The following is a 119,879-nucleotide window of genomic DNA, read 5'->3' as shown; positions in this document are numbered from 1 at the left end:
GAACAGCCTAGCAAGGACCTACATTAGAAACGTCCTAACAACCTCCCAGAACACCACAGCAACTATGGCCTAACAATGGCCTAACAACAGCCAAACAACCGCCAAACAACCACCCAGAACATGGAATTGTGGTGCCAACTTTCACAGGTAAGCAGAACTCACCATTTCTTCAGAAAAGTAAGAATCTAAGACTGAATGTCCATATACAAGATGTCAGTACACACAAGATGTTAGATAGCTACGTGTAAAGAGCATTGCCTTGAAAAGAGTCTGAACACAGCTAAAGTTATTAAAGGTGTAGGTGAGTTTAGATTAAAGCAGTAGATTGAATTGATTGGAGAACTCAGGTTGCCCCAGGTGGTAATGTGCAGCTCTCATACCAGCCTTTAACAGCAGGGGATACAAGAACTACACTCATCAAATCATCCCTCCCTCCTTCTCTCTCTCTCTCTCTCTGAAGTAATCAATGTTACCGGCATTGTGCAACAGCACCAGGATAGTCTATCAACCCCCTCCCGTGTTCATGCAAATATTAGAGCGGATCTTCTAAGTTTTACAAACTGTTTTGTGTGTGAAAGCTGTGACGTCACTGACAACACTTTCAACACACTTTTAAAGTAATCCTTAAGGCAAAAGCATGAGCTGACAAAGATAAAGATGTAAATATGTGCTCACTTTATCGAGTCGCCCCTATACTTGAGGCCAAACATTAAACATGGCTTACCCCCAAATCTCAATGTCCATAATCACATATATGGACCTTAGGAACTCGGTTGTCATAAGGTTTAAACTCAAAGTACATCATATGTAAAGGGTCAGGCAAGCATATCTGTAAACATTGGGAAGAAGGTTAAAGGCAAGAGTGTAAGCTGAGTGTTAACTGATACAGAAGTCAGCCAGAATTAATTTATTCCGCAAGCAAAAGTGTCCAATAACAGGGGATTTATACTGAGATAATTCAAGTAATATTCAACTAATCATGTGATTCAAAATGGCCACCGCCTTGAAGCGCCCCATGTAAAATAAAACAGCTTGCGGATATGACTGGAGTCTTCAGCTCATGTGGACATGATTTTAAACAGCTGTTTTAAAAAGTAGGCTGCTATTCATTTCTCATCTGTAAAACTTTTTAATGAGGAAAAGTGCACCTTTGAGGTGTGCAACAGATGTGAATGAGAGGAGGAAGAGGGCAGGATTGGTAGAGAAAAGTCTTGTCCATAGAATTAACCATGAAAGGGGTGCCAAGTTGGTCCCCAAAACCCCTAGGCCAGGGTGGAGAGAGGGGGAGAGATGGGCCAGCAGGCTGGGGGCACCTTGGGGAGTTGAGGAGGAAGTGGCATGCACCATGTCTCTTGCTCCTGTTGTTCCCTCATTTGATTTTGATGAATAATGCATGGGGAGGGGGGCCCAGCCTTAAAGGGGCACCGCTGCCACAGTGGGAGTCATTACTGAGCACAACGCACTGATGAGGAGAAAGAAATAAAGAAAGAAAGAAGGAAGGAGAAAGAGAGAGTGGGAGGCAAGGGGGGGGGGGAGGCAAAAACAAACAAGAAAATTAGAGAAGTAAAACAGTTCTTTGAATCTTCTTCGAACACTCCAGATGAGCTTCATTTCATATCTGCTGCTTTTCTGAGTTAATCAGAAATATTTAGTTTTTGCTGTGCTTTTTCTTTATTAAAATTGAGTTCATTTATACATAAGTTCTTGCATGTTCCAAACAGGCTGTCAGTCTGTGTATAAGTGGTGGGGATTATTCAGTGACTCTTTCTACAGGTTATTGTTACGCCAGTAAGTGACGACCAGTGACTGTCTTTATGAGTGAGTCATTGAATTGTTCACTCAAGCAATTAGTTCCAAAACATGATTCGTTCAGAAGCTAAACAAGATTGACTGAAAAATTCATCAAAGCAATTCATTAAAAAATACCGATTCATTCAGAAAGGAAACAAGTGACTTATTTTATAAATGAGTCATTAAATCATTAACTTAAAAGATTTGTTCAAAAACACAGATTTTTTCAGAAACTAAACAAGTGACTAGGTGTGTTTAACTTGAAGCAGTGTTGCGCAGACCGATCAGTGTATGACATCAAAGTATCACAAGAGCGATTCGAAAAACATACGGATCTGTCTGGCCTCTAATCATTCTTGTGGTACTTTGATGTCATAGCCTACTACACCGATCGGTCTGCACAGCGTCGTTTCAAATCGAACACACATATTGTCTTCAGGTGGGATTCACTGAATAATTCATTCAAACGATTCATTCAAAAACATTAATTCATTCAGAACGTAACAGTAACTCGTTAACTTTTTCCTCAAAAGCTAAATGAAGCCCAGCAGAACATGATTTTGTTTCACAGGTTTTTGACGGACATCCATCTATACTCCCTTTAGACATTAGACGGGTCACAATACAGTCACAGAAATAAACCTGCTTTTTATAACCAGTGAGACACAGCATTCCTCAAAAGAGATGACTTTCGGTTTCAGCATTACCGGAAAGCTGCATTTATATACCAGAGTTGCTGATTCATGTGAGCACTTGGGACCCGACACTGACTTCTGAGAACACGTTCAAAAAGTACGGCGTTCAAGCAGGAACTGGGCGCAGAGAAAGAGCAGGGTAATGCTACAGAAGGGGATGCAGCAGGCACAGTGCAAGGTGTCATCACTCATTTTGATTGGGTATTACAGCATGACGGATGGGGCCCCGCGGGCCACCGCGCGTCTCCTCCGTGCTTATTACAGCTGTTCTTAAGTGGGAGTTGATTTAGCTTAAATAGGTTGTTTCATAAGGAGAAGACACCGGCGCTGTCACCGCATCTCTGTTCCTTTGCACTGTATCCCGCCACTTTAATTGAATAATGCCTCCTCTACATACCTATTAGTGTGCTTAGCTACATACCATGCCCCTATAATTGCTTATACAACCCAGCTAATTCCACCACTCCCCTCCTTTCCTTTCTTTTCATGTGATATTTCACGCAGTTAATATAGAGAGTGCGCCGGCAAGGATAAAGACGGCTTGTTTAAAGGGTTATCAGGTCTGTGCAGCACCGTGATGTCTTTTATCCGCCCTCCATAATTAGTCGTGTAATCATTAAGCTGCAGTTTATCAGGTTTTAGGGCTTTTATTAATTACAACACTCGAGCGATTTCACGCCACTTTCACGGTCACGTAATTCACGAGCCATTGTCACGCTGTGTGTAAAAGAGAGATGAACAAGGGTTTCACAATTGCGTCTGACATTATTGCAAAGATTTATCTGAGCTGGTACTGCTTCAATATTATCAAATTACAGACATCCTGCATGTGTCACGTGATGCAAACTGCTTTATATTACAGAGTTGGTTCTCTCGGGTCTTCTTAACACTGGTGATTGTACCAATAAGATGAATGTGCTTCATGATTTTAATCTACATTATAAGTTTCCTGTAATCCTAAGTCTGCAGTTTAATAATGCGTTTGTTATAGGCCACTATTCTTGCTCTATCCAGCTCAGTCATTTGGCTAACAACAAGGTATTTGGCCCTATACGATTTATTTGTGGATGTAGCAATTTTTGGCTTTCCAGAGCTGTCCAGTCAGCACCATCAAATGTTCCCACTGACATCAGCACCACAGACCGCTCCAAAAAATAAAAAATAAAAACCTTCAAGGCCTGTAGGACACCACTTAAAGAAACAGTTCAGACAAATTGATTCAGATGAACAATTCTGTCATTATTTACTCACCCTAATGTCGAATCAGATCTTTTCCATACAACAGCAGTTCATGGGGGACACAGGATGTCAAGCTACAAAAAGGCTCTAAAAAAAGTAGTCCATACAACCCGTGCTTTATGTTCCAAGTCTTCTGCAGCCATACAATAATGTTGTGAGACAAATAGGCAGAATTTAAGCGATAATTCAATGATAGACATGTTTTATTTGAGTATCTCCCTTTTCCTAACATCAAATTACAGTTTTTACAATCAGAAAGCACTACAGTCTCACAGGAAGACCTTTATCTTTCTAGTCAATGATATTTATGTCTGTAACACTTTAGTTTAAATTGTAATTCAGTTAAATTCAATACTAACAATAAACAATTTTTACAGCATTTATTTATCTAGGTTCTAATGTTAAGAACTAAATAATGTTAGGTTCTAATGTTTTGTTTTTTTCTTATAATAAATGAACCAATGTTAATTTATACAACTTGAAATGGGGAAAAAATAGTAGTTTTTGTGTTGATAAATATTTGTAAATTCATTAAAAGATTCATTATTTCATGTTATCTATTGCATTAAGTATAATTTTAACAAATACAACATTATTGTATAGTGTTACCTGTTTGTCTTTATAAACCAGTGATGGACTACAGAGATTAATGTTGCTGTTTGCTGGCACTGATTCATAGATGCACTTTTGTTGTTTATTCTATTGACTTCCATCATTTTAATAGGCAGAGGTCATGATGCCGATGAAGCTGCAGGATGTAAAACTTCACAAAAGTAGAACGCTGATATCCTGTGGACCAAAAAAAAAAAAAGGTATTATAATTGCTGATGCATTGATGAAATTGACACACTGGTATTGGAAGCTAGGATGTCTTTTAAGGAAGTCAGTTCACACACATTAACAACAAGCCAAGATGGAGCTCTGCCAAATACAATACACACAGTCTCTCTCTCACACACACAAACATGGGCGATGCCAAGTATGCTGCCAGTCTTGCCCCACAAACCCAAACATTCATATTTGTCATCAAACCCCTCATCTGCACACACATATCTGTCCCACCTAACACAACGCCAGCTCTGGCTGCCTGAGGTGCCCGCTGGTTCTGCATGATTGATGATGCCGATTGAGAGGCAGATCATTTGGGTGCCCCTCGCTACCAAGGACGTAAATCACATCAGCCCACTCTAATGATTTCTCACAGACCCATTTGGCAGAATCCACAATAACCTATTGAGCCTTGCATGGGGACAAAAAAAACATCAATACAGTCAAATAATGATTTTATTTAAGCACTTTATCAAGGATTGACAAGCATTTTTCCAAGGTTGCATGGGGTAGAGAAGCTTATGGAAACCGTCAAGGTGGCTTGATATGTTAAAAAAAATGTAAGAGTCACTGCATGAGTATAGACTAATAAATATGTCTATTTCGGCCAGGTGGAATTAGTTGTTTTAACGAGTAAAGATGTCTGTGGCGTACTACAGTGATAAATGACGACCGGCAGAGCAGATTTGGACACTTGGTGCCCTGAGGGGCGACCCATTTCAACTTTTCATTAAAACGTCCAGCCCAGGCCAAGCCATGATTTGCTCCTAATTGATGAGGCCATTATGATCTAATTAACCACACATTTTCAAAGCCACTCTTATTTTGGCTTCTTCATGGCAGTGGAAAGCTCATTGGCACCAGAAATTCAGATATACTTGGACAAAGGATGAAAATCACACTATAGGGCAATTTTACATCAAACATCATTTCACATTAATTTTAGCTTCTTCTTCATTTTTGTATTAATATATAAAACACATTTAAAGTAACATATAGTTGATAAACAACTGATTTCACTTAAGAAACAAGTCTAACTGTGGCTCTGTTTATTCTACTTATGTCAGGCAATATGTCCTGATAAGCCAATTCAGACCAGATTTGTTTTGTTTTGCCTAACAATTGCCTCTTATGTAAAGTTTTTAAGTTGAAAAGTTTAGGGATTTGATTCACAGATTTTTTCTATTCACTCTAATTCAGCTGCCAAGTCAATACCAGGGTTTAGTGAATGTAAAAGTTTGTAATGGCTCATGAAACTGACCACCACAAACTTTCTAATGGTCGATGGCAAAGAATCACAGTGATCAAGATTTAGAGTTTGTATAATCCGTTTTAAGGCCAATTCTGCCCATAGTCAAAATTCAAAGAACAGGCCAACAAGAGTGTATTTAATTCAAATTAGCTTTTGTTTTTAGTCTAGGAATCATTCATGTAACTGTTTACTTTAGCCTTAAAATATTTTTTTTAAGAATTCACTGAAATGTCCAACCTGTTCTTTGAGTCCCTTCCAATGAAAGATCCTACTGGAAAGACTGAAATTCAGAAAAAAATAAACCAAAAAAGACATTTTTGGATGCAATGCATTAAATTGATCAAAAGTGACAGTGAAGACATTTAGAATTTAGAAGAATCTGAATGAATCTTAATAAATCTGAAGTGATGACTGCTGAAAATTGAAATTCAGCTTTGCCATCGATAAATTACATTTGAAAATATATAGAAATACAAAGCACTCATTTTAAATTGTGATAATATTTCACAATATTACTGTTTTACTGTGATAAATGTTATCTTAATAGGATTGGTATCATATTGTGATTGAAATGTAATCACTATCCTTGACTACAAAAATCAAAATGTATTTATCGGTTTTTCACCCTCATGTCTTTTGAACCCCTTTCTGGAGTTTTACAGCCCTTGATTCCCATCCAATCGTATGGAAGACTGCGAACACTCTTCAAAACATCTTCTTTTATGTTACTTGGACGAAAGAAAGTTCTAAAAAAGTAAGGTCATCTGTAAACCACATTTGCTGTAAATGGAGAGAAAAATGACTATTACTGTTCAAAAAGGAGTTCTACCTTGAATTCAATGTAAATTATTTTGCTTAAAAGGGCCGGCCAAATCCATGATTGTAAATGTAAACAAATAGCTCTAAATAATGGTTTGATAACACAACATTCTCTTTCACAACGGTCTTATCCAGTGAGGGGCACCCTTGCATGAAAGTCAATTCAGTGAAAGTGTATGTGCATCTCCTTATTAGTAACACAAAGCTGGATAGGGAGATGTAAGGCTCTGTTCAAATAAGCTTGCTGTCCCCAGGCCAGGTTTTATGTGTGAGAAGGCCAGGAAAGAATAAGAAGGAATAGCTGAATGGTTGGATGGAACTTTCTTTTAATTTGAAAGTCTTGAGGGAATCGTGCATATACAATTACAGCTCATTCGAGTGGAGCTCGGGAACGCCACTAAAGAGGAAACAGAACAATGAAACGGAGAAAAATAAGATGATCTTGGGTGTTATCATCTTTTCCTCCTCCTATCATATTCTACACTCAGTCTATCATGCAGGAAATGATAAATGTAAGTAATGCCACTGTAATCCATTACTAAGAACTGACAGTTAGCATGAATAGGGCTGTGAAGTTGTGAGGGAGGGGATGGAGGGTCTATCATCAAACTCAATTATCATCTTATTACAGGCACTAAGTGGCCTCATATTAGGGTCACTGCCCTTAATTTCAGGGGGAAAATAATTGGTAACCCCCGTAATAGCAATACACAGACACCATTTAGCAAACCCTGAGGGGATCCTGTGGGATAATCAATGGGAAGTCTGGTATAGTGCAATACAACCGTCATCCGATAAGTGTCCGTCTTTGTTTTTATATGGTGCTAATCAAACTTAACAGAGGCCTAAAGTGATGATTATGTAAATATAGTGCAAAGAAGATGTTATTTAAAGAGATATTCCAACTGAAAATGAAAGTTTGCCCATTTACTCACCCTGATGTCATTCCAAATATAAGATATTTGAAGAAAGTTTTTGTCCATATAATGAAAGTCAATGGGGTCAAAAACAACAATGGACCCCATTGACTTTTTTGTGTTCCTCAGAAGGGAGAATAGACCTTATGTAGCCACGCCCCTTTTCCGCGCTGAGCTCATTGTCTTTTGACTTCCGGTCTGTATTTTCACAGCGATCTTGCGTAGTTATGAATGAACGGCTCGTTAAAAAAATTCCCAAGGTCCATTTGTTAAGACATATGCTTTACAATGCTTATCATAAACATTACAATGCTCATGATAACTTTCGTTAACTCTACAATAAGTAAATCAACTTCACCAGCTAATTACTCCTGGACAGCGATGCCATAGAAATATACAGAGCGACCACAAAAAACGGAAGTTCAAAGAAGATGGCGGCGCCCTCGTTTCTCTGGTGCACAGGCTTGGAATGACATGAAGGTAAGTAAATTATGAATTTTTATTTTTCATCCTTTGAAGTTTGCAAAATCTTAACTTAATAAACTTAATCTTAAAGTGTGCAATTAAGTTGAATGATTTGCTTCGAAAGATCAGATTTGTCTGTGGTGTTTTTCATTTTTTGCCTGTTTAGATTTTTTACATGATATGTCTTGGAATCCAGACCCCATGTGGTGCCCTCAACCGTCGCATTTAATTTCGAGGCAAATTCTATCCTCATGAGCCAAGTAGAGTGAAAAGCTTCTGAGAGACATATTTGGGGAAATAATCTCTCTAAAGTGATATTGATATCAGATTTGACCAAACACACATTCACAGCCCTATTTTTCATTCCCCCGAAATATGCGGCTGAAGTCTCAGGAGGGACCAGTCAGAGATGAAATAATCCGTCTGTATTGTAAAAGTAGTTTTCTTATTCAAAGAGCAACCCCTCCGGTCCTCTGTTTTGTAGATTGAGAGTGACACTGCCCATAGGGCTCCACACACTGAATGCTTTTAGAGACGCCCTCTAAGTGAGTTAGCCGATTCTGTGGACACCACAGATTCAATAAAACACTTGCCTGTCTGTTCTGTTTTTTCGTCCACATACTCTCACTGCAGCCTTTTCTTCTCACCTCCACTCCTCTCTCTCTGTTCCATTGCTGCTCTGCTAACTTAGTAAAAGTGGAAAAGTACAAACAGGTGATATTAGAAATTTCATATCATGTGCCTTTAAATGAATCAGACCCTTTAATGGGTTGACGAAAGAAGAATGTCTCTTTAATTCGGGGGCATCATGCATTTTTCTAATTAGTATTATTATAATTTTTGAAGCGACTATGAAAGCTTGTTTCCATATCAGAATAAAAATAATTAAAAGGCAATTGTAACTCACAAATGCATCCTTTTTTTTAATATAAATGCAACTTTATTTCTTACAGTCTGACTTAATTTCTTACATTAAACTGTAATTATTTGTTTTAGGTTTTACTATGAGGTGGAAACAGGCTTCCATAGACAGCAGTTGCTGCTGTCCTAAGACAAGAAAAAAAAAAAAATTTGACAGCCATTTATTATCATGCAACTTTAATTGCATTAAATTCCAGTTGGTATGGTGTGGTTTGGGAGGCTGTCCCGTAATTTAACATGGCAATTTTGAGTAAAAGTCACAGAAAAAATTCCACTGTTTGGATCATGGTAAATAAAAATTATATCAATAAGCTTCTGAGGTGTGGTTCATAATAGGAGTGTATATGCAAATATGCATATGGCTCTCTCCTCTGAGCAGATTCTGAGCATCTTATCAATATCCCAATTGGTTTTCCTCTAACCACACTCTCTCCTTTATTTCCCAGGAGTGAAAGATGCTTGATGCCTGGGGCTATACATGAAACTACCGTGCAAAACAATTAAATAAATAAAACACTCTTTGGGGAGCTTTTATAAGTCTGTATATGCTTTTCTCTGGCTCACCGGTCCTCTCCATCCCATAGATTTCCTATGCCTTGGGAATAATATTTTGACAAATTATTCTTAAAAACAAATACTATGAAATCATTACAATAATCAGATGTCAGTAAATCTTGAAACATAGGTCAAAAACATGTGATTTTACATTCTATTAGTTTTCAAAAAAAGTCTACTATAAAATTAATCGTCTCGGTTACTAATGTAACCCTCGTTCCCTGAAGGAGAGAACAGGAGACGTAACGTCGACATGACGACGTAATTGGGATCACTTCAGGGAGCCCTATCATCTTCGAGTGTCTACAGAACGAGCCAATGAACGCTGTACTGTACTGTAAGATGTACTGCTAACAACTCGAGGCAGTTGATGTGCCAATGCAGTTGAGGCCCCGTCCACAGACCTGAACATGGCCCCCCAGCCGGTGGCAGAGGCATCCGTGGTGACCACAGAGTGCCTGGACACTTGTTCTAGGGGAACACCTGCCCGCAGGAACGAAGGGTCCAACCACAAGCTGGGAGTTTGGCGACAGTGCGGGGTCACTTGGACCCGGCATGAGCCGCTCTGCCACGCCCATCTCGGGACTCGATCGTAGAGCCAGTGTTGGAGCGGCCTCATATGAAGCAATCCGAGCGGCGTTACCGCTGCTGCAGATGCCATATGCCCCAGGAGCCTCTGAAAAAGTTTCAGTGGTGCCGCTGTTCTGCGTCTGAGCGTGCTCACGCAGTTCAACCCTGACTGGATGCGGGCCTCTGTGAGGCGCGCTGTCATGTTGATCGAGTCCAGCTCCATACCGAGAAAAGAGATCCTCTGGCCGGGGGTGAGTTTGCTCTTTCCCCAGTTGACCCGAAGCGCTAGGTGGCTGAGGTGACTGGGCACCATGTCCCTGTGTTCGCACAATTGCACTCGCTACTGGGCCAGGATAACCCAGTCGTCGAGGTAGTTGAGGATACGAACACCACAGGGGAGCAATGGCCCCCAATGGCCCCTTTTCGCCCTCGCCGAAAGACCGGACGAAAACTTGCAAGCCTTGGACGGAAGGCGTGGATTAACACACCAAGAGGAAGCGGACACTGGACACAGCTGCATCGTAACGCCATGCCCCACTGGTGGGATATCCACATACCCCTTAGCTGCCCCGCCGTCGAGGGTGGTGAGGAGGGAGGAGCCACTGGGACGGCTTCTGGCACTATACGGTGCCATCCACGTCCTAGTGAGCTCCTCATGCACTTCCCGAAAAAAATGGTACCGATTGAAACCAATCGTCCAACCGGGAAGGTTCGGGACGTGGTGGAGGGTTCCACACAAGCCGGACCTTCTCGGCGGCCCGGGAAAGTATAGCCGCCCATTCTGGATCAGACTCGGGCAACGCTACACTCCCCAAGGGGGGCAACGCAGCCGAATCCTCATCTCCAGAGGACTGAAGCTCCCCCTCCGATGCTGCGATCGACATCTGATCATCAGGCGGAGCTCCAACGGACACGGCTGGTCGTCCATGAGAGGAACCAGCATGCTCCTTTGAAGGCTTCAACGGCGGCATCGCTTGTGAGGCGTGAGGGACCCACGGAGATTGCCTCGGCAGGGAAGCCCTCACGGTGATCCTCAGATCGCCCTGGCCATGCACAGAAGTAGGTCTATTCTGAGGTCCAGAATAGACGCTAGATCTGGGCATAGGCGAGGGGACTGCACCTCCCTTGAGGTAAGCAAGTCTCGATCTAAGCGCTGCCATAGTCATATTCCCGCAATGGGAACATGAACTATTCACAAAGGCTACCTCTGCGTTCTGTTTGCCCAAACACGAGAGGCAGCTATTGTGGCCGTCTGCTGGCGCCAGGGAACGACAGCATCCAGAAACGCACAGGCGGAATGACATCCTGAAAAGGACGCAGTGTGTTGCTCTTTTGTGAAGAAAAAAAAGAAAAAGAAAAAGTACTCTTTCCACGAACTCTCACAGTGCTGAGGCACCCAGGGAATGGCCGGTGTGTACAGTGTACACTGAGGGAAACGTCCACCGACCCGACACAAGCTCTTTTGCTGTAAAAACAGCAGTTTGTTGAACATAGAAATGTCCGCAGCCACTCGCTGCATGCGCCGTCACACCAACACCGTTCTAGAGAGTCTTCAACACACAGTAGCAGTCTGTAGAGTTCAGAGATGAACAAGAAGCTCGGCTCTGAAGTGAAAGACAATGTGTGCGTGCGCCCACTTCCTGTTTATACCCACGCTGCGGGGCGGAGCTCAAAGATGATAGGGCTCCCTGAAGTGATCCCAATTACGTCGTCACGTCGATATTACGTCGAACGTGAGCGACTGAAAGGGAACACAATTTCCTACAGATATTAAGCAGACAGTCTAATACTCTAATAATAGTCTAACGACTGTGTTGACATGTTGACATGTAGTTGCAAAGTTACTTATAGTTAGAAGAATGTCTAATGCCTGCTACAGTACAATTTTGGCAATCCTATAAGATCATTACAAATCACACAGCATGAAATGGATCTAATAAAGTTGGGTACAACATAGACTGATAAGGACACCTATTGAATTGTAGGCTACGGCGCAAGTTAGTAATAACAATAATGCCTGTAAAACACTGACTGTAGAATAACGAATGAAGAATGAAGAAGAAGAAAAAAATCCACTAGTAGACCACTCAAATGTGGTCATTTTGTCTGAATAAAGATGGGCTGATTCCAAACTTCTTATTGGACACCAGTGAAAAAAGTAAACTCAATCATAAAAAACAAGTTTGAAACAAAATTGCATTTGAAATATATATTCTAATAAAAAGACTTTCATGAGTTGGAATTACAGTCAACCCAAAAGGCAATGCATCTTTCTCAGCCTACCACAACCAATTTATCTTTTCCAAACAAGTCTTTAAACAGTGAAGAGAAGTCATAGTGCGCTCTTCTATCCTGTGCTGTTTCCCCCCCAGGAGACGAAGCTGGTCAGAAGTCAAGATCATTTCAATTCCTCTCGTCTCTGTTTCCACGGCAGCGCCGCAAAACAACTCACTCTTCCTCCAGTGCCATAGTGGGGAAACTTTTCTGCTCTCTGAGGGAGATGCTAAACTATTTTAAAAGGCAATTACGACAGTTTTGGGGGCCCCGCTGAGGGGGAAAGAGGGAATAAAGAGAGAAAGAGAGTGGACTGAAAAACAGGGAAAAGTGAAAATATGTTAATGGAAGTCAGGCACTTCTGTGGAGCAGGGGTGGTGTGTGAGTGTGTATGGGTGATCTAATGTGGTGACCTGACCTGTGGGGTGCGTGTTTTTGGCGATAAGGGCTGGAGATGAGGTGGAGGGTGCAGTGACAGTTCAGTAGTTGTAATTATTTTCAGGTTAGGTCACTCTCCCTGAGAACGCAGAGGTGAGGGAGCCTGGAGAGGAAGGGAGGGAAGGGTTAGGAGGTCACAGTGTGGTTAGCAGTACAGTTTTTCTTCACGCTTTTCTCTCTCTCTCTCTCAAACACAGACACAGCCCTGTCCCAGCCCCTGCTCAGAGACAGGACAGTAGCTTCATAAATGCTTCACATTACAATCCCATATAGAATAAATTGCAGTTATGAGTGATACTTGGATAAGACATTACAATTAGGTTCTATTTGTAAACATTAGTTAATGTAATAGCTAACATGAAATAATTTGTTAATTTTTGGCTCACTTAGCGCTGTTGCCTCACAGCAAGAAGTTCCAGGGGTCGGAAATTATATGAATATCATTTTATATATGAATATAATGAACATTTCAAACTGAATTATATATTCAAAATCAGTGGTGGTAAGTAACGAAGTAAAAATACTTCGTTACTTTACTTAAGTATTTTTTTCGGGGATCTGTACTTTACTTGAGTATGTTTTATTTGCATCTACTTTCACTCTTACTCCACTACTATATTAAAGAAAAAAATTACTTTTTACTCCGATACATTTCCCCATGCCCGCTCCGAGTATTTACTACATTTGGCTTTCCAAAACCAATGAAAAACGAAAAAAAAAAAAAAAAAATTTAAGTATGCACGCGCGACGCGCCCGCGTTCTTTGCCAGCATACTGTAGTATGCTCACAGGCACAGCAGTCAGTTCAATTCAGTTCGCCATCGCCAGTTCTGTGGAAGATGACAACCGAAGAAACAGTGGCAGCTCTCAGCAGAAATGATGATCCCGAGATTCCCGACAGGGATCATCACCCATGGCCATATCTCAAAGATATGTTTGAATTTATAGAATTAAAGGGAGATTCGTATCGGCTGAAATGTCTACTTTGCCTGCCACGGGTGAATCAAATTTCAGCATTCAAAAATTCACCCTCGAATCTGAAAAAACATATTGAGGTGAGTTGACGTTAATTTTGTTTCTATAATGTTAGCCAAGTGATTTCATATTGAAACGTGCCTTGTAAACAGCTAATAACGCTAGTCAGGTTAACGTTAGCTAACGCACACTGTCGTGGGCATGGGGGTGGGGGGTAGACTTGGAAAAGCAGGTTTGCCGTTTGCTCCGTGTTTCCCAAACTTTTTTCTTTCGCGCCACACTATACTATGAAAACATCTCTCTGCACACCAACATGACATTAAACAGATCACTTAGAAAGTGTAAGTAAATGTAGTAAATACAGGTAGTAATAAAGCATTTAGTTGTGGTCACTGCCTGGTCAGTTAACTATTTTGCGAGCTCGTCTAAACTGAGGACTATTCATGCCTTGTAAAACATTTATAAAGGAGATTTAAAGATTTTAAATCTTCTAAACAGTAAAATGTAACAAACACAACACAGTGATACAGAGCATAGAAATATTTAATAGCCTTTAAATCTCCTGTATTAAATGCTTTAAAGCATGAATAGTCCTCACTTTAGATGAGCTCGCAAACATAGTAAACTGACCACTACTAAATGCTTTATAACTAACTTACCGTACAGCATATGTTAATAAAGCATTTAACATACCAAGTAACCATCACTATGTGTATGAATAATAAGATAAATGTACATTTAGATAGTTTATTAATCATTTACTTACACGTTCTAAGTAATCTTTTGAACCACTGACAACTCTTAAAATAACTGGTTTATAAAAAATGCAATTCTTCATTTAGAAATGATACACTGATCATTAATAAAGGATGAAAATACAATTTTTAAACAAATTATATATGATTTTAAATCAAGAAGAAAGCATTTATAGCTGTATTTATAAACTGCTTATTATTGTCTATTTATGCTTTATGAATTATGAATTAACTGTTTACTCATGCTTAACTAATGATTATTAGCTTGTAGTTATTATAAGTGTTACCTGCATTTTTTATCAGAAATAATGACATGAGAATGTCATTTAAAGAAATAGTAAGCCTACAATTTGAGCCATTATTATTATTATTATTTTTATTTTTATTTTTTCACAAATATGAATTTTTCCTGCGCTGGGCAGCTCTTACATCACACCAGTGTGAGGCAGCATAACTTTTGGGAAACACAGTGTTAGCTAACTTGGATATCACAGCATTGATAACTTGGACCATGTTTCAATAACGCTGGCAAGCCACATGAAGTCTAATATGTTTTTTTTTTACAGTTTTATTCTTAGGGAAATGCACGCTTATTAATTAATTGTATCTTTCTTGCAGAGAAAGCATCCCCATCAGTTAGAGCAGGGGTCTCAAACTCGCGGCCCGCGGGCCATTTGCGGCCCGCGGGGTGATATTTTGTGGCCCCCTACTTGACATTAAAGTGTAATGTTAGTGCGGCCCGTCGTTGCGTGTGCCGCGTTTTAAATGGGCTACCATACGGTGGGTTTGTTGTCAATAGTTGCCATAGACAACCGCTAAGTACAAACATACTGCGCGCCTGGAAAAAATTAGCGCGTCGCTTCAATTATGAGCGCGCTTGCCGCGCACGCGCACCTACATTTGAAATAACGAACTTGAGCTCGCAAAATATGTGAGCGCGATATGTGAACTGCCCCTTGTCGAGCTACCACCAATCAGGCCGCGAGCTACTGGTAGCTCGCGAGCGACGTGTTGGAGAGAGACCCTGCTTTAAAACAATGTGAGAATAATCATTTTGAGCTTGTAATATGTGTCTAACAGGTTGATAAGAAGGTTTGCTTTGATTTGTGCAGTCAGTAATTTGCCTGAGACACTATACATGTGTAGAAAGAATTCAATAAGACGGGCAGACATGACTGCAAATATTTGTATTTCAAAAGCAATAATTGTTTTTCTAAGTACATAATAAAAGGAAATGTGCCTTCCAAAAAAAACATTCAATATCATTAATGTGTTGTATAAAGAAAATAAAAAGGACATAAGCAAATATAAATATTACAAATATGTGTTATAGACAAAGAAAGTTTGTAAAATGAACTTCAACTGTCAGAAGGACAGCTCATGAAGAACCAATCGTGTACAGAAAGGAATGTTCAAATTCAGAGGAACAGTTCAGAAGAAACGTTAATAATAAAGATTGAGAAGATTGGATCAGTTGTGCTCCTTTTTTGGAATACTTGAATACTATTTTTTGTGGAATACTTGATGCGGCCCAGCCTGACCCAGACTCTACCTCCAGCGGCCCCCAGTTAAGTTGAGTTTGAGACCCCTGAGTTAGAGAGTTACTCTAAATTGACTCAGAGTCATAACAGCTCACAGAAGAGAAAGTGTCCTGCAAGTCCTCCTGCCGGTACCAGCAAGCAGCTCAAGTTGGATATGTCCAGCAGCAAACGAGTTTCAAAAGTGAACATAAACAAAGCAGTGATGAAGTTTGTTGTTGAGGGCCTTCAACCATTCAGTGTGGTGGACCTACAAGCATTTAAAGACCTAATCCAGGACCTCCAACCCAATGCCACCATCATGTCACGCCCCACTCTACGATCAAGTATAGCTGAAGCTACAAAATCTATGAAGAAGAAATTGATCGCGGCAATGAGTGAGGTGGAATACATTGCAACCACCACAGACTGCTGGACCACCAGAAGGCGCAGCTTTATTGGCATAACAGCTCACTGGCTTGATCCTGACAGTTTAGACAGGCACTCAGTAGCCCTAGCATGTAGGCAGTTAAAAGGCTCCCACACTTTTGAAGTTTTAGCGGCTGCATTAAACGACATCCATGCAGAGTACCAGATCCGTGATAAGATCGTTAGAACGACTGACAATGGGTCGAATTTTCTAAAAGCATTCCGCATTTATGGTGACCAAGATGAAAACAACAATGCAACGTACACTGAAGAGTTAAGCAACTCGGGTGAGGGAGATGATGATGAGGAGGAGATTCAAGAAGAGGAAGAAGTTGTTAACTACCAAGAAGTGGCAAGTATGCTTGATATAGGCGATGGCTTGGAGTATCATTTATCAATGAATGCCATTCTCTTCCATTTCTGTGGATGTATGGGACATGAGTTGTTTTTCAGGACTGGACTATATCAATCTGGAGATGGAGCCCTTGCATCCCCTCAGCAACTTGCATGCCACCTCTTCTGATGATGACGACTTTTTCTCATCCATCAAGTCAAACTCACAAGAAAGCTCCAAAGAACTTGAGGGATATTTGGGATGCTGTGCTGACCACACCAGTCTGCTGAAGACCTTTCCCTCAATCTGCAAGTTGTCCATCAGGTTAAACACACCCCTTCCTGCCTCAGCGGCTTGTGAGAGGCTGTTTAGTACGGCAGGACTTTTATTTAGCCCCAGGAGAGCCAGGATGGACTCCAGCAATTTTGAAAATCAGCTTCTGCTAAAGCTGAACAGAAGCTTTTACAACTTTGAATAGTAATCTGTTTATCTTAATGGTGTGTTCTGAAGATTTTTCAACTTAAAGAGGTGGTTCTTCCTCATTAATATTCTGAAACAGTCTTACCTTGTATCTTGTTGATGCAGCTATTGAACATGTCTATTGCAAGTCTAACCCCCATACTGCGTTGCGTTAAGGTGCTTCATTGTCTCTTATGATTGAAAATCTAACAAATTCTTAATTGCAGTATGTAATCTAATAATTTGTTCAATTAAATAATTGCATATCACTCCCAAAAATTGATCTGCTTAATTATTTATATTTACAGTTCATTGGAATATTTACTTTTTACTTTCGATACTTAAGTACTTTTTAAATCGGATACTTTTGTACTTTTACTCAAGTGATGTTTGAATGGAGGACTTTCTACTTTTACTGGAGTAATATTTTATTTAGGTATATATACTTTTACTCGAGTATAACTTTTGAGTACTTTTACCACCCCTGTTCAAAATAAATAGTATATATGCTTAATATATAACATAAATAATTAAAATTCTGTAATTCATACATTTATGTATAAAAAAGAACAATTGATCTAATATTAATCAAGATTAATATGCTGTAAAAAAATTATTGCTATGATGAAAATTGTTAAAAGGTGTTTTAAAAATATATATATTTAACCATTATTGTAAAGTATTGCTGACATTTTTAGAATATTTTTTTCAGACTTATACTGCATAAGAAGACACATATTTGTAATGAAGGAAGTGTAGAAAGTTCTGCTCTTTGATCTCATTAGGATTTGCATATTTAAATTTGGCACATGAAGAAGCGTCATGCCACATTTGACATCAATGAACAGTTTGAATATGTGTCCATTCGTTTTCATTGCATGAAAAAGAGCGGCTTGAATATCCTCCCTAATATCTCTGTGGCCCTGTTTACACCTGGTATTTAGATCCGATTTTGTCGCTCGGATCACAAGTAGACGAGGCAGACACATACTTGTTTACACCTGGTATTTTAATCCATCTCTTTTGTCCACTTTCAACCACTTATGTCCTGATTTCTTTATGGGCGGTATTTCAGATCTTTTGATCTATTGGACAAAATTAAACGTGACCGGAGACGACGGAAAATATACAGAAAGCATCAGCTTTCGTTTCTGCTCTGATAGCCGCAAGACCGCACGCTTAATGTGGTGTGTGCGTGTTAAAAATCAGGAATGGTGAGAAAACATTGTGCTTGGTACATTTTTCATCTTCAAACCAAACTTGGGTCTTCAGCTGACAAACTTTAAATCCCGTCTGGCTAGCGCACTTCCCATAATGTTTACACATTATAGTTTAGTAGGTGGAGAGTAGACGGTCTTTTGTGGCTTTTCGAACACATTCTACCACATGAACGTTTACCATACGAAAGCAATCCGTTCTAATGCGTTTTCGACTGCCTCTGGAAGTGGTCGAAAGTGGACGAGCTCAAAATGTTTTAGACCCCGTTTACACCTGTATTTAGTGTCGTCAACTTGTGATCCGATCGACCACAACGCATCTTAATACTAGGTGTAAACAGGGCCTTTGGAAGAAAGTAAGTCATGAGTTTGTAACGACTTGAGTAAATGTTGATGATTTTCATTTTGGGTGAACTATCGCTTTAACAATTCTTTCATTCTTTTTCAAAATGTTCATCAAGACATGCAACTAATAAAAAGATTCCAATACCACATCTCTCCAACTCATGACAGCACAAACTAGTTATTAGACACCATTTCAGACACCATTCAATAGGTTTTTTGCAAAATAGGTCATTTTCATTTACAAGATGAGCCTAGGCCATTGGCACAACAGCCCCATCCACACACACATACACACACCCCACACCCCACTGTAGTCCTTTTCTTTCTCTCCTTCCAAAAACACCACACTCTTTATCAGTGCAATTACCACACAAACAGATCCATCACAGCCTGAACTGTCCTCTCAAATCGCCACTCTTTCCACGGGCAAGCTAATTAATCCTAAAGAGAGAAAACTAATGCTGGAATAAAGAAACAGAGAGAATGGACCTATCATGTCCTTCTGTATGCGTTTGCAATTGTGACCGTGTTTATCCTTTTCTCCTTTGCTTTCTTTTTTTGTTGTCCCATTCTTTCTCTCTTTATCAACGAAGAGAAAGCCTTCAAAGGAACGATTGTGCGGGCGGCGGGCTGAAGTGGCCTGTTGGTAGCGGCAACAGTGAAGGCGGACAACACAACATAACAAACATGGTTGCATCTAATCAGGGGCCTCGGTTAATGTAAACAATGTCATTTTTTGGCCTTAATGAGCCAATTTTCCCCGGACACGAGAGGCTAACAATTGGGGCAGCGCCTTTGATGTTCTTCATTTGAAGGTTTGTTTGTGATTGCCGGCACTTTTGTTGGAAGCCCCGTGCTGGGTGTCTTTCATCTTGCTGAAAAGCGAGAGTCACGGCTCACTTGGACGCAAAACAAGGAGAAGTGTGAGAGAGAACGAGAGACATAGAGAGAGTGAAATAAATATGACATATTCCCTATTTACCTTAAACAATCCCTCATCAGCTGATCTTCCCCAAAACCTCCTCCTCTTTTTCACCTTCGTCTTCTTCTTCAGAAAGCACACACACAGACACATCAAGACATAAAACAAGCACATTGGTTTGGTGTCTATAACTATCAAATGGCTGGCTCATTAAAAGGCACCCCGGTGAGGGTGCATGTGTGTGCGTGTGTTTGTCGTTGACGGGGCTTAATTAACATGAGCCTGACAAAAGGTGACGCAGACCAAAGAGGCAGCCGGTGAGCCAGGTGTGTGTGTGCGCGGTGCCTTTCAACTTCATACTGTGCAGACATCCCACGCTGACCAAAATCGGCCATGTTACGGAGCGAGAGAGAGAGAGAGAGAGAGAGAGAGAGAGAGAGAGAGAGAGAGAGAGAGAGAGAGAGAGAGAGAGAGAGAGAGAGAGAGAGAGAGAGAGAGAAATGGAGCGTCAAAGCAAAGATCAAGATAATTAAGCATCTACTTTCTACTTTCCATAGATACACGAATTAATCTATTTATAATGTGTCAACTCCCATGTGTTAGGAAAACAGTTTAATTCTACATTTAGGAGCGCATAAAACGTACACAAGAGAGTTGGAAATACAAAGAGAACAATGGGGTAAACTTTTTTCCTCTATGCGCATTTCTCCCCGGGTCTAGCGCACGTGTCACTGAGATAAACTGCAAATTAAGGGAAAAAACGGCAAGAAAATAAATAACTTTGTTTAAAGGACAAAAGCATTGTAGATAAAAAATCACAACTAATATGTCCAGGCTTTTACCTATCAGTCAAGCAAACTCACACACACACACACACACGGTTAGTCAGGGGCCTCTGGGGCCTTGTCACCGCACCTGCTGGGCCCTGCGGAAGCCAGCTGTCGGCTCACATGTGCACCGGACTCTATATGTAAGTGTGTGTGTGTTTCTCAAGAGGAGAGGGGTGACAATGTCCAGGGGAGAGAGGGACGAAAAGATAGAAAAAGCGAAAAATGCAAATAAGAGAAGATTCACTTGAAAGTTAGGCTACATGACTCAGACTCAAGACTCAAGAAGAAGCGAGCAGAGGCAGAAACTGCTTTTGTTGTTAACAAAACACATACAACATGGTAACAGTTCCTGTTTGAAAGAACTAATGGTAAGAAATTATATGAAGTTGGGATGGACGGACAGATCGATAGATAGATCAGAAAAATATTTGAAAGATCTATAGATAGATAGATCAGAAAAACATTTGATCGATAGATAGATCGATAGATAGATAAATCGATAGATAGATCGATAGATAGATCGATAGATAGATCGATAGATAAATCGATAGATAGATCGATAGATAGATCAGAAAAATATATGATAGATCGATCGATCGATAGATATATAGATGATAGATAGATAGATCGATAGAAAAAACTATCTTAAAGTAAATTGACCAGAGCAAAGGCCTGTTCACACACAAAGAGAATAACTATAACGATAACTATAATAATGTTTTAATAATCATTCTAATTCTATGATATTTGGGAAGTCCACACTAAAACTAGAACTACAACAACACAGAAGAACAATATCCCTGGAATCATTCTCAGAACAATTTTTTCCAGCTGATGAACTATAAAAAAAATGGTCCAGCAGACGGCATAACTGCACGCTTATAATAAACAGAAGGTTACACTTAATTTTAAGGTCTCCTTGTTACAGTGTAATTATACATTTAAAGGAATAGTCAACTTTTCTTTAAATGTATAATTACAAAAATTAAATTTCTGTCAACCTGTCAGCAATGACGTAGCTTAGACCTTGGAAATGGTATAACTGCTGTGATCTTTGTAACTGTAAGGGGGGGCGGCCTACGAACTCCTGTGTGAGTCTTGAAGCTGACTTCTGCTAATGAAACTGCAAACTATCTTCAGTAAAACTTTTCTTTAATTTTTTATAATTCTGACTCCGGGTCTTCATTCTTCATATCTGGTTCTGGGTCTTTGACTGTATACCCCTTACAACACAAAAGAAGATAATATTTTAAAGAATATGGGTAACCAAACAGCTGATGGACCCCATAGTATTTTTTTTTTTTTTTCATACTATGGAAGTTAATAGGGTCCATCAAATGTTTGGTTACCCATAATCTTCAAAATATTATCTTCTTTTGTGTTGTAAGAGGTATACAGTCAAAGACCCAGAACCAGATATGAAGAATGAAGACCCGGAATTATAAAAATTAAAGAAAAGTTTTACTGAAGATAGTTTGCATTTTCATTAGCAGAAGTCAGCTTCAAGACTCACACAGGAGTTCGTAGGCCGCCCCCCTTACAGTTACAAAGATCACAGCAGTTATACCATTTCCAAGGTCTAAGCTACGTCATTGCTTACAGGTTGAATGATTCTCATTGGCTAAGAAACATGAAAGCCTAAACAATTTAACACATGTGAGGAGATAGGGGTGCCTATCGCCATTAGTCACGATAGTTGTCGTCCACTCATTAGATTTAGGTCTGTGGTGGCCTCGCAGGTTCGAGAAGGGCGCCGGGTTGTCTGGTCCGAACGTCCAGAACCTACATAGAATGTCATACGCACACACACAAATAACAGACACTAGCAAATAACAGCTCCCATCAAGGCTGAAGAGAGTCTGAGCTCCTTATTATCAGTTAAGTATACCAAAACATAATGCTAAAACATTCACTCGTTTGGGAGAAAAACCGATAACTGGCATTTACTCCCAAGGAAGGAAATATACTGGAAAGAATACATTTTAATACAACAATTAAAGTTCTATATAGTAACGCTCAATATAGCTTGACCATATGTCCAAGGAAGGATCATATGTGTCCACGCTGCCTTTAGGACCCTCTACTGATCCCAGAGAAAGAGACAAACGGCCTTGTGGGTTACGTGGCCTTCGTGTCCTGCGTGTACTACGTGCAATCTCAAAGTAAGATTGGAATGCACCTAAAAGAAACTGGTTACTTACGTCACATACATTTAAGAAAATATAATTTCACAAGCACAAAGAATATAAAAATTATTATGTGATAATGAATATATTTATAAAGAAAGTATATAAGCATTCAAAAGGATATATGATTATAGATGTATTTGAAGAGGCAAGGGATTTTGACCAACCCTTCAGTGTTCAGCAGTAGAAAGGAACTGGAGGTTTGGAACAACTTGAGGGTGAGTAAATGAATTTTCATTTTTGGGTGAACTAACCCTATCTGAGTAATATTAATAAACTACAAGTACTTATTATTGGGTTAGGGTTGGGTTTAGGGCACACCTCCGGTCTTCTCACCCTGAACGATTTCAGTCCATTACAGAACACAGCAGCAGTCACTTCTGATTGAGCTCTCCCAGGGCCAACCTGACAGCTGAGCAGAGTTTAATGTTACTAAGGAGGATCACAACACATCATCATCTACACCAATATGGCAGACAAAGTGAGCCTGAGCCAAACCTTGCCAAACATTTGTGTATATGCATGCATTTTTATGCCTAAACACAATTAGCTTAGCAAAATGGTTTCACCAAACTCTATTGAAATGAATTGAGTGAAGTCTCTCATGCAGAGTGCTGTTTGTGTGGCGTGCAAGGTTTTCCACAAAGGCCGTTTTCACTTTCAAATTCATTCACTTTTGAGATTCCATAATAGTTTGGATGCTGTCATAGAAGGCACCTGCCATATGTAGACAGCAAGGTAGCTCACTGGGTTTTGGAATAGAGGTATTAAAAGTCAAAGATTTCCCAGTTTCTACTCATATTAAATAATACTTCATGATTAAAGGCCCGTTCACACCAAGAACAATAACTATAACAATAACAATAGTTATAAAAATCGTTGTAGTCCACAACACAACTTTAACGCTAATGGCACAGAGAAACGATATCGTTGGAATCAATTTCAGAATCATTTTTTCCCCAGCTGATGAACGATAAAACAATGACAGCCAATCAGAATCGAGCCTTGATAGAGCTTGAGCGTTTAAAACGGCAGGCGACAAAACTGCAGCACATGGAACGATATTGTGTGCTGACGCTAATATAGTTAACGTTATAGTTATCGTTCTTGGTGTGAATGCCCCTTAAGAAACATGATCTGGTGAAGTGTTAAAATAGTACAAAAGTGTAAACATTTCAGTCCATTTTTCTCCATTGTATTTCTTTATAGAAAAAAAGGAAAAATGGAGATAATCGTACAATGGACAGGTGTTCTCTACATCTGACAGCAGAATACAACAGATGCGTAACCTGCTGTGGAAGAGAGAGAGAGACAGAGAGAGAGAGAGGAAGATAGAAAGAGACACAACAAAGGCAGAGGGGGGGAAAATTGCCCGTTTTGGAAAAATCAATAATGTTCACTGATATGAATCATTTCCCAGCAGGACTATCTCTGCTTTGCAATCCGGTTTTCTTCCCCTGAGGTCAAGTGTGTGTGTGTGTGTGTGTGTGTGTGTGTTTGTGTGTGTGTAAGCCTTAGAGACCTCTTTCTAGGCTGGAGTTGTGCTGGAATGTATTAGAGCAGCCCATGTCAAAGCAGGCTAAAGCACGCATGGCACTGGATAAATTCCACTGGGCTATTCTCTCCACACGCCGGACCTCTGCAGAACACCCTCTAGAGAGGCCACGGATACCTGTACGCCCCCGCCAGGTGCAACAGGTCAGAGTTCGTCTGGCTGTTTTTCTTTTATCTGAATTGATGTGCATATATGAACTGCTGCATGGTGATGTCAGAACAGATTGTGCTCCACTCAAACTGACATTCCGCTACTCACAATCGCAGAACATTATTTTCACAATTATTCCTAATGGTGACCTAATCAAATTGTGAATGTGATAAAAATAGAAAACAAAACTTTTTTCTATTTTTCTATTTTTAATACTAGTTACACAATAGTTCCAGTTCTCAAATTTGATTCTAAAGATTTTCATCCATAATTTTGTTTTTCCCTTATTGCGTGACAAAATATTCTATATTTGTTCAAAATTGTCTTTAAAAAAAATTAAGGTGCACCATAAAGAAAAAAAACTGCTATTATTAGATATAATTGAAATATTGAATTAACTGACATTTGCTCTATGTACACTGCTTGTGATTAGCCAAGAAATGCTAAATGCTGGGGAAGAAAAGTTCAATCTGACAGAATTCACAAAATATTTATATATAGATTCATATATCATAAGGAAGAGTTGTGTCATATAATTATAAAATAATTGATTGAAAAAAATTTAAAAAAACAATGAAAAACTTTGAATGTTAAAATAAAGTAAAATGTAAGAATTTCAATAAAATATATTTTTATTTTTATATAGGCCTATATAGTATTATTTCTTTCTTTTTTCTTTCTTTTTTGCACTGTTTTATTTGTATGCAAACGCTATCACATCAATGTGACAATGACATTTGCTCAATTTTGCATTACTAAGTGATTATTTACTGTAATTTATGTACTTTTCCCTTGAAAAAAGTAAGGGATTGCTTTAACATATTCTGTAATTTAATTAGTTACTTCTGGTGTAATTGCATTAAATGCTGTGTACTATAGAACAATTAAAAATAACAAAATAGTGGATTTAACATTAAAATTTAATGTCTACATTTAAAATGTAGGTTTTAATGTAACCTTCTCCCTTTTCAATACTTTGGTCAATTCAGGAATAATTTATGTAATTTTAAATTACTTATTTAGAATTTTAAAAAAAATGGGATTGAGAAAGTAATTAGTAACAAGTAGGCTAATCCAATGCTTTTTAGAGAGATTAAATAGTACACCAATCTAATTACACTGTTAAAGATGTAATTAGTAGCTAGCAATTAATTACTTTTTTAGAGTAACTTCCCCAAGAAAGAAAGAAAGAAAGAAAGAAAGAAAGAAAGAAAGAAAGAAAGAAAGAAAGAAAGAAAGAAAGAAAGAAAGAAAGAAAGAAAGAAAGAAAGAAAGAAAGAAAGAAAGAAAGAAAGGAAATTACATCTGAGCGACATCCTATTCACATGAATATGAAACATTAATGTCTGTAACGCAAGCTTGTTCAAGTCTTTCTCGCTTTGTACAATTACTGAGATTAGCGATAAAATAATGGCTAAATAATTGCACAATAATAGCCAATAATGAGACCGAATGAAGGGAGCTCCGAGAGACAAATCAGTCAAAAGAGGGGACGCAGCATCAGACAGCTGGCTAATTTTCACTGACCCTTCCCTGGCTTTCACACAAACTCTTCTATTTCTGTTTTCTTCGCTTCTTTCTTCTCTCTCTCTTAGCCCCCTCCCCGGAGAAAGCGCAACTGCTTTGCATAACGGCGGCGTCGTGTTGTGGACCGGGAGGAGGTGGGTCGAGTCAGGCTGGCACTGAGGTAAGCTTTCTCGTTTTCCATCCTGACCAAACACACCACCACAAGCCTCCCAAACCTACCCTCCTCCTCCTCCTCCTCCTTCTCGCTCCCCTCTCCACGTCACCCCTACACACTGGCTGTCCCCATCTCTCCAGGAGGCAGTTGTCAATCATCAGCGTCTCTCAGAATCCCGCTGGAGCTCATTGTGCCCGCGGTCGCCGGCGGAGGCAAGCGCTCGGAGGCAGCGGCGGGCCGCAGATGGAGAGTGCGCTGTCAATCATTGTCACTAATTATTAATTTCTGTCACTCAGCCCCGTGGCAACCACGCTCTCTGGCTCCCCCTCCCTCCTTCTCTCTCTTCCTCCCTCTCTCGCTGTGGCTTCTCTCTCCCAGGGTGAGTTGATTTGGTATGCCATCTCTGCGACGGAGGGTTCAACCTTTCATTATGTGTCACACACACACAGTACTCTCACCTAGGTCACTCCCCTTGACTCCCTGCTTGGTTTTAATTGTATTTTACCTTCTACACCCTACTAAACCCTTTGCACCCTTTGACCTTCGTCCTATAGACCCCCCACCCCCCAACACATATCTTCTCAGTTCCACTGTCCTACTCCATCACTTCAACAGAGGTGAGGTGGACAGTGTGTTTGTGCCATTAAATAACACCTCACTTGATTAGGCCAGTGATCATGAGTTTCATTTGACATTTCATTTGATTTCAACTTTGCGGGGCAGATCTCACCAATATTCATTGTACATTGCTGAAATTTAACTTGTTTCGTAATTTATCAATTTTACAGTATTACAGTGCCCTATTATTAAAGTTTCCTAATGTTGTTTTGGAGTCTCCTACAACAGGTTTACATGCATCAAAGGTCAAAAAACTGTTTAATTTTCTCATAATACACATTTGCACATCACATTTTCAATGATTCTCAAACGACTCGTCAGATGAATCAATCTCTCTAAATCCCTCCTTTCCGCAAGCTACTGCTCTGATTGGCCAGACAGCTCAGTCTGTTGTGATTGGTCTACTGCGTGGCGAAAACGCCCATTGCATTAACAACGTCAGCTTACTAAGGAATACATTTTGAAGAATGTCGGTAACCAAACAGTTGATGGACCCCATAGTATTTCTTTTCCTACTATGGAAGTCAATGGGGTCCATCAACTGTCTGCTTACCGACATTCTTCAAAATGTATTCCTTTGTGTTCAGTAGAAGAAAGAAATTCATACAGGTTTGAAACAACTTGAGGGAGAGTAAATGATGACAGAATTTTCATTTTTAAGTGAACTATTCCATTAAGCTGTAATGGAATATTTCCCAATTCAGAAAAAAACACTGAACACCTCATCTTGTTTTCAAATCATACACACTTTTATGACATTCAGGCTGAAAATCAGTTTCAGATCACTACTTTTCTCATTGAACGAAACTAAACCAGACCCCCCTCTTCCTCCCTCATTCCCTGTGCATCTTTGTCCATTCTCTGCTCTGCATATTTTTATCCATATCTCTCTCTCTTTCTCTCTCGTTCGGTTCTCAGCCCTGCAGACAAAAAATGCCTTTAAAACAGATGAAGCACTTATCAGGACCCTTCAACACATCCTCAGTTCATTCTTTGAGTCTGTGAGGTGTGAAAACAGGATCTTTCCTGACATCAACCACTCACAGTCTCCACCAGTGCCTCCCAACTAGACCGTCAGTGGACGAATTAGACATCACTGCAAAACAAGCAACTAGCATTCTACAAAAACAGCTGTCAGGTGCACAAAGAACGGGAAACAACAATTAACTGTCTGTCATATAAGAACACATCATATAGTCTACATTAAACACAGCGATCCTGCTAAAATACGTTCCTTTCATGTCATATAACAATGACAGAGAAATATTCTGTCTGACGGAGTTGAGAACAGAATTAGTGAACAATTTCTGTTTTAATACACTAAAGAAATAAAACAGGCAAGGTTTTTAAGTGTACACATCATGTACCAGGCTGACTTAAAAGCCTATTGTGCAGCAATAAGCATTCATTTCATTCATGTTCCCCCTTTTTTTTGACATTGTGACTTGAAGAGTAATGGATGTAATTGCGAGAGAAACCAAAAAGCAAATTACGTACCAATTACAGCTTACATGTGGAAAAAAAAATCATAGGACTATCTGTAGATTTAAGACGCATCTGAGAGGAAGAGAGTGAAATGTTCTCTTGTGAGTGTCTACCAAAGATTTGAAGACTGCTCATGTTCCAAACAACAGCAAAAAAATCTGACATTTTTTTGATTGACACACCAAGACACCATCCTCCTATTTTTATGGGGGGAAAAGTAGTGTCAGGGAGGAATACTTTTAAAAGTAACATATTTCATTCTGCTCCAAAAAAAGTTATTCATTCATTTAATTTCTTATTTTAAAAAGTAATCATTTATAATTATCTTTGTTAAGTAACATTGTTTTCTTTATGGAAAGCAACACATTAAACATTACTTTTCCATTAAGAGGGTATGAAAAGGATTAGGTTATTTCTCTGTGCCCCATCTACCATTGTACATAAATAAAGGCAAATATATGATTATACAAATAAGTTAGATTTTAATTAAATTGCCTTTATATTGCAAGGGCAGCACAGTCATGTCTGCTACCACAAAAAGGTGTTTACACAGACCTTTTCATTCAGAACAAAAACCACAATAGCTGAAAAAAATATCATATGCTTGAAAAATTTTAACAAAGATGCTTGTCATGCACAGGAGGGGAAAATTTTTTTTTCATGACATCGCCAAAATGGCAGATCTAATGCATACATAACATTATAGGCAAGGGAGAGTGTTTCGGTTGTCTTTAGGAGTCTTTTTCTTTCTTTTTAAGAAATCAATCTATTTAAGGTGTATTAAATTAATCAAAAGTGATAGTAAATATATTTTATCACAAAAGATTTTGATATCAAATAAATGCTGGGGGTTTTTTTTTCATCAAAGAATCCTGAAAAAAAAATGCATTACGGTTTCCACAAAAATACTTAAGTAGCAAAACTGTTTTCGGGAAATGTTTCTTAAGCACCAAATCAGCACATTAGAATGATTTCTGAAGGATCATGTGACACTGAAGACTGGAGTAATGATGCTGAAAATTCAGCTTTGACATCACAGGAATAAATTACAATTTAAAATCAAAATAGAAAACAGGCCCTAGAATTGCCTTTAAAAAGTTCCTTTAAATTGTAATCATTTTTTCACAATATTACTCTTTTAACTGTATTTTTTTTAATTATTTTATTCAAATAAATGCAGCCTTGGTGAACATAAGAGACCTCCTTCAAAAACATTCAAACAAATCCTATTGACTGCAAACTTTTGAAAGGTAGTGTACATTTGTTTTAAATAGAAAACTAACATGTGTTACATTTGAAAACATAACTGAGGTATGATAAAACAGCACTGGAATGAATGAAACCAAAATATGGCGTGTGGCCTGAATTGGAACATCCACAGCCCAGTAATGTTCTTTACCTGAGGGGAATCACACTTAACTTTCTAGCACAAAACACTGAATATCACAGAGCTGAAGAAAAAAATGAATATCCATTTATTTCAAAAATAGTACAGCATAACTCTAAAGAATACGAGAGATAAAGACAAAAGGAGAGAGAGAGAGAGGGAGAGAGAGAGAGAGAGGAGAGAGAGAGAGAGAGAGAGAGAGAGAGAGAGAGAGAGAGAGAGAGAGAGAGAGAGAGAGAGAGAGAGAGAGAGAGAGAGAGAGAGAGAGAGAGAGAGAGAGAGAGAGAGAGAAACGAGGCCATAGGATTAAAAGCTAATAGCCAGAGGTGCTTGTCCTGTCTGATTTGCTCTTAGAACAAAATGTTTTCACACAGTAAAACCACCCCATCACCACAGGTGTTGGCACAATGCAGTGATTGCCCTTGACAAGAGAAAACAGCGGAAAGGCTCCAAAACCAGGAAACTTTGAAAGACAAGGTCACAACTTTGCTTGACATCAAAGGTTAATCCAAGAAGTTTTTTAATCATAGAAATAAAAGCCAAAAAAAAACAAAAAAACAGCAAGTTTATTCAGCATCCTTGAGACATCACCTTCACCTAAAGAGAATAATGGCTCTTTTGTGTTTTATATTTTTCAGTTTATGTTTCTTGGACAATGGTGAAGATTTAAATGAGAATTGCTGCGAGGGAATCTACTGGTTTAGATCCAAAGCTCAAATAACGAACGGGTGGAACGACACTTGATTTAGAGAGAGTTTGTGCGATCAAGAAACAGACTGAAACAAAAAAATGGCACAAAAAGTTCTCTAAGCAAGTGATGTAACTTACTATAATTCTGTCTAGCAGGAAGTGCATCCAGAGTTTGTGCCAAAATATCTTTTGTTGAATGTCTCTTGGTGCGGCCTGCCACATCCCATGAACCCCTGCTTTGGACTCATACTGTCTCTCCGTACATACTTTTATCCTCACATCATATCTTGTTTGCATCGCTTGTTCTTCATGATGTATATTTCATTCGTGCAGTCAGTCTTTGCTGTAATTCTCTCCATCCTTTGCTCTTGCTTAGTTTGCAGCTTCACTGCTATGTAAGCAATCTCAAACGCACACTGTGCCCACAGCAGCGGGTCTCCAACTGTCACTTCTCTTGCTCCACAGTCGTTCACACTCTCTATTCGTCATCCTGCGAAGGTCTTAAGCCTGACAGTTGCAGGAAACACCATGTCGCACAAAAAAAAAGAAGGAGTCATCACTTTTAAATCCAGCAAAAAGAGCATCAGTGAAACGATATATTTGCTGGAGATCTGACATGCACTTGCACAACAGGATGCTCAATTATAATCTTTGGGATGATATATAAAATCTGCTGATGGACTCGAGCGAGAGTGGCACATGCGGTACAGTAAAACCAATGTCATTTGCCATGGTTGGGACACAGGATTGAGCTGTGCGCTCATGTTGGGGATGCAGGTTCGATCCCGGCCCTTTCAACAGTCTACTTTTACTGTAATTTAATAAGCCCATTTGATTTCCACTTTTAAAATATATATATATATACACTCACCGGCCACTTTATTAGGTACACCTGTCCAACTGCTCGTTAACACTTAATTTCTAAGCAGCCAATCACATGGCGGCAACTCAGTGCATTTAGGCATGTAGACATGGTCAAGACAATCTCCTGCAGTTCAAACCGAGCATCAGTATGGGGAAGAAAGGTGATTTGAGTGACTTTGAACGTGGCATGATTGTTGGTGCCAGAAGGGCTGGTCTGAGTATTTCAGAAACTGCTAATCTACTGGGATTTTCACGCACAACCATCTCTAGGGTTTACAGAGAATGGTCCGAAAAAGAAAAAACATCCAGTGAGCGGCAGTTCTGTGGGCGGAAATGCCTTGTTGATGCCAGAGGTCAGAGGAGAATGGCCAGACTGGTTCGAGCTGATAGAAGGGCAACAGTGACTGAAATAACCACTCGTTACAACCGAGGTATGCAGCAAAGCATTTGTGAAGCCACAACACGCACAACCTTGAGGCGGATGGGCTACAACAGCAGAAGACTCCACCGGGTACCACTCATCTCCACTACAAATAGGAAAAAGAGGCTACAATTTGCAAGAGCTCACCAAAATTGAACAGTTGAAGACTGGAAAAATGTTGCCTGGTCTGATGAGTCTCGATTTCTGTTGAGACATTCAGATGTTAGAGTCAGAATTTGGCGTAAACAGAATGAGAACATGGAACCATCATGCCTTGTTACCACTGTGCAGGCTGGTGGTGGTGGTGTAATGGTGTGGGGGATGTTTTCCTGGCACACTTTAGGCCCCTTAGTGCCAATTGGGCATCGTTTAAATGCCACGGCCTACCTGAGCATTGTTTCTGACCATGTCCATCCCTTTATGGCCACCATGTACCCATCCTCTGATGGCTACTTCCACCATGTCACAAAGCTCTAATCATTTCAAATTGGTTTCTTGAACATGACAATGAGTTCACTGTACTAAATTGGCCTCCACAGTCACCAGATCTCAACCCAATAGAGCATCTTTGGGATGTGGTGGAACGGGAGATTCGCATCATGGATGTGCAGCCGACAAATCTGCGGCAACTGTGTGATGCCATCATGTCAATATGGACCAAACTCCCTGAGGAATGCTTCCAGCACCTTGTTGAATCTATGCCACGAAGAATTGAGGCAGTTCTGAAGGCAAAAGGGGGTCCAACCCGTTACTAGCATGGGGTACCTAATAAAGTGGCCGGTGAGTGTATATATTACAGTGAAGCACTTATGCAAGTGAATGAGGCCAATCTGTAAAAGTTAAAATACTCATTGTTTCAATAGTATAGCTAGCATAAACAATGAGTTTATAAGTTTTTACTGTGAAAAAGAATAATTGTATCCCTTAAAACTCATCTTTTATCACCAAAATTACATATTTAAACTTTTTTTTTCCTTCAATTTTTTTTATTGACTTAGCTTAAATGCAACTCTACACCCTGGCCTCATTTAGTATACGCGGTTCTATGACCCCACTCACACCAGCTCAGAGATCCACTCGTTGATGATCACATTTGACCTGATTGGTTACAAAGTAGTTTGTGACGTCAGAAACCCCAGTGATTTCAAACCGCGTTTTTGAGACTGTCTTTGGTTCACTGCAGTTTTAAGGAGAAAATATGAATTTACACATGGTTTGTCTTAAAGCATATTAAAAACACCACATAGACATATAAACAACATTGAAAGCTTGATTTTCACCACAGGGAGACTTTAATGTATATCCAACTCCGTCTCCATGAAAACACCAATTAGCCCTGAAATGAGTGTAAACACTTCTTGTTAATTTTGAACAAAAAAGGTTACATAGTGCACCTTTCATTCTGTTTAGTCAATACATAAACTAGCACAGCACAGGCCAGCAAAAAACAGAGCACTGCTGAGAGTAGAAGAGTTGTGCTATGCCATTTAAAGCTACTTGAGTAGGCCACATTTCTCAGGGAATCAGATGAGTGCTCCGGCAGTGTCCGTGCTGTTCCTGACCGTCTGAGAGGTGTAACAGTCTGAGATGTGGTTTCTGTGGGATTTATTACCACAGTGGTGTGCTGTCCTCAACTCTTACACTGCATTAAAATGCAACCCGCATTCTCCACCAATCTACACCTTAAGCCTGAATTTCCATTCATCTCAATAGCAGTTGGTAGGCTGCTGCAGGGCACCCTCAGACAAACACAACGTACACAAAACCTTCAGTCACTTGATCCATCAGAAATCATTCTAATATGCTGATTTGGTGCTCAAGAAACATTTCTTGTTATTATCAACATTGAATAGTTTTGCTGCCTAAAATTTTTCTACAACATTAGAATAACATATTGATCATATTCTAACATTTCATCATGTTGAGCTATATAACATTGATTTGTTTTATGTACATTTGCTCACCTGTCTAATAAAGTACATGCAAGAGCGGCGTCTCTGTCAAGTCGAGACTCGTGAAGCTCTGTCAAGTCCAAGTTAGTCGCAGACGTGGAGCTCTTGGCATCTCGAAAACGCCACGCTGATATTGATCCTCGTTTTAGTTCTCCTTTTGTCCCAAAGTCTGCTTGCCATGGTCCATAATGTTTGAACCTATGGTTTGAACGAAACAACAACAGCATGCCGCTAGACATTACGCACTACGCAGTTGTCCACGTCTGTCACCATGGTTACTATGACAGTACAAGTGGAAACCAGGGATACCATGGATATTACGTCATTGACAGGCGACAAGTGAACAGGGACGGGACCTTTTTAAAATTGTGAATTTCTCTGAATTTACAAATTCTTGGAAACATTTAGGATAATGGAAGTACACAATTGAAAGAAATATATAACACCGTGCAAGTGGTTTTTCTATATTTAAAAAATAAAAAAACATACTGCCCCAAACCTTTTGAATGGTGTATACTTGATAATTTAAAGGACTAGAGTCAAATAATTTGGCGAAGTGATATGGAGAGACTTGCCTGGAACTACTTTAGCTGTGCGTTTACTGGAAAATAATTGCACGCCTTAGAACGTTAGTCAACCAATCAGAATTAAGCATTTGACAGGTATAATATAATAAATTATGTAATCGATAATCCATGGCTAGCTGCGCATTAAACGATTTCAATGCAGGACGTGGAGGCAAAGAACCGCTCGACGCAAAGGGGAGATAAAAGCCATGGATAAAGCCGTGGAATATCCCACTTGTACCATGGTAATTTGCCAGCATTGACAACTTAAGCTGTTATTGATGTTTGCAGCGCAATATTTGTTCAAAAGGGTAAAAAAATGACTATTTCATCAGTTACAGCTCGTTAGATCTAGCATTCTGCCCGCTTTAAATTAGACACAGAGATAAAGTAGTGCTTAAGATGCCATTTATTTGAATGAATGAAATACATCATTTATTTGAATTAATTATTGAGAGAGAGATAGAGAGAGATGAGAGATGCATGTGTGAATTACCTGCGTCCGTTCAGCGCCTCTCTCTATTAACAACGAAGCTGTGAGTTTAATTATTTCAAAAACCAGAGATGTTACCCCCTCGTTGCTGAGAAATATAATGTAGCGATTCAGTATCGAAGCTATTTTATTACTAAAAGTCGCAGGGCAGCGTTGATAAGTTACTGTGCTCCTGAATGTTTCTGTGTGAGCACAGCGCAATCTCCAATCTCTGTGTGAGTGACGTATGCTTGAGTGTGATTCAACGAAAACAGCGCATGAATATAGAATTGTGACTGACTTGGAACTAACTGTGCATGTTTTATTGCACACCTTCCAGACAATCAGAATAGAGTATTCAGACAGACCGTGGTATAATAACAATATATTTGTTGTTTGTAAAAAATAAATTAAAAACAGAGGCTACTTTTTAATGGCCGTCAGTGGAGAAATACACGGTTGGCAACATCATCCAGCAACAGCCAAGATAACATGCTAACCAGCCAAACCTTGACCCGTTGGTCTCAACAGTTGTGAGAGAATGTGTAGGAGTTGGACCACCTGTCATTGTAGCTGTATAAGATGTATAAGAATGTAAGATCTTAGCGTTCATCTTGTCGGTTTGTATGTCCATGATCTGTCATCATCATCAGTAGCGTGTCGGTATGGACTGCCAACTTACTAGTGCAGGAGTACTGAGTCAGGGAGACACTGAACAGAGGACAGGAGAGAGAAATGGGACTCTTGGATGAGGGACTTGAGGACGAGACATTTCAGGAGTCTTTGATTAGTCCAGCAGTGTCAGGATAAACCTACAAGACACCAAAAGAGATGGGAGAAAGAAGGAAGACAGAAGCAGTCGTTTGGAGTGGCAGGCAGACTTGGGGAAGAACAGCCTGGTCACTTCATCTGCCACTGCCTATGGATGAAGAGGAAGTAGAGGAAGAAAAAGGGCAAAAGGAACCACATTCAAATGCATATGCCATTCTCCCCCTCTCTGGTTAGTCTCGGCAGCTTCACGTCTGACTGGAGACTCCAGCAAATGGCTTGATGGGTGCCAATCCACTGTCAACAGCCATATAGCTGTCCCACATCACTGCACCAAAGCGAGCACGGATCACATTTGTTATACCCTCAAAAAAAGGTTGCCTAATGACCCTTTCTCGCAGCCTGGGTCGCACCCTCTCCGCCCCACCACCAGAACATCCCTGGCGATGCGAGAAGAACATGTTTTAAACCCAAACCTGATTAGGGCGGAAGGCTGGCAATATGTTTTTCATGATGCCTGTGAATAGACAATGAGGAATGGGCAAGTTGAGCGACGTGTCTCGTGTGCGTCTACACAGCCAGGACAGGCGAGAGAGGAACGGGCCATCCAGATCCGGCGATTACCCGATCCATCGTGTTCCATTAAGTTTAAACAAGCACGCACACGCAACTTCGGCACTGGGCTGAGCTGTCCAGGACATTGTATCTGCACGAGGCTGAGATAATGGCATCTGTCGCTGTTCCTTTAGTCACAGTCGACCCAGCGCTGCCCATTAGCCGGCTGCTGGCTGACTGCCCCGGCTCGACACGCTCTGATGGCCCAACACAAAAAAAAAATACAGAATCCGACCGGCGCTCCTGTCTCGCTCCTTACTTCCCCTTTTTTCCCTCCCCCCGTTCCTACTGTCATGACTAGAGGCTGTCTGGTGTTGGATTTTGTTGGCAAAGCAGCGCTCTAATAAAAGAGGGCCCTGACAGTGCTGAGGTATGACTACTGCTTTTCTCTGATCCATACCAGAGTAGGACAGGCCAGCAGATCAGGTCCCTAATTCACAATCAGAGCCCTGCTCCTGTAAGACAGATCTCTCCTCACAGGACATCTCGCTCAGATCTCGGAGCTGCCAGACAGCGTTGTCTTGATGTAAAAAATAACCAGCACCTGGAGAAATGGCAACCGGCGCAGTTTCCTCAAGTCCTGTCGCTTTATTTAGGAAGAACCGAGCATTGTTTCATCTACTTCACACCTACGGTGACGCAAGATAAAAGTCAAAGCACAGCTGACAAATGTCTTTCATTCTCCACTTCAGTGTGGCACTTTCTAAACTTACCAGAACTAGCCATCAGAAAAGTTTGAGACCCTTTGGTGTTCAGACTAACACAATCACATCAACATTGCGGTTGGGCTGAGGTGTAGAGCGGTAAGCGTTCCCAATTATTAGTCTGGTCATTAGCGTCTGAGAGCGGAGGGGTGTGTGCGGCCGCGTCAGTTTTGATAAAGCAAAGCAATTTCAGCCGCTGCTATTCAGCCAAATTACAGTTGTACATCATGCTGGTTTCTCCCTCATTGTACAAGTGCGTGATGTTAACATTTCATTAGCATGTTGGTCGCCACTGGAAGGGTGAGAGAGAGAGACAAGACAAACAATAACTAGCCGTAGAGAAAGAGAGAGAAAGACAAGGTTGTTCGGGTCTAATTCAAAAGCATTGGCGACATCTAGTGGATTCAAAACAGCATTATCATGAGATTCTCTTCAAACACTTGTTTCAGAAAATCACTTTGACTAAATAGCCTACATTTGAATCATAACATTATTGTGCCATGTTAAAAGCTTAAAGATGACAGTAAATTTGAAAATAAAATATTTATTACTTTTTTTTCCATTTTTGATGTTTATTAGTGCAGTCTTTATAAAGATATTTAGAAATCCACTTCATTTGGCCTTCTTTGAATAAATGACTAAAAAAATTTACCATGGTAACTTTTCATCCTACTGCAGTTGTTATGCAACAACTGTGATAACTTAGTACAATACAACTTTGGAATTAAAACAAACAAAAAAGCACATAGCCTAATTTATTAATTCTGAAAGCCTCTTGTGTTTAATGGACATCACATATTACTGTATATACATGGTTTTACAGTAGCCTAATAATAATAATGGGATAATAGAGAAGCAACATTGTCCGATACATGAACGAATAGTTCTTTTTAGTCAGATCTTTTCAGTGAATTTGATTGGTCCAGTTCACAAAATAGGTCTGAATTATTGATTCAAAAATCAGAATGATCTGATTCTTGAGTTCAACTCACTAGTTTATAGGCTAATCTTAATGTCTGGATCACTAAGTAGATAGCCTAACACAACTTAAACATAATTGCATTATACATACATAATGCTTATATTCAGTACTTCAGAATAATTGCAAGTATGATACTGCTTTAATAAAACTGTAAAATGTTAAGTAGGCCTTGTGGTTAACATTGCACATTAAAAATTGTGGTTAGCAAAAATGTATCAAGTCATGCCTATGCTTGTTTCTAGGCCTACTTTGCTGTGGTCAATATAAGAATATGGTGGATACTTTTTTTTTTCTTCTTAAATCTAAGTCTGACCCTTAATCGACCAGAATTGTTTAATTATTCACTCACAAGTTGCATGGGGAGCTGCTTGTTTTGGCCAACATTTCTACAGTAGCCACGCAAAGCCATTTAAGGGATTAATGCAAAGTATTTACAAGAAATTAGAAGCTTAATGAAGTGGACAGAAATGCTGTCAGTGTTTTATTGGCAGTAAATTGCATTGATGTAGGTTCTCATAATGAGTTGTGACAGTAGTTGCGAGGCGTGGGCCTATCTGCTTTTATTGGCTTGTGATATTACTGCGTTTTTCAAGCTCGTATATTAACAAGAATACGTAATGGTGTTGCCAGTGTTAGGTTTCTCGTAGAACTTAATTAAGTTTCAACACTCAGAGATATACAAAGATCCCCTAAATTATTATTATAGCCTACTATTTACAGTGTTGGTCTACATTGTTTAATGATGCTTTTTATAAGGACCTAAAATGAAGGAAACAAAATATAAAGGGTGTTTGAGGTAGGCTATCAAATGCCTGGGACATATCTCAGCACCGTGTCTTCTTTATATCTCAGCATCTCAGTAACATCTAATATTACTATATAAAGATATGGTAGAAGTAGTTGGAGTTGTAGTATGTATGACATTTCCTATCCAGCTCATGTGTTTTTGTTGGGACAGTTTAATAAGTTTAATTACAGTGCTCTGGCGCCCCCGTTCTGTCAAAAAGTGAATGTTCAAAAGAAAATTATCCGTTTAGAATGAAAGGCAAACCTCTTATAAATAATTCATTCATTTAAAACTAAATGACATAACTCGTTAATCAGTCTCTATAACAAATCGAGTGTTTTGGGTTAGTTTAAAATGAACATTACGTCAGCATTTACTCACCCTCATGTTGCTCCAGACCTGAAAAAAATATCATAAATATTAGAAAAAGTAGTAGGCTACATTTCACTTGTGTACTATTCCTTTTTTATATGGCAGCTTTGTGTCAAAAACTTTTAACTGATTTTTACTGATTGATAATTATTTACGTGGGCTGTAACTCAAAAATCATGAGAACAGGATCATTACGATTTGTGAATGAATAATTCGGACAGACGAGATGTGTGAACTGGATCAACCGATTCGCTCAAAAGATTCGACTCAAAAGAACGATTTGTTCATTAATCGGACATCGTCGTCACTTCATGAACCCGCCAACGATGCTGGAGCCGGTAGATATAGCCTACGCCCCTGGCAGTTTGAGTAGCATCTGCCTGCAGTCCCGGAGGCTGCATTTTCAGGACCCCACTTCTAGGACCGCATTTCTAGGACCCTAGGTTTTTAGTGACAACGCCACCTACCGAATTAGAGGACCAGCGAAAATGGATGACATTCAGAGTGTGAGTATCAAATGCGAATCAATTTTTATTTGTTTAACTTTAAAAACAATTGTGATGCATTTCATTGGAAAGTTAACGTTGCCAACGTGCTGGTGATTTGCTAAACAGTCTTGAATGCATAGCCATCATATATTAGCCTCTAATGCTGGAAAATGAATTGTTAGCACGTTCATTGAGTAGCCCCAGAGTGCAGGACGATGGGGCGGGGCGACACTTTTAGGTGGGGCGACACGTGTCGCTCCGCACACACCCGATTTTATTGGTTTATAATACAGCAATCTTATTGGCATAGACGCTTGAGCCACGAGCATGCGCATTCTTTTATGTACGAGTTTAAGAATTATCTATGACGCTGTTTGGCCGTAGTGGGCGTGGTTTCAGCGCAGCCAGTGGACACGCCCCCAGCGTTTGAGAGCAGAGATTACTGCTCATTTTTTCAAGATTTTGATAGCTTATTTTATGTACTTGCTGGCTTTTTTTATCATTCAAATTTTGGCTGGGTGACTAATAACACATTTTTCTGTGGTGTGACAAACTCAAAACACATACTTAATTTTGACTTTACAGGGACTTTAAGTGATAACCATTGCGATTTCAGTAACGATCAATTGGATAATGTTTTGATGAACTTACGAATCAAGTTAGAGGAAGTTACTGTCAAAATGTATTCACAATTCACATCGTTTCAAAGCAGCTTTACAAAAAGTCATATTGTAAGCTTTAATATTGAGCAGTTTTATGGCTTGGCGATATCATATGTTGCTGATAAATAATACACTGTTTGAGATTTAGCCTAGCTATACTATATTAATTTACCCTACAGATAAGTCAGTGCCACTTTTGATGGGCAATGAGAATGACTGCATGAAATTACTGGCAGATCAAAGGAGAGATCATTTCTATGTGGGCTGATTTAGACAATATTTGTCCGCATGTCATGCAGAGCTCAATTAATCGTGCTTCTTCGTTTTTCCATTAGGATCAGTGAATAAACACAAACTCGGGATTTTGCACAAATTATGATAATTCCCTGTATTTCAGTAAAACAAAGGATAATCCGAAAGTGTGTTTTATTTTATTTTTATATTTATTTTATTACAGCCTGTTATAATTGCACAGATTTATAGCAGCGTGTTTTTTTATGGTTATGCAGCTAGCCTATATGTGAGTGTTAATATTTGTAACCATTTTTATCCAGTAGCCTACATGAACATGAACAGTAGCCACCATGCGATGGTGGATGAATAAACAATTGGATTTTTAATATAGCCTACTGATGTCACAGTCACAGATAGACAGTCGTACATAACCGGTTGACACACTTATTAGAAAACATGAATCTTTAAAAAATATAACATAAGGCTTTACAGAACCAATAGGCCCTCATTTTGTATGAACAGGTAATCAACCAGGAAACGTGTTTGCCATTAAACATTTTATTTGCACTTTGTACCAAATAAATAATGCAAGCATTGGACAATCTCGTTAAAAAAATGACAACAAAAAACGGTCATGCTTTAGAATTTAAAATCAGCTGCTTACATTCTTACAGTCAATTATCATCATTTGCGAGTTTGTGCTGATCCATCGATCCTGATAGAAATATGAAGAAGCCAAGTGAATGACGCACTAATCTAATGTAAAACATCTCCCTGAAGTACAAGTGGGTCACCAAGCGTTCGTTTTTAAACAATAACTTAATCTATACTGTGTCTTAAGTATAATAAAGTATTAGCCAATAGATATTAACAAAAATTACCATGGTAAACTGATAATAAGATACGATTAAAGTTAGCATTTAATTTTTCTTTGATACGGCCAAATCATTCACAAAATCGTACATTAAGGAATGCGCATGCTCAGACCTGAATCGTTTACACCAATAAGATTGCGGTATTATAAACCAATTAAATTGGGGGTGGGCGGAGCGACACGTGTCGCCCGGCCTAAAAGTGTCGCCCCGCCCCATCGTCCAGACTGCACTCTGGGGTACTACGGTTCATTTAACGGAGCTGTTGCATGATAGGCTAAGCCTGTGTTGACTTACTTACAGCACAATAAACTGTACCATGTTCGTTCTGAAAGCTTGTTAATTACTCATTGTTTTTCCATTTTAATTCAGTTAAAATAATCGTAATGTTTTCACTGTCACTTGCTCACAGTCAGCCTGTTAACGTTACCCACAATACATGTTATGTGTACGTCTCTTCATTTTGACATGGTTTTATAAAGTTGGTTGAGACATATGACATTTTAATAGTCAGACATATCAGAGAGGCCATTATAATAATTGACTGTTAAAATCCCACGTGTTAGATTGTGTCATTTACTGTATAGGCCTACTTATATATGGTCAGGAAAAGTCGTGTCAATAATGTTATTTCTATTCAGATTTCTTGCATCTCTCTCTATTATTTTTTTCTCAGTTCAGATGGGCTTTATTGACATGAGTGTTTCTAGAACCTTTGTTCCCACAACATCAAAATCTTTTTTTTTTTCCAAATCTTTGAACAGTATGCAATAATTGTATTATGAACAGTAATTGGTATGAAGATTGATATCATTATTTTTATCATTATCATTACTCTGTGGTAACTAAGATCTTTTAAATATGAAATTTAAAATTAGAGAGTAGAACATGTTCAACTAAATGTTCCTTATTTAATTCACTTCTCTTTCTCTCTCTTAGGAGTCAGTGATGATGTTGTCCATGTGTTTGTCCATCCATTGAAGTGGTTCACGTCATGATCAAATTTGTTTTTGTGTGTGTTCAAGTTCAGTTGTTACATATTATTTTGTAAAATATTTTGTGTGTTCAATTTCAGTTGTTATATATTATTTTATAAAATATTTTGTGTGTTCAAGTTCAAGTGTTATATATTATTTTGTAAAATACACAATCAATCTACCCCCTGAGTCATCCTTGTCTTCCCTCTGTACTTGAAAATGTGGTCCATCGAGTGACTGAAAAGGCTATAACATGATTCCTTGTTTATTTTACTTGAGTTATATTATAGTATGCTACTTAGACCCAATTTCTCAACATTCCTAGGAACCTGGTTTAATTGCAATAAAGAAAGTAGTATTTGGGTGTAATAAAACTTTTTAAAAAACTCTAATGTAGTTAAAACTGGGTGGAGATACTGCCTTGGTGGCACTTTTTTCGTTCCTCCAAAACTAGGGTCCTGGAAATGCGTTCCTGGGACTGCGGTTCTCCGACTCGGTAGGTGGCGCTGTCACAAAAAAACTAGGGTCCTAGAAATGCGGTCCTAGAAGTGGGGTCCTGAAAATGCAGCCTCTGGGACTGCAGGCAGATAATATTGGGCAGTTTTAAGCCCCTGTTGTTCCTGATGCGTCCAGTAGGGGGATATACTGCGAAATAACATAATTAAATCGACGCGTAGGCCTACACATTAATAACCCGTCCATAGACTTGACAATTTTCTGTTTTTTGTTCATTTAAATATAAACGTTACAGTGTAGATCTGCACTGATTAAAATATCTGTAGATATTCAGTTGGGCTTCACTCTCTTCACTCTCTTTAAAGTCCCTGTAAAGGCAATTCTAAAAAAAAAAAAAATCTAAACCCATTATAAATGTTAGAAATGTATTGCTAAAACATATTACAAAGACTGTGACTGAATTGTGGAGTTAGATCGCTCGGACATTTAACGGCGTGTACATACACGCGGAATCACTCGGACATTTAACGGCGTAGACATACACGCAAAAGATGACGGTTCGTTTCGGCGTGGACATACACGCGGATAGCTCAAAATGCGTATAGATAACACGCCACTTGACTTGAAAGTGGCGTATATGTTTACGCAAAGTCATGATGCCATGTTGCATCATACAGTTTTTCACAATTGCTATTTTCCGGATTTTTTGGGCGGGGCTAAAACGGGGCTCGATGACGCACTGGAGCCCCTGAGCTCGTGGACACGCCCCTACTTGATACCCCAGAAGTTCCTTTTAACTAACAAAATTAAAGAAGTCTCGTTCAAGTTACTACACAGGTTTTACCCCACAAATGTATGCTTAAATAAGTTTAAGAATGACATTGATGTAAAATGCTCCTTTTGTGGCTTACATCCTGAAACTATTTCACATTTATTTTGGTCTTGTGACTTATAAGCTCTGGAAAGACATTAATTCATTTTTAGTTGACAATATTCTTCCTGAGTTCTCCCTGTACTACAAAAAATGTAATTTTTGGTTGTTTTAGTGACTGTGGGAAGGACAATGGTGCTCTCTTTCTAGTAAACCTAATCTTATTTGCCAAATTCCATATCCATAAATGTAAATAAAAAAACACTTTTTTCGGTGCTAAAAACTGAAATGGAACAATATATTTCTACCATCTCTTCCATGCAAAACAAAAAAGCTGTTAAAACTGTAGTTAATTGTACTATGTTTAATGTGTTTATTTGAGTAATAATCTTGTGTTTTAGTGTCTGTATTTTTTTATTTATTTGTATTTATTTTATTTTTTATATTCTTTTATTTATTTTTTTATTTTATTTGTTGGGGTATTTCTTTAACTTTTGCTACTTTGATTGTATTGTTGATTATCTTCAATAAAAAAAAAAAAAAAAAAAAAAAAATGAACTGCAAAAAAAAAAAAACGCCCCTACTTGATGACTTACTTGATGACCCACTTGGTGTGACAACCTCAGAACACATACTTAATTTTGACTTTACATGGACTTTAATGGTATGACCTACTGCAGTTATGCCTATTCACCGAAGGTTTTTATATACAGGAGACTGAGTGAAATATGTCGTTGTGAATTTATATAAAGTTACATTTAGATATTAATTTAGCCCGATACAGTACCATGTAATCATATGGATCCTCTATGAAATATCTGCTATACTATTCTCTATTGGTCGTCATACAGCTACAAAACAGTGTCCTACACAGCATTTTATGAAGACAAACACAATTTATCCCTTTTCTAAAATTTAGAAAATTTAGAATTTTTTTTTAAAATTTGGCCATTTAGAAGAAAGAGTCAATATTGTTGTTCACAAAGAAATATTTATTAACACCATTTATTAATTATGATGACTCCCCTATGGTTTGCCACTCTTCTTTAACTATTTTTCTATCCTCCTGTCAAAGGGCTCCCGCTCACTGATAAAAATAAAATAAAAAATTAAAAAAATGAAAAAGGACATCCATGGTGATTTGATCTTGTCACTGTGGGCAGAGCCGGATTAACGCAAAGGCAAACTAGGCACGTGCCTAGGGCCCGATTGGCGGGATGGGGCCCAGACAGAGGGACCAAAAAAAAAAAATTAAAAAATTTTTTTTTAAAAAATCCTATCTACAATTTATTTCAATATTTATTAATTAACTAAAAATAGCGACGATGTTTATCTTAACCATAGACTGTTACATTACGCCACATTAACGCCAGCCCATCAGGTGCTGCGAAGCAAAAGCCTAAAGGCACGCAAAAAAGCACAGCTCGTAATGCAGATGTGTGCGTTGTCGTCATCTATTTTGGAGTAATTGCAATGTATTCTATATATAAACTTGTACTGTAGATCAGCGTCATTTCTGGAAAAATCATTCACCGCTTTATTACGAGTTTAAAAGAGCGCGAGCGTCATTAACGTGCCCAGACGCGACGCTTTGAATTTGCGCGTACAATGAACAACATCGCGTCGGGAGCTGACTAAAACGCTACAAAAGTAAAAGACAAGACGTTTGTATTCAAAGTTAAAAAGCCAACACACTACAACATTTTTAAATGTTTCAAGTAAAGGATCTCATGGGTCTATCTTCTAAATTCTGCTGATGATTAGATTATAGCCTACCCTGTATGACATCAGCCTTCTTACGCCAATAATATCAGTTTAGAATTTTTTTTTCTAATCAGTAGCGATCGTGTCTTTCTCTTCCACTTGGTTTGTGTATAGCATATTTAACTTAGCAATGCAATGCATAATATCATATTAGATTAGGCTACTTATTATGACAATCTCTGCAGTCAATATTGATTAAATGGGAGGGGAAAATCCTGCCCATACCAGCTATGCAAAAAATGATAAAAGCATAGGCCTATATCACTGAAGTGGTATTCTGGAACTGTGAATAAATTGAATAAAACAGCAAAATAACAATAACAATAACATCTTCATTAAACAAAAAAGAGATTACCTTAGATGAAGTTTGATTAATATGTACATACAGTAGCCTAGGCTACTGGTAAAAAGTCTGGACCAATTACTATTTTGAATGTTTTTGAAATAAGTTTTTTATTATGCTCTACAAGCCTGCATTTATTTAATAAAAAAAAAAAAAAACAGGAATATTCAGCAAGGATGTGTTAAATATATAAAAAGTGATAGTGAAAAAGACTATTTTAAAACTTTTTAATAATAAAAAAAAGTATCACAGGTTATAAAATACATATTAAGCACCATTTATAACATTTGATAATAAATCAGAATATTATAAAATTTTCTGAAGGATCACATGACACTAAATTCAGCTTTGCATCACAAAAATATATTTTAAAGTATAGTTAAATAGGAAAACCATTATTTTAAATTTTAATAATATTTCACTTTATTATTTTTCTGTATTTTTGATCAAATAAATCCAGGCTTGATTAGCATAAGAGACTTCTTTCAAAAACATTAAAAATAGTAATGTGTCCAAACTTATGTGTGTAAGTAAAAACATTTAAAATTAAATGTTGTATAAATTAAAAGGTTAGGAATCATATTTGTTTCAAGAGTTTTTTATTGGGGTTGGGGGGCCTCCAACATGAAAATTGCCTAGGGCCTCCAAATGTCTAGAACCGGCCCTGACTGTGGGTGTGCTGCCCAGAAGTGATGTCAGGTGAGTGTGGATTGCATCAATTTGCTCCTGATCTTCAAAGTACAACGGCACAGGCACTTGTTGGTGGAACAATAGTGGAAAAAGTGTCAAGCCACTTTGATTTATTTTGGCCACTAATGATGGACTGTGCAGAGAAAATTGAAAATGACATTAAAACCATGTGCATGTATGTCTCTGTAAGTCGTTTATTTTGTAAGTCGTAAGAAAAGACATGGGTGTTAAGTTTAGAGAGAGAGATTTTCATTTCCTTAAGTAGATGCAAGTTAAAGAGAACTTGGTAAACCCACATTAGGTGCACATACCCTACATTTTAGTCCAGACCAGTAAGCTATTTTAAGAAAAAATTAAGATGTAAATTAGATGAAACAGCTCAAAGAATCTACATTCAAACCATATGGGAAAAGTTTTTAATCTGTGGCTTTATCATGTATGACGTTGGAAATAATCAAAATATTTGAGTGAGTGTGCAGTTCAACTCTACTTGGAGAGAGAGATTTACATACATATATACATGCCTATTATAAATGTGTCTTTTGTGTGTTCACACCGACTGTAAAAAATACAAGTTCACATATTTCCAATATCTATGTAATTGTCACAGTCTGTCTTGTCTCCGCCTCTTCACTACACTTCCCAGCATCCCTCTAGTCTACACACCTGCTTGTCGTCATCATCGTCACCTGTGTTTAGTCATTGTCATCATCTGTGCCACCTGTTTCTGTTAATTAGTAGTCTCCTTCTGTTCAGTTAGTCTTGTTCGGTTCTTGTTAATGTTACAGTGTTTATGGTGTTTGTCACCTCGTGTGTAAACCTTCTGCCTGTCATCCTTGTGAGGTTGGAATTGTTGTAAGTAGTGATGGCAAGATGAGGCTTCCTGAACCACTGATTGTTTCACCCAAAGGTTCATTACTCGAAGCTTCATTCAGCATTGCTCACGAGTGACACCTAGCTACTGTGCAAAGAAATAGCAGACAAATTAATTCATTCTGAACCATTGACCCGCCCCCCTCCCGCTCTGTTTTATTTATTTATCTTCTTCTCATTGTTAATGTCTCTGTAACCTTTCATTTGCAATAATAAAGAGATCTGTGCAGACATTTGTCCATTGCCTGGGTATGAAATAAAACGTGTATCTTTCTCTGTCTGCATTTACTTGTACAGAGACAACTGTCACACACACAATTAATTATTCAAAAAAAAAATTGGATAGTGACAGTATGAACAACAAAAGTGACTGTGTTGAGGCAGGGCTTATGGTGGAGGGACTCGAGGGAGTGTAATAAAGTAAACTGCAGTAAACACTGCAGTTTGGGGTGGATGAAGGAAGGATTACAATAGATTTTTATTGTGAAAATGAATTTTTTGAAGTGTGTTGGGGTTTAGACAATTCCTCTTCTTGGACAAAACCTCTCCAGCCTTGGAAAAAATCCTTTCACAAGGAACAGAGGATGTCAGTGCCAGCGGGTATAAATGAAGATACTGATGCTTCTGTTGAGCTCAGACAGGGAGGATTTCCTCTTTCTTGCTGGCTCCATTACCAGGAAAAAGGAAGATGTCATAAAAAGCAAACAAATCCAAAAGTGCAATCCAAATCAAAAAGCAGTCCAGTCCAGATCCAAAAACCCAAAGCAATCGAAATAATCTTATCTAATTAATATATCAAGACTATATATAGCTACTATAATTGATAATAACAATTATTAATTATTATTAATAACTATTCTAACCTGATATAGGCCTAGTGTAATAATATACAGCCCTAACACATATATGACACAATAACGACAATGAGATTTCTCTAACTCTGACTCTCTGACACTGCTGCAACTGCTTTGTAAGGATTCAGGGCGGATCTAATCCGTGGGGAATTTGCATATCATAATTAATAATTGGTAATTAATAATTATTCATACATGTTTGGATTAGATCAGTCTTACATGTTAATAAGTCTCCCGATAAGGGAGGATCTGTCATTTTACCTGCATGCATGTGAATCCTTGAAATTAACCACAAGTTGATTGCAATTAATTACACGGACCACGTTTCACAAAACAGGTAAAATGAATTAGCTCAATTGTCAGGATAATATTTGTGGGATCCACAATATCATCTTACTTTATAGGATTTCAGGAAACGCAATTCTCTGGCCAGAAGAATTGGGTTTCCCGCCCTATAAACAAAACACATACTCTTTAAGGTATTTTTAATTTTAGTAAGCTTGTAGCATAAGATCTTTTGCACTTAAGGGACTTGAAATTGAGCAAAGAGACAGCACATCAATCAAATGAATATATAATTAATTTAATAGAGGCATGACTACTTATGTATTTACTACGGTTACACGGGATATATGTGTATTTACAAACACATAGACATCAATGAACAATACAATAAGACATCAATGAACGAGAAATGCGTAAAGTTTGGACAATGGATAACTTACACGCGTGAGCGAGTAAGAGAGAGAGAGAGAGAGAGAGAGAGAGAAAGGGAGGAAAGAGAGAACATTGGCAGGATTGCTCCTAAGACATTCACCTCTCCGATTACAACACGAAACATCATCTTAAAGCTTCTTAGAAGCTCTATAAAGAGATTATACTTGCACAAGTTATGTTATGGTCTCTCTGTGTCGAGGCATTCCTGTACGGTAGAGGTCTGCACGGGCTTTAAACTGAAGCCCGAACCCGGCCCGTACCCGCGATCATTTAACCCGACCCGACCCGACCCGACAATTACATTTACACATTAAGCCCGAACCCGAGGTCCATTCTGTTTCTCACAGCAATACCATTTTTGCAATATGCTATGTTGTATTTAATGATTGCTTGACTGACATATTAAACAAATACATGTAGGCGCAGCGGCCCTATCAGCAGGCAGCACAGCAGTAAGAGAAAAAACTTACCAAGTAATTTTTTGCTTTATCAGACTCATGGTTTGCTTGTTGTCGTCGGCTGTCTGTATTGTTACTGAAATAGGGCGTGAGAGCGGTAGCACATGCGCAAAACAGTTTTGTGATATAAATGATATGATAAAATAAAACAAATAATTAAAAAAATTATATTTATATATCATTATATTTGAGAGAGAGAAAATCGCGCACATATTGCACATCTGCGCACGTAGCCTATACTTTCTCTCTCTCGCGTGCCGGTCACCACAACACAGCAAGCAGGCAAAGCACACGGCACGCAAACTATATATAGCCTATTTAGTTTTTCTTAGTTAAACCCGAACCCGACCCGAACCCGAGGCTGTTCATTAACATTAACCCGAACCCGACCCGAAACCCACACATTTTTCGGGACCCGTCGGGCTCGGGTCGGGTAGCAGACCTCTACTGTACGGCCCTGTCTGGCCGCATGCGTGAACGGAGTCCTTCGTGTGGAAGCGTCACGTGGTGCTGCTTGGCGCGCGTGTTGAACAGAGGTTTAAAGCCTTGGAGGTAACATTACCAAAGAAAATAGATCGGCTAAGTTCGCCTCCTTTGGGGAGGTGAACTTGGTAGGACACTTAAGAAAAAGACGAAACTTTTAGACGAAACAAAAGAGCAAAAAGGGATTTCCCAAGGGGAAATCGAGTCAACGACTACATTGTTCAGCAGACGAGGAGACCAGCGGAGTAAGAGAGAGCTTTAGCCTGCGGTTTGTCCTTTTGAAGACCTGACGTTTCCGCCTTCTTTTGGAAGAGGGTCCAATCAGGAACTGTCCCTTTGGAGGGAGGTTTTTATGACCCTTTGTGTTATAACCAGGCATTTAAATCACTAGTTTCATTGGGTGTTTAAGAGAAGAATCTTCACAATTTTTATAATACTAATGTGTCACAAAGTTTAGCAAAATGTAATGTCAATTAACAAATGGGGAACGAAGATTGGAGTTTATCGAGACCAAACTTGCCACAAATGGATTTGGTTAAACATTAGTTGGCAAAGTTTGAAACATTATCCCATTAGAGTTGTCGAGAAACATAGACCAAACCACAGAAAGGCAACTCATGAAATAGGGAACTTAGATACATCGTTCATACAATTCTAAAGTGGATATATAATAGCATATATATATGAATACAGGATTCATTTCTCCTCCTTGGTTAGAATTCAGAGAGAGCCACAGTTCTGTGAACATTCCTTTGGGTCGTAAACGCTGTTAACTAAGAACACCAGTGATGATAGTTTTGGTCTCTTTTCACTCCAAAGATGGAAAACATAGTAAACTATATTTTACTGGATATTACTGTACGTATTTTGATTGATCACACCGAAAGCATTCGGGAGGTGTCCAGAACTATGTGTATAAGTTATGGAAATAGACAGTTATATTTAAAATGCATAATGAAGGTATTTATAATTCACTTTAAGCTACGATAGAATCACAGTCATTCCAATGTGACATAGGCAACTGGACACACATAAAAACACATCAAATATATCTGGTTAAATGTCTTTTAAAAAGAGAAGTTTCTTTCTCTTTAGAATCACCTTCTTTGGGACATTCCAGTCCGTCATAAAAATGTCTCGTAACTGGACACCACGCTCTGTCCTGAGTGTGGTCTTCACTTGTGGGGGATGCGTGTGTGTGTGTGTGTGTGTAAATTTACATTCCAGGCTTTTTGGGTCTTTAGCAGGATGTATTTAGTTATTCAGATTCACCCTTTTAGCCCAGTCCTTACAGCTTCTACTACTGCAACACCCAGAAGATGGCGCGAGTTTCGAACCCCCTTTATCCGGAAGCGACACTCAGACCGAACCGATGACGTTTTCACACAAACCGAGGCCTCGTTTGTCATTAGTCACGTGATTTTCACGTTAACAACACAAGCCTCGAATCGCGGCTTCATCTGGCACGCCCATTTTTTCTCGACACAAGCTCCGACGTCTCGGTTCAAATGTCACATCACTAGTTGTAAGTAAAGTTTATTGAATTTGGAAATTCGACTTCTCATCTTCCTCTGCATACACCACCCGTGACAGAAGAACCGACCACATCATGAGCTGGGAGCTCGCTGGACAGATCGCGGCTTTGGCTCTGGATAGCCGCGATCTGTTCCTCTACACATGGAAATTTTTCCCTCTCGCTGCTTCCTGCACTCTGAGTGATGAGACGATAAAGGCGTGTTATCGGCTGGGGTCTAAAACAGTTGATCCGAGGGAGCTCCCAGACCTCTCCGGTCTGGACTGGAGAGAGGCACTCTCCAGATGTCTGGAGAGCTTCCTCCCGTGGCATGCCATAACACCTGATCTGCACATCGTCTCTCCTGAAATCACTCCCGATCCCTCTTCTCCGCTGGTCCCGTCCAGCACAGAGCCTTCACCGCTGGTCCCGTCCAGCTCTGCCGAGCCTTCTCTGCTGGTCCCGTCCAGCCCTGCCGGGCCTTCTCCGCTGGTCCCGTCCAGCCCTGCCGAGCCTTCTCCGCTGGTCCCGTTCAGCCCTGCCGAGCCTTCTCCGCTGGTCCCGTCCAGCCCTGCCGGGCCTTCACCGCTGGTCCCGTCCAGCCCTGCCGAGCCTTCTCCGCTGGTCCCGTCCAGCTCTGCCGAGCCTTCTCCGCTGGTCCCGTCCAGCCCTGCCGGGCCTTCTCCGCTGGTCCCGTTCAGCCCTGCCGAGCCTTCTCCGCTGGTCCCGTACAGCCCTGCCGGGCCTTCACCGCTGGTCCCGTCCAGCCCTGCCGAGCCTTCTCCGCTGGTCCCGTCCAGCTCTGCCGAGCCTTCTCCGCTGGTCCCGTCCAGCCCTGCCGGGCCTTCTCCGCTGGTCCCGTCCAGCCCTGCCGAGCCTTCTCCGCTGGTCCCGTCCAGCCCTGCCGAGCCTTCTCCGCTGGTCCCGTCCAGCCCTGCCGAGCCTTCTCCGCTGGTCCCGTCCAGCCCTGCCGAGCCTTCTCTGCTGGTCCAGCCCTGCCGAGCCTTCTCCGCTGGTCCCGTCCAGCACAGAGACTTCACCGCTGGTCCCGTCCAGCCCTGCCGAGCCTTCTTCGCTGGTTCCGTCCAGCACAGAGACTTCACCGCTGGTCCCGTTCAGCCACGCCGAGCCTTCTCCGCTGGTCCAGCCCTGCCGAGCCTTCTCCGCTAGTCCCGTCCAGCACAGAGACTTCACCGCTGGTCCCGTCCAGCCCTGCCGAGCCTTCTCCGCTGGTCCCGTCCAGCGCAGAGACTTCACCGCTGGTCCCGTCCAGCCCTCCCGAGCCTTCTCCGCTGGTCCCGTCCAGCGCAGAGACTTCACCGCTGGTCCCGTCCAGCCCTGCCGAGCCTTCTCCGCTGGTCCCGTCCAGCACATAGACTTCACCGCTGGTCCCGTCCAGCCCTGCCGAGCCTTCTCCGCTGGTTCCGTCCAGCACAGAGACTTCACCGCTGGTCCCGTTCAGCCACGCCGAGCCTGCGCTTCACGTCAGCCACACAGAGCCTGCCGAGCCAGAGCTTCACGTCACGCCTGCCGAGCCAGAGCTTGTTCACGTCCCGTCTGCCGAGCCAGAGACTGTTCACGTCCCGTCTGCCCAGCCAGAGACTGTTCACGTCCCGTCTGCCGAGCCAGAGACTGTTCACGTCCCGTCTGCCCAGCCAGAGACTGTTCACGTCCCGTCTGCCCAGCCAGTTCCAAAGCCTGTCCCAGAGGCCTGTTTTGACTCTGTCATTCCCCCCAAGAATTTTTTTTGGGGGGGGCTATAGGTCCTGGCCGTGGCTGCTTGAAGGGCTGTTTCCGCCACGGCCGCCCGAAGGGGCGTCTCCACCAGGGCCGCCTGCTCATCCTGCTCCGCCCTGGAAGCTTCCTGCTCCTGTGAGGCCTGGCCCTGATCAGCCTTCAGGGCGCAAGCTAAAAACAGGCAACAAAAAGTTTCATCTTCATAAAGACAGAACCATTCAGTGAAATCCTGATTTAAGAATATTCTCCTCTGATATAAAGTTCCTTTTTTCTTCTTTTAAGAAAATGTCAAAACCTTTAAACTCAAAGGTTTCTAAAACAAATAATATCCTTGAGTCTGTAGTAAAGAACCTTTAATTTTTTGTATTTACAAAATGTAATATTGTATTGATTTGTGTAGCCTAATTCAATCTCTTTTTATGTCCCCCTTTTTTTTTTCTCTTCTCACTGTTAATGTCTGTATCCTTTTATTTGCAATACAAAATTAATTAATTTAAAAAAATATTATTTAACATACCTCGATTCGTGTCGCTGTACAGCCTCCCCCTACTGGACGCATCAGGAACAACAGGGGCTTAAAACTGCCAGGCGCGTATATCTACTGGCTCCAGGTCTGCAGCCTCCCCCTACTCAGATTTTCTGTCAATATTTAGGACACAAATTTCAGTCTGTTCGGCGCACAAAGATTTTATATTACTTTGAATATTTTACAAGAGTCATATATGGACTTGAATAGTGTTTTTCGTCATTATGGAGCGGAGCTCAATAATGTCAGGGTAGTATTTGAAACACATTTCATTCAACTCAAGGTATACATTTTACCAGTTTGTGAATTTCCCTAAAAGTCAAAACCAGATCCTTGGCATTGCTTTGAGCGAAAGCTATTTTCATTTTTGGATGAACTGTTCCTTGAAAAATATTTGTTTATTCCCCCCCCAATATAAACAGTTAAAAACCTTTAATAATTACAATTACAATGTCCATTTTGAGTGTGTGGCCAAGTCAAAGACAGAACATGAATACTGATTCCGGTGTGTACATGTTTTTATTTGTGAATGATAACACCTTTGGCAAAACGCAAGACAGGCATAATTTGTGTCCTGTATGTAGTCTTAGAAACAAGAATCACAAGAAGGCTTAAAGATCAATTGGTTTGTGTTCTTCATATTTCATTTAGTTTCCATTAAATTATAAATGACAGAGCTGATTGCAAGATAATGTGAAGCATCTCTACGGACATGCTTGGAATGGATTTAACTGATTCAAATGTCCTGTCACTTCGGCGTTCCTTAATATCTTAATTTTACAGCAGATTTTCTCCGAATCAAAAACATCATGGTGATTGGTGATCGGAAGAGTGAAAGCAAAGATTAGTGAGTTATAAATGTGAGCACAACTGCATTGGCACCTCAGAACCGGAATGAAAGATATTAAGGTTCGTCCTACAATGTCCTCGGATTGCATGAGCTACATGCCAAGGATGCCATAACGTAACTGGAGGGCAACAGTACAGCATACCAGTTTGAATTTTGTTAGTTAGGATCCCTGACATCTTCTAAGGTAAGTGCAATCACAGTGTCCTAGAGGTCAAATGGAACGGTACAACTTTTTCCTCAGTCTTCGGAGTCTCAAATGCTCTCCCAAGTGTGACTTTGTAATATCTCTGGGCCCTGAACCAGTGCATATGCAACACCCACCCTCTCCACTGAATACATACATTTACATGTGCTCACACACACACTCAAGACAAAATCCACATTGCAATCCCTTTAGTAACCTTTCATACACAATTCATGGGTTGGTTAGGTGACCGAGTGTGCATGTGTACACTAGGGGCTTACATCAGACAGACAAACTCTACATAAGGCTTCAGAAGTATACTCGTAAATTTTGTGCACCACAAATTTTCACAGAAGTCTGCAACATTCACGTGTTGAGGAGTAAACCAGGTATGCATTTAAACTTGGCTACTGTGTTAAGTGACCAGCAGCATATCATACAGCATTCATCCAAGTGGTCAGACAGTTTGGCCTGACGGGGTGAGAGGTTTCTTGATGTGCTTTTGTTTTTTCCTCAGTGACTTGCACTTTGTTACTTGTTCTCCGGAGGAACAGTTTGTTAATGCCTTTTAGTCACAAAAAAAGTGTTCCACCTTCTTTTGTGCCTCTTCCCTTCCATCCATCTGTAGCTTAGCTTTGCAAGCTTACCCATGTTACATTTCTGCCCCACCCACTGCAGCAAGTTTATTTTAATGACTTTCAAACTCTTTTGCTTCTGCTTATAAAGCTTTTGGGAGCAGTAATGGTCAGCATACTCAGAATGCAGCCCATCTTGACTTGTTGTCTCTTCTCTTATTACCTTTTCCATCATCTCCACACTTTTTATCATTGTCTTTATTGCCATCTATCTACACAGTGCTCCTGGGGGTTCCGTTTAAGGCAACAGTCTTCATGAGAGGGGTGCCAGTTGGCTGGCTGCTTGTCCTTGAAGTGGAAACACCCACTTCGAACACTTCATGAATGGCTTTCCGGAAACAGTGGAAATTGTAGTCTATCAATCCTGTGGCACAAAAAGGAGAATTAAAAAGAACCGAAGACCTGCCGCTAGAATAAAAGACACCAATAAAACAGAATTGCTGTGGTGTACCTTTACGCTCAAAGCTCTCTTCTCTCAGGATGCAGACCAGAGCGAGGAACCTGGTGACCTCTTTCAGGTACAGCACTGTGGTGTTGTTGAGTTTGATGATGGCCATAGACTCCTTATCATATGCACTGCCACTGCCATCCTCCTTTAATCTACACAATCAAAACATGCACTCACTACGCAGAACTGATAAAAAAGCACGCTAAAAATAATGTTAAGAAAATGTGAGCTCCTCTTCTTCAGAGAAAAAAGTACATACGGTATATCATTTTTACTGAATGCTAAAACCATGGCCATATTTTAACAGTATGTAGAAATGTATATGTTGAAAGGTTACGTAAAATTATTTGATAGATAGATAGATAGATAGATAGATAGATAGATAGATAGATAGATAGATAGATAGATAGATAGATAGATAGATAGATAGATAGATAGATAGATAGATAGATAGATAGATAGATAGATAGATAGATAGATAGATAGATAGATAGATAGATAGATAGATAGTCTTATATGCAAATAGAAATCATATACAAAGTCTGACCCGTAAATACAGGAGACGTCAATGACCACATCAATCATGTCACAGCAGAGCTCGTAGGACTGCATGTCCACTGGTGAACTGTCAGTGGCGATGTAAATCTTACTGACGACGTCAAACAGAAAGGCCTTCTCAATCCCTGAATTCTATTAGCAGAAAAACACACACACATTGCATAATGCCCTGCAGGGTTTGATATGGGATCTTACAGCATTGAGAGCATAATAAAACATGCATGAGCATGACTGCATTGGAGATGGAGAGCTATTTCCACTGCAACAACACTATATATTCTTCATAACGACAATAATGTAGTGACCAAAGAGGGAATGGAAATTCATTAAGGTGCAACCATCAAGAAACATTAGGGTCTTGAGGTAGAGACACTTACAGATATAAAGATGTTGAGAAGGTTCTCCAGTGTGGGAAGCTGAGGGATGAGCTTCTGGACAACTTTACTGAAGGCCTCGAAGATGGAGTGATCATATATACTGGTCAAATAGAAACTGCAGAGGACAGAAAAAAAAATCCTTAGACAGAATGAAATACAAAACATCCGACAGATTTAATACAGCTAACATACCTAGTTCTCATTTCACCAATTATTAACACAGTGATCCAAATGCAATGTAATGCTTTTCCTAGGTTTTCCTAGTCACTTAACCGCATTTACACAGTGAACCAATTAAGATTTTATTTGTATTCATTATCTGGCACAGATAAGATCTAGTTGCAAATGTTTAAACGGCACAACTATTCAAACTAAATTGCAGGGTAGTTAAATAAACGTTTCTCATAACATTCACTCCTGACAACTGCAATCTCACATGCATATGTGTGCGTGGTGTTGATCCACTACACGGTTAAAATGGCCATCTTAGTGGGGTATTTATGTAGAAACAGTTACATGACTATATTTTGGGGAGACAAAATTTTGCAATGTTTTTGCAGACAGCATCTGTTGCCAAATGAACAGAAATGTTACCGAGACAAAAGACAGCAGAATCTGCCAGAACAGAAGTAGCTTAAAGGCTCTGCAGTGTTGGACAGCAGCCTCAGACTTAATAAAATATCCTCTCATATCAAACTAGTCTGATGTGCAAAGTTCTCTTCTGAAAATATAATGAGCCACGCAATTACTTGTAAAAATGAGCAACACAATTACTTGTAAAAAAAAAAAATTGGTAGCAGTTGCCAATTATTACAATATAATATAGTTTGTACACTATGATAGGTGACAAAACTGAGAAATAGTGTATGTCTAAAATAAATAATAACCACATTCATTTGCTAAGTGAATGGTAAGGTGCTTGAGCGGTCAGTGCTTTGTGAACAACAGCAGGCAAGGGTGAATTGCAAGCATACTTCTAGCAGAACATTCTAGAAGTATGCTTGCAATTCACCCTTGCCCTGTTGTTTACGTAGCACTGACCACTCAAGCCCCTTAAACTGTATGCTTGCTGTACCGAACAGAGCTGAAGGAAAACAAGCTTCTTGCTTTCCTAGTATGGCTTTAGCATGTAAATGCATTTGTGTAAGTGCTTATTCCTTGACAGATACTAAAATCCAGTCATCCACATGGCCTTATTGGTTCCCAAAAACTACAGTAACCTAAACAGCAACCAAAAATTACCAGAATTCTTTCTTTTTTTTTACTGAGGTGATCAGAGCATCTGAAGATGCCATTTTTAGATTGATACAAACAAATGATACAAATGTGAATGCAAATATTTTCAGATAACACATCATTAAGCAGACACTCTTTATCTAGATCAGAGAGTTGAGAGCTGTGTATTCATCTTCACTTTCAGTAAAGAGTACCAGGAGATTCTATAGCATTAGTGAAGACATCAGAAAGAAAACATGTAATCGGATCGCCATAAGTGGCACTCTATTTAAATTTTGATGACAAAATTTATTTAGCAAATGCCTGTAGTGACTGAGATTTAACACAGAGCTCATGAAACATCACCATTTCCTTGGAGAACCACTTTTCAACATCAGTCCATTACATCCATTATTAAGTCAACACCAGAATGGCTCTGACTTAACGGTTTCTCTGATTTAGCAACGTAAAATAAACAAAACAAAACACAAAATCAAACAAACGTCCTTCCCACATATTTACACATTAATTAGGTGTTCTGCAAATGAAAACATTAAGCATATCACATTAAAAAATAATAATAAAATTACAACATTCTCATTTTCGTAATATTCTCATTTTCCTTTATATCTCAGCAGCTCTGCAGCAGCTGAGCACTAAGGAGCGAATGTACGGTACAGTGACGTGACATAACTGCCAGATTCAAACTGCTTTCGCGCGCTGGCGCTGAGCCAAAGACGGACGCGCTCAGCGCTTGTCATAGGCTATATCACAACTGTTCAGTGTTTTTAACCACATAATGTTTATTTTAGGTTTCAGACATTTAAATACATATAATTTATAGCAAAACAATACATTTATAGTTTGTAAAATACACAATGGTGTCTATGGAAGCAGCAATAACAATCCATTTAAATTATATTTGACGACGGTTTTTATTCATATCAGAGACAGTGTAAACAACTATAAAGTCAACTCTTTTTTCAGTTCACCGGCCACTTACTTTCATGTATTTCGGGAGAAACTGATGAATTCACGCGCTGTAATAACTTAAATCCAACAGACAGGAATCTCGAACTGCGGCCCAAACACGGCGCCCATCTCACGTTACAGATCAAGATAACTTATAAAGGTTTTTTAAACTACAAAACAAACTCACTGACACATATTTGAGAATCGGAATAGAAGATAGTTTATGACATGGTAATATTTAGAAATAAGAGCGCTAAATCTGTCATACAGCGCTATTTTGGCTGTGGTGAATCACGTGCCAAGCATGACGCGTCACCATGGAAACATCGCAATGTCGGCTAAACATCGTGATGTCTGTCAGCCATCACGATATCATCCATCGGCCCAACCCTAGGGCAGAGCTTACCTAACATCCAAAACAATGCTGTGTGTTGAGTTAAATGCACTCGTTGTATGTGTGTAGCCTAGATATGGTGTTATTTTGACCAGCTGAGAACTTGTGATCGTGAAGAGCTTATAAAATGTGTAAAGGAGTCAAAACAGCGGCAGGAATCCCTCCGTCACACACACAAACGGAAGATCTGTGAGGAGACGTGATTCTAATGCTTGTACCAAACTGTGATGGGCAATATCGAGACTATGAAGAGAAAAAACAGGTATGCTTGAGCATTCTCTCCTTTTTAGAGTCGCATCATGTCCCGTTTTTGGTTCATTTACATGCCTTTGGTCTGTGTTGCGTTCATTTGGAAGTGGTCTCAGTCTGCTTGTTTGGTGCACACCAGGGTTCGGATGGAAGCGTTCACACTTATTCAAATGAACCGCACTAACAGAGAAATCGCACCAGGGTTCGTTTTAATCGATTCAAACATGCCAAATGTAAACACACCCTTAATAAAAAAACAGCACCAGAAATAAAATGCAAATGATTACCTGAGATGAAGTTTCTCTAAACTGGCATCTGCCAGGTCATCATTAGCCCTCTGGTGTATATCCCTCTGGGTCTCAATCTTATGGTCATCAGACAGGCCGTCTACTTTATGGATGAACACTTCAAAGTTGATCTCTGGGTTGACTCTGTAGGCCCGTGATACTGTTAGGTGGAGTCGACCAAGGGCCTCCATGTAGTCATCCTTTGAGAGGAAAAATGCAAAATAGTATGAGTTGGCAATGTACAATGTAGAGGCTGACTAGGTTTAGAGAAAAAGCTATACTTGAGGCTACCAAACAAATTGAAAATTACATTTGACATATTTACCAAATAAAAGAATGCAGAAATACAAAAGAAATATGCAAAAAATATATCAGTCTCCTTTAAAAAGCAGATGAAAAGAATGTTCTTGACACAACAACACATTTTGTTATGGGGTTTGCTAATCTGCAATCTAATCAATCATATCCTTTAAAAACAACTTTCAGCTAGAAGAAACACTGAAGTGCTGAGATAAGATACGGACTTCTCTGTATCAGCAGAAACACAAAGTCAATCTTGTGCCTTTTTTTTTTTTTTACCTTAAGCCAATGCGATACAATGAGCCAAGCCTAAATGACAAACAACATTCAATTAAATGAAACCAGAATGTCTGGACTCAAACCCAAGATTTATAATCTAACCATTTACAACCATTAACCCATTTCAACTGCAGTTTAACACAATATTTACAATAGCTTCTCGATTGGTTACATGGGAAAGGGGATTCTACAGGGGGGAAAAAGTCAAACTTCCTGTGGCAATGACAACTTTATTGATTAATTTGTATTAAAATTACTTTATTTTAGAAATGTAAACAAACTTGGATACCGAGAAGATGCATTTTATCAGGGTAGAAATAAAAGAATAATAAAAAATAAAAAAAGTAAAACCTAGAGCTGCACGATTCTGGATAAATTGAGAATCATGATTTTTTTTTTTTTTTCAAACAGAAATCACGATTCTGAACAAACAACTAAAAAAATAACTTTTTAAAGAAATTTAAAAAAATTACTAGAGGTTCTGTCCAATGTTACAATAATTGCTGCAGTCTATTTAAAATGTTTAATTAATCTGAATGAATTATATAAAAAGAAAACTGTTTAAATGAATGATTCAATGACTCACTCATAAATACCTCTTTCATTACTGGATGAGCGTTTTTTTTTTACAAATCTCTTTTTACAAATCTCTTAAATGAATGATTCAATGACAAATACATTTTTTAACAGTCACTTGTCACAATGTAATCGATACAATCGCCTTTTTAAGCGCCAAGTTACAATTAAAAGGTGATTTTGATCACTCTACCGTAGACAGTGTTCATATCCATAAACTTTTATTACAGTTCTTCAGTAATAATATGAATATCTGTAACAGAAATAACAATACTGTGTGTTTGACTATTTTTGAAAAGACTGTTTGTGAAGCTGTTTAATACCTATACATTACAACCGCTCTCTCTGGGTCAGCGGCAGCGCCGTCGCAGATTTGAATGTTCTGGTGTGATTTTGTCAAAGGTTTATTAGACACAGGCAAATTGTTGTCATTTAGGAATGAGACCATGTGAGTGTTTGAATCGAGATTGTGATATTTTAACGATTAATTGTGCAGCTCTACTAGATATTACACCAAAGAAAATGATATAGCTGGTCAGTATTTGTAATTACAATGTTTCACAAAAGAATCCAGTCATCTTGAATTACTGACAGAAATGCATCACTATGTTGTATGGGTGTGTATAGTAATTAGAGTCAAGGCTTTGAATTTTCAGTTTCACCTGTGCATCGATGACAAATATCAAGGCCCCAGTTCCTCTGAAAATCATCTCGTAGTCAAAGGTAGGATCAAAAAAATCCACTTGTCCAGGGAAGTCCCAGATCTGGAAGTTGACAAAGGAACTGCTGGAGATGTCATCTTTATATATCTTGTTGGTGCTCTCCAAAAAGAGGGTCTCGTTGGGGGACATCTTATGAAACACCACCTGATAAGTCAAAGACATTTAATACATTAAAAGCATTCTCAAAGTGCTCTGTCTCCTCACCACAGTCAAGCAGTTGTGAAATCAAACTAAAAGCCCAGTCACATGCTTCATGAGGAGCTTACTGATGGCAAGGCTTATGTATCAGAGGTCTCAGATTCAAATTCTTATATCGTAAAGCCAAGGGAATCATGGGTACTTAAAGGTTGCACTCTTTTAGCAAAAAGTTTACACATTTTCTATTTATTTTAGAAGCCACTTTATCATTAGTACAAATCGTTTTGGACATTATACTGACACCCATTGTGCGAAATGATGAGAAAAAGAAGTCGAAACAAAATATATAATTTATGAAAGGGTTTTCTATTTAGTAGCCTAGTTTAAATTCTTATTTCATCTGTCGCTCGCAAAATAGACACTAAAAAACAAAAGTCATATTCGCCACAAAGTAAACATAACAGCAATATGCTGCTCACACACTTTCCATTTAGAATCAAGTGGTGCTTAAATGAAGTTCTGCTGTTATGAATCAGATTTCATTTCAAATACCCTGAAAGTCATTGTATGTTTTGCTCGCTGCTGACTGGCATGGATGCATGATGCTGCTGCTTCACAACTGGGTTTTTTTTCTCTCCAGGAGTGCTTATAAGTTGTGACTGTCATGTGTTCACGTTCAGTGTTTGACGATGCAGCATTTATCCTGAATTGGTGGTGTGGAAGTTGTAGGTAGTCGTGACTTGTTTCAACAAACCAAATGGAACAGCTTGTTTATAAATAGTTTGTTGTTTTACTGTTTGGTACATTTAGAATTGTTTTTAAAGCTGAAAATGCTATATAAGATGAACATAATATTACAATTGTGTTATCAGTAGTATATCCCAATCAATTGCATGAAACAGCTGGTCATGTGACGTCACCATGGAAGCGCCCACGCAAGGGTGCCCGCTCCATGTACAATACAACTTACCAATTAATAGCCTTAATGCGCAAAAATTGCAAAAGGAAGAAAAGAAAATTCATGGACAAGAATGAGCTAACTGTAACCCATTTCTGTTCGTATGATCTACAATACATCATAGGTGTTGAGAGGTTGTGGGGGATGCTGAATGTATGAATAAGCATTTCAGGTTTTGATATGAAGAAATCACGTGCCACATCAATGCCGGGTGAGTTATCACAACATGAACATAGGACATCTATATATGCTACATATTCTTAGCCAGCTGTCTGAATGTGCTGTAACTATTAGGCCTGTGTGGCAACCAAGTCCGTAAATCCACCGCTGCTTAAGAAATAGGTTGGTTGCAACGGCTCCGAGCGGTGATCTTGCCCGTGCCCTGTGACAGCTCGGCTGCCCGGGGCAGCTCTGACACGGTCCTAACCCAGTTCTAACCCAGTTCTAACTCGGTTCTAACTGGCTTGGCTAAGAAGTCAGCAGGGGAAAAGAACGTAAGTTACACTGTCTAAATAAAATGTCTTCCTCCTACCTTTTGGATAGATGACTTTCCGCTCCTCCTTAATCCCATCAGCAAGATTCTCGGTTTGCTGTCGGAGGGACTAGGACTGTCCTCAATGTCTCCCTCCTCTTCTCCATATCCAAAATCTTTGGGAAACGAGTCCGCCACCCCGTAGCTGTCCGCCAGCGGTGCCTCGTACTGGATCGACATGTTGACCCCCCTCCCCAACCCCTTTAAAATATAACCTGGCTGATTATTAGTAATATAATCAGCACAAAATAAATGCTGAGAGGACAAACATAAAACCTCGTTATACTAGAAATGGATGAGAGCAAACTTATTATGGATTCTCCTTTAAATCTTCAGTCTCTTATGTTTCCCATCTCGATGAAACGCCCACTTAAGATCGACACTCGCGTGTAATTGGGCAGCCACCCGGTAGCTCGTATGCTGATTGGACAAATAAAGTGTCACTCTACTAAGCTATTGAAATGCGGGCGGATCGTTCCAAGTCATGTGCCTGGTGGTCACCTGACAAACGGAATCGTGTGAATGGTTGTTTTTTTTACGATCTTTCACCTGAAATGCTGTTTTGTCTTCAAATGCTGATAAAGAATAGTTGGTAAATGTTAAATGTTATTTATCCCTTTCAATTTTCCCTGTGGGAAAGTTACATTAGGCCTACTCCCCGCCCCGGATATTAAACAAACTGTATGCCTTTTTAAAACAAGAATGAATCAGCTTTGTTTTGCTAAAGTGACTGCACTGACATAATATTAACACGTCGGCCATGATCATGATTGATGTGTGAGAGCAATTTTATAAATACCTTATAGCTTTCAACATTATGCATGCCAAATATGGTAGTTTTAAAAATGTTAATATTAAAATAAAACTGACATTTACTTTTAGACCTTCCAAAACTTTATTAAAGTTGTGTGTTGTGTTATTAAAGCAGGTGTTGTTTATTATAATGAAGCTATGCCAGACATAAATCGTGCATCTCTGTTTTATGTGAACCAAAGACTTTTACAACACTGCTGACCAATGTGTCACATGGTTGCAAAGCCAAAGTTGTTATTGTTCAGTTTTACTAATGTAGGCTATATGTAGCCTATATGCACAACCTGTGCCGTTGCACAACTACACTGAGTTTTCTGTCATGATTGCAAAACTGCTGCAGTTTAGTTTTCACAATTTTAGCACCACAGATACATTGAATTCATAAAACATTCATTTAAAAGATCAATTTAATGATCACTGGAATGTTGGGACAACTGATTTTTTTTTGTGGTTAGGACACAACCAAATAAGAAATAGAAAGCAAGGATGGGATCTTATCTTATTTAAGATTTCTTGCTAGTAAAGTTTGCCATTCGAGAGTTAGGAATGTAGAACTGTCTTACAAAACAGCTTAATTTGAGCAACTGTTTTGTAGTTTGAATGACACATGGATTGTGTTTTGTTATTCACTTATGCTTTCTTTTTCTAAAACAGCATATAATCCAGTTCCTAATACTCAAATTAAGCAGCATTTTAGCTGCTAATATCTCAAGTCAAAGTATAATTATTTTTGTGTGAGGACTCAAAATCAATATGCTTTAGTCCAGTAGATGGTGTTGTGAGCACGTATTAGCTGTATTATTAATACACTGTAATGTATTATTAAAATTCAGGGAGAACAAGAAATAATAAAAACAACTTTTAAATGGCTCTGTTCCCTTTTAATGGGAAGTAATGTCGAATTGACGATTATTCTCTTTAGTCAAGAATAATTTCTTCAGAAATAAAGCGAGATATGAATAGATAATAACATTAAAAGCTGACAGTAATGGCAACAGAAAACACAAAAAAGGTATTATTAGGATTTGGTGGTTTTGTAGAAAGTTTATTTTAAAGCCTGTGGGGAAAAGCTGTTGGATATTTTGGTACTTTCAACTTGAACTAGCATTAGTATTAAGTTAAGGTTCTTAGCTTTATCCTGTTGATAAATTAAAGATTAAATAATGCACAGTAGGCTATATATGTACATTTATATGATACAGTTTAGATATAATCTAAAATCTAATCATAGTAGAAATGTTCATGACACTTGCAATGAGTTAGCCTACTTCTTTCTAGCAAAAAATGTATTTGTTCATACCACGGGGCTGTTAAATGCTTGAATCTGATTGGTTTACAAACGGTCTAAAGTGGGCAATTACTTTCAGGGAAACCTGCTCCTAAAGTAGTTCCAGGCAGGTCTTGGCCTATACACGTCCATATCATGTTGTAAAATAATTTCAGTTATTTCAAAGGTCCTTATAGTCTACAACAGAGAAATAACCAAAACCAACACCGACACTGACCAAGCAAATAAATATAGCAAACAATTTAATAAATAACAAAATATTTCAATGTTTTTCTGTTTGTTTGTTTTTTACACAAAATTACGCTACAGAAACCACACGCTCTCTTTCTCCCGCACTCTCTCCCTCCCACTCAAACGCACAGTAGCCTACGGACACACATTCCCACAGAAACGTGTGGTTTGCGCTGCTCTGACGATTTTATCAGTAAAATAGTTTAGCAACTTAAAAGCTATATGACATTTTTCACTAGCGAGGTAATACCGGCACTGTTCTTGAAGCATATTAACTTACAGTTTCGCTATTAGACACTGCTGCTAAACACTGTTGAGAGACGCACACTCCACATACTGAGGTAATTCACATACATTTAATCTCAATCTCTCTCTCTCTCTCCCTCTCTCATTAATAATTAATTTGCTATAAATGGCTCAAGCCTCCATTACTAGCTCTAAAATTATACTTTTGGCTTGGGATGAGATACATTAGAAATTAGTCAGAGTAATGTCTTGAGTGTGCATTATTTTCGAATAATTAAACGTTCCGTCTGCAATTATTCCTTACTTATTCTGCTTTTTTAATCTCTTGAGATTTAGTTGATATCTAATTTAGAAATGCTATTTGTCCATATGCTTAGAAAAGACTGACTTTACAAATACATTTTCAATCTGGCTTGATTGCATTGTAAATCAGATCAGTTTATTTAGCTGTAATATGACATATGCAGATAGAACAGTGTTTTTTACAATATAATTTTTTTTGCAGATTATTACAGCTGTTCTAAATCAGCACTATGTTTTCAAATTGGGAGTCAAAATTACACCATTTTGACTTCTGATGCAGGAAGCACTTAAAAAGAGAAATGTCCAGATGAGAACAAGGCATACATAATCAAACGTACAATCCATTTCCTGTATTGTAGTCATACTATTGTTAATTAAGTGTTCTGTCTGTGTGTACTGCTGAATTGATATGTATAAAAGGAGAGTGTAAACAATCCATAAGGAGTGTTACCACTTTATAAAGTTGAATATAAAATTTCAGTCTGAGATTGCTTCCGTGCTAACGTCAAAGCTGTAGATGTTAACTTTACAGACACTCTGGTCAATTTCTATCAATTTATAACTACAAAAATTATATGGTTACCATCTGTGAGTTTTTCTCATATCTTTAAGTCTGTGGGAGCAGCTCGCCTGCTACTGGAACTGCTGGCCAATGAGGCGCGATGGCTTGGTGACGCTCGTGGACTATGCCGTGACTCAGAACTGGATTCTTCTATTGAATCAGGAGAGGTGGGCCTGCTCCGCTTGGAATCGGACCTGGACAAAGTACGTGCCCGCACAGCGGCGTAGGGACAGCGGGCTTTAGCGCCTTCCAGGGAATCCGAGTCTGAGCCATTGCCTTCTACAACCGTTGAGCAGTTCCATGGTGCGCTGGCCTTCCATGGCTTCTTTCCAACGCCAGATGATGAGTGAGAAGATTCTCTGGGGTGGCTCGATGAGTCTGGAGTCTTGGACTCTTGCCCTTTCTTGTGCGAAAGTGGCGGGTGGACAGAATCTTCCCCCTCTTCTTGCTTCGGCGGCGTGACGGAGTTGCAAGGTGGCGAGCGCGTGTCACTGCTGGTGTTGTTGGAATTGCTGTTGTGCTCTGTGGGACTGTGCTGCGAGTACTTTGGTGCATCAGAACCATTTTTAGCTGGCAAATCACCCTGAACGGGCAAGAAAGCAGAGGATGGGTTAATCAAAGGAGGGTAGACGGTTCCATCGGGTGGTCTCTCGAGCAGAAGGTTGTATCCGCTGGGTGCAGATGCAATGGTGGCCTTGCGGCCAGTTGAGGTGCCGATGCACGTCTGATGGACCACAGAATCTTTCTTCAGCTTGTTGGGATAGTAGCTGTCATCAGGATCGTCCCTCAGCTGTGGGTAGTAGTTCAAAATGACCTTTTTAAGCTTTTTGTAGCCCAGGTGCAGGATCTCCAGGATGTTGAGAAACAATGAGATGGCAGCTATGCATTGCATGAACACCATGAAGACGCTTTTCTCAGTGGGTCGAGATACAAAGCAATCCACCGAATTCGGGCAGGGCTCACGCTCACATTTGTACAGCGGATTTATTCGAAACCCATACAGAACATATTGTCCGGTCATGAAGCCCACCTCTACGGCAGAGCGGGTGACTATGTGAGCCACGTAGGTGCGCAGAAGGGACCCCCTCAACGGAGCTTTGTTCAGCTTCCCTTGGTCGATCTGCCGAAGCTCACGTTCTATTTTGCGTCGAACTTCCGCCAACTCCACATCCACGGCCTCAAGTTCACGTCTCAGTGTCATCTTTTTGCGCTGTCGCTCTTTCTCAAGGGCACGAAGGCGGTAGAGGGCATGGCCCATGTACACCAGTGAAGGTGAAGACACAAAAATGACCTGCAGCACCCAATAGCGGATAAGGGAAATGGGGAATGCTTTGTCATAGCACACGTTGCGGCATCCAGGCTGCTCGGTGTTGCAGATAAAGTCAGCCTGTTCATCATTCCACACATCCTCGGCCGCCACCCCAAGCACCAGCATGCGGAATATGAAGAGGATGGTCAGCCAGATCTTTCCCACCATAGTGGAGTGGATATGCACCTCTTCCAAAATCCCGCCAAGGAAGTTCCAGTCTCCCATTTTCACTCTGGCATTTTTGAGTCTGTTAGGAGAGGAAATAAGAAGCAAGAATCATGAAAATGGATCGTGAGTCGCATTTGAATAATGTAAAACACTGAATTTAAATTTTGTACCAAACTATTATTTGATTATCGCGCATATCAGTTTCATCCTTACTGACATTTTTATTTGAAACGAACAGAGCTAAGCTTTCCCAAACTTAGAACATCTCAGAGTTACCCTGTATATTAAATGCATAAACCATAAATAGGTGGACTTCTTTTTCAAAACTAGGAAGGAATAACATTAAAAAAAAAGAGACAAAAAATGAATGGCAAGATAAAGAAACTGATGCAAGATCATAAAGTCTCCATTGCAAGCATCGAAGCATCTCAGGTATTAGGTATAATTCAGACATAAACATTGAATCCGCCCAACAAAAGTCAGATTAATGGCAGATCAGTATAGCGTTTTCAATTACATATTCTTGTTTGGTTGCAAACTAAATATAATAATAATAATAATACATTTACCTTTTTTACAATATTTATACATGAATTTGATGTAAACAAATGAATTTGGTCCCAAACAACAAATAGGCAAATGCTAGACTAGAGTCAATGATTGGATCATTATTGCACTGACTGATTATTATGTTTCTGGCATGTTATATGTTTGGCAACAGTTTTTCTAATCCTAATTGGTGGAGTGTGTAGCTTTTCATTACTTAAACAACCATGTAAAAAGACACATCATAGCCATTTTCCAGGATGACAATGTCAAGATTCATCAGGCTCAAATTGTGAAAGAATGGTTGGTTAAGAGGGAGCATGAAGAATCATTTTCACACATGAAATTGGCACCTCTTGAGTCCAGACCATAAATTCATTGAAAGTCTTTGGGATGTGCTGGAGGAGACTTTACAGAGTGTTTGACTCTGGCATTGTCAATACAAGATCTTGGCCAACAATTGATGCACCTCTTGATGGAGATAACATCACAACAATTATTTCAATCAAGACGCGCATACATTTTTGGTCAAGATCATCTTGATCTAGATCTTTGGTCAAGATGTTTAATAAATGAAAAGCTACACACTCCATCAAATAGGGTTAGAACTAGAAGAACTGTCTCCAAACATGCCAATAACATGCACTGCAATAATGATCCAAACATTGCCTAACTTAGGCACCTATATTAGGTATAATTACAGCAAGCTTAACTAACCTCTCTAAATGACTTGCTAAATAATCAACAAAACATGCAGTGCTACTAAATGCAGTCAATCAGTGCATTACTCTGTGAAGCATCTTTTTGTTGAAAGTAAACATAGATAAATAAACTGAAGCACCGACATACCTTAAACAAATTGGGAGAAAATGAAGTAAATCTTCATTGTAAAAGCGACTCAAATGCTACTCCAACCTCTACACCTTGTTAAGTACAAAAAGCTACAGACTTATGCCATCCTGTTTATCGTTAAAGCTCTCGACTGAACACAAAACAAGCAGGTCTTCTTGCTGACAACTTATAGGCATGCAGGAGAAATCAATGCGCTACCCCATGTAATTTACCTTACAGCAGTATGGACAGAAGGCCGTTGCTTTAAATCCCCGCGGGTCATACAGGCGCGACGAGGCCACCAAAATATTTAAAAATCGGTGGTGCCCTGCACATCTGACGCAGCACATCACCTGAACTTTTGTGACCCCCAGTTTCCTCTCTGTTGGCACCGAAATAAGGTTTCCAAATGTGCAGGGGTCTGTTGGCAAGCGCACTGGTTCTGTATGTCAGTCCGTCAATAACCAGTACTCCACTATTAACATGAAGGGAGCACTGAATTGATTGTGTATGCCATGCGTAAATAAAACATTGTCGATTGATAAAGCCCCCTTCTGTATGAATTTAAAGCTCTTTTACACTTGGTGCCCGCTTCATGTTCTTGTGCACCCGCTCTTATTCAGTAGACAGTCTTGCATGTTTGATTGCTAGTTAACACCCATTAGAGAACAGTTTTTCAGCTGAATAGCACAAATAGAGCAATTGTGCAGAGCTAAAAGCACGAGCGCAACACTACTGGTGAATTTCCATGTTTTGTAAAGACAAATGAAGGCCTGTTGGTTCTTTTAACAACATAAAACCAAAACTAATGACTGACATTATGAGTGTAATGTTGAATAAAACTGCATTGAGTGTTGTTTATTGTTAGGGATCACAGCTTTACACAATGCTTCTAATGGCATTTGGCCACATGTTGGCACTACTTTTAGTAGTCAATACTTTAGGAAGCAATCAATCGGTCATGTCCGATTTCATACTCTGCTGGGTCCAGCCCAATGTAATTAAGTTGTCTCTGCTAGTTGTGGAGATATTTTATTCCATTTAAAAGAAATCAATGGTGCAACCCCATTACACTCACTAACTATGCTGTTGGTTGGTTTCATCTCCGGCCTGCTATTTAGGGGCATATCAGGCAAGCCCTATTTAACATAGTGAGCGAGTCTCTTTATTACATAATTTGATTCAGACTTGGCATGCTTTTAATGAATAACTGAATTAAATAGTTGAATATAGCCTTGGTATCTCAAAAAGAGAAGCACATCAGGTTAGATAGAATGCATTTCATGCTCCCTGATGATAAAAACAATCTTTCCAATTGCCTTCCCATATGATCATATTAATTAAAAAACATTGTATGCATTTAAACACCATCCTTTTTCCGGCCCAAATATAAATTGACATCTGTTGTTTAGCCATAAAGGTACAAAATCAAACATTATTGGAATTGTTACAATAATAAAATATATTACAAGCACTACTTGACTAGTCTGTTTTTGGAAGACAATTTCGTTTCGTTTTTTGAGCTTAATTAAATATTTATATTCTCTACATATACCGTTATACTGTACAGAGACATTGAGACAACAACTATTAATCTGATTCGTCGTGATACGTCAGTACGTCTGTCGTAGATGTGGTCAAAATAATCATAATCCATATATATGTGTGTGTGTGTGTGTGTGTGTGTGTGTGTACTGTTGTCATAAGATTGAAAGATGTTCTTATGTAAAATATATGATATTTTTCAGCATCATTACTGCAGTCGTCAGTGTCACATGATCCTTCAGAAATAATTTTAATATGCTGATTTGAATATGCTAATATGCTCAGGAGACATTTATTATTTTCAATATTGAAAACAATTGTGCTTAATATTTTTTTAGTATCATTTTGATGAGTATAAAGAATATTTATTTTTGAAATAAAAAATCTGTCACTTTTGATTTGTTTCATGCGTCTTCGTTGAATACAAGTATTCATTTCTTTCAAATAAAAAATCTTAATGACGCAACACTTTAGAAAGGCAGCGCAGATTATGTTCGTACATGTATTTCTACTACTAAAAATAGATTAGAACAAACTGTTTGCGGAAGGCAGGGGAATATCCCTGCTGGTGCCCGATCGGCATTTCTGTTAGTCAGGGCAAATAACTGAACTTTTGATGAACATTTAGTTGAAAACACAGCCCCAGACATGAGTCAATAGAGCTCTAAAAATAGCCCAGGATTAGATTAATACATATTCCAGGAATGAGTGTGTTGCACATTGATTTGATTCACAACCCAAATTCTGGTTTGTACTGGAAAGCTAGTCATAAATGTCCCTAATTGATGTAATTTGTCAACAGAGTGGAAAATCAGCCTCAAAGCAAACTCTTCACATCCTCAAATGCACTTTGAGGACTTACAGGTCACATCAGGTAAGATATTTTCAAAAACATGCATTGAAAATGGCAGATATTCAGTTTATTATAGCACAAGTGTGAGGACTAGAATAAGTATATAATAGGATCACTTAATGAAAGCCTGCTTGAACGATCAGTGAACTATTTTGTGCCATGTGGCTGGAGTTATTTGTTAAATTAAGAAGAACAGAATGAATAGGGGTCTGTATCAGTCCTTGTTTGCAGCAAACACACTGTATGAAGGACTTCAGTGAACACTGAAGTGCCATGAATATCATAGTAGCTCAGACAAATGAAAATTGATTTTTGTGAACTGAATATACCTGGAATGATCTGTTTAGACTGGCAAGAGCACTGTATCCATATTGGCTGGCAATCAATGATCTGTTTTGGAGAACCATCAGCTCATTAGAACTGAGGGGACAGAGGGACAGAGGACATTTGTTTTGGGATGCTTTCATGTGTGAACTCACTTTACCTTAAGCCAGGGGTTTTCAAATTGGGTGAATGTGAGCCTCCCCTGACAGTAGGTTAGGACAGCCGAGCCCCCCCCTTCCCCAAAATCCCACCCCCCGTAAATGCCATCTTTTGTGTGTTCCAGGCAATGATGAGTTTCAATAAAAACTGATAAAATGTAAATATTTTTTAATATTGTATTTGAAGACATTTTATTTCCACAACTTTTTTTTGCAACAGCAAATCATTTCCAACTTCATGCAGGCCTAATTGAGGCTACTTTTAAAATCACTGAACATCAGTAGGCCTAACCACAAGTCAACAAAACATGCTTAACATGTGTAATGCAATGAGTAGCAGTGCTTCGCCGATGTAATGGGGTTTGCCTGCCTTTGCTATACGTGACACGATAAGATGCTTCTGTCGCCTTGATGTTAATAGTGCCAAACAACTGTATTATGCTTTTTTGTGACTGCAAATCATCACGCTTCCTCTCAAAACACTCAACTGGCTTGTTCACTAAATTTGTGTGCCTAGTTTCAATGTGACGCTGAAGTTTGCATGGTCTCATGCTATCATTTGCTAGCACCTCCTTGCAGAACACACACTGCGGCAGAGGTGCAGCTGCGGACCCCAACTACTCAGGGTCATATTTCCTGTCTCCTCCCTTAATACTGACTTTTGTTGAATTGGGACAAGGAAACAATGCATTTTAAAGCTAATACACACACAGCGCAACGAGCCCAGGCCTGTGGTGAGAGAGTCTCACACACACACACACAATCTTTTTATGAATGAAGGCCAGTATCACTGATATTAATATAGCTACTGATGTCTCCATGAAAATGATTTCCCCAAAAAATGTTTTAAATTTTTTAGGCTTCAAAAAAATATAACAACTTTTAATTTAAGTTAACTTAAAACAATCCTCACTTAAACCCATAATAAATGTCATATTTACCTGTACCTTACCTGTCTAACAGGTATGAAATATATAGAAATTGAATAAGGTTATAAAACAGTACGCACTGCATAAATTATAAATAAAATATAGATTAATCCTTATTACAGCTACAAGCGTTCTTTAATGAAGAGAAGTGAGTAATTGTCTCTGTTTCATTTGTTCTTTGGTTAACTTTATGGACAGAGAGAATGAGTGCCGCTGTCACTTTAAGATCTGCCGCATCTCATTCTCTCACTACTCTTTACTTCTATTTAAGATTTTATTTAACTCATTTAAGACTGTTCTTGTGAGGATACTCGACAAAACAGACATTTTGGCATAAATGTGTGGGTTATTGTTCGTTCAAGCGCGAAAGAGAACTCGATACTGGCGCGCGTCTTTCTGTGCGTCCTGTGTGTGTGTGTGTGTGTGTGTGTGTGTGTGTGTGTCAAAAGGAATGCATTCACTGACAGCACGTTCTCTTTTGTCTTGTCGCGAATTAATGGTTTACAAGCATTTGCGTGAATAAGAGCGTGATCATATACAAAAATGTATCGCATGAGTAATTTAAAGGAATACTTTAAACCCTGCGATATTAATAGAGCTGCATACAGAGTTATTTTTTTCTTCGCGTGTCGCGCCTCCCCTGTGCCTCTTTGGCGCCCCCCAGGGGAGGCGCGCCTCACCTATTGAAAACCGCTGCCTTAAGCTATTCGGCATGGTACAACATTTACTCTACACACAAACCCCAGAATTAACCAGTACATAAAACAATTGCATGTAAAGGAAGTGAATACAATTAATGAACTTGTATGAATGTTCGTACATTTTATTTGTAAAACCACGCTTCCAACATAAACACTTGAAACAAAATATGATAATCATGAACATGTAACTGTAGATACATGTCATTAGCATTGAATTGACACAATTTCCATTGATTATAGGTCAATAACTTATGTAATACCACATTTAAACTACATTGTTGTGACCTCAGGTTGAGGTCTGTCCACATGCTGATCAGTGCTGCCCTCTACAGTAGTATAAGGACACTTCCAATATTCTGAGTCTAAGAAATTAGAAATATATATATATATATATATTTTTAAAGTAAATAAAAAAATAAAGTACAAGGCAAGTTTATTCTTTTTGACCACAAAAGCTCCTTTTTAGCTCCCTTCAAATCAATTAAATTGAGCTGTTTGTTTAGTCATCATCAGTTTGTAGGTCAGCATGTAGAGGGCTCAATAATTTTGTGAATACAAAATAAATGGTCTCACAAAAAAGGAATCAAAATGTAAATTTTAAACGTTTCTTTGTTCCTGAATAACTAAATTACTTGAGGTGTGTTTAAGCAAAACCAAAAAAAAGAATATTTGGATGTAAAAACTTTCTTAAAAATGACATTTATTTACTTTAGATTGTATGTAGTGTATTAGCATACAACCTTAAGAGTCTTTCTGACAGTTATATTGACCTGAGGCTTGCTTCTTTTAAAAAGCCATGATTGTCCATTGTGAACTGATGCATGACTTCAACCATCATCCTCACGCGGGTGCTGGGGACAGGAAAATGTTGAAAATGATAGCAAACAAGAAGAAGGCAATGTATCCCACAATGCACATCCAGAAGCGTGGGTCCTTGAGGAGTGCTTTATCGTAGTTGGTGAAAAAAACATAACCAATGGTCATGCCTGCTACACCACCACCAATATGGGCCACAAAAGAGACCTAACAAAAAAAAAGGAAAGTATGAAGGACCTTTCTAGTATATTATCATATAATGAAGTGTGAAAACTATATTCAGAGTGAATTCTTGTGGTAAGTCCTATTTATTAAGCTTGTAGTCTAAATCATTCTAGTTGAGTATTAGGTATTCTGGTTTAAATACCGGTTTCATTACCTGGTTTATGATTCTGCTATGGTCTTAAATGTCTTACCTTCATGGCAGTGTCATGGACAATGAACCTTCTGTAAATAGCAAATCCAACATCTGTTCCAACTGAGAAAAAAACAAAAAACATTTTCATGTCAATAGGTCCTAACAAAATGTTTGGTTTATCCAAACATTACTATTGGTATCTTTTTTGACATCTACTATTAGAGTGAAAAGTGAAAATGGACGCACCAATCAGAACAATTACCAGAATGCGAAACACTCCCACAAGTGGAATCATCTCCCTGAAATTCTATAGGAAAATTTTTTTTTTTATTTGGGTACTTGAGTATAGTATTTTCTATAAAAAGAAATATCCCATCAAATATTACTGGAAAGTTACTCACCACCACAGCATTCATGAAGTAACCTCCCATGAGGGCATAAACACCACCTGAAGCACCCACAAGAGCACTGAGAGGATCAAAGATGGAGCTGGCGAGAGAGCCTGAAAGAGGATCATACACAGACACACATTCCATGAGAATATGAAGAAGCAAAATTATAAAACAGTCAAATCTTAATATTTTTCAATTAAAACCATATCGTATCTAATCAGTATATTCTCATTAATGAGTCAATGTCCAAAAGTTTTGAATGTTACCATGTTCTCACTGTGCCATTACTTAATTTAACCCCTTTTTATCAATTAAAAAAAATGTAAAAGTTTTTAAGAACTACAGCAAAAACCAATGTGATGCAAGAAAAAAAATCAGTATTTTTGAGAAATTTTATTTGAATATATCAATTTATAAAAACATTAAAATTTAATTGATTTAATTAAATTAATTGAAAATGTAGACTATTTGGTCTATGAACCTTTGCTCTACAATCACATTAAGACCATCTGTTGTGTGTGTGTGTATATGCGGGCATGTTTATAAACAAAATGCAGCCCCTTTCCTGCGCTTACTACAACACACTTGTGTTGTGTGTGTATTGAAAGAGGCTAAATCTAACTAATAGATGTTCAAATAAATAAATAGCATAATTTCATGTGTATATCCAGTTCACTTTCGGAATAAAACAGACCTGAACACAAAAGGCGCAACAATTTATGGTTAACTGGTTATACTGTATCTCTTACATTTTTTGTTTAAAAAATAAATAAATAATTATGTGTATTTTGTCTTAAAGTTTCATCTTAAAGGTGCTCTATGTAACTTTTCTACTAAAATTAATCCTTTTTTTATTGCCTGTGTGTGAAGGGGTTGTAATCACACATTAAAATGATCCACTTGTCGAGTTTTGCTATTACCTCTGAAGGCCAGTATTCCTATTCCTATGTGAAGTCTCCGGGTCGGATTTACCGCGAAATCCAACGGATGTGACGTGCATGCGCGCTCCCGAGCCTCTCTCCTTATATACAGTCTATTGTAGAGGTCAGGGAGTTACGTCCGGTTAAAGGCGCACGTTTTTCGGCTTATATCTCAGTCAATCTTTGATCAATATTCCCAAGACTCTAATCGTTCGTAGTGCTGGACGGGGCCTTTCGAACGAGCCCACCCCCAAGGTCCAACTCGCCCGGCTGCCCGAGTAATAGCCGTTCGAAATCGGGGGTCCCAGCGAACGGCGATCCGGTAGGGGGCATCCCCGAGGCCCGCCACTCTAGCGTTCGGGCAAGGGTTCCCCTGGGACCTCCTCCCCGAATTTGAGCTCTCTGGGTCTTTGCGTTCCAGAGATACGAGCGATTTTCTTCTGAGATCGTGACGTCACCGGCGTCTGCAATTTTGCAGCGCGCCCGATGGTTTTCTGCTAATATCTCCGCGAAAACACCACCACAAACTATGGAACTTATATGGTTCTTTTCAGCTCGACTAGATGGTCCCAACGAGCTCGGTGCTCGCCGAATCCGTCAAGTATTCGCCGAGATATTTGCATAATAGACGGTATTGTCTATGAGTTCGAGCACGAGCGCTCTTGTAAAATTTGGTTGCAATCTGAAACATCACCACTAGAGGCCGCTAAAAGTTACGTAGAGCACCTTTAATAATAAAAAACTATGATTTCTTTTTTTTTTAAATGCAATAGTATTTGAAACAATATGCATTTAAAGAATAAACGTTGTTACTTTAGAGTTGTCACATAACTTGCAGTAACTGCAGTGCAATATTTGTTTGGATTGCAAACAATGTGAGATATTGCATACTGTATCCCAGTAAGAACTACTGAAATACATAAACCTACCTGCAAGGACCCCAGCCATATAGACCATGCCTACTTCAAAGCCCTTATGCACCAGCTCCAGGGGAATGCCAAGAAGAAGCTGCATTAACAGGTTTCCCAAGATATGCTCCACCCTAATTGAAGAAAAATCAAAGGTAGGGTAAGGTGAAAAAATTCATTAAAGGTAGGGTAGGCAATTTCAGAGAGTTTAGCAATAGCAAGCTATCTTTGAAAGCATAAGATCCCACCCTCCCTTTAGAGCGCTGTCCAAAGCCACGCCTCCTCCAAAACACATGAAAGCTCAAAGCCAGAGCAGAGTCTGCAAACCATCACGAGACACGGCGTTAAATTACCTTATGTTTCAAAGCACATAACTTTACCATAATAATGAATGTAAACAACTTAAAGAGCCCTGACTTGTACCACCTGACTGCCGCAGATTCACTTCAACATTGGTAGTGTTGACATAGAAACGCAAAATTCCGAGGACGGAAGTAGAACATCACAGGTTGCCATATTTTAATTACGGTAATCACATGGTGTGAACGCAGCATAAGCTCGTTGTTTTGGTTCAGGAGAAATTGTAAAAGGTGGTTGCTGTTTGTTTACGGCGCTCGGTGACTGTCTGTTTACAACTCTGCATAGCCTTTGTTTTAAAAAGTGGGTGGGACAGGTGTGTGTGTGTGTGTGTGTGTGTGTGTGTGTGTGTGTGTGTGTGTGTGTGTGTGTGTGTGTGTGTGTGTGTGTGTGTGTGTGTGTGTGTGTGTGTGTGTGTGTGTGTGTGTGTGTGTATATGTGTGTCTGAATGCTAAATCAGATAAATGTACAATAACAATTTTAGGAAAAAATAACATTACGATGTCTAGAAGTCAATTTCAATAGTAACGTTACATTGGGTTTAATTTGTCTTTTAATGAGATCTACTAATACATATTGTTGGCTTTTGCCAAGCGTGTCAGAGGTTACGGGTTCTAATCTGCACTCGTATCGTTTTTTTTTTTCTCATCAAAACCGAATATGTTCATCAGTGGTTAGTAGGGACATGTTTGTGTGCATTTTGTTTTGTGATTTCACTGGAATGGATAGAGAGTCTCCGCAACGGCATAAAGCGATAGATTGAAGCGCGCGTCTGAGTGAAGACTGTATCCGCGCCACTGATCGCAGCAGCAACGAGCGCTCAGCACCATAAACACATTTTAGCTCTAAATCGTCTCTTATTTAATAACAAACTAAATTAATGCTCTGCTAGTTAACTGGAGATATTTTATCTAGTTGTATTACGTACATTCGTGTCTCGAAATGTTTCAAAAAGTGGTGGGGACAATATCGACCCTGATAAAAAGTGGTGGGGACATGTCCCATCTGTTCCACCCGCAAATTACGCCTATGCGTTACAGAAAGCGCTGATGATGTGTGATGTCTGCACAAGCAGGGTGCGCGGATGTATGGAAATACACATGTTGATGAGCAGGTAGGACATCCTATATTTCATTCGGACCAAATGCAATGATTGGACAAACATTTTGTGGTTCTGAGACTTCCACAGAAGATACGCCTATATGTAAATCTATTATTGATTGTCATCAGGATGTGAAGAGAGTTTCAACCAGTATAACAAAAAGTGTTTATGAATAAGATTGCCTACCCTACCTTTAAATACCAATAATGTAAAGATAAAGAAAGATAAAATGTTATTAAATGAAAACAACATCGAAACTTTTCTAAAGACAGTCAGTTCCCTTCAGAAATACACTCATATAAAAACACCCGCACCGCGTTTTGACTTTAAAACGTGCAGTGCTCATGTTTATTCAACGATGTCAAAGCCGACCACAAAAAAACTTTCCAAAAGGCTCTGTTGATATTGTGAACCAATGTATGGGAAACAATATAATTTGACAGCTATCAATTATAGTTTAAACTATCCATCTTTACCGTCACGCTTAGTAACACATATGTGCCTTCACCACAGTGCAACAGTGAAAAGACCCTCTCAAACAGTGTCGCGCCGCAACGCCTTCTGATCGTTGTTAAAGCGACATACACCAGTATTGCGGTATATTAAAAATTCATATCATAACAAAAATAAAAAACGGTATTCGGTATGAACCGATATACCGCCCAGCACAGTGGAACAGGAGTTTAATAAACGTCACTAAAATTTACTTTTATTATTTCATTCATTCAGGATGACAAGGGGCTAAATAAATAGTTTTCATTGTAATTTTAAAATGAAGAAAAGGAGCCAAATCCCCTTACCCGGCATGTACAAACATGTAGGAGAGAAACCGCCATGCTTCCTCGCGTTGTTCGGGCTTATAGGTAAGAGGACTCTCCCAGATCCCTGTACCCAGGGTGATCCACTGCTTCTGAGGCTTCCATACCGCATAGTAGATAAACACTCCTAACTGTCAAAGATTGAAAAGAGTTTTGAGAGACAAGACCTAAAGTCTTCATTATGCCAATAACTGTATGCCAGTTGCCATAAAGCACTGTCAAAAACATGAACCCGTGTGTCAATGTCTCAAAAGGCCTTCATTTCTAGGAAAGAGAGTTTAGCAGTATTTAACTCATATTTAGGGACATAATTTTAGTAAAAAAATTATAGTAGTAGAGTATAGTAAGTAAAAAAAAAAAAAAAGACAGTTTTTAGTAAAAATTGTTATATAAAAAAAATGACTCACTAATGGAAGGTCTCCATTTTATTCATTTCCAAGACACTTATTTTCAGTGACTAGGTCTATTTTAAGGAATGTCCACGTTGGAAACAAGGATGAATCTGGCTTTTCAAACACTTTGGCTAAGACTTGCCATACAGGAATGGAAAGGTGGAAGGCGAAGCTCAAAAGGATCTCAGTTCTTTCATAGTGACACGTCCCAACTAAAACATTCACAAATGAATGGAAATGTACTGGTTGCTGCAGGTTTTTATAAAGAATGAAAATTTATACTAATGTTAATTAATTTATTAAACCAGTCTTAACTGTTTTCTGGTCTTTGTATTTGCAGTATCTGGTCACATAGGCTAGTCTGTTGGCTGGTGGTTTTAGAAGGGTTTTTAGCTGATTGGCCAATAGATCAGATAAACCATGCAGCTAAAGACCATCTTAAACAAGCAAACTTTAACTGGTTCAAGTGAGCAAGTAGAAACAGTTCAATTTATCAGATAGCCAGAAAGATCAAATTCCAGTGGTGCAAAGGTTGATGTTTCGCTAAAAAAACAACATTTGATTGTACCTCCGCTAAGCTGATGAGGATGATGAAGATTGGTGGCGGACAGCAGTTCGCTCGTTCCAAATACGTCTCCCGTAACTCCGCGGGAAGCATCCATTTAGAAACATTCGAATGTATCTTTTCTACCCTGCGACGACTCCTCTTCGGATTTGCTCGATTATCACCTTCTTCATCCCTCTGCACGGGAAAAGTGTCTTGCTCTTCTATGTCATTATCGCCCATTTCTCTTAAAAATGCAAATCAGAAAGGTCGTTTTTTGGATTAGCCTAATTGACAACGAACCAATAAATTGAAGTTTTTAATTATTTCATTAGGTTATCAGAAACGTGTTTTAGTAGGCTATCTTTGCAATTGCAGCAAAGCAAATTTAAAAGAAATCTAAAATGTATTATCAAAGCTATTTAGATTACAGCTGCACATGCTTTTTCAAACTCTCTTCCGGAGTTATTGGCTCTTCCTGCATAAACAAACTCATCCTGTATGGAATTATTTAAGAGGTGGGCTAGCCTTCTCATTTTAGAAACAACTTTATGAGAGAAAAAAAAATCTCTTGTGAGAGTGATTCATACATTGGGTGCTTTTTATAAGTGCTGTTTATGCCCAAAACTATTTTGAATAGATAATTTGCAAACATTAACTTACCCTTTCTTCTGATCCACCACCTCTCACGCGAGTAGCCTAGGCTACAAGAGATTTCTATAAGAGCGCGCCGACCAGAGCTCATTAATGTCGTTGGTTATTTGAAATTATGATAACAAAGTAATAAAGTCTGTTTTAAAAATTGTAAGATAAACAAAAATAGTTGTGAGACCACCACGGACTACTACAAGACGCTCTCCCTGGACGATAATTACAGGCTTCATCCAGCTTTTCCGGTTCCAGTCTTCCTTCCTCTTGTTCCTAACTAAAGGGTCTGCATTGCAGGATCGTTTTGCTTACTTTTGTTGAGCAAAAAAACAACCTCTGACCCGTCAAAGTATAGTAGACTCTTTACCTGAGCTTCCGCAAACCGCCACACCTGAAGTCACGTGATGCAATTCATTGAACATTTCGTCCAAATGAAAATACACGCAAAAACAAAACAAAAAAAACCTCGATATATTCTAAACACTGACAATTAACCAACCATAAATAGACAACATTTTTGAAAATACATAAAACTCATTCAAAGAGAATGGTAGCATCCTTCACGAGCACTAGATGTCGCCATTTCCAGTACAATCTACATTCAGGTTTCTTAGAGATAAATCAGACAAATAAAAATTCTGCTCATACTGGTTTTAAAACCTAACTGTTGTGCTGTGGAAATCATGTTACGTTTTTTCAAGAATCTTTCATGTATAGTTCAACTGAAAAGCATTAATTTGAAATAGAATCTTTTTTTTTTCTAACATTATAAATGTACTAAGTCATTTTTCTATGTAATGACAATAAATGGTGACCACATCATGACAAGCCTTTAAAAAAAATATACATTTAAAAAAATATTCCCAGTCTAAGCCAATTCAAAAGTTTTATATGAGTAACAGAATTATAAATGTTATTATGAAACACTCAAATGCTACAAGAATTACATTTCAGGTAAAAATGACTTCACACAAGGCTATCATATGACTCCAGAACAGTTTATGAACCTATGACCCACTTTCATGATGGTTTAACATGTAAGGTTTATCAACTTGTGAAGCATTATTAAATCCATGAGAGGAAAAAACTAGGACATTTTTAAAATGTCTTTGTGTTCCAAAGCAGAAAGCCATAAGTGGATGTTCTGTCATTAGCTACTCACATTCATGTCTTTCCAAACACTTGATATGCAACACAAACCTATGCAAATTCCTTCCAAATTATTTGCAAGAAAAAACAGAATCAATTCAAATGATGACTTATCACAGATCTTTTATTTGTCAAAAAAGAAAAAAAGTTGGAGTTAAAAAACAGACTGAAGGATAGAGGGAGAGTCTGGTATATCTGCTGAGGGTCAGTCACATTACATTAAACAGAGATCGCATCAGCCAAGCTTTTTTACAGCGGTAGTTTGACATATTTTCCCACAAATTCTTAGAGATTAAACTTCCTTAGAATGCATCTAGATATGCATGTTTGGAGTTGGGCCATCAGTAACAGTTCAGCAATAAAAATGAGTTAAATGTGGATAGACCATGGCACCCAAGCATTTTAAAGGGGAAAAAAAGATTCAAAAGTGGAAGGAGGAAATTTCAAATGAAACGAAGGGGACTGGTTCTATAGTAACCAGCTGCTGAGGGGTGGCTAGTACCATCTATAATCTTCTTCAAGACACATCTGAAAATAAAGAGACAATAATCAGCATTTGGATCAACTGAAATCAGCTAAATTATTTTTAACTGCAAAAAAAACAACAACATTATGACAGAATGTTAATTGCTTGCTTATAGAGGAAGTTAATATACTTACAGCTTGCAGGCCTGGCACCATATCTTCGCATAATCTGATCCTGTGTGAATTTCACGAAGGACTCATATTGTTCTTAAGGGGAAAAAGGAAGAGAAACGGCATGTTAAGAAAACCAGAAACATGACAATGTAGCATGGGGGTGATAAATATTGATCCTAATCAAAGAAATAGACCTTATGTCTATTGAGCTGCAACACTGTCTACACCGGACGCGGCCGTTATTGCTCGCGTCGCAACAGCGGTTTACCCTAGACGCGAAAAAGCGCCCGCTACAAAGCAGAATGGGGCATCAGTTTACTGTCGGAGATTTGTCGCTCGCGCAACTCATTTTAATCAACGTTTCATCAACCAATTGCCTGGATTTAATAAATAAGAAGTAAATTAGCAGACGATATAATCAGGACTTTTCAGCTGCACGCTTTCCCTAGTCATCAAAAGTTTACACAATACGTGACAGAGGCTGGTAGCAGAGAAATCAATTCTGTGAATTAAACTGCGCAAATCAAAAGTAATAGGCAACTACCAACCGGATGAAGAAGGGTTGGCTCTCAACAGAACAAAATATTCATTTTATTTTATATGTTCGCATTTATGAGGAAAAAACTATGTTACGGATGTGACAAGCTCTGAAAGCGGCACTAAAGTGCTTTAAAACTTTCACATAGACCTCAAACAGAAAGCACTAAGCCTTTCATTAAAGTGAATTTCGTTTTGTATTAATTGTATCTTAATTTTAATCAATGTTTCATAAACCAATTGCCTGGATTTAATAAATAAGTAGTAAATATAGCGGACAATAGATAATCTCGACACGGAGGCGCCGGCGCGTGACCTGCAACTTGTCTCAAATGAACCGAAACTCAGCGTATAGACCTGAGAAATATATCTATTGAAATGTTTACTTTTAAACAGAACAATTCAAAACGAAAGACAGACTGCTCTCTGCTGTAATCCGTATGAAATGTGCATTTCTCTCTGGCGTGCTCACTGAAGATCGCGAGTCAGCGTTGTCAACTTTGTAGCGACACTGACTGAAAACACTTGTTTATTAATCAGTCCTTCCAGAAAAACGCGGAGTTTTTTTGTGATTGTTGCGGGCAAAAATCCTTGATTATGCGGCCCGTTTTCTTTAAAAATGCGATGGAATATGCGGAATATTTATGCAATTTTTTGCAATGAAATTGCGGGAACTTGCAAAAACTGCGCTTTGATGAAAAAGAGAAAAAAAGTGATTCCCCCAACACCCTGTTCTCACTAGGCTACTACCTTAATGTAAAGAGTCCTTTCTTATTACTTCCTATGATAAGCAAGCATATACATCACAGAAAGTGCTGGAATATTTAATTTCTCATTTTTTTTTATTTTAGACTGTAACGAGTGGAAATAAGGTGTGGCCCCTTTAAGAGCTGCGCGCTCCCTGTTGAACTGTCTGCAGTATTATATTGTATGTGCCATGCGCCTCGAACACCCCATGTGTGCGGGTAATTTCTGTTTGATGCTACTTTTATCTTATTTTGTTTATTAAGTAACGATGTGGACGGTAGAACGTGTGACAGACAGTTACGAGTTCGATTTGGGAATAAAGTGCGAGTTGTGAGATGCCAATCGCCTCTGTGAGTCTGTCTGGCCTCTGCAATAACTTCAGCTGTGAGCTATCCCTATTTTTCTTCCCGACACAACGTGTTACAAGACCTTAATAAACACATCAAACTTACAAAACATTGCTGAGTCAAACAAGTTATGTAGCTTTTTTTTGCTCAAGAAACAGGGTTTGGATGAAAACGGTCTTGATAATTATCGGCCTATCTCTAAGCTTTCATTTTTGTCTAAACTTTTAGAAAAAGTTGTATATTCACAATTGATCTCCTTTTTGAATGCAGCTAAACTAACAGAACCTCTTCAATCTGGTTTCTCTGCCCATCATAGCACTGAGTCTGCTTTGCTTAAAGTATTAAATGACATTTTGCTTGCAGCGGATAGTGGTAAAAATTCAGTTCTGCTGCTTCTTGATCTTACAGCTGCATTTGATACAGTTGATCATGATATTCTTCTCTGCCGGTTAGAAAATTTGTTTGGTATTCGTGGTATCGTTTTGCAGTGGTTTAATTCATATCTTAGAGACAGGTTTTTTTTTCTGTTGAGTTGGGTAAGTTTTCTTCGTCTGTTGCTCCTATTATCTGTGGAGTGCCTCAAGGATCCATTTTAGGGCCACTCCTTTTTAATTTATATATGCGACCTTTGGGAGACATTATTAGGAGACATAAAGTTGCATTTCTTCTATATGCTGATGATACCCAGCTGTACATACCTTTGAAAGCTGGCGATACCATTCAACCCTTATTGGCCTGCTTAGGGGACATTAAAAATTGGCTTTCCAACAACTTTCTTAGACTTAATGAAAATAAAACGGAAGTAATCGTCTTTGGCCCCTCTAAGTCAAGAAGTTGTCTTGTAAATGAGCTCGGCAACCACTTCCCCTCAGTCTCCTCCCAGGTCAGGAATCTTGGTGTCATTATGGACTCTGAACTCTGTTTAACTAAACAAATTAATGCAGTTGTCAAAAACAGTTTTTATCAGTTACGGATAATTTCGAGACTGAAATCATTTTTAAGTCTTAATGATCTGGAGAAAGTCATTCATGCTTTTATTACTTCACGTCTCGACTACTGCAATTCATTATACTTGGGTCTTCCTCAGTCATCCATTGCACGCTTACAGATGGTACAAAATGCTGCTGCTAGGTTGTTGACTGGGGCAAAGAAAACAGATCACATTACACCGGTTTTGGCCTCTCTTCATTGGCTTCCTGTCTATTTCAGAATTCAATTTAAAATTTTGTTGTTTGTTTATAAAGCTCTCAATGGTCAAGCTCCGTCTTATCTCTCAGATCATCTTATTCCCTTTTCATCCTCCAGATCATTAAGATCTTCTGATAGAGCTCTCTTAGTTGTCCCTCGTTCACACCTAAAGACAAAGGGTGATAGGGCTTTTTCTATTGCGGCCCCCCGACTCTGGAACCAACTACCAATGGACATTCGTCTTGCAACGTCTATCACAACCTTTAAAATGAAGTTGAAAACTTATTTTTATTCCCAGGCATTTTAAAATTTTTATGTTTCATTGTTTATTGTATCGTATGTGTTGTTTATTTCATTTTATTCTTTGACTTTGTTCAGCGCTTTGGTCAGCTTTGCTGTGATAAATGTGCTATATAAATAAAATTTTACTTACTACTTACTTACTTACTTACTATGTAGCTTTACTAGAGGAATATGCTACAACTTCAGTAAAAATGAATAAATTAAATTTAAAAAATAAAGTGTGCTCCTGTTTTACAGCTTTTCGATGATGTTCACGTCGCGTAATTACGTCACTTCATAACGTTCCCATGACAACAGGGGGAAACGGCTGCTCTTGTGTGAAGCAAACGCAACATTTTCCAACTTTCTGCTAAGATATATGTGACTTTTTTACGACGAAAATGCAGGGGTTATGAAATCATGCAAGCCCCGCATATTTTGCGCGGAAATCAGCAATTTATGCGGCGAAATTGCGGAGTATTTAAAAAAATGCGACCCCCGCATAAATATGCGGACTTTGGCTGATTATGCATTAAATTCAGCGATCGCATAATCGCGTTTTTCTGGAGGGACTGAATTAAAATGTCTCCTTGCTATATTTGATGTATTCACTAGGGGTGTAAATCGGACAGTTCATCACGATACGATACGATATCGATTCTCTCAGCCAGCGATACGATTATTGCCGATACCTCAAAAAATTCCGCGATACGATTACGATTCGATTCGATTCAGGGTTATCAATCGATTTATCGATATTTAGATATTATGTGCCAAGTTTACACAACCAGTTACGTTTATTAACTCACAAATGCATCTAAAAATATATGAAAGTTTAATTAAACTCTTTGAAAATTGCACACCCTCTCCCAATTGGGACATTTACAAGTTGTTTGTTACAAGTTACAAGTAAAAACAAAGTTATCTGTTTTTGCAAATGAACTAACAGAAGAGGTTGTTTTGATTAAGTAATAATAACAAAAAAAAAATACAGGTAAATTATTAAATTAAAGTGCATTAAAAGTATTTTTTTATATATATAGGCTATAGCTATATATTTTTTGTGTGTGGAAAAAAGCAGATAACTCCACATTTCATGTTTCAGAGTTAAACAAAGCCTAGTAATTGCTACGATACTTAATAAAACACTTAATCTTTGTAATGTTAATCTCCTCAGCTGACATCTAGACGCCTGTCAAACTTTGTTGTTGTGAATAACGTACACGCGATACAGAGAGCTTTTCCCTCACCACTAACCTGCTGTTTTAGCAAGATTCCGTGAAAAAGTTTCAGATCTTATATCCTTTTATGCCCCGAAGAAGATATCACAGGTTCATCAAGTTCGTTGAAATCCATCCTCGATCACTTTTAATCAGCTTTGACGAAACTCCTCTCAGCTAGCGCGTCTTTTCAAAGTGACTAGCAGGCTTGTCACCTGACCTGAATACTGCGCACTGTTTCACAAACAAGGGTGCTTGTCGTTTCTGCTGTAAAAGATGAACTCGCGATGCCTTGACAGTGGAAAATACCGGCTTTTGTGACAAAGGGTTCAGTCAATCTTGTCAGGCGTCTATTTCAGCTGAGAAAAATTACGTGAGGATGTGGAGAGTGTCAAAATAAAGGTACCGTATAATCGATATTTTATGTGTGGCATCGATGCATCGTATCGTTAGACTTTTGATCGATGTATCGATCCATATCGATGTATTGTTACACCCCTAGTATTCACAATCATTACTTTTGCCAGTTCATTGTGACAGCATTTATGTGCTTTATTGGCATCGCCGTCCTTACATGAATCACCGCACCCGCATTTTAAAAAAATATTCATTTATCAGCCATTATAAATGCAGATACCGATAGTTAGGAAAATGCCTAACATCGGCCAGCCGATATATCGGTCGGGCTCTAGTTTATTCTAATGAGAAAGGCATGAACTCGATAAAACTAACACACCACTGTGTGGAACCTGCCATTTGTTGTACCTGCAAGCTTTGTGTTCAGTATCTGTTCGTACTCTTCACGCATCTTCTCCTCGTGATCTTTGATAAGGCGCTCGCACAAATAGCCAACCTGCCTCAGCGTGAACAGTGGGGTATCCTTCTTCAATGTTGAGGCACCTAAAAAACACACAACTCTGAATATGCATTCTTGACCATGTCACTTTACATTCAATTTGCAAAATATCTATAGGAATCGATAAGAATCGGAATAGTTAAAATTCAAATGATACCCAATCCTACTCACTTAGGCTGCATTTATTTGATCTAAAGTATAGTAAAAAACAGCATACTGTAAATCTTTATTTTAATATATTTAAAATGTATTTTATTCTGGTGAAGTTATTTTGAATTGTAGAGTTTTCAGTGTCACATGATCCTTTAGAAATTATTCTAATATGCTAATTTGTTTCTTAAACATTTATAATCATTATCAATGCTGAAAACAGTGCTGCTTAATATTTTTTGTGGAAACAATGATTTTTTTTTTAAAGATTCTTTAAGAATATAAAGTCCAAAAGAGTGTAACAAATGTCTGTAACTAATTTCTTTTTTTTTTTTTTTATCTTATGGACCCCAAACTTTTGAACGGCAGCGTTTACTAAAACGCTTGAGCCAAGCCAAGCACTTTACAACTTACAATTTCCATTTGAATAAAAATCATCAGTAAAGAATCTTAGCTGTTGATTTTAAAGTGCTCACAGCTTTTATAAGTACTAAACAGCATGTTTTGAGTGGTTTCCTCTCCTTGCTTTATATCACACTCTATGGCCACCATCATCATGGGCTCTCATCTTCATGACAAATCACAATGTTTGCTTTGCAAGACTGTTTGCATATGGTCAAATTGTGCTTCAAAATCTATAAACCAATTTTGATCTGTTACTTTTGCATTTTCTGCATTTTCAAACTCGCCGGCATCAAGAATCAAAAAGCATTCGACATTACTGACGACAAACTCGACACACTGCATCTTCACAATGCACATTTGAAATTAAAGCCAGGAGCCCAATCCTGTTCCTAGAGAGATTCTGTCCAGCAAAAAGCAGCTCCAACCCTAATCAAATACACCTAAAAATATTCAAGAACACTTAATTACAGACAGGTGTGCTGGAACTCTGTGGGAAGGCAGATCTCCAGGAACAGGATTGGGCATCCCAGGTCTAAACAAAAGGTTGATAAATGGTTTAAGCATCTCAATGGACATGGTTTTCAGTGGACTGACCTGTGGGAGAGCTGGGGGAGGTAAGGGCGGGACTGGAGCTCTGGATATCAGTGGAGCTGCACGGCTCAGTCTGGTTGAAGGCCCCTTCTAACTGCCGTCGCCTCTGATAGCGGCTGTACTCCTGACGAATGTTCTGGAAGATCTGTTCTGTTGGGGTCAAAGGAAGACAAAATCAAGAGAAAGATGTTAATTCAGCTTACATAAAAAAAAGAAAAAAAGATTTCCGTCAAATATTCAATCTAATTATTATTCGAAAAATAAAAATGCTAATCAAATTTTGCTACATGTTGCTTTGCTGGCGTAAATGGCAGTGAAACCCTAAAGCATGCAAACTAAAACTCAGTTATAACTGAATGCACTAGGTGGCGCTGTGGAGCTTGTTAAGTTGATTGTATTTGATCACAGAATATCGTCAACTGCTCCAAGTACAGCGAAGTTTGGAATTACTTTGATAAAAAAAATAACTAAATGACTTCACAAAACTTTAGATCAAATGGATCAACGTGTGGAAACATTGTCAGGTGAAACGGAGTTATCATTAGGGCTGTTACCTTAATGAAATTTGGCTGACAAACAATAGCAATTATGCAGATTAATTGTCTGTTTTAGGGATTTGTCATGCATTTGTGCGATTCGTTCCTTAAATAATTGTGATAAATTACATTTTTTTAAATGATCATTTTGCAGTGCAAGACTACAGTTAACGCCATAATTTATTCAATTCAGTAAATAACAGATATATTACAACAAACTGGCCAATAACAGAAGGCTATAAATGTATCATTCGTGTATATATATATATATATAGGCTGGCCCGAATACCTTTTTTTGAGCTTCGGTAGTAATGAACATCAAATATTCGAAGCTTCAGAATCTCAATATGTCTGTCCGTTTGCATTGATTATTTCGAGAACCGTTCATCCAAATGACTTCAGAAGGGAGTGCAGTGCCGTATTTGGTGCAATATAGATAGACAGGCGAGACACGTTCAGAATTAATCAACTTTTAATAAACTACAGAACAGCGCGAGCGGGAAGCGGCGCGCCTCACGCGAGCAGGGCTTATATGCTCCGAGAATGGACACTGCACTAGTGATATAAAACACAGGTCTTTTAACTTAAGCAATATTTTTAATAAGGTATAGTCTTATAATATTTCTCTCACTGACAAAGTAGGGTAGATTTAAATAAAAAACTAAATTTAAGAAAAAACTAAATTGACATGACATCCCAGTAAAATCTCAAAGTCTCCTATATTTCGCAGTAGATTTTATATATATAAATAATCTACTGCGAAATATAGGAGAGATAAATAATATATGAAAAAAAACCTACAAAGTTTGCTAGGCCAAAAAGACCTAGCAAACTTTGTAGGTTTTTTTTCACATGCTTTTGCAACAGTACGCGGCATGCGAGGACGTTTTGTTGCTTTGTCGACCAAAGTGCAAGCGCAGCGGCGCGCACGCCGCGATCGAAGTTCAAAATAGTTAAACTTTTGCCGCTGTGACGATTACCAGCGCGGCCAATAGATATGGGGGCATCCAAAAAGTTTTGAAAACTGCCGTAGCGCCACGCATTCCGTGTCCTGTCTGAAAGTAAAACTACAACACACTGGATCTAGCTAGACCGGAAACTAAACAGGCATGCCGCACACACTTGTTTGGGCTTGCGCGCCGGCCAAATAGTTGGTTAACGTTACGTTTTGAGTGGATGACGAGCGCGAGACGCCGAAATGGATGCCAATAAGATTCTGAATGGAAAGTTTACTTTTAAAAAGTTGCCAAATGGTTCCATTGACAACACCAAAGTGATGTGTGTTTTGTCGTTGTGAACTGAGCTATCATCATCGCAGCACGTCCAGTCTGAAATACCACTTGATGGCCAAGCACACACACAGCTGATGCGAATTCTCCGCCCCCTCGTCAATATCAGGACCTCTCAGTATTCCTTTTTACCCTTTTATTGATGGACAGTGTTACATTGTGTGAGATTATTTGCTCCAAGTGAGAATGTTAGTGTGAAATTGAACAGTATATGCCAATGTTGTTTACAATAAAAAAACATTTGCACAAAGCAAGCCGATCCACTTTTCCATGTTGATAAGAGCATTAAAATGAGAAAAAAACATTAATGCGATTAAATATTTTATTTGTTTGACAGCACTAATAATAATATATATATATATATATATATATATATAAGGGGTGTAACATAGGGCTGTGTAGGGCTATAGCTAAAAAAAAATTATCACAATATAATGTTTCATATCTTTCGTTATCTATAATTATTGACTTTTTATAACCTTTTTTAAGACAAGTAGAAAAGTTTGAATTTAAAACACTTTTTTAAAATGTATCCACATTATTAAGGCAAACAAATTATATTAGTTTTAGCAGTCAAAAACAAAATAAAATGTACACTGATACAAAATGATACAAAAATATCTTCTTTATGTCTTATATTAAGATAAGATAAAGCTCTTGAACTTAAAATGTTACAAAATGTGCGCTCTGGTCAGTGGGAACAGCACGAACCAATGGCAGCCAATAGCTTGCGAGTAAGCCTCAGCACTGTATGTCTGTGCAGTAGCACTGCGTTATTTTATAAAGGCTTCAGTATTTCGGAGAAAGGAGTTTTCCCCCCCATTGAAGACTTTGATCCCGACTCAGCCATACAGCATCAGAGCGAGGAGGCCAGATTTCATGGAAAGATGAGATATTCTCCTTCTCATCTTCAAGTTGGGTCTTTCTCTTCTTGGCTCACTTTGCATGTAATGAGTCTATATAATATATTAGTTTCACCTTTTAAGTTGAATTACTGAACTAAATGAACTTTTGCACGATATTCTAATTTTTCGAGTTTCACCTGTATGAGGTGAAGAAAAACAGTAGCAATCACCGGCTTTACTTCAGCAGGCGCACACAATGCACAGAGGATATCCTGCTTCCAGCATGGGTCCCATGACGAATAGTGTGAAGAAATAAGTTTCACTTCAGTTTTACAATCAACCACAATGGTACACTGACAACGTCACTAACACACATGCTACATTAGGGGAAAAATGGGATGCGGGTTAGTTTCGTTTGGCTTTGTGGAGGGTCAGGTTTATATCTGGTAACCGAATCTGGGTGACGGGACTGCAATGCGGAGGGCAGCAATGCAACCAGGAACCTCCAGAGTCCCTTTCTAGAAAAACTGGGTTGCGTTTAATCCCCCGTCCAAATCTTTAACACCAGCAGATGACTCAAAACGGATTATTAGAAACCTGCATGACGTCCATGAGCCAAACTCTTTAAAATGATATTCAATAATAGTCTTAATTCATCGCAAAAGTGAGTATTTGGAGTTGATCGTCTCAGCTTCCTGAATGTAGGTCATTTAAAGCTTCAAGGGTGGACAAACACCAGGGCACATCTATCTGCTGCGCCTGCATCCCTTATCTTGGGTGTGGAGCTCAGAGTTTCCCCCCTTCTGAAGGCATCGGCCTTCAAATAACTAAAGGATGAAAAAAAATGTAAAAACCATAGACCGTAAAAAAAAAAAAACGTCCGTGACGTCACACGTAGGTTTCTGAAGAGCATTTAAGCCAAAACTGGGCGGAGCCGGCCCTCGCCATCTTGGCAGTGCTTCACTGCACGTCACTCCTGGATAACCGAAAATGGGCAAAGAGGTGGGACGTGGGTGGAGCTGAGGTGCCTGGTTGCTGAAACCACACCCACCTAGCTCGACGTGATCAAGTTCTCAGTACCGTCGCAAGGGGTGTGCCAAGTGTGCGACCGCACAGGGCCTCGCGCTAAAGTGACAGCTGACTTCATGTAAAGCCAATAGTTAAAGTTCATGTTTTTGCCCTTAGAAATATTATAATAGTTAAAAGACATCGCTAAAAGTGAGACTGTATCGTGATGCTTGTTAAAAAAAAAAAAATACAAACAGCAGTAAGCTGAGGTGACATGACGGCTAACATCAGACAAACTGCTAGTAGTGACAGCAACGGCAATCCACCTGTCACTCAAGTGGCCACACCCTTAATTATGCAGAACTTTAAGGCTTAATATAATTTAAACGGATGAGTTATAAAACAAATTATAACTCATCCGTTTAAAACGGCATGATAGGCCTATTAAACTCGATTTTCTAAACATTTATTCTTTTGTTTTTATGCATCGATGCAGAATCGTTCACATAGGCATCGTGATGATGCATCTTAGAAACGAATACATTTCTTGGCTTTATCAAGGAGTGGCTGCTATCTAGGGCTGCAACAAACGATTATTTTGATAATCGATTAATCTAACGATTATTAGAACGATTAATCGACTAATCGTTGATTATTTCGCAGACTAATCAGTAAGTTTGGAACGATTATTCAGCTTTTCCAATTAGTTAAAACATTGAGTTATACATATTCTAACTATAATATAAAAAAATAAAATCACTTCAGCTTTTGAAATAGTTGTTTTAATGAACTTTGAGCCAACTAAACAGGTCATTCTCTTTAAGTTTTCAGATTTCGGTCCAACTCAAATCACACACAAATGCTCTCTAAGCATTGTTTAATAGGCCCACTGCTTTTCTTAGAACTGAAACAGAAAAAGGGACATTTACTTCAGGACACAAAGAATGGTAAAATATTAATTTGCAAACAATTATTATAAGAATAAAATTACAATCTTTTTTTACATGACAATTGAGCTGACAGAGATGTTCTCATTCACCTTTTAATTTATAGTATGATAAAGTAACTGCCATGATATTCTTCCTATATCATAGGAAGGATATAACATCTCGTTTTGTAAGTCTTCATGATTATTGAACAAAATACAGGCAAGTGATAAGACTATAATAATACCTAATATACTAATAGTGTTAGAATAATAAAAACAGCCCTGACTCCTAAGCTCTATCAAGCTTTATTCTATGCAAAATAAGTCATCACATTACTGTAATTATATTACTATTGATAATATTATTACTATTATTAGTAGTATTGCATTCTCTAATAAAGAGAGATTTACCGCTGGTTAGTAACGTTAAGCTCCAGCTGGAGAACACTCACTTCTCACCGGCTCCTCTTGTGCCGGGATGTTTCCTCTTGCACACATGCATGTTGTGCTCCCGTGAAAAGCAAGTTCCGCCTTGCATGTATTAAACACGACAGCATTCTTGATTTGAAGTTTTGTGAAACTTTCCCAAACCTAAACCTTGCTAGTTCGGATTCGTTTGCACTGTCATAATTCGCGCTGTGTTTTCTTCTACCGCAATAGCATTTGTAAGGGCTGCACTACACTCTAGCGCTACAGCGCCGTAGCGGTCAAATCTCGGGATTGCAGGCCCTTACATTAGGTCACGTGAGATCAAACGACTACTCGACAACAAAGATATTTGTCGACAAATATTTATTGTCGACGTTGTCGACAACGTCGACTAATCGTTGCAGCCCTACTGCTATCTTGATGCTAATGCATTCCAGCGAAGCAGGCAGTGTGGCTACAACCTAACAGAGTGCTTTAGCTGCATTGTAAACACAGGAAGTCTCCTCTGCAGTTTCATCTGATCAGCTTTGCATGGCCAATAAAGAGGTGTTATGCGGAAGGACAACCAAACCCAGTGTTCACTCTAGAAATGGGTATACCAGAACCAAAGACTCACTATTGAGTTGTACAAATCCTGTAATAAGGGTTTTTGTACCGTATTTTCCGCACTATACGGCGCACCGGATTATAAGGCGCACCTTCAATGAATGACCTATTTTAGAACATTTTTCATATATAGGGCGCACCGGATTATAAGGCGCATAAGATACTGCAGTCAAACGTTTGACTGGGTTTGCGTTATGCATCCACTAGATGTCAACAAATGTCAACAAAACAGTCAGATAAAGTCAAACTTTATTAAGCGTTCTGACAACTCCGTTCACTCCCATGGTAACGTTGTTCAAACGTTAAAGGAAAACTCCGGTCAATTTTAACATTGAGCTCATTTTTTGTAAATTTGGAGTGCTGTCAGTACAGATAACAACGACAAAAACCGGTGTTGCCTACACCGTGTTATCCTCTTTTTAAAATTTGCACCCTGTTGACTTAAACGGGACAAGTTTTAAACCTGCTTTTAGCCTCTTAACAACCTTAATGTGTCATTACAAGTGCACAGCCATGTGAGTGAACACGGTGAATCTGACTGCACATACCCGTATTTTCTTGCTGTTTTCGGTCGAAGTCCACAGTAGGCGATTGTCGAGTGCGCGCGATCATTGGTAACTAAGCAACAGTGGAGACTCAGACTGTCAGCTGTCAGCCGATGACGGTGCTGTGAGGTGTTCTGAGAATATCAGCTCAAATGGATAGTTCTTCCGAATCAGATGTTGAACACACGGAGGAGGTTTGATCGCGCGTGCGCGAACTCGACAATCAACTACTGTGGACTTCGACCGAAAACAGGAAGTAAATACGGGTATGTGAGCCGGCTGAATAAAGAGATTATTCCTGCCTTCGTGAAAGCTCGGATCACAGTTGAGACTGATATATCAGCCCAGACATCCACGATCCATTGGCAGATAGTGGAGTAAGTCGCTCGGCGCTGTCTCCCCGTCTTGGTGAACGTGTGTTCACCATCCATATATAAGGCGCTCCGGATTATAAGGCGCACTGTCGTTTTTTGAGAAAATTAAAGGCTTTTAAGTGCGCCTTATAGTGCGGAAAATACGGTAACAATAGAGCAGGAGTGTCCAATCCCTGATCTTGGAGGCCCACTGTCCTGTAGAATTTAGCTCCAACCCCAATTAAACACAGCTGAAACAGCTAATCAAGATCTAGGCATACTAGAAACTTCCAGGCAGGGGTGCGTTTCCCGTACAACGACGTAACTCGATGCTTCACTACCATAGTACGATGCATCGTTGAAGAAATCAACTAGCTAGTCACGACTGTTTCCCAAAACCATATTGTCGCAAAGTGGTCGTTCAACCACGTTGGTTTATGACGTCACACACGTGGTGGAGTAATAACTTATTTTAATGAAACTGTTTGAGATCGAATTAATGCTAGATGTTTTGATATAAATTACAGACATAGTATCTGAGGAATATTTCTCATTTTTCTCAGTTATTTCGCTTTATTTCCAGATTCAATCATAGGCTCGTTCTTACATCGTAGAGCACGTTCGCACATGCTCAGTCTTCAAAAACGGTGCTTCAAAACTCTTGACAAACTCGAAGACGTAAATGACATTTGTATGTATTCTAAATAAAAGACACAGGATGTACTGAATTTCAGCTTGCTTATTTTGCTCAAGATAAGGATTTATTAATGTCCACATGTCATGCAATCTAGAAACTCTGCTTCTAACCACAGCTCGAGGGCTGTCGTTCCAACCACACAACTTTGCGATGCTGTTTGTGAATGTTCGTTGGAACGATGGTTTCGGGAAACATCGACTCGTTGAACTATGCTGATAACGACGGAACTTGCGACCACAGTTGGTTAACGATGCTTTCGGGAAACGCACCCCGGGTTTGTTAAGGCAAGTAGGAGCTAAACTCTGCAGGACAGTGGCCCTCCAGGACACAGTTTGGAAACCCCTACAATAGAGGTACTAACATGTTGACAACAGTGTTGCTAATCTAGATTGAAAGGTTTCAGTCCAAAACAGACCAAAAAAAATAAAAATTAGCCAGACTTAATGGGACAGTTTCCCCAAAAATGAAAATGCTTTATTTACAAATCGTGTCTGTGCACCATGTATGGAAAACATCTGCCAGTCATGTTACTTTACAGCAGTGAATAATGCATTTCTATGGACACAACATCTGGAAAATAGCATAGAACTGCTGTGGGAAAAGTGCATGACCCAAGTTGATCTAAACATGAGAATGTGTCATATTACACGCTTCAAACAAAAGCATATTTTAACACGGCTTGCCCTGTCATGTGCTTTGATGGATGTGCGTGCTGTTTAATGTTTGAGACGCGTTTTCCTCAATGCATAACTTATTGTATTTGAAATCTTAATGGGTTATTTCACACTTCCTAATGGTTTAGCTCACAATTACCTGTTAATTTTAGAAAATTATTTTGCAAATGCTTGCCTGACAGGACAGTAAGACTTCAGTGAACTAGCCAGGCAGACGGAGTACAATCAAATAGAAGTTCAATAATTCTGACTAAAATACTTTAAAATATGTATCGTTAAACGTTAAAGGCAACATGCAACAACAACTTTGTAAATAATGGATTAAAATATTTTTAAATCACACATGGATTTTTCCATTAAATTAAAGAATATCTAATCTGCAATAAATAATTGTTAGTTGAAGCCCTACTGCAGAAGAAAAATCTAAAAAGTTGAATAAAACAAGGATGAGAAAAATAAGAAATTTAATTTGTGTGAACTAACTCATTAAGTTTTCACATCACACAATAATCCGTTTTAGAAACAAATAGAGAAAGATACAAACTTAGTCAATGGGCAATGCCAGACCCCTTGAACAACAGGTAAATCCCTCCGCCTGTATCAAATGCTGAGACTAGGTCCAACAGGTTACTTAGCAACTGTAACCTTATATGGTCAAACCAAGCAATCAATCACTGTGGCTTCCTGAGAGAGGATGGGGAGCGATTCAAGGCCTAAAAGCACAGAACAGGGATAATACAACTACAATGGAGGTGTGGGATGAACTGGACTGGGGGAGGGGAGTGTAAGTGGGAGTAGAGTTGAGGCGTCTCATTCACAACACTGTCGAGGCTTTGAGGGAATTTAAAAAACCCAAACTGGCAGGAAGTGCCCTCAAGCCCAAGGTGTGTTCCTGCAGGGAGCTTGATTCGCTTTGTTTAGGATTTGGTGTTACAGACGTTAATTATTCTGAAGCAAAAAGCTTTTGTGTTTGAATGTTAGACGAGTTATCACAGCACAAACAGGGTCAAGCAACTTCAGACATGGCTTGAAATAACAGACGCAGGCTCGTAATAAGAAACTATGAGCTGCTGATGGAAGACTATTTTATGAAGATTCTATTCAAAACCAAATGTGCCTAAATTAGGATGATAAAGAGGGTTGTTCTATGAAAGCAAAGGGGCCATTTGGTTTTACAAAGGCAAAACTACTAAACACCAAATTGGGCTTTAAAGGGATAGTTCACTTTGAAATAAATGTTTGGTATGTTTTAGCTTACCTCAAGGGCATCCAAGATGTAGGTGTCTTTGTTTCCGCAGTAGTTTCAATTTTGATATTTTTAGGTCAAACCGTTCTTGTCTGTCAGTCATATAATGCAGGTCTATGGTCACCACCTCAAAGAGCATGCACAGAGATGTCCAAATTAAACATGATTTAATGACTCGTAAATGTAAGTACACATTGATGGCCTAAGACACAAAACGAGCGGTTTGTGTGAGAAAACGAACAGTATTTATATCGTTTTTACCTCTTGTAACAACAGCCACGTCCAAGTGATCTGAGGGCGTGTCTTAGGCCATCAATGTGTACTTACATTTACGAGTCATTAAATCATGTTTCATTTGGACTTCTCTGTGCATGCTCTTTGAGGTGGTGACCATAGACCTGCATTATATGACTGACAGACAAGAACGGTTTGACCTAAAAATATCAAAATTGAAACTACTGCGGAAACAAAGACACCTACATCTTGGATGCCCTTGAGGTAAGCTAAAACATACCAAAAATTAATTTCAAAGTGAACTATCCCTTTAAGGCCAGTCACATTCCATCAGTCCTTCCAGAAAAACACCGAGTTTTTTTGTGATTGTTGTGGGCAAAAATCCTTGATTACGCGGCCCGTTTTCTTTTAAAATGCGATGGAATATGCGGGATATTTATGCAATTTTTTGCGATGAAATTGCGGGAACTTGCAAAAACTGCGGTTTGATGAAAAAGAGAAAAAAAAAGTGATTCCCCAACACCCTGTTCTCACTAGGCTACTACCTTAATGTAAAGAGTCCTTTCTTATTACTTCCTATGATAAGCAAGCATATACATCACAAAGTGCTGGAAATATTTAATTTCTCAACTTGTTTTATTTCAGACTGTAACGAGTGGAAATAAGGTGTGGCCCCTTTGAAAGGGTCACTCCACCCATTTGCATTAAGCTTTCCATTGTTAGAAACCCAGTCATACTATTGAATGGTCGTGCAACACTCTCTCATTTTTCCCTGAGACGAGAGAAATCTGCTATTTACCTTTTTCACTTCCTCCTACAATGACGCAAAAATCGTCATTTTACGTCATTGTAGGAGGAAGTGTAAGAGGGGGGGATTTCTGTAAAGACTACAAGCACTAGTTCACACCCTTTCAAACCCGCCCATAGGGGGTTAGACCTAATGCGCTAACAGAGCTATCACAGATCAGTGGGTGGGACTTCACTTGTAGATACTGAAATCAATATCAGCCATCTTGTTTATAAGCTAAGCTAACAAACAAGCGCTGTGGAGATAGGGCTGGGCGATAAAACGATAACGATAATTATCGCGATATAATTTCTCGATAAAACGATATCAAGAGTTCGATAAATGTTCGATAATGTTTATGCGCCAAAAGCGGAACGAAACTCATTTGAACTGCGCGCGCCTCACGGACTGTTTATCCGCTCGGCTCAAAGTCCAAACGGCAGCGCGAGCTCACTAGAGCAGACGCGTTTCCTCTTATTGGCCTCGCTCACGAGATCCAGTGACAAGCGCTTCAGTTCAGCGAAGAACACAAATGTTTAAAGGCAGATGAAACACCGCTGACAAACAGGAGAAACACTGCGCGCAACGATAGTGTCAGAATCTGAATTGATACTGAATCCATTTAGCCTACCATGGATTTACTGTAAGGTTAGCCTAGTAATATTAACTGCACCATGAAATGTGGGATATACATATTGAATTGTATAATATTATTAATGTAGACAATGTATTAAATGACTAATGGAATATAATTACAGTATTTAATAATGTATTTAACTTTTAGGCTACTGTTTTTCATACAAATACCATAGAAACCATAAAGTTACATTTTGCCATGATAGTGAGGTGCTAAGTTATAGGCTATGCCTGGTTTTATCTGTGGTTGTCATGATCTAAATGCATGATACTGGATGACCAATGGTTTTTAATAAAACTCAAACAGTCAGAATATTACATTTTACCAAATAAAAATGTGATGTTACATTTTTTTTTTTTAAACAGATGTTACTGTTTTTGTTAATGAACATACATTTAACATAGTAGTATTAGCTTGAGTTAGGATGCTTTACTGTCAACTCACTGTCAAATATGCATTTCGAGACAAAACATGTAATTTGAATATTGCAGCATAAACTGCAAACTGTGCTGAAGAAATATTTTTCTATTCAGATATTAATTTTGTTAAGGAAAAATGACAAATGTTTGAATGTTCTACCTCAGATTTGTGAAATGTTCACCTGTTTGGCAAGTGTTTGTCATGATATGTTCTGACAATAAAGAGTAGTTTAAAACCACAATTAACGCTCTGGTTTATACAACTTTCACTTAGGAGCAAAAATCTGCCTTTAAACGGTTATCGTGATAATTATCGATATCGACTGATATAAAAAAAAATATCGTGATAATTTTTTTGGCCCATATCGCCCAGCCCTATGTGGAGATAGGAAGTAACGACAATGACGGAAGAAACTAAACATGATATGGAAGTAGAGGATTTTGAAATTTTGCTGCTCGAATCCGCTGTTCGTGGCTATCTTTACGAGCCGCAATATAGTGAAGAGCAGCTGAGCCTGATGGAGGAACAGGAGGCGGCCGCCTGTCGCGGACGAGGAGCCCGGACTGGGTCAAGCTGGGCGGACTGCTGGTGCCTGTGCTCTCGCTGTACGCTACGGACACAGATAGAGTCCGTCTGCTGCAGAGAATTTCAACGATAGCAATTTCTCCTGGACGAAATCTCTGAATCAGACGAGCACACGGATGTTTGTGTTGTGATGTGAACCATCCTAGTGTCGCACCGCATATGTTCTGACGGAACATCCAGGTATCATGCAATAATTCACCATATAGAAAGAAATACAAACGAGGAGTAATTCACTAATGAGTTTGCCAATGTAACGGGGTTCGTTGTTGCGGGAAGAAGGAGGCGGGAACCGGCGCACATTTAAACATTTTAATAGTAAAATAAACAAATACAAAACAAAAGTATAAGCCAGCTGGCCACACACAACAGAAACAAAAAATCAGGCCTGTTCCTTTTGTGCTTCCGCTCCTCCGTGAGAGATATGAGACCGCTGCGTCTCACAGGTGTCATTCATTATCACTCGCGCCGTCCTCTCACGTCCCTCGCCCTCGTCCTGCTCGCCACAGCCAACTAACTAGACATTTTGTGTGAAATGAATTTAAAAACTCTTTTGGCAGCTAGCCTTGTAGACGGATTTCTAGTTTCGGATTTTCAAACAGAGAGTGATTTCTCTGTTTGCGCTGTTCTGGATTAGTGGGAGTGGCTTGCGGAGCTGTGCAACGTGGTGCATTGTGGGAGTTGTTGTCTTACATACAAATGCGCCCTAAAGTTATTTTCTGTCTTTTCTCGGTCAAGAGGGCACCAAATTCAAAATTTCTTTTACATTTCGACTACATACATAACCCACTTTCAATAAAGATTAATGTTGAAATGGGTGGAGTGACCCTTTAAGAGCCGCGCGCTCCCCGTTGAACTGTCTGCAGTATTATATTGTATGTGCCATGCGCCTCGAACACCCCATGTGTGCGGGTAATTTCTGTTTGATGCTACTTTTATCTTATTTTGTTTATTAAGTAACGATGTGGACGGTAGAACGTGTGACAGACACTTACGAGTTCGATTTGGGAATAAAGTGCGAGTTGTGAGATGCCAAACGCCTCCGTGAGTCTGTCTGGCCTCTGCAATAACTTCAGCTGTGAGCTATCCCTATTTTTCTTCCCGACACAACGCGTTACAAGACCTTAATAAACACGTCAAACTTACAAAACATTGATGAGTCAAACAAGTTCTGTAGCTTTACTAGAGGAATATGCTACAACTTCAGTAAAAATGAATAAATGAAATCTTAAAAATAAAGTGTGCTCCTGTTTTACAGCTTTTCGATGATGTTCACGTCGCGTAATTACCTCACTTCATAACGTTCCCATGGCAACAGGGGGAAATGGATGCTCTTGTGTGAAGCAAACGCAACATTTTCCAACTTTCTGCTAAGATGTGACTTTTTTGCTACGAAAATGCAGGGGTTATGAAATCATGCAAGCCCCGCATATTTTGCGCGGAAATCAGCAATTTATGCGGCGAAATTGCGGAGTATTTGAAAAAAAATGCAACCCCCGCATAAACATGCGGACTTTGGCTGATTATGCATTGAATTCAGCGATCGCAAAATCGCGTTTTTCTGGAGGGACTGATTCCATCCTTGCCATTTTAACAAGGGCACTGATGGGCAGGCTTGGAAACAAAGAACAAGCCCCAAAAACAACAACTACAAAAAACACTAAACCCAATGATTTTAGTGATGTTTGTCTAGCTAGTGTCATGCAAAATCTTAACCCCCAGGAAACCAAAACAATTCCATTGGCTGAAAGAACATAAAATGTCTACTCTATATGGTGCCCGATTAGAAATCCTACAAAATGTACTTTGTCATTTAACTTTGTAAGTACGACTTTTAAAATTCCGTCACAAATCACTTAATATAAACAGTTAAAGACAATTTCTTTTTTCTTCAGGTAGCTCACGTTTAATCAAATGATTATTTGATTTTGTTTGTAAACCACCACTGTTATCAGCATATTTGCCAGCTAACTTGGCATATGATACTAACGATTAACCTGCTAGCTTAGCATAGTCACACACAGGTCACTCACTATAATCCCACCAGTATTGTACCATTTTGATAACCTAGAAAAAGATACAAGGCATTATAAATGGCAACCTCTTGGGGTCCGAGGGGAACCAGCAAAAACACATGCATCATTCAGAGTGATTAGTGAATTAGTCACCATGAAATAGACAATTCTTTTCTTTATGGAACATTACAGTTTATTATAAATTATTTATCTGTGCACTTTTTTTTTAATCGGTTATCTGCAAAAATGCTTACTGATAATTTTCCCAGGTTGCATCCATTACTACAGCAGTACGAGAGCAGTCAAATGTTTAATGTCACGATTGTTCCAATCTATTTGCATTAGTTTATATCCAGCTGGTCACTTTTATGTATTAGTTATCCAGCAAAGTTGTATATTTAAAGCTAATGAAGTGAGAAAGCAAACTGTATGGCTGGCCATGCAGGTCATTTCAGTTCTTTATCAACTCAACACTTGTTATTTTGATTAGTTAATCATCAATAGTTCTAAAATAGAAGCATATAACATGTGAGAGACCATATATGCGTGTCTAATTTCAATGCAATGGCCTTTATGTAGATATTTGGATATGGTGCCAATGCCTGGCCATCTTTAAGCATAACTGTTCGGATTTATATGAAATGGTAACACTTTACAATAAGATTCCATTTCTAACATTAAGGATAATAAATGCTGTAGAAGTATTGTTCCTTGTCAGATTGTTAATTTCAACAATCAATAATACATTTTAAAGTTGTATCTGTTAACTTTAGTTAATATACTATGAACTAACATGAATAAATCAAGGTATGATATTTAATATTTATACATTTCATTAAAAAAGTAGTCAATTTTAAAAACTCTGACTTATTAATCAAACAAGTGTGGTCCAACCTAGTTATCGTTATCAGTTATCTGTAAAATTCAATATTGGTCGACCTCTACTCAATCTTTTATCACAACAACTTCCCCTCCCACTTGCAATGACATCTTATCTCTGATGACGCGTTTACAATAGTAAACAACAAACCCATGATCCAATCAATTCCAGATGGACGAAAAAATCCCACCCTACATTTTTTTTCTTGTTCAAGATTCAGATTCACTTGAATATACGTCACAATAGGGAATAACAGTAGGGCTGCCCCCTAATAGTAGACTAGACATTAGCCATCAAGAGGCTTAGTTGACCAAATTTTAATTAGTCGTTTAGTCACAGGAAAAAAAAAAAACCTCCACAGGAATTGGTAAAGTCCCACAGTCCGATGGATAGATCGTAATTATGGCCCTATCCCAAATGACACACTTCATGCACTTACAATGGATGCTGTGTACGTGTGTCCGATAAGTCCACAAGACCGCAGGGTGTCCGATTTGTCAGGGTGTCCGATTTCAGGTTTCAGAAGGGCGTTCGTATGCGCCCCCCTTTGCGGTCGATATGTGCCCTCGATGCGCACTTTTGCAGAGCCCACACTGAAGCGAGATCCGCAGCAGACTTCTTCCCGACAGTCAAAGCGGTGTTATGTCACGAAAGTGCGGACTCGTAGGAAGACCGCAAGTGTTTAGGGTGCCATTTGGGACAGGGGCAATGTCAGGCAGGAAATGTTCACCTTTCATTCATCGACATCAAACATGGCTTATCATTTGAAACATGCAAGTAGTAGCTTAACATTAGCTACTTTACATGCTCGCTCTCTATAACATTAATTAGAAGCTAAATAAATGTGGGCTTTTTTGAGGCGCATTTCCAAGTGATCGTGCGGAGTGTGGAAGCTAAATTAGTACAGCGCTTCCTGCATGACATGTTTTACTTAACATGCATTTCTCTATATGCGTCGAAAGTGACTTAGTGGTTTAGTGTTTACCTCTAATGTAGAACAATGTTACATAGAATATTATATCTCAACCCTGAAACTCAAATCATCAAACGTGCGACTAGTCGACTAATGCCTTTCTTAAATTAACGACTAGGCTATTAGTTGACTAGAAAAATCTTTAGTCAGGGGCAGAACTAAATAAAAGACCATTACAACTTCCGTTTAATGCCAACTGTAATGCCTGTTCTGTTTCTAATCTGCTTGTCACTGGGAAAAGTCAAACAATATTTTCATGTTCTTTGAAATGCATAGCGAATGCAGAAAAGACTAAATACAAGAGTACAAGATGAGAACCAGTTCTGGATTCTTCCCCTGCTATTCACTGTCGCTTAGTGAATTTGTGAGTGCCACCAAGTCGTAGTTCTATGTAAGAGCAGTGCTAAGGAAAAGACAGAGATTAGAGATCTGTTAAAAAAAATTGCACTGACAGCATAAAAACGTTGGTCTGAAGTTCTGAACAGATATTTATAGCACTGAATTTCCATCTTGGTGTTAACAGGCCTTTAATCTTAAACACCAAATATATACTCCAAAGATTGTGGAATCATTCAAAATCAGAAACTAAATCATCAGTTTTCTTATATTCTCAATCCTACTAATGTGGATGCAAACTCTGTACAGTCCATAATTAAGAAATAAACGATGATGGCAAAGTGATATAGTTTGCTCTGAACTTTACTTTTGTCATTTATGTCACTCATAGTTTAACTTACCCATTTAGTCAATGTGGCGTCTTTGATCATTTTTTTTTTACAGGAGATAAAAGCTGTAACGTTAACTTAACGTTAGCTGTTTTAAAAGCGCCAAACAGGATTTAGGCGTGTTCGCCAAGTGGTCCAAAATTTTCGGATAAAAGCAGTGCAAGTAAGTTACACAAACAGACTATATTAAATACGCACGGCTTTACCGAAATTATCAATGTTAAAAATCAAATTACTGGAAGTTTGTTTGACGTGGAGACATTTAGCCTGGGTTATTTTATGTATATATGCACACATAATATGAACACTTGCGTTTTTAAATACTATTGTTAAATCGAAAATAAATAACGCCAATCCACCCTTGCGCACATATCCACCTTTCCTCTTTGTTTGGTCATACTGGTTCAATCCTGCTGGTAAACTAACTGGCTGAACGCAGAGATAAATGTTCACCATCCAGGCCAGAGCCAGGCGTTTGTAGAAAACATTGTCATGTGTATTGTTTTCGGTAGTAATGTTCGATGGCTATGTGTGTGTTCACACTAAGCCATGGGAGTTAAATGAAGCTCTGTGTCAGCTAGTCTGTATTAGCGGCCGCTTTCAGCCTAGCTAGTCGAGCTCAAAACAGCTATTCATCCAAACTGCATAATTACCGGTAACTACAGTCCATACCAACTACCCACCACAACCATACCATCCATTAAGAAACGGCATTACACATTCAAATCGTTACTCAAAGCAGCTTGGTGGGGGGGATTAAATTAACGGACTGTCGAAATTCAAAAATCCACTAGCTGGTTAGCTGAGATTAAACAACCCCCATTCCCCTCCTCCATGTCAAACAACCCAACGTTAAATGGCGAGAATCAAGCATTTTTCTCACCTGGAGTTAGCCTGTGTTCTCCAACCATTGACTGGGGCGACATCGAGTGTGCCGGGCTCTCTGTTGACGGGCGAAGACCGCATCTCTGCGGGGAAGGAGTAGTCGGAGTCCCCGGTAGAGGATTGCACCTCCTTCGCTTGGGGGACTGCGGGCTGAGAAGGGCCTCAAACTCCATAGATCGCTTCAACGTCGCGCCACAAGCCATGATCGCTGACTTAATGAGACAATAAACAACAACGGTAAAATAACAACTTTTTTGATAATAAAATACTTAGATTTCCTTCTCTAATTCGACTTTTTCAGGGGGTTTTATTGAGCTTCGCACGATATCGGCGGCCCCCCCTCTGTTCGCACACCGGTTTAAACACCAAGTGCCAGATTTGTAGCAAAAATGCTAAAACGACACAGCCGAGGACTGTACCATTCACTGAGAGACGGGGGGCCGAATGTTATAAACGAGTTTGTTTTTTCTCAAATAAAGTTATATCATAACTTATTTTGTTTACTAAGCAACAAAAAAATTCATGTGGTTTAAAATATCTTGCAAAAATATAAGCTATATGTTAATTAATTTTTTACTTTATAAGTAAATCTACTACAGTAGTAATCGTCACAACCCGTGAGTAGTGGATTATGTTAATGCCCTCTCTCAACATAGTTTCCAGTGATGTGCAGCTCCAAATCAAAACGATTTTTATTAATAATGAAAGTGATAGTTATACTTACTCGGGTTTATGCTTGCTATTGTTTATCTTTTCCTGTATAAACAGGCCGCTTGTACCGACATTTATGTGGAGGCTATTTGCATAGAAACGAACACCTTTTATTATAAATTTACTTAATATTTTAATATTATATTTAATATTTTAAGATATACGATCATTATCTATCTCCCTTATGAATATAATACATAGGTAAATATATAAAATGAATACATTATGTACAATATTTGCTTAATATTATTAATGTATAATATATGCTCTTTTTTCGTCAATATTTGTTTTTCTAATTTAAACAATATCTTAATATGCTCACTGAACTCTTTGTTTTATTTTTGGATTAGTTCTTGGATTAGTATTTGGATTTCATTCTAAGAAAAAAAAAGGTTACATTTCCACTCCTCCAACAGCTTAATCCTGATTGGTGCCGTACAATCATATGACTCTGATCAATATTTATTGAGTTTATTTGGCCAAAGACCATATTTCTGGAGGATTTGCATGTTGGAGTTTGTTTGTGTTAGCCATCAAAGCAGTCTTTCAAATCATGAGGAATAATTTCCTCACTGTCTCTTAACACCTCTGTTTAGACGCAGTGTTCGGTATTTGAATATTACATACACCATATGAATATCACACTTTTAAATCCCAACATTTGTCAATTTTGACTTAATCCAATGAAAAAACTTTAAAATGTAAAACATATTGGAAGCTAATAATGTAGGCCTAATTGAGTATATAATAATTTCAAAAGATCCTCAAACTGTGCTGTATCATCAAGAGGGTTAATAATATTCAGGAAAATGTGTTTTTAATGATGTATCAGTAAAGGAATTGGTCAGATTGAAGTGTAAGTATGGTTTCTTAAACAATGTAACAGTAATTTATAGTTATGGCATACAGTATTTTATTGAACATACAATTATGCAAAAGACCTTAAAAGTCAATATAAGATTACACTAATTACATTGGATTTTGCTCTATTAGCAGACTCTTTCTTACCAAAGCAACATATAATAATGCACTTAGTGTATCATAACATTTATCATTGTGATATAGTATACATACAGCCAAGGCAGACAAATTACAGAATGTAGTGCTACAAAGCATATTGTACAATCGATCCAAAAGGGAGGCGAAGTTTTTGCCTGTAGTCATCAATAATGCTGAAGGTATTTTGTTTCACAGTGTAATCTATATACTGTTTATATTGGCATCTTTTATGTTTGGGACAAAATAGCAAGTGATTTGCCTGTTCTGAGTACTTAAGTAGATAATTGCACTCCTGTAGAAAGAATAAACAGTATTATATATCAAAAGCTGATCACAATAGCCACCTTACTACACACTGACCTTGTATGTTCTTTTAATTTATAAGCATGTTTTGCTCATGTTAAAGTTCTTATAAGTATGCCAACTTCTTCCTTTCATATTTTCCACACTTTACATGATATCCTGCAAATTCTTATCACAAAACAATGTAACTGCAAGGCCTACTATGATGAAAAAGAACTACATTTTGTGGAATATTTCAGCTTCTGACCAGCAAAATGGATAAAAATAATGAACAAAATATTTTATAAATAAATAAAACTTTATGAAATTTGTATGCTGTTTTGCTGGTTGTCTACACTCTCGGAAATAGTATCTGGATTACTATTACTCACTGCCTGATCCTTGCTCTTTTTGCCGGAACTATTTTCATTTCTTATGCTATATGCGTTTCCCAAAGTATGTTCCCTGCATGCCATGCAACATTTGAACAGTGCTAACAGTTCTCCCCTTAGCTCTCGACAGCGTAGAGCGTATAGGAGCGGGTTTACACACGAGTTCACCAAGCAAAGCGTGCTACAGAAAGCGAACATTCGCTGTTGTTTATTCGTAAGGGTCACCATGACATCCACCATCATAAAGGACAGGACAGGCAGCCAACAAACCGCGAGGATTAGGAGGATCAGACTGAAGGTACGTGCGAGCTGAATGTCCATTCGCATTCGAGCCTGTCCTTTTACGCTCGACCTTCCACACTTTGGTCCACTCATAGCTGATTCGTGCCGGTTTGCTTTTAACAGGATGAGGGCATTAGCCACTGTGATAAGGAAGAGCACCACCAGTTGCAGGCCCGTCCAGCAGGCCAGGTAGTGATGATCCACATAGGGGAAAAGACGGGAACACGGAGGATCCAACCAGGTTGTGCACCTCCAACCCATCAGAGGAAGGAATGAAATTATAATCGTTACACACCATAATAATACTATAGCGAGCTTGGCCCTTGTGCAAGTCAATAGCACCTTGTAATTGGAAGCCTGGTAGATGCAGAGATAACGGTCCAGTGCTGTCAGCAATAGACTTCCCACAGAGCCCGTGAAGGCCATTGTGACGCCACCCAGCTTGAACAGATAGATATTAGCGCCGTCGTCTTTACTATATAGATGGAAATCTAGAAAACTGATGGTGAAGAAACAGCTGGCAAAAGTGTCAGCCAGTGCCAAGCTGCTGATGAACAGGTATGATGGGCGTCTGCGCAGAGTGGCGGAGCTTGCAATGACCACCAGGACCAAAATGTTCTCCAGGAAAGTCACAGGACCAGCTAGAAAGCAAATTGAGCCAATAGCTTTCTTCTCTGGTGTGCTCAGGACCATGTAGCACTGCAGGCTGTTGCACAAGCTCGAATCTGCAACAATTCAGGAACGAAATTATTCAAAATAATTAATATGATTAATATTTAAACATTTTAAACAAATATTTCATTAAGAATACTTTTAAATACGTTCAAATATTTTTTTTATGATGGGTATCTTATGCTCACCAAGTGTTTACAGTAATATTGTGAAATATTTAAAATAATTATTTTTTATTTTTTATCTATTTAAGATGTAATTTATTTCTATGATGATAAAGCTGAATTTTCAGCAGCCATTACTCCAGTCTTCCATGTCACATGATACTTCAGCTGATTTGGTGCTCAAGAAACATTATCAACGTTGAAAACAGTTGTGCTGCTTAATAATTTTGTGGAAGCCATGATGCGGTTGTTCATTTATTTATTTTCTGAATTTATTTGAAATAGAACTGTTTTTGTAAAAATGTAAAAGTATTTTACTGACCTCAAATTAATTAATTAAAAAAAATCCTTAAAAATTACTAGTAAAATTATCACACCACAACTTGGAAAGACATGTCATGATCACAGATAGACCATAGAAAATCTGAATGAGAAACTATACCTGTGGTTGAAATGTTTGTACTTTCATTTAAATAAAGCACAGTGGTAGCTTCTTGATCTTGTTCCAATTCACTCTCCATTTCCCCAGGACAGAATTGATCTATTAAAAGTAAACGATGAATCATGAAACTTTGATTTTTGGAGTCTGACATGATTAAGAGGGATAAAACACTCATTTAAAGTCAAACATGTCTCCAAGCAACATTTTTATTAGGCTAATGCATTCTATAAATAAAACGACATTATTCAGGCTGAATGCCTTAGATTTGAAAGAGAAGTGATGTTATATTTAATGTGAAATAATCAGCCTGTCCCACATGCCTAAACCACACGGTGACCTAAAGCTGTTCAATAGATTAGAGAGTTACATATTGCCCTCTGCTGGCCAAAGGACCACGCAGGTTTATTACAAGCGAAGGATGGACAAATGAAGCAAAACTATCAGTGTTATTGTTTGATTCACATGTTAATGAACCATAACCAACCATATTTTCACTAGTATCCACTAGAGAAGATAGAGTATTTTTCTATGTGGCTCACATGCTTTGGAATATAGCCTTACAAGCAAAGTCCAGAAAGCAGACACATGGTTTAACTATACAATGAAAACTAATCTGTTTAGTTAGGTAAATAGTCAATTTAAATAGTCTGCTCCCATTTCATTGTTCCCTCCTTCCACGGTCACCTTATTCATCCTTTCCTTACAAGAGGCACTAATATATTTTTCTTCTTTATCCTCCCACATTTTCATCGCAAGGCGCATTAGCTCCATGCCATCTCTTTTTGTCTTCACTGTTCTTAAAATTTCTAGAAATGTCAGATAATGTTCCGGTTAAAGCCCCTTCTCATGTTAGCTCTAATAGAAGGGCTTTCCCGCAGAGTCTTTGTTCCTCCCAAAATGTCTTCCTCATTTAGACTACTTAAATATTCTTGTAAGTTTTTAGTGTGTGTTTTTAAGTTTTTAGTGAATGTTTTATAGCCACTTTCACTTTTGGTGGCACACTGGGGGTTAAATGATTTTTATTTTTATTTATCTTCTTTAGTTTTCTCATTTCTGTAAAAGTGCTTTATTGTAAAAAACGCTATTGATTTGAACTGACCAAAATAAGACAAAGGACTGTACAAATCACCATATGAAAGACATCTGAAAACTTAAACACTGAGTCAACATAAACTGTTGGCAATAAAATGTAGAAGTCACAAACACATCCTGAGGTTAAAAAACAAAAAAACACATCCTCGGGTTAAAGCTTTCACACTCTCACACAAGTGAAATGTAAGAAGATCTTAAAGGGATAGACCCCAAAATTTAAAATTTGCCATTACTTACTGACCCTCAAGTTGTTCCAAACCTGTATGAGTTTCTTTCTTCTGCTGAACACAAAATAAGATATTACCAACATTCTTTAAAATATCTTCTTTTGTTTTTAACAGAAGAGAGAAACTCATACAGGTTTGGAACAACTTAAGGGTCAGTAAATAAATGATGACAAAATTTTCATTTTTGAGTGAATTAATAACAATTTACATATGTCTTACAAATAAGGGCAAGAAAAAAACTGCTGTTCCTTTTACCCATTAGAGTTGTTTCAGTTCACACAGGATTTTGGCATAGCCTACACATTGATCAAATGAACTGGTTCTTACCTTTGTGTTTTTCTGTTGGTAGTGTATTGAATCCAGTTATTGTTTTTCTGGTCTTTCTGCAGTTTGCCTCTGATTACAACACGAAATCATATGCCACAGCCACACCCCCAACGAGAGAAAGAGAGAACCAAGATATCGGTATCCTTCCAGACAGCTGTAATGAACTGTGATGTATTTATCATATATGAGCAGAGATGCAGGTTACAGAGACTAAAGTGACCATGACACCTTACTGAGCAAAGAAAAGCAACAGATGGAAAGTACCAAAGCCGTTACTCTCTAAGATCCACAAAGTATCCAAAGAGGAAGCTTTTTGTGTCTCATCACCACAAGATGAAAAGCGCGTAATAGATGCTGAAACAATTCACTTTTACCACAGCTTCCTCATGTTGTTGCTGACCTATTTCACAATAATTTAATTTGTAATTTACCCTTATCTTGCCAGCAGATGGTGGAGAAAAAATGTCGGTTACGTCTCACTGTTCCAATTTTTATGCATTTTCATTTCTGTAAATGCTTATTCTGAAAGGCTTTAAGTTTAGAGGCACATGTTGTGAGGAATAACAACGCAAAATGTTTTTGAGCGTTTCTCATTTTAAGCTCCCCTACCAGTAATAAATAAATTAACTAATGAATAAAGGAAGAAATATGTTGATGTCCATGGGCTAGTGTAATCGAATATAGATATACCCGCGGAAAAATAAATATATACACCTATGACTTGAGGTTTAGTAAATCATGGGCGAAAAGCTATCCCTTTAACTATTAAATATTGAGTGTAGCTTTATTTTTAATCAACAGGTGGCGCTTGTGGATCTTTTATGTACTTAAAGGGATAGTTCACCCAAAAAAGGAAAATTCGGTCATCATTTACTCAACCTTATGTTGTTCCAAACCTGTATGAGTTTCTTTCTTCTGTTCTATCTATACACGATTTATCTTTTTGTGTGCCATAAAAGTATTGTTTTGTTTCTTGTGTACATCTGTTTCTCCCCATAGTTGGTCATTTGACCTCTTCTCAAATGGTGTTACCAATAAGAGCCTCCGACCCAACCTACTTTCCAAACATAGGATTCAAACTGAGGCCAAGCCCCCTGGAAAGCTGTAAACCAAGGTTGCATCCAGTGGGTGTGCACTTCCGTCACCAAATATGGGTTTTGATTGAACAGGCAAACAAGTGCTGTATTATGCAACAGGTTTGCTTGAGGGATAAGCAGGATCTACAGATGAGGGGATTTTAAATGAGAATTGAAAACTTTCACATGTTTAGAACCACCACCACTTCAGTAAAAGTTTTTACAAATTACAGTTTTTCTTAATCGATTTGGCTCATTTATTTAATAAGCCTTAGCATTCTCTAAACTATAAGTGCAATTGTCTATATTATGTTGCAATCTGTTTTATGGCACATCATCATGTCAATGTGGTAACTCACCCAAACCATTTAATTCATTCTTCACCTAGTTATTGTGTCAGTAATTGGCCAATGCCACCAAAATGAAACATTTCTGTCATTATGAGCCATAGCTTATGGTCAAAATGTTAAGATGTTTTTTTACTCCATGGCAGTCAACCCTGCAAATGTTTGTTATACTTAGGGCCTATACTTTTTGACACTGACTGTCAGTTTTGTCTGAATACAAGCTTTTTAGATACACATTTCAACATTAGGTAAAAGTTTACATGGGAAAGTTAATACTGTAGCACACAGAAAAAGAATATGCACATTGTACCTACATTTATTTTGTAGCATCGTGTAACATGTGAACAGAAAACATATGGGATGTCTGACTAATTTTGGCTCATGAAAGGATGTTTAGAAGTTGTGAAGAGTGACAAATTCACAGAGAATCATCAGTTTTGATCAGCAAGCCATGTGCATTTAGTTATTGTGCAATTAGACAATATTGAATAAGCCTACAGTTTAAATTCTGTTTGACTCCGATTAGCTTAATTTTGAACTGTTCTGATGAAACATCAATTTACTTCCTGAGAATAATGTTGGAAATACAACTACAAAGAATGTCTAAATCTGGCCTAAATTAAATGTTTATATAACTTCTAACAGCTGTTGAACATTCTCAGTTATAGCACCACCATGAACAATCTAAGTAGACATTTTGGTTCAAGAACACCAAATGGCCCATATGCCCCCTCTAATTCCATTCATTGATTTATGAAGATACTAGGCTACACCCCCAAAATAACACCTTTGTATGTTGCTTTTCAAACATTCTCCCTCCTATTGTCATTGGCAGTAGACACCACTTCACAGGTTTGTATCTACCTGTTGTCACATGCAGCCAGCAAGTGGTGTGTCATAGGCTACTTCTTAAAGGATGCCATGTTTCTACTTGGTTTTCAAGACTAAGGCCTATTTCCTGTATCCCACTCACACTTTCCCTATGATCATGGTAATGCCTGCTATATAAGTGTCTATTTTATTAGGTTATTAATATAGTATGCATTTTAACATCCTGAATTCAAAATTGGACAACTCAAAATTCTGTTCTCGTCTGATAATTTCCACAACATTAAGTGTCTGAAAGTAAAGTATTTTTGGCTTGTGTTAAAAAAATTTCCTCAAAAAAGTTCTCTCTTGTATAGGCTAAGTAAATTGGATATATAAAGAATTAAAACACCGTTTCATTGTTCACGTGATTTTACATAAAGCGTAGACACTTCTGTGTTGTGCTTGTGCCCATATGTGTTTTTCGAAGATATGCCATGGACATAAATTAATTGTTTGCATTTTGAGATGAAACCATAGACTGTATGGATGAAACTAACCGGAAGAAACTCATGTGACGTTTTATATAGCTTCGAGTTATTACAGTAACTCGGAAAAACCAAAATTCCCCAGTCCCCACCACAAACATGCAATGACGCAGGAAGGATGGCAACAGGCGTGTTCCTCGCTCCTATTGGTCACACGTCGACAGTGCTTCTCCCTGATTGGCCAGAATAATACACGCCTGAAGTACTTATGCTTTGTTGAGGATCCATTTTGTTGTTAGACGGAGACAAACTGGAGGAGAATAATACCATTCCGTTGTTGCCTCGGATTGTTATGAAGATTCACATATCGGGAAATATTTTCTCCATTAACAGCTACAGCTAGCAGACTAGACCACGGGAAGACGAAGGGCTTTTTCATCAAAGCCTGAGGAAGTCGGTAAGTTGTTTTTTACTGAGTTAAAGACATAGGGAGTCGTCGACGGTATTGACGCCATGTTGCGTTCAAGAGTCTTTTGTTTTGGTATGGTGCCAGAAAACATGACCTAATACCTTTATTTTTTTTATCATTTAAAGCTCAAGTATTTGCAAATTAACAAAATTATAGTATTTATTTGCGATTTCGAAATGTGTGTTTTTTCGTCGACAACGACTGATTTTGAACATAAGAGGGAGATTAGATGTTTATATAACACCACATCTTCAAAATATTAAAGATTTCGATTTTTAAACGATGAATTATATGAAAGGTTGTCTTATGTTTGACCCTAACCTAATTTTAGACTGGTTATTTACACGTTTACACAAAAAAATGGTTTAGTGAGATTTTATATTCGTGAGAAAATGAATGTTGTCTGCTGTTATATTTGGGAAAGATTTTAGTACTTAATATTAAACAAATCGTGTTTCTTTTGTTAGATTCACGGCTTCTAGAGCACCGTGCGCCGAGGTGAATTCATGTTCAACTCGGTTACACGACAAAACAACGCTCATTGGCACATGAAAACCTCAGATCTTGCTGGACCTAGACGTGCAGCGAGAAGTAGATCAACTACTTCGAGGACCTGGAGCCCGATCGGTGAAGAGAAATTAAAAAGTGAAGAAAACCAAGCACTCAACTTTTCTACAACAGTGAGGTAAGCAGAGGAAGCTAGTGGGGGATGGGCGGGGACGCGCTGGCTGTCTCGCGCTGCACGTAGCCCTTTGTTATTGCCAGCCAGCAACACGGGACATTTGGCAATTATTTTAAGCTTGTTTTTAAACCAGTTTGCACACTTTAACATTGTACTTTAAAAGGCACATCTATTTCCCATTGTTTAAACAAGGTTTACTTTTTTAACCTTAGGTGACATCCAGTTAAAGCAGTATGGGAGGTGGTGAGAGATACAACATTCCAGATCGCCCAGCGCCCAAGAAGAGCCACCCAATTGGCAGAGGCAAGCAGAGAAGTCGAGACCAGAATGGAGTGGTGCATTCCGCCTCCTCAGGAGCCTTAGGGGTGCCCCATCACCTCAGCCATCGCAGGGGTGAGAAGGGCACCAGCTATTCTTGGTCTCCTGAGGCGCGGCAGGCCGCGTCTGTAGACATGAAGAATGCTGCTGTTCGTTTTGCCACACCATATGATCAGAATTGGGAGGGGACCATGTCCCACCTGAACAAACTTTTGTCAGCTCAGTGTGGTCAGAACTATGCTGGAGCCAAGTTCAGTGAGCCCCCATCCCCAAGTGTTCTACCTAAGCCCCCGAGCCACTGGGTGTCTCTTCCCATCGGCGCTTGCGACCATCGTGAGATGATGACCTTTCAGTTAAAGAGCCTTCTGAAGGTTCAGGCATAACAAGGTCTCACTGCTGCTCTCTAAAGCCAATATGAATGAAGGCTCCGCTTTGACCTTTGCCCTCCCCTTGAATGCTTCAGCTGCGTAATATATTTTACAGCTATTTTTAGATTTGCGTCTTAATAAGGTGATGAGCATTTGACAGGCAGATGTTTCTCCTAAATGTCCGTCACCTAATTTTTTAAAAGAAAACCGCTCCACTAGTTATTACGTCATTGAGGCCTTAAGGGGTGGTCGAGAACCCTTAGCGGAGCTGTACGCCATGACAAATGATGAACTGGATGTCCTCCTAATAACTCATTGCTCTGTTATGCTCCTGTTTTGTTTTGTTCTTTTTTTGATGGCTGTTTTTGACAGTGTTTTTTTTTTTCTTCTCAACCTGGCCTAGGAGTAGATGTCAAGACAACTCGCACCATTTCCTTTCTAATATTTCGCGTTCTGTTTTTCGCTTGCTGAGGTTTGATGCGCACTCTCGGCTTGAGTTTTAATCATGCAGGGAGTGGTGGAAACCTCTTGGTGCTAAGCACAGCAGCATTTGTAGCATTATAGTGCGTACCGCATTTCCAGGTATCTTTTTTTATTTTGCTTTTTGGGAAGTAAAAGCCACTTGACGTCGTTCTGCAGGGAGAACTAAGCGAACAGAATACGGAGGGGGGACAAGCTTAAGTGAAAAGGTCATTTAACTAGCCTCAAGCTTAATGAGGTGGCACAATGGACCTTGTGCTTTCAACACCTGTACTTCTTTTTTAATGGCGCTGTGCGCATTGCACTATAGGTGTTGAAATTCATTAAGGTTCACAAGCTCTATTGCAGCGTTAAGCTTGTACTTTTTGCATCCCTTATGGTATAGCTTAGAAAACTAAGTGTTTTTTTTTTTTTTTTTTTTTTTTTTTATGTCTACCAAAGCTACGTAATCAGCAATTTTCTGTTGGAATCCCCCTTAGCTTAACCAGATCTGGTTACAAGTGCCATAAATCATTGGGTAAGGCATTAGCGTATATCAAGGTTTTGGTTGACAAATCATTTTTTGGAATTAATTTTTTAAACTTTGCTGTACTTTTAGAACGATCACAGAGCAAATATGCGGAGGATGGTTATGATGCGAGACCATAGGACAGATGTTTTCTCTGGTCTTGTCTCAAAGCCTTGTTTGCTCTGTGATGTGTTTTGATATTATAAGCATTATGTTATGAAATGTGTGTATTATGGCACGGGGGAAGTGAGAAATGAGGCGCAAGTCCAGTGTGGACATGTTTACATTGTTAAAAAAAAAAAAGGCAGGATGCCGGCATTTTACACACACTGCCCTTTCTCACTTGTTGTTATTCTTGCACTGCTGTTCATTTGTGTTCAAAAGTTTCAGACAATGTTGCTCTTTCAACTGTGGATATGTGAAGCACCCCTTCCCACTTAGTAATGCGTGTGGCGGAAAAAAACTACCTCTCTTGCAGAACGTGATATTAATAGCTATCTTAAAGATGACAAAACAAAGCTGATAAGTTTTGGATGTGTGTAATGGAGCCATGTAAATAATGAAATGTATAAAATGTTGTAGCATATTGTACATTTGTGCAGGAACGTTTGAAACCTGCAGATAAAGTATTTTTAGTAATAACACTGAATGTAAAAGTCACGCTAAGGACGTGGCTTGTTTTCAAATGCTGAAGAATATTTTGTTAAGAAAAAAAGAGAAAATTTTGCCTATAGTGCGTCAAACCCCCTGCACTGTGCAGTTTGTTGCCAGTGATCTTGCACATAATATTTTTATTTTGTAAAATGCACCATGTAGGGGCAGAACGAGCTTTAAGTGCAAGTAAAAAAAAGATGGAATAAATTTGTTTTGAAATCGAAAGGGACTTTTATACGTTGTTTTTGAGTTGCCTATGCAAATAGTAATTTTGTTTTAATTTTTGCTTGGTTATAATGGTACATTTTGCCCTTTATCCAGAGTCCATAAAGTAGTGTTACATTTGCATCAAGTCATTGGTCTTTCCTCCGCAGGCCAATGTTTGATGCCAATGATGCTGCATTTACCTCCAGAAAAGCCAGATTACATTTTAACCTTTTAAAGTAAAAAGTAAATTATTTTAATAGCATGTGTAAAAGTCCTTTTCCTAAATTTGGCTGTCCCGAACAATTGGCTTTGAATTTATCCCAACTTTGTAAGTGTCACTTGAAATGCAAACTGAAAGCCCTTTTGGTACGAATTGGTATACTAAACGATTGTTTAATTTGGTTGTCTAAAAAAATAAAATCCCTTCCCTTCCCCCCCAATATGGTCTTTGTGTGTTATGTTTTTTTTTTTTATCTGTTGTCTGAGTTTACATGTAAACAAAAACATAATGGATGTTAGTTTTAAATGCTGTTAATATTTGGCATAGTTTTTCATTTTATTTTTTCTGCATTTAGAGAAACTTTTCACCTAAACCCTACAGTGAACAATATAATTAATTCCATTTAAAGGAGAACATATATACTATTTTATTTTTAGTGATGTACAAATATGTGTTCTGCGAAAATTAATGTCGAACGCTACTTCCAATTCAAGCAGGAGGGCACGTAGGTCAACTGACAATTCTGTTGGACTTCGGCCCAGAGTTTCAAAGGCAAGCTCAGTCTGATCACGTAGACCGCAGAACACACTTGGAAGGTTTTATTACGGTGGTTTATGACGAGTCATTAACAGAACGAACTGTTGATAATGTTCTTTCAGTCCGTTTGAATCCTTTGGAAAGATTTGAAAATGCATAGGGATAACTTATTTTATTTGTGTAATTATTACACTATAACAAAACAGGCAGACTAAATATCTGTCATAGACTGTCAATACAGATTGAAGTCATAAAAATGATGAAATAATTGTACGTGACAAAATGAAAGGTTTATGGTTGACAATGAGTAATTTTACCGCAGCTACAGAAAAACAGGAAATGAATGGCTGGTATTTGGCAAACTGTTTACAGTTTCAGAGCTCGTTTTAAAAAGACGTATTTGTTTGAAACTAAGCTTATAACAAACATAGAATTCAGGATACAGGCAAACTGGTTTGTACCATGAACATCTCACACTAGTTCTCAACGGCGGAGAATGTCACTATTGTAAAATTTGGATGCACTATCGTGCTTACGTTTTCACTGTTGTTTCACTGTTGCTTACGTTTTCTGTGGTTATAGCCTCTAGCGTACTATTCGATTAACACCGATAGCAACATGGAATTAACACTAATAACACAAAAAAAATGATTTAAGAAAAAGTATAA

The 119,879-nt window shown here is 38.8% G+C and overlaps 6 protein-coding genes across 6 annotated transcripts; 1 reads left to right on the top strand and 5 right to left on the bottom strand.

Moving 5' to 3' along the window:
* Positions 1–54,547: 54,547 nt before the first annotated feature.
* On the bottom strand, positions 54,548–63,353 carry rragca (Ras-related GTP binding Ca). The gene is made up of 7 exons (XM_056258527.1): positions 62,994–63,353; positions 61,306–61,509; positions 59,489–59,688; positions 56,372–56,486; positions 55,984–56,126; positions 55,440–55,588; positions 54,548–55,352 (listed from the first exon to the last, which is right to left on the bottom strand). Exons 1-7 carry the CDS (start codon positions 63,171–63,173, stop codon positions 55,201–55,203), a joined length of 1,143 nt encoding a protein of 380 aa, XP_056114502.1. The 5' UTR covers positions 63,174–63,353; the 3' UTR covers positions 54,548–55,200.
* A 2,782-nt stretch (positions 63,354–66,135) lies between these two features.
* gja9a (gap junction protein alpha 9a) lies at positions 66,136–69,774 on the bottom strand. Its single transcript, XM_056258524.1, has 2 exons — positions 69,309–69,774; positions 66,136–67,992 (listed from the first exon to the last, which is right to left on the bottom strand). The coding sequence occupies exon 2, from the start codon at positions 67,968–67,970 to the stop codon at positions 66,474–66,476; it is 1,497 nt and encodes a 498-aa protein (XP_056114499.1). The 5' UTR covers positions 67,971–67,992; positions 69,309–69,774; the 3' UTR covers positions 66,136–66,473.
* Positions 69,775–74,555: 4,781 nt separating this feature from the next.
* On the bottom strand, positions 74,556–81,432 carry rhbdl2 (rhomboid, veinlet-like 2 (Drosophila)). The gene is made up of 8 exons (XM_056258528.1): positions 81,071–81,432; positions 80,432–80,654; positions 79,454–79,602; positions 77,216–77,328; positions 75,376–75,476; positions 75,221–75,281; positions 75,033–75,094; positions 74,556–74,823 (listed from the first exon to the last, which is right to left on the bottom strand). The coding sequence occupies exons 2-8, from the start codon at positions 80,648–80,650 to the stop codon at positions 74,641–74,643; spliced, it is 888 nt and encodes a 295-aa protein (XP_056114503.1). The 5' UTR covers positions 80,651–80,654; positions 81,071–81,432; the 3' UTR covers positions 74,556–74,640.
* Positions 81,433–82,310: 878 nt separating this feature from the next.
* akirin1 (akirin 1) lies at positions 82,311–106,838 on the bottom strand. Its single transcript, XM_056258529.1, has 5 exons — positions 106,459–106,838; positions 89,170–89,316; positions 87,930–88,064; positions 82,865–82,936; positions 82,311–82,732 (listed from the first exon to the last, which is right to left on the bottom strand). The coding sequence occupies exons 1-5, from the start codon at positions 106,661–106,663 to the stop codon at positions 82,722–82,724; spliced, it is 570 nt and encodes a 189-aa protein (XP_056114504.1). The 5' UTR covers positions 106,664–106,838; the 3' UTR covers positions 82,311–82,721.
* Positions 106,839–108,060: 1,222 nt separating this feature from the next.
* On the bottom strand, positions 108,061–110,674 carry cnr2 (cannabinoid receptor 2). The gene is made up of 2 exons (XM_056258526.1): positions 110,405–110,674; positions 108,061–109,851 (listed from the first exon to the last, which is right to left on the bottom strand). The coding sequence occupies exons 1-2, from the start codon at positions 110,577–110,579 to the stop codon at positions 108,773–108,775; spliced, it is 1,254 nt and encodes a 417-aa protein (XP_056114501.1). The 5' UTR covers positions 110,580–110,674; the 3' UTR covers positions 108,061–108,772.
* Positions 110,675–115,054: 4,380 nt separating this feature from the next.
* On the top strand, positions 115,055–118,874 carry pnrc2 (proline-rich nuclear receptor coactivator 2). Its single transcript, XM_056258530.1, has 3 exons — positions 115,055–115,225; positions 115,705–115,922; positions 116,132–118,874. The coding sequence occupies exon 3, from the start codon at positions 116,153–116,155 to the stop codon at positions 116,618–116,620; it is 468 nt and encodes a 155-aa protein (XP_056114505.1). The 5' UTR covers positions 115,055–115,225; positions 115,705–115,922; positions 116,132–116,152; the 3' UTR covers positions 116,621–118,874.
* The last annotated feature ends 1,005 nt before the right edge of the window (positions 118,875–119,879 follow it).

Source organism: Rhinichthys klamathensis, unplaced genomic scaffold, assembly GCF_029890125.1.
Source record: "Rhinichthys klamathensis goyatoka isolate OS25496 unplaced genomic scaffold, OSU_Roscu_1.1 h1tg000152l_1, whole genome shotgun sequence".
In the NCBI taxonomy this organism is placed as follows: domain Eukaryota; kingdom Metazoa; phylum Chordata; class Actinopteri; order Cypriniformes; family Leuciscidae; genus Rhinichthys; species Rhinichthys klamathensis.
The sequence above is the reverse complement of the archived record's forward strand: the minus strand, read 5'-3'. Positions and strand labels throughout refer to the sequence as shown.

Coding starts and splice junctions, on each gene's coding strand:
- cnr2 (XM_056258526.1), bottom strand. CDS start 110,579: ATGAGTGTTTTATCCCTCTTAATCATGTCAGACTCCAAAAATCAAAGT. Junction 109,852..110,404: donor TACAAACATTTCAACCACAG/GTATAGTTTCTC, acceptor GAATTGTTGCAG/ATTCGAGCTTGTGCAACAGC.
- rhbdl2 (XM_056258528.1), bottom strand. CDS start 80,650: ATGGGCGATAATGACATAGAAGAGCAAGACACTTTTCCCGTGCAGAGG. Junction 79,603..80,431: donor TCCTCATCAGCTTAGCGGAG/GTACAATCAAAT, acceptor AATCTTTGACAG/TTAGGAGTGTTTATCTACTA. Junction 75,477..77,215: donor TATGGCTGGGGTCCTTGCAG/GTAGGTTTATGT, acceptor ATCCTCTTTCAG/GCTCTCTCGCCAGCTCCATC.
- pnrc2 (XM_056258530.1), top strand. CDS start 116,153: ATGGGAGGTGGTGAGAGATACAACATTCCAGATCGCCCAGCGCCCAAG.
- akirin1 (XM_056258529.1), bottom strand. CDS start 106,663: ATGGCTTGTGGCGCGACGTTGAAGCGATCTATGGAGTTTGAGGCCCTT. Junction 88,065..89,169: donor CTCCCCCAGCTCTCCCACAG/GTCAGTCCACTG, acceptor TGTGTTTTTTAG/GTGCCTCAACATTGAAGAAG. Junction 82,937..87,929: donor ACTGAACACAAAGCTTGCAG/GTACAACAAATG, acceptor TTTCCCCTTAAG/AACAATATGAGTCCTTCGTG.
- gja9a (XM_056258524.1), bottom strand. CDS start 67,970: ATGGGAGACTGGAACTTCCTTGGCGGGATTTTGGAAGAGGTGCATATC.
- rragca (XM_056258527.1), bottom strand. CDS start 63,173: ATGTCGATCCAGTACGAGGCACCGCTGGCGGACAGCTACGGGGTGGCG. Junction 61,510..62,993: donor GAAAGTCATCTATCCAAAAG/GTAGGAGGAAGA, acceptor TTGACTTATCAG/GTGGTGTTTCATAAGATGTC. Junction 56,487..59,488: donor TTAGAGAAACTTCATCTCAG/GTAATCATTTGC, acceptor TGTCCTCTGCAG/TTTCTATTTGACCAGTATAT.